The sequence below is a fragment of the Coregonus lavaretus genome (assembly GCF_964263955.1).
Source record: "Coregonus lavaretus genome assembly, chromosome: 11".
Taxonomy (NCBI): domain Eukaryota; kingdom Metazoa; phylum Chordata; class Actinopteri; order Salmoniformes; family Salmonidae; genus Coregonus; species Coregonus lavaretus.
In genome coordinates this window covers 48,288,309-48,410,204 of record NC_139998.1, presented here as the reverse complement: position 1 = coordinate 48,410,204, position 121,896 = coordinate 48,288,309, and the positions used below count along the sequence as shown (strand labels likewise).

Below are 121,896 nucleotides of genomic sequence, written 5' to 3'. Positions count from 1 at the left end.
TATTTCCATTATTGTGGGCCAAAGGCCCCAAAAGAGGAAGCAGAGAGAGAGCTCATGCAGTTGAGCTCAGTCTATCAGTAGCCTAATATGATGGAAATGAATACACAAACAAAATAATCAACACGACGACGACATGGCAACAACAACAAAAGCAACATGATTCAAATAATTTCAATGGTGTTATGTCTCTGCTCTGTCTGTGGTGACTGGGAGTAGGATTGACAGACTATGGCTCTGCTAATAACCAATCAGCGCACCTGCCTGAAAAAATATTCTGTACAACAAAAGTGCTATGCATGTGCTAATTAAATTAAATTAAATTAAAGCAATCTAGCAAGCATTTTCCTTTCCGAAATTGTATTATAGTAACCTGCCGATGTGTTACTATTTTTTTAAATGTATTGCTTGTGCCTTTGCATAGTGTGCTGCTGTGACACATACAGTCTAGCTAAAAGCTAGCCACCTAGTTAGCTCATTATTGCCACTGCCAGGCTCCAGCTACGTGGTCGACATGGCGACCGACGAAATACAACAATATTAGCTATCATAAAAACAGCTGAAGGTTGATGGCATTTAATTGGAAATTGTAAGTATATGCGGGTGGTTCTACAAAAGTTTTAAACTGCTAGCTAACTAGATAAGGTCGGATTATGTTCGACAGCTTTGATTTTTGCGACACATTTACAGCTAACGTTAGCTAACTAACCGGGCTAGCCGTCAAGTGTAGCTGGCTAGCTAGCTAACTTCATAAAATAAAATAAAAATAAGGTAGCTAGCTAACTACATTTTTGTTTCTGATAACTAGTTAGCTAACTAACTGGGCTATATTTCGTTGGCTGTGCCAATTGATGGTAGCTTGCTTACGTTGGCTAGCTATTCTAGCTAATGTTAACAATGTCCACTTAATTTGCATTGGCTAGCTAGTTTTGTAACTAATATTTATGCTAAGGCAAACTAAATCACCAGTAGCTAACAACGTTAGTTAGACAAACCGGTATAACTAGTTAGCTAGGTTCAGGGCGTTTGACAAATGTTGCTTTTGGATTTTAGTATGGGTAACGTTTGCTTTGTCCCGCAACGAGCCGGACGAAGCAAACTAACGTTAGCTAGTAAGCCTACTTTGAGGTAGTAGTAGTAGCTAACCTGCTAGCTACTAGGCTAACTAACTTTAGCATTGCTTGCGTTGCACTTTGTAGTGATACATTTGCTTGTTGTGTTTTTGGATGCTTTTAACTTATAAGTTTCAGAGGCCTAATAACAACTTTACAATATTTACTAATACTGCTGTGTAAGTGGAAAACATAGCTAGTGGAAGTGCCCCATGATATTCAATCAAACTTGGTTTCCAGGTTGACGTTGGATTCATGTACCCAACGTGACTGTACCCAACATGACTAGACGGTGAACATTGAAACTAAACACAAACGCAACTGCCAATGTTACTTATAGCTAGTGCTTCACTGCTCATTACATGTTATGGAAACCTAGTAAGTGGTTTTGATGATACAATGGTAAAATACATCACATATAGTCTACATTGAATTGATTGATTAGTGTAGGGAAATGATTAGGCCTGTGACTAGTGGTTGTGTAAGGATGGTACAGTTCCTTCTAGTGTTATGAGTCATCGTTAGAGGAAATCTGCAGTTGCTACATCCATTTTTGGACTTATACTTTAATGATATATACCCATTGATTCTTGAAGAAAACTTTTATAAATGCCTCATGAGCCTTGTTCAACTGTCAAACATTATCAGTGCAAAATATTAGCTTGTTTTACTCCAATGTTTGTAAACATTGTAAATGTACACAAACACTGTATAGCCTCAAAACATGCTTAAAACTATCATGTTGATATCTTGGATGGTCAGGGCTTGCATCCATAGCTCTGTCTATGAATTTGAGAGTGGTTACATTTCTCCAGGCCCATCCCTCAGCTGTTTACCAAAACAAGTGGGATGACCACAATTGTTTACTCACGTTAGCTGTGAGCGTTTTCATCTGCATCCTCATGAGTGTATGTCTGCTGTGGCCACAGTTCTCATTAGAATATAGGCCTTACTAAACTTTATTTGAGACTGATACAGTCATGGAGTCATTGGAGATTAAACAGTAAATCGGATAGCAAATCACAAAGTTAAACAGGTAGCCGTCTGTCTAGGTGAAATGGCTATATAAGGAAAAGTATATGGGGATCTACTGTTAAGACAGCTAGTCAGTGTCACAGCAGCATTATTTGCATGGCATTTTTTAATTTGGAAGAGTGTGTGAGTACAAGGGGGAGAGTGTAAAATGTAACCACAAAGTATGTAGGCCAGGCTATCAAATCAAATTGTATTTGTCACATGCGCCGAATACAACAGGTGTAGACCTTACCGTGAAATGCTTACTTACAAGCCCTTAACCAACAATGCAGTTCAAGAAATAGAGTTAAGAAATTATTTACTAAATAGACTAGAGTAAAAAAGTATATTAAAAAGTAACACAATAAAATAACAACGAGGCTATATACAGGGGGTACAGGTACCAAGTCAATCACAGCCAGACTTTCAGGGGAAGTCGGGTGTAAATGTACTAAAAATAAAAAAATAATTAAGAATGCCTTTCGTGAACTAACACTCACACTTTTTTTTCTTACTTGCTCTGACTTTGCTGATAGCTACTTTATTGAGGAAAAATGTACTTACTATGACTGTGGTGTGGTTGTCCCACCTAGCTATCTGAAGATGAACGCACTAACCGTAAGTCGCACTGGATAAGAGCGTCTGCTAAATGACTAAAATGTAAATGTATGTAATAAGACAGAGGCCAATCTCTGTATTTGGTCAGAAATACCGCCTCTGTATTTGGTCTAGGCTAGAAGTCACAGTGGGATGTTGCGTCAGTCTGCGATGAGGGTAAAATATAAAAACAAAAGACCTCAAAGGTCCACATAATTCAAACTTTTGTACCTGATCTTACATTAACGTCACTGGAATGTTTGTGTGGAAGTTGGCCTCAGTTGCCTTATTTGAAGTTAAAATATGTTTTATTTTATAGACAAGGCTGCAGTACATTCACTCATCTATTAGGCCCTTTGTTAGATCACATGCAGTAGACATGGTACATTTCTGTTTTGTCCAGAAGCATTGGAGGAAATGACAGAGAGCCTTCTGCTACCATAGAAATAAGAATTCATTCTTATTTCCATATCTTCTACTGCATTGTGAGTGGTACCAGAGCAGTTCCAGGTACAGTGACCTCATTGTCTGTCAACCTTCCCATAAACACACAGGGATATTTATCATCATCTCTGTGTAGATTATCATATCACTGATTGAGGAAAGGTCCCTGTTGCTCCATCACACGTATTACAGCCAATTCCCAGCACTTAGGCTCTCCCAGGCTTTATGGGAAACATACTCCCACAGCCTGGCCCACTCATCTCAGCACCAAGGTGGGGGTGTTTCCTTCTCCTGTTTCATAAGTAAACACTTAGCTTGCTACCTATGCCACTGCCCTACTCGGATAGGTAACTCACACAATGAGTCAGCCCCCCCCCCGTGCTATTTTCAGCCTATGGAATCCCCACCCAGGTCGAAGACACCTGCAGTTGAAATCAGGTGTGGCTTTTTTTATGCTGGCCACGAGCAAATAATGGCAAATTATGACGGGGCAGGCAGAGGTAGTGTTGGCGCACAAACCAATATCATTTTAATGTTAGACATGTTGATCTTGAACCAGATACAAGAATAAGTGCAGGCTTGCGAGAGCATAAATCAACTGAGAACCTCTTCCTCATTGTAGCCAGTGGCATGGCAGGTGAGGAAGTGGCAACACTGGAAGCATAGTGTTCATTACTGACTGCTTTGTCGCCATTGAGAGCACTACTTGTGTAAGCCTACACAGCAGACTTTTGTACTGGCATCCTAGATGTTGTTCTTGCTGTTAATGTCTAGAGGATAAGGGAGTTGACATGGACTAGTAAGTGACGGCATGTAGCAGCAGATGTTTGTTTTGTCTACTACAGGCTCAAACATGCTTCATAGTTAGCATGTGATTACACAATGATTTATTGGAGTGACCTGTTTGGTTGTTTCATGTATGTCACACTATATTAGGTTTGTGTAATATTAGTCATGTGAAACGCCATGCTTTAGTATGTGGTGAGTGTAACTCGATTTTAATTCAATCACTTTTTGACAGTATCCCTTTCGATTTAAACAGAACTTTCCATACATGTTTGCAACTGAAGACGTGGTCAGAAAGGGACATTTTGGACCTGAATGCCACTGGAAAAGATAAATGACTGAGTTTGATATCATTTAAAAGCTTACAAACAGGGTTGTCAAACAATTGTATAATTTCTTGTGAATTTTTTTAAAATCAAGATTCTGAAATGTTTTAACCTTTAACGTCAATTATCTAAAAATGCGTGAGCTCAGATTATTTATATATATATTATATTTGCACATGTTGTAGCTTAGACCCTATTTTACATAATCTGAAGTTTTTGTTTTGAATATCCCTTCAGACCATTGCAAGTTAGCTGGTACACCATTGACATTTAAATAGAATTGACATTTTTATTTCTTATTATTACCACAAAGATGGTCATTGGTCCACCCGCCGTCGAAGGAAAACTTGGTAATGTCTATTCTACGCTGAACAAAAATATAAAGACAACATGCAAAAATGGCAAAGATTTGACTGAGTTACAGTTCACATAAGGAAATCAGTCAATTGAATTGTATACAGATCCTTGCGACATGGGGCTGTGCATTATCATCCTGAATGGCACAACAATGGGCCTCAGGATCTCGTCACGGTATGTCTGTGCATTCAAATTGCCATCAATAAAATGTAATCTTGTTCGTTGTCCGTAGCTTATGCCTGCCCGTACCGTAACCCCACTGCCACCATGGGGCACTCTGTTCACAACGTTGACATCAGCAAACCGCTCACCCACACAACGCCATACACGCTATCTGCCCGATACAGTTGAAACGGGGATTCATCCGTGAAGAGCACACTTCTCCAGCGTGCCAGTGGCCATCGAAGGTGAGCATTTTCCCACTGAAGTCTGTTACGACGCCGAACTGCAGTCAGGACGAGCACGCAGATTTTGTGCAGATATTCTTCGGTTGTGCAAACCCACAGTTTCATCAGTGTCTGGGTGGCTCCTCTCAGACCATCCCACAGGTGAACAAGCCGGATGTGGAGGTCCTGGGCTGGCGTGGTTACACATGGTCTGCGGTTTTGAGGCCTGTTGGACGTACTGGCAAATTCTCTAAAATGACGTTGGAGGTGGCTTATGGTAGAGAAATTAAGATTAAATTCTATCGCAACAGCTTTAGTGGACATTCCTGCAGTCAGCATGCCAGTTGCACTCTCCCTCAAAACATGAGACATCTGTGGCATTGTGTTGTGGCAAAACTGTCATTTTAGAGTGGCCTTTTATTGTCCCCAGCACAAGGTGCACCTGTGTATTGATCATGCTGTTTAATCATTTTATTGATATGCTACACCTGTCAGGTGGATGGATTATCTTGGCAAAGGAGAAATGCTCACTAACAGGGATGTAAACAAATTTGTGCCAAAAAATTGAGAGAAGTTTTTTGTGCGTATGGAACAGTTCTGGGATCTATTATTTCAGCTCATGAAACATGGGACCAACACTTTAAATGTTGCATTTATATTTTTGTTCAGTATATTATCTATATTTCTATGACTTCAATAGGTTTCGTATGGAGGATTGACAGTATAATTTATAACAGATATTCCTATTCAACTCAATTCTCTATGTGGACCACCAACCATCTTTGTGGTACCGTTTTGAAAGTTGAAATTTTAACTTTCAAAGTCACTGGCCAACACACAATACCCCATAATGTCAAAGTGGAATTATGTTTTTAGACAAGTTAATAAAAAAGGAAAAGCTGAAATGTCTGGAGTCAAGTATTCAGCCCCTTTGTTATGGCAAGCCTAAATAAGTTCAGGAGTAAAAATGCTTAACTCGTTACATAATAAATTGCATGGACTGTGCAATAAGTGTTTAACATGATTTTTGAATGACAACATATCTGTACCCCACACATACAATTATCTGTAAGGTCCCAGAGTCGAGCAGTGAATTTCAAACACAGATTCAACCACAAAGACCAGGGAGGTTTTCCAATGCCTCGTAGAAGGGTAGATGGGGGGAAAAAACAACAAAAACAGACATTGAATATTCCTTTGAGCATGGTGACGTTATTAATTAGACTTTGGATGGTTGTGGCTGCATCATGTTATTGGTGTGCTTGTAATTGTTAAGGACTAGGGAGTTTTTCAGGATAAAAAAGTAATGGAATGGAGCTAAGCACAGGCAAAATCCTAGAAAACCTGGTTCCGTCCACTTTCCACCAGATACTGAGAGATGAATTCACCTCTCAGCAGGACAATAACCTAAAACACAATGCAAAATCTACATTGGAGTTGCTTACCAAGAAGACGGTGAATGTTCCTTAGTGGCTGAGAGAGATTTTCAAGCAGAGTTCAGTCAACTATGGCAAGACCTGAAAATGGTTGCAATGATCAACAACCAATTTGACAGAGCTTTTGAAGAATTTTTAAAAGAATAATGGGCAAAAAATCAGTTATTTTTAACACCACAAAATGTAGAGAAAGTCAAGGTGTGTGAATACTTTCTGAAGGCAATGTAGAAACGCACAGTTTTTACATATTTAGTGGGTGTGGCGCTGGAGAAAATGAATATGAGGTTAAAATTGGCAGAATTGCCCTTTTATGTAACTTATCCTAAACTTTGTCATTAGTTCTCCTAACCACAAACTTAAATTATCCCAGTAATTCTCCTTTGCTGTTACAATGCAACAAGCAACCTGATTTCAGAGAGACATACTGCGTGTACAAAACATTAGGAACACCTTCCTAATATTGAGTTGCACCTGCCTTTGCCCTCAGAACAGCCTCAATTCGTCGGGGCATGGAATCTACAATGTGTCAAGCGTTCCACAGGGATGCTGGCCCATGTTGGCTCCATGATTCCCGCAGTTATGTCAAGTTGGCTGGATGTCCTTTGGGTGTTGGATCATTCTTGATTCACACGGGAAACTGTTTAGAGTGAAAAACCCAGCAGCGTTGCAGTTCTTGACACACTCAAACCGGTGCGCCTGGCAACTACTACCACACCCCGTTCAAAGGCACTGAAATATTTTGTCTTGCTCATTCACCCTCTGAATGGCATACATGCACAATCCATGCCTCATTTGTCTCAAGGCTTAAACATCCTTCTTAAATCTGTCTTCCCCTTCATCTACACTGATTTGAAGTGGATGTATTAAGTGACATCAATAAGGGATCATAGCTTTCACTTGGATTCACCTGGTCAGTCTCATGGAAAGAGGTGTTCCTAATGTTTTGTATACTCTGTGTATAATACTACACGTCCTCCAAGTTGTATGATAAGTTATGCTTTTGTAAGACGTATGATACTATACACTACCGGTCAAAAGTTTTAGAACACCTACTCACTCATTCAAGGGTTTTTCTTTATTTGTACTATTTTCTACATTGTAGAATAATAGTGAAGACATCAAAACTATGAAATAACACATGGAATCATGTAGTAACAAAAAGTCTTAAACAAATCAAAATATATTTTATATTTGAGATTCTTCAAATAGCCCCCCTTTGCCTTGATGACAGCTTTGCACACTCTTGGCGTTCTCTCAACCAGCTTCACCTGGAATGCTTTTCCAACAGTCTTGAAGGAGTTCCCACATATGCTGAGCACTTGTTGGCTGCTTTTCCTTCACTCTGCGGTCCAACTCATCCCAAACCATCTCAATTTGGTTGAGGTCGGGGGATTGTGGAGGCCAGGTCATCTGATGCAGCACTCCATCACTCTCCTTCTTGGTAAAATAGCCCTTACACAGCCTGGAGGTGTGTTGGGTCATTGTCCTGTTGAAAAACAAATGATAGTCCCACTAAGACCAAACCAGATGGGATGGCGTATCGCTGCAGAATGCTGTGGTAGCCATGCTGGTTAAGTTTGCCTTAAATTCTAAATAAATCACAGACGGTGTAACCAACAAAGTTCCCCCACACCATAACACCACCTCCTCCATGCTTTACGGTGGGAAATACACATGCGGAGATCATCCGTTCACCCACACCGCGTTTCACAAAGACACGGCGGTTGGACCCAAGAATCTCAAATTTGGACTCCAGACCAAAGGACAAATTTCCGCTGGTCTAATGTCCATTGCTCGTGTTTCTTGGCCCAAGCAAGTCTCTTCTTATTGGTGTCCTGTAGTAGTGGTTTCTTTGCAGCAATTCGACAATGAAGGCCTGATTCACAGTCTCCTCTGAGCAGTTGATGATTTTTACGACTGCACTTGAAGAAACTTTTTCAATGTTCTTGAAATTTTCCGTATTGACTGACCTTCATGTCTTTTAAAGTAATGATGGACTGTTTCTCTTTGCTGATTTGAGCTGTTCTTGCCATAATATGGACTTGGTCTTTTACCAAATAGGGCTATCTTCTGTATACCCCCCTACCTTGTCACAACACAACTGATGGTCTCAAACGCATTAAGAAGGAAATAAATTCCACAAATTAACTTTTAAGAAGGCACACCTGTTAATTGAAATGCATTCCTGGTGACTATCTCATGAAGCTGGTTGAGAGAATGCCAAGAGTGTGCAAAGCTGTCATTAAGGCAAAGGATGGCTATTTGAAGAATCTAAAATCTAAAATATATTTTGATTTGTTTAACACTTTTTTGGTTACTATATGATCCCAAGAGTGTCATTTCATTTTATTCTACAATGTATAAAATGGTACAAATAAAGAAAAAACCTTGAATGAGTAGGTTTTCTAAAACTTTTGACCGGTAGCGTACATCTGGTAAATCGTATGATATTGTACGACCGCTATTCCATTCGTAATGTATCATACTAAATGAAGGCATACAGATTTACGTATCAAATCTTATGAATTGCCCTGAGGCCAGGTTGAACATCTAGCCTAGGGGTTCACTTGCTGTAGCTGATATGTGGTTATTCAGTTACAGTAACCTGTTCATATGCAGCAACAAGATGCTGTCACTCCCCATTGAAGCCCCAAACTTCCTGTTTTCAGATGAGTGCTTGTTATTGAACTAGGGAGTGTCCTAAAATAGCCGCTACAAGTAGTTCATCAGCCTACTGGCATTTTAATGAACACAACTGCTGCTGGGGCAGGGGATACCCCAACGCTCCCTGACCCCAGTGTGAAGGCAAACCAGGGAGTTGTATTGATGTCCTGCTGGTTTTGTCCTTTTACTGGAAGGGCAGCCAGGTGAATCAAGTTCAGAACATGGTTAGGCAGTTAATCAAATGTTGATATATATTTTTTTTTCTGCCCAAACGATTAATCTGTTTGCCGTTTGGGTTTGGTGTATGCAGTTGCAATGCTTACCGTTCACTGTTCTGTTTCACTTTTTGTCTTTCAGGTCATTCCGCATACTGAATGTTCATAATGTCTGAACATTTAGAAGAAAATTGATGTTCGGAAGAGCTTTATTTTGTTACAGTGGAATCTGTCAGATATTTTGCGTCACTCTGTTTTCTAAAAGAAAACAAACCCCACACGGCAACACACCAACACACTGAAGGATCTACCTTTCTTTGAAAAAGAAAGCGTCCGTCGAAGCTACAGTGCTTCCCCCAGAGACCTCCGTGGTGACGATGCCTGTGCAAGCGCCACAATGGACGGAATTCCTGCTGTGTCCCATCTGCACCCAGATGTTCGAGGAGAGCGTCCGCAAGCCCATCAGCCTGGGCTGTGGCCACACCGTCTGCAAGATGTGCCTGAACAAGCTGCACCGCAAGGCCTGCCCCTTCGACCAGACGGCCATCGCCACCGACATTGAGCTGCTGCCCGTCAACACAGCCCTGCTGCAGCTGGTGGGAGGACAGGTGAGACAGACGCTAGGTTAAGCTAGTTAGGTACTACTCGGGTACTACTCAGGTGAGACGCTAGGCTAGGCTATACAACAGGTATATACTTTACTGTGAAATACTTACAAGCCCTTTCCCAGCAATGTAGTTAAAGTACGAAAATTAGCAAATAAAAATAGTAACACAAATAACAATAACAAGGCTATATAAAAGGGGTACCAAGTCCAATGTGCAGGGTTACAAGGTAGTTGAGATAATATGTACATGGCTAGGTAGGTACTATTCAGGTGAGAGGCTAGGTACTCACTCAATTCACATTTTAGTCATTTAGCAGACGCTCTTATCCAGAGCGACTTAGTTAGTGAGTGCATACATTTTTCATACTGGCCCCCCGTGGGAATCGAACCCACAACCCTGCCGTTGCAAGCGCCATGCTCTACCAACTGAGCTACAGGAGGCCCCGATGTCACATTCATATGGTTATAGTTACTGTTGGGACAGTAACCCCACATTCACATTGCTCTCTTTATTCACTACACTTTCTTCCTAATGACAATTGCTGCACCATTTGGTGAGGTGACTGCATGTTAGGTTAATTAACGTAGTGCTTGAAAAGCACTAACTATTTTCTGCTCAGAAATGGACTGGTGATGACTGACGAACCAAATATCTGTTTTGGGAATTTGGCCAGGTCTGTCATTTGTCTTGCGTTAGGTAAATAAGTGTGTTGTGTAGTAGCAGTTTACCCGATTCTGGATTGGGACATTTTTCTTTGCCAGTCAATGGGATTTTCCTGTTACAGTTACTGACAAAATAACTTTCACTTGTCTTTTTCTTATTCTGGCTGTCGTGCAAAAGTAGTGTAGGATTTCTGTTTTGAGTCTTCTTGTGGGAGTGCTATGTCTGGTTTTTTTTCTCTTCCTTGTATGCAAATTGAACCTGAACAACATTGTTTTCAACTTTTTTGTGTTTTCATAACTGTTTTCATAACTGTTTTCATAACTCAACCGATGTTGCACATGAGGGACAACAACATCACAACAGTCATTCATGAGGTGTTTTGTGTTCACAGTGGTTGTTTTATTTAGAGACTGTGACGCATTCATTTACAGGAAGGAAAAAATGTTTGTCCCTGATTCTGTAGTGCATGTTGAAGTTGCACAATGTCACAAAGAGGAACCTCAGAGGGGGAGACAACGAGAATGATGAAGGGGAAAGGAGTGAGTGCACATGGGTGGATTGAGAGGAGGGCTAGAGCGAGGTGGGGCCGGGGCTGACATGGACCCTGAAGCAGGATTCCGTAGCGCACTGCTGGTATTCAGGTTTCACCACACTGAGGCAAACAGTCAGATTTTAGATATCAACCCACGATGTTGTGGTCAAGGTTTCAGTTGTTGTACTGTACGGAACTCTAGCATCCGCTCTCATATACACACACACACACCTACCTTACTTTCTCATTCCCTAGCACTCTTTCTCTCTACGTCTCTCAATCTCTCCTTCTCTCTACATATTTCTCCTTCTTCGCTGAGTCATTGGGTTTGCCCAGGAGGAGGACCTCTGAGTTTACACACACACACTAGGGCCAGGACTATACCAGTATCGCGGTACTTGTTAGTATCATGGCAAGGAAACAAAACACGAAGTGGATTTAGCTTCTTTAGGAACAGCCCTAATGTTGGAAATATTTAAATTGTATTCATTTAGCAGACGCTCTTATCCAGAGCGACTTACAGTGCATACATTTTCGTACTGGTCCCCCATGGGACTCGAACCCACAACCCTGGTGTTGAAAGCACCATGCTCTACCAACTGAGCCACACGGGATCATTATGGTGTCATCCAGAGTCACATGTATTTGTTTTCCAAGCTATAGCGGGCAATATTTTACATACAGCAGGTTTTTAAAGGACCAAAGACTTTGGTGTGCTTTGTTTTCATTTTTGCCATGGAAAAAATATTGTAATACTGGTATCATCACAGCCCTAACACACACACACACACACACACACACACACGTCGTCCCTCACACCATGACATGCAGGTTTCCACCAAGCTCTCCCAGCTGCAGGAAAGTTCTAGATCATCATTTCAGCAAACCCCTATTCAGCTGCTTTCGCTGGTTGCACCTGTAGCTGCTCCCATTTCAAATCCAAAAAGCCCCCCTTCTATTTACAGATATTTGTAAAGCTGTGAACAAATTCTGTAGGCCTTATTTTTGTGAATTCATTCATATCCCATGAATACAAAGAGGAGGATCTGGACTGTGATTCCTAAGCACTGCGGAGATTGGCAAAGGCAAAGAGTTGGCAGTAACCAGGGATTGACATTAAGAGTTGCCCTATTGCAGTGGTATTCTAACTTTTTCAGCAAGTACTGAATTTTTTTCAACCAGAATTTTGCCAGCCCAAATCTAATGGAAAAAACTTAATTCAATGAATTTGACAGATTATTTTTCATCTCTTATCAAAATGAAAAGAAACCAACAAATACATTTACTCAATAAAATTGTATTTTTCAAATGATCTTTCTCCAATTTATGTATACTGTCCCATACAATCTGTACTGTTAATTTTGTAGTCCCTAAAAAAATAAACACCACTGGGACCCCGACTTGGAATACCACAGTCCTATTGACTGGGGGAAGTGAACTGAGCACTCGTGCAAGTTGAGCCTGCTCAGAGGTTGCCCCATTGGGCAGGTGATAATAAAAAATAAAATAAACACCAAACTCCAAAGAATTCCAGTAGCCTAAAACTGATCTTTCTGGTTCCTCCCCACTATTTATGGCACTTCTGCCTTTAAATGACAAATGTACATTTTGGGGCAAATTATCATAATCTTCGGGCAACCAAAAAAATACTCCTGACTTGCCCGATGGGAAAGTGCCTTTTTAGACTTTGTCAATCCCTGCAGTAACACACTGTTATTCTGTGTCGCATAACATCTGTCACATACTAGCGTCTGCTAAATGACTAAAATGTAAATATAAATACTATACCAACATTGTTCGGCCACCAGAACAGCCTCAATGCGCCTTGTCATAGATTCTACAAGTGTCTGGAACTCTGGGAGTGTCAAGGATGCGACACCATTCTTCTACGAGAATTTGCATAATTTGGCGTTTTGTTGATGGTGGTGATCTTGTGACTGAGACACACACACTTTAAACCCCCTATGCTTCTTTGAGACCCCTCTTTCAAAGTCACAGATCTCTTCTGCTAACCATGGTAGCCAAAATAATGGGCAACTGGGCATTTTTATACATGACCCTAAGCATGATGGGATGTTGTAATTGCTTAATTAACTCAGGAACCAAACCTGTGGAAGCACCTGCTTTCAATAAACTTTGTATCCCTCATTTACTTGTTTCCATTATTTTGGCAGTTACCTGTGTTTGGCACATAATAACGCAGTAATCTCATAATCTCCACCTGGCACAGCCAGAAGAGGACTGGCCACCCCTCAGAGCCTGGTTCCTCTCTAGGTTTCTTCCTAGGTTCCTGCCTTTTTTTGTTGTTGAGTTTTTCAGAGCCACCGTGCTTCTACATCTGCATTGCTTGCTGTTTGGGGTTTTAGGCTGGGTTTCTGTATAACACTTTGTGACATCTGCTGACGTAAAAAGGTCTCCCCCATGGGAGCTATCAACCGATATGGAAGTGACGCCAACTGGCACAGTGGTTGATTTCTAAACCTTTTGGATCCCAATCAGGGTGGAAAATGTACTTTTTGATCCAACAGCCACACTTATTCAGAGCGACTTAGTGCATTCATCTCATCAAGATAGCTAGGTGAGACAACCACATATCAGCCACTCAAATGTTATACCAGGACCTTAATATGCTTCTTCTTGAGCCACTCTTTTGTTGCCTTGGCCGTGTGTTTTGGGTCATTGTCATGCTGGAATACCCATCCACGACCCATTTTCAATGCCCTGGCTGAGGGAAGGAGGTTCTCACCCAAGATTTGACGGTACATGGCCCCGTCCATCGTCCCTTTGATGCAGTGAAGTTGTCCTGTCCCCTTAGCAGAAAAACACCCCCAAAGCATAATGTTTCCACCTCCATGTTTGACGGTGGGGATGGTGTTCTTGGGGTCATAGGCAGCATTCCTCCTCCTCCAAACACCGCGAGTTGAGTTGATGCCAATGTGCTCCATTTTGGTCTCATCTGACCACAACACTTTCACCCAGTTCTCCTCTGAATCATTCAGATGTTCATTGGCAAACTTCAGACGGGCCTGTATATGTGCTTTCTTGAGCAGGGGGACCTTGCGGGCGCTGCAGGATTTCAGTCCTTCACGGCGTAGTGTGTTACCAATTGTTTTCTTGGTGACTATGGTCCCAGCTGCCTTGAGATCATTGACAAGATCCTCCCGTGTAGTTCTGGGCTGATTCCTCACCGTTCTCATGATCATTGCAACTCCACGAGGTGAGATCTTGCATGGAGCCCCAGGCCGAGGGAGATTGACAGTTCTTTTGTGTTTCTTCCATTTGCGAATAATCGCACCAAGCTGCTTGGCGATGGTGTTGTAGCCCATTCCAGCCTTGTGTACGTCTACAATCTTGTCCCTGACATCCTTGGAGAGCTCTTTGGTCTTGGCCATGGTGGAGAGTTTGGAATCTGATTGATTGATTGCTTCTGTGGACAGGTGTCTTTTTATACAGGTAACAAGCTGAGATTAGGAGCACTCCCTTTAAGAGTGTGCTTCTAATCTCAGCTCGTTACCTGTATAAAAGACAGTGAGGGGAAAAAAGTATTTGATCCCCTGCTGATTTTGTACGTTTGCCCACTGACAAAGAAATGATCAGTCTATAATTTTAATGGTAGGTTTATTTGAACAGTGACAGATAGAATAACAACAAAAAAATCCAGAAAAACGCATGAAAAAAATGTTATAAATTGATTTTACATTTTAATGAGGGAAATCAGTATTTGACCCCCTCTGAATCAGTAAGATTTCTGGCCCCCAGGTGTATTTTATACAGGTACCGAGCTGAGGTTAGGAGCACACTCTTAAAGGGAGTGCTCCTAATCTCAGCTTGTTACCTGTATAAAAGACACCTGTCCACAGAAGCAATCAATCAATCAGATTCCAAACTCTCCACCATGGCCAAGACCAAAGAGCTCTCCAAGGATGTCAGGGACAAGATTGTAGACATACACAAGGCTGGAATGGGCTACAAGACCATCGCCAAAGGTGACAACAGTTGGTGCGATTATTCGCAAATGGAAGAAACACAAAATAACTGTCAATCTCCCTCGGCCTGGGGCTCCATGCAAGATCTCACCTCGTGGAGTTGCAATGATCATGAGAACGGTGAGGAATCAGCCCAGAACTACACGGGAGGATCTTGTCAATGATCTCAAGGCAGCTGGGACCATAGTCACCAAGAAAACAATTGGTAACACACTACGCCGTGAAGGACTGAAATCCTGCAGCTCCCGCAAGGTCCCCCTGCTCAAGAAAGCACATATACAGGGAAGTCTGAAGTTTGCCAATGAACATCTGAATGATTCAGAGGAGAACTGGGTGAAAGTGGTGGTCAGATGAGACCAAAATCGAGCTTTTTGGCATCAACTCAACTCGCTGTGTTTGGAGGAGGAGGAATGCTGCCTATGACCCCAAGAACACCATCCCCACCGTCAAACATGGAGGTGGAAACATTATGCTTTGGGGGTGTTTTTCTGCTAAGGGGACAGGACAACTTCACCGCATCAAAGGGACGATGGACGGGGCCATGTACCGTCAAATCTTGGGTGAGAACCTCCTTCCCTCAGCCAGGGCATTGAAAATGGGTCGTGGATGGGTATTCCAGCATGACAATGACCCAAAACACACGGCCAAGGCAACAAAGGAGTGGCTCAAGAAGAAGCACATTAAGGTCCTGGAGTGGCCTGGCCAGTCTCCAGACCTTAATCCCATAGAAAATCTGTGGAGGGAGCTGAAGGTTCGAGTTGCCAAATGTCAGCCTCGAAACCGTAATGACTTGGAGAAGATCTGCAAAGAGGAGTGGAACAAAATCCCTCCTGAGATGTGTGCAAACCTGGTGGCCAACTACAAGAAACGTCTGACCTCTGTGATTGCCAACAAGGGTTTTGCCACCAAGTACTAAGTCATGTTTTGCAGAGGGGTCAAATACTTATTTCCCTCATTTAAAATGCAAATCAATTTATAAAAATGTTTACATGCGTTTTTCAGGATGTTTTTGTTGTTATTCTGTCTCTCACTGTTCAAATAGACCTACCATTAAAATTATAGACTGGTCATGTCTTTGTCAGTGGGCAAACGTACAAAATCAGCAGGGGATCAAATACATTTTTCCCTCACTGTGTATATATATATATGTGTGTGTGTATGTATATGTGTGTATTGCTTTTTTTTGGTCCGATATGCTCTATGGCTGGTAAGAATAGACATTTTCCCTGCCAATGCCAAAATCTACCAGCATTTGGCTGGTTTTAATTTCCCTCCCTGATCCCAAACAAACAGCCTTCGAAAAGGAGCTCACAGAGAGGTCTGCATTTGATTTGGTTTTCTCTAGTGCAGTTTCATCCACACACACATTCCAAAGGCAAAACTCTTGTTGAAAGGGGAAGACTGTACAACTTGTTCTAGTTTACCACTGACCGTGTGAGACTGCCTATGTATTTTAGTGTGTGTGTGTGTGTGTGCGCGCGCACACGTTTCACATCTGGGTTTGTGTTTTCTGACGACACATACAAGAGTGCCATTTAGTTCTCTGATATGAAGAAAGGGAAACTAGATCTGTCCCTCTCAAGTGGTTCAAAATATACTGGATCTAAATGACTCATCCTGGTTTGGATGGTTTGTTCTGTACTCTGGCTTTTGGGAAATGATGGCACAATACACTGAGTCCTAGATCTGTTTGTGCTGTCTGACCAACTCTTATGGTCAGGCCCAAACTTATCTGGGACCAGGCTACAATGCACCCCCATTGCCTGGCATTCATATCTAATCCGGATATCCTGAAGCAATATCTCAATCCTCTGGCACCAAAATCTTCTGTCTGTTGATACCAATTGAAGCCAAAGTCCTAGAAGAACCCTGCAGATACTATCCCATTCCCCACACGTCTGTGAGAATGGTCATTTACACTTGTGTGTCAGGTTGCAATAGACGGTTCTTTCGATCATGTGTCATATGTTTGTGGAGACCGTTTTCAGTATCGTGCTTCTGTTATGGATTGTTTAAGGAGTGTTCGGAACCATCACACTATATTCCCCATTTGGGATATTTCAGATGTTTTTGGAAGATGGCCCGGGACTCTGCTGTCCTAGCTTCAGGGGGAAGCTGGTTCCACCATTGAGGTGCCAGAACAGAGAAGAGCTTGGGCTGAGCGGGAGCTGCCCTCCTGTAGGGGTGGGGGGGCCAAGAGACCAGAGGTGGCAGAACAGAGTACTCGGGTTGGGGTGTAGGGTTTGAGCAGAGCCTGAAGGTAGGGAGGGGCAGTTCCTCTTGCTGCTTCGTAGGCATGTACCATGTTCTTGTAGTGGATGCAAGCTTCGACTGGAAGCCAGTGGAGTCTGCGGAGGAGCGGGGTGACATGGGAGAAGTTGGGAAGGTTGAACACCAGGCAGGCTGCAGTGTTTTGGATAAGTTGCAGGGGTTTAATGGCACAAGCGGGGAGCCCAGCCAACAGCGAGTTGCAGTAGTCCAGACGGGAGATGACAAGTGCCTGGATTAGGACCTGCGCCGCTTCCTGTGTGAGGTAGGGTTGTACTCTACGGATGTTGTAGAGCATGAACCTGCAGGAGCGAGACACTGCTTTGATGTTTGCAGAAAACAATCGGGTGTTGTCCAGGGTCACACCAAGGTTCTTTGCACTCTGGGAGGGGGACACCGTGGAGTTGTCAACTGTAATGTAGAGTCTTGGAGTGGGCAGGCCTTCCCCGGAAGGAAGAGCAGCTCTGTCTTGTTTAGCTTGAGGTGGTGAGCCGACATCCAAGCTGAGATATCTGCCAGGCAAGCAGAGATGCGTGTCGCCACCTGGGTGTCAGAAGGGGGAAGGATAAAAGTAGTTCAGTGCCATCTGCATAGCAATGATAGAGACCATGTGAGGATATGACGGAGCTGAGTGACTGTGTATAGCGCGAAAAGGAGAAGGCCTAGAACCAAGCCCTGAGGGACACCAGTAGTGAGAGTACGTGGTGCAGACACAGATCCTCTCCACGTCACCTGGTAGGAGCAGCCTGCCAGATAGGATGCAATCCAAGAGTGTGCAGGGCCTGAGAAGCCCAGCCCTGAGAGAGTGGATAGATCTAGGAGGATGAGAACAGAGAGAGTCAGCTTTGGTAGTGCGGAGAGTCTCCATGACTCAGAGAAGAGCAGTCTCGGTTGAGTGACCCGTCTTGAAACCTGACTGGTTAGGGTCAAGAATATCGTTCTGAGAGAGATAGAGAGAGAGTTTTTCAGAGACGGCGCGCTCAAGAGTTTTGGAAAGAAAAGAAAAGTGATACCTGCCTGTAGTTTTTGACGTCAGAGGGGTTGAGTGTTGTTTCTTGAGAAGGGGAGCGACTCGGGCCATTTTGAAGTCCGAGGGGACACAGACAGTGGTCAGGGATGAGTTGATGAGGGAAGTGAAGAATGGGAGAAGGTCTCCAGAGATGGTCTGAAGGAAGGGATGGAGTCGAGCGGGCAGGTTGTCGGGCGGCCGAACTTCACTAGTCGAAGGATTTCATCTGGAGAAAGAGGTCAAGGCGTAGGGTAGTTCTGTGTGAGTGGGACCAGTGGACTCAATGGGCTGAGTGAATGAGGAGCGGATGTTGTCAACCTTCTTTTCAAAGTGGTTGACAAAGTTGTCCGCAGGGAGGGGGAGCGGGAGGGGGTGGATGATTGCGGGAGAAGGTGGAAAATAGTTTCCTAGGGTTAGAGGCAGAAGCTTGACATTTTGTGATAGAAAGTGGCTTTAGCAGTAGATACAGAGGAAGAGAAGGTAGAGAGGAGGGAGTGACAGGATGATGGGTCCTCCGGAAGTTTAGTTTTCCTCCATTTTCGCTCAGCTGCCCGCAGCCCTGTTTTGTAAGCTCGCAATGAGTCACTCTGCCACAGAGCAGTAGGGGAGGGCCGAGCTGGCCGGGAGGAAAGGGGACATTGTGAGTCATAGGATGCCGAAAGGGTGGATAGTAGGGTCGACGAGGCAGAATGAGGAGACATTTGGGAGAAGGATTTAGCAAAAGGTAGAGATGATGGGATAGAAGAGGAGAGAGTAGTGGGAGAAAGAGAGTGAAGATGGTGCATCACCATCTGGGTAGGGGCTGAGTGGCTAGGGTTGGAGGAGAGGGTGACAGAAAAGGAAACAAAGTAGTGATCAGAGACCTGGAGGGGGGTTGCCGTGAGATTAGTAGGCGAACAGCCTCTAATAAAGATGAGGTCAAGCGTATTGCCTGCCTTGTGAGTGGAAGGGGACTGGGAAAGGGTGAGGGGAAAGAAAGAGTTGGGAGAGAAATCAATCAAAGGCAGACGTCCGGAGGTTGAAGTCGCCCAGTACGAAGAGCAGTGAGCCATCGTCAGGAAGTTAGATTATCAAGGTGTCAAGCTCATTGAGGAACTCTCAAAGGGCACCTGGTGGGTGATAGGGTTGGGCGATATCCACATTTTCATACCGTTTCTGTTCCATACCGGGGTATACAGTATTAACGAATGTGCACACAATTTTAAAAAATAAGATTAATTTAAGCACAAAACTATAGGCAACAAGGATCTTGATCCAGGAGGGGATTGAATGCATCTGCTGTAACCAAGAAGCTTGATTTTTACATCTAGCCACTTAGCTAGCAAGTTAGCAAACCAAATGCATAGCTGGAGCTCTGAGCTGGATATCATTTATTTGACACATCTTAGATTTCTTATAGTTGTACCTAACTTTATAGTTATAAGCAGTGGCGTAGCACGCAGCCCCCAAGAGAGCAGCTGGGGTAGCAGTGTTCTCTGGGGTGATCCATGTCTCCGTCAGGGCCAAAAAGTATATGGACTGAAGGGCATCATAGGCTGAGATACTCAGCGTTCTTGACTGCAGATCGGCAGTTCCAAACGCTGCCGGAGTGCATGATTCCACATGGGTTGTGCGCGCAGGGTACACTAAATTAGAAGGGTTGCAGCCAAGGGGAGAGGAGCAAACTGGGATAGAAAACACACAGTTGCCAAAGCTACAAAATGAGAATCTGTAAATAACTAGGTAAGATACTCGAGTGAGAGAGTGGTGTGGAGCCTTCCTCTCCTTCCTTCCTCCAACAACTCTGCAGAACCGTCTTTGTTTCGGTGACAGTCTTCGTTTTGACAACGAGACCGCCGCTGACATTGATTACCAAAACCTCAACAGTCACAAATTGCCCTTCCCCTTAATCCTGGTTGATGTGTCAACAATCATCTGCAAGTTATGAGCAGTCAGCAGTTCACACACCATGTAGGCTACTGGGAAGACAGGTGGCACTTAAAGTAGATAGCCCTAGATAGCAAAAAGACTACTAGACAACAACTAAAATTATACTTATCACTCCCGGAGATGTCAGGAGTCCTCTAGCTATAGAATGAAGTATTTGTCTCTCTCTTTCGCACACACACACACACGCACACACACACACACACACACACACACACACACACACTGTCTCTTTTCTCTCCCCAGGTGCCCAAACGGGAGCCTACCACCTTGGTGACGGGGGCAGAGGACATAGCCCACTATGAGGAAGCCAGTGAGTGTGTGGAGGAGCTGGCTCAGTACCTGAAACCCCTGAGCAACAGCAGAGGTCAGTCAGACACCACCTCATCCTGCTGACAGTCATAACCATGGCTCATGAATTGTGGGACAAGCCTCTATTCATTTCTCAACGTATCATATTCAATAGCAACAGTTTCAACCACTCTCCCTTTTTAGCAACTCACAATCATCATTCTAGTCTAGTGCACTCATTCTCTTCACTCTCGCTTATCTTGCTTTAACAGGCATCATCTTGAATGGTGCTTCTTCTCTCTCCTCCTCCTCACACCTGCACTCTTTCCATTTCCTCTCCCCCTTATCCATTTGCTTTGATACATGTGTGTTTTGCTGTTCCACAGTCCCCCCCTTATTGTTCACACTGGTTGTAAGTTACTATGGATAGTGTCAACCCTAGCCTTTCTCGCTCGCTCTCTCACTTTTCCTCCTCTCCTCTCCTCCAGGTGTGGGGTTGAGCACCAGCAGTGCCCAGAGTTCTCTGAGTCGGCCCATGCAGAGGAAGCTGGTGACCCTGGTGCACTGTCAGCTGGTGGAGGAGGAGGGCCGGGTGAGGGCTACGCGGGCGGCCAGGTCTTTGGGGGAGCGCACCGTCACTGAGCTCATTCTGCAGCACCAGAACCCGCAGCAGCTCTCCTCAAACCTGTGGGCTGCAGTCAGGGCAAGGGGCTGCCAGTTTCTCGGCCCAGGTACCACACATACAACAGCAAAGTGCACGTCCCTGAGGATCTGTCTTTCTCAGCCATCTATTTTCTGTGTTTAAGGGGTGCAAAATCCATTTGTCACTTAAATCTCGCTGTATTGATTCCTTTAATTTTACTCCTGTGACTCTTTCGTACTCTTGCTTGTGCCTGTCGTTTTTCCCCCGTTAACGTTACGACCGCAGAAATGTTTGTATTGACCTGTCATACACACCCCGGTAATGGCTAAAATGGGTTCAAAGGAATACATTGTCTTTCCGTTGCATCTTTAACAATGCTAAAGCTTCGTTAGGGATTTAACGCATCGTCTTGACACTTGCATCACAAGAAATAGGATCACTTTATTTTGATTGGTGTTTACTAATTAGATGCGCTGAAATGAAAGCAACTTCCGAAAATGAACACTGGGATTATAGTGATTATTATGTCTGATCTCAACTATAATGTAAAGTATTTATAGAGGTGTAATCTAGAGCCAAGCATGTAGATTTCTTTATCCGAAAGTATCCTGCTATTGACTCACTTGTTGAATTATGCAACAGAACGTGACAGCGACAGTAATTAATGAGGCAGTCTAGACAGCGCAGTTGACTGCAGGTAGGCTTAGACAGAGCAAGTGTTTTGGTGGTTGGAGCCCTGTCCCACCCCGTTATGTTAATTGTTTTATTTATGCAAGTTAGGCACATATCATTTTCTTTATTTTAACACAAAAATATATATAATAAGTCTGGGCCCAAATGACAACATGTCAATATTTCAATTGCATCCGTCCTGAACGACTGAGAAAATGAATGCCATCTGAGGAAAAATGGCAAGCATGTGTTGTGCTGTCTGTTGTAGCGATGCAGGAGGAGGCTCTGAAACTGGTGCTCTTGGCTCTGGAGGACGGCTCCGCTCTGTCCAGGAAGGTCCTGGTGCTGTTTGTGGTCCAGAGGTTAGAGCCACGCTTCCCCCAGGCCTCCAAGACTAGCATAGGCCACGTGGTGCAGCTCCTTTACAGGGCTTCCTGCTTCAAGGTAGGTCTGACACTACCTACACCCATACAAACATACACATGGCCGTGACCCGACTCTCCGACGGTGTCTAGAGGAGAGTTGGGATTTTCAATTCACACATGCGTATTAATAATATAATATGCCATTTAGCAGACGCTTTTATCCAAAGCGACTTACAGTCATGTGTGCATACATTTTTACGTATGGGTGGTCCCGGGGATCGAACCCACTACCCTGGCGTTACAAGCGCCGTGCTCTACCAGCTGAGCTACAGAGGACCACATTGAGCTACAGAGGACCACGATGGACAAATATAAGCACCCACCAAATTGTTAATTATTATTACACGTTTCTAAGACCAGCATAGGTTATGCGATGCAGCTCCTTTACAGAGCCTGCTGCTTTAGGGCACGCAACTGAAAGTGTTTTAAAACATTTTGCAACAGAAATGAAAATGGGAGGTAGTCCCTCCTCCCAGTCCCTTTCAGTGCATTTTCTTCATATCAGTCTAATGAACACAACCCAGATGTATCTGCCCTGATGTTGTCCTGTCTGTCACCCCGTGTCTTCAGGTGACCAAGCGTGACGAGGACTCGTCCCTGATGCAGTTGAAGGAGGACTTCTGGACGTACGAGGCGCTGAGGCGCGAACACGACTCCCAGATCGTCCAGATCGCAATGGAGGGGGGCCTCCGCATCGCCCCTGACCAGTGGTCTTCCCTGCTCTACGGGGACCAGTCGCACAAGTCCCACATGCAGTCCATCATTGACAAGGTGTGTAGGAGGTGTGTGTGTGATGGACGACATATTTATTTTAATATAACATGACTTAGCCCTGGAGTGGTGTTGCTGTGTATTGAACCGGGATTGTGTGTGTGTCAGTTGCAGACACCAGCGTCGTTTGCTCAGAGCGTTCAGGAGTTGACCATCGCCCTGCAGAGGACGGGCGACCCGGCCAACCTGAACCGCCTGCGACCACACCTGGAGCTGCTAGCCAACATCGACCCCAGCCCAGGTTGCTCCATTTACATCACACTACTACCCTTTTCACACTATCGTGCCGACCCGGACAAAACTGTGCTGGCTCTGATATTTTCTTTTCACATTGTCAGCTCAGTACAGCTTTGTTTGGCTTGGTTCAGCTCAGCAGTGTGAGAAGCCCTCAATACTCTCACTTTAGAAGTGTGGAGTAAGTTGTATACCTTTTTTAGATCAGTAAAAGGAATGCGTTTTTAAATGTAAGCAACACTGTGCCGTACATTCACATGCCTGTTAGACCCTGTCCCCAGTGCTCTTCCAGGTATAACACATCTGACTGAAAAATCCCCCGTCTTGTCCTCCATCTTAGACTCCCCTCCCCCCACGTGGGAGCTGCTGGACACGGGCTTGGTGGCAGTGAAGACCGTGGTACACGGCCTGGTGGACTTCATCCAGAACCACAGCAAGAAGGGGAGCGATCCGCAACAGGTCTGAATCTAGAAACTCATACCTCAAAATAAGATCTAAATCAATAGAACAGGTCTGAAATGATGGGTAATGATAGGGTCGTGTTCATTAGGGCACAAAACGTCATTTTGCAACAGAAAACGAAAATGTGCATTTCTTATAAAACTAACTGGAGGCAGTCCCTCCCTGTTTCAGTCAATTTTCTTCTGTTTGCTGCCTGATGAACACGACCCATGTTTGAATCTGGAATGAAACTAGTAATAGCCGTCTGGTTGTCTGCGGGTTTGTGACCATAACAGTAACGATAACATATATTTTGGCTTGTGAATTTTAACGTGGCCTGTGGTGTCCCCTCCCCAGCCGCCCCAGCACAGTAAATACAAGACATACATGTGTCGGGACATGAAGCAGAAGGGGGGCTGTCCTCGAGGAGCCAGCTGCACCTTCGCTCACTCTCAGGACGAGCTAGAGAAGTGAGTACAACTCTCCACCCTGAGACACTCCCAATTTTACTTAACGGTCAATTATGTATTGATGTTTGGCGGAAAGTTCAATTCAGCACTGCTAGTGTGACAGCAATCATTAGGGCAGACACTGGTGTTAAAACCTCTTTCACTAACCACGTCTTTTTCCTCCTTTCTGAAGGTACCGTAAGATGAACAAGCGGCTGGCTGCCCGCCGGCCCCTCAGCCTATCCCTGACGCAGCTGAACGAGGTCGGCCTATTGCCTGAGGAGGTGGGGATGCTGGAGGGGCTGGCCCACAAGGGCCTGACGAATGGCATGGTGACGTCGGTCACAGGCTCCGCCCTGCCCCAGCTCATCTCCCGCGGCGCCGACCCCTCCTATGAGCCCATGATGCGGAAGCCCCAGTCCCAGGGAAGCCTCAGTGCCCCCAGCTCTCCTCCAGACTTGTGAGTAGATGGACACACAGCATCTGTCATACACACACACGCACACACACACTGAAATCCTCTATGGCTTTCTCAGACTGGACCCTGTGCCCAATCGGGCCATGGCCCACCCCAGGATGGCAGCGGACCACTTGGCCATGCACAAGCAGATGCCCAGGAGGCCCCCCATGTACCCCCCTCAGCAGGGAGAACTCTTCTACCCCCCTGAGCCCAGGACACCTCCATCAGCCCTGCAGTATGAGTCCTCCCAGTACCCCCCAGGTAAGGCAGCACAAACTATACTTTGTTCTGTGATTTCCTTTTTTTGTATACATCTATGTATCTCGAGCTTATGACTCAACAGCTGATTTTAAAAACTGTTTCTCTCTGGGAGCAATTGGACTTGTAAATCTCCAAGTCGTGTGGTTTCATTGTGCTTATCTAACACCAATCATGTTGTCACTATTCTGTGTCCTGTCAGGTAACCCCCCCTACCCCTACCAGCCCTCCCAGTACCCTCCCCAGCCTCGCTACATCCGGAACCCCCCTCCCCCCAATGACCCGGCCTTGCCCCCGTACCCCGAGCCCCCCTACCCCGGCACCTACCCCCAGGAGCGCCAGTGTCCTCCTCCCCCCCAGCCCTCGAGTTCCCACTTCTCCAACGCCAACCCCCATGGGTATCCGCCTCCCCCGCATTACGACGGCCGTCGACACCCCGCCTACCCCCCGCCACCACCACAGTCCTATCCCCACCGGGAGGACCCCTCCTCCATGCCTGCGGATGAGGCCTCCAGAGAAAGATACCCTCCTGAGGGGTACCACCCCCCTGGCCCCCACCCCAGCCACATGAGGCCCTACACCCCCAGGGTAAGAACAAGTCTGCAGTACGAGGCTCTTCTAAATGACAGTATACATTACTATGCCACCTATGCAATTACTTTTTAGTAGTTCAGTCATCAGCCTTATCCAGATTGAGTAATGACCATATTCAGCCAATTATCATAAGTGTCCAGGATAAATCCACTTAAAAAATGTATTTCCATCACTGCAAAAGTGCACTACAGTAAAGGTGTCCACGTCCTGTTGTACAGGAGGCTTACAGCCGGCCCCAGCCCACTCCCAGTCTGGACTACTTGCACCGCCGGCGCCAGGAGATCATGGCCCAGCTGGAGGACAGGAAGCAGGTCACTCCACCACCCTTCGCCCCCTCGCCCACGCTGCCACACCACTACGAGTCCAACTACACACAGGAGGTAAGAGGGAACACTGGGCTGCTGTCTATGGTATTATTCAATGGTAGCACCTCACCCCACGTGCTGCCACAGCTGTTAGTTACTTCAAAGAATAGGTTGCTTAAAAATACTGTGTGTGTGTGTCACAGCAACAGCAGTACATGGAGAACTCACAAGCGTTCTCAAAGTATCGTGAGCCAGACTACGCTAGCCAGTACTCTCCTTGGTCATGTGACACTATCGGCTCCTACATTGGCAGCAAGGAGGGGAAGTCCAAAAACAACATAGAGATGATGGTGAGTCTCATTAATCAATGTCCTGTTTGTTTGGTGTAAAGCTTGACCGCTTTTTAAAAGTTCCAAATCGGAATATCTAAAGATCAAAACATTTTCCAAAGCTCAATCTCTTGCAATAGGTCAAACATCTGTTTACATTTTTTTCTTTGACAGATGTTTCCTTTTAAACCTTGTTGACTGATCAAAGGTCACTTTCACCTTGTTGACTGATCAAAGGTCACTAGAAGTCACTAGAAGTCCTGAGATTTATCAAGAACACGGTTAAACTCAACAAATAGTTTTTCAACCACTGTTTCCATTTTCACTGGAGTGGGTCTGTAGTTTCTCTATGCAACATTATATAATGCCATAACTAATTCCACTGTTTGTGGTCTCTATGGGTGTTGTAGAACACTGAGGGGAAAGGTGTGGAAGGCAGGCGCAGGGCTGCTGAGGCCAGAGACGACGACCCTATCATCCCCTTCGGCTCCCTGCCCACCGTGTCACGCTTCGGGGTGATCTCCCGCACCCCCAAGACTGGCTACTTGACTGCCGGGCCGGGGCAGGCCATGACCCCCTCACAGGGAACCAATAGCCCCAAACACGGCGCTGCAACAGGTACAGGGAGAACTCGCACACCTTTTGGGTTTTGCTCCGTTCACTGCATTTCGCAGTCTGACTGGCTCTTGTTGTCCCCCACAGCGGACTACCACTATGGGAAGGGTGCAGGGTGGGGTGCTGCCCCTTACAGCCAGCCCCCTCAGGCCCACCTCAGTGAACGGCCAGTCAAGGAGAGGGAGCAGCTGACGATGGAGCTCCAGCAGGTCAATCAGCAGATCAACAAGCAGACTGCCCAGGCGGACCAGCCCAGCCCGGAGGAGTGGTCGTCGGGGAGTGTCTCCAGCCAACAGCTGAGCCTGGAGCTCCACCGTGTGGAGAGGGAGATCGGCAAGAGGACCCGCCAGATAGCCCTGGTGAGAGAGAGCAGCACAGAGATGGACAAATAGAGATGGAGAGCGACAGGCAGGAGAGGGAGAAATACACACACAGCCTGCTTTGATCTCTAAAATGGCTTTGTGAACAGGAGCAGGGCTGAAGGAGCCCTCGGCTAATGTCACTGCTACTGCTATCTCACTTATAAAACATGAAAGAGTAAAACACAACCGAGCCCAACAAGTGCATCTTGAAAGCTTTTCTGAGACAATCTTGATGTAGACTCCAAAGCGTACAAGCTTTCACTCTCCCAGTCACTATTGTGGTGAACTGACAGTGGTGCCATTGTCCCCTTGCAGGAGCACCTTGTGTGTCATGATGGGAGTGGGGCGTACAAGCTGAAGCCCACTGAGAACGGGCAGAGAGCGGAGCACTCGTTGGTCCTCAGGTAAACGGCACACAGCAAGACTAGTAGTAGCTCATCTCAACTGCTGTGCCATAAGGAATCGTTAAGGTTGCTCCATAATTCTCCCTTAAAAACACCTAGAAAATATCTAAGATAAGAAATGCTGTCTTAGAAATTACCCAAATTTTCTCACATTGGTTTGAAATGGCTTTTGAAATATTAGAAGTTACAAACTACAGCCATTTGATGCTGTAAAATACAGTGGCTTTTGCGAAAGTATTCACCCCCTTGGCATTTTTCCTATTTTGTTGCCTTACAACCTGGAATTAAAATGGATTTTTGGGGGGTTTGTATATTTTGATTTACACAACATGCCTACCACTTTGAAGATGCAAAATATTTTTTATTGTGAAACAAACAAGAAATAAGACAAAAAAAACGAAAATCAAATATCTGGAAGACTGAAACAGGTTTCCCTCAAGAATTTCCCTGTATTTAGCGCCATCCATCATTCCTTCAATTCTGACCAGTTTCCCAGTCCCTGCCGATGAAAAACATCCCCACAGCATGATGCTGCCACCACCATGCTTCACTGTGGGGATGGTGTTCTTGGGGTGATGAGAGGTGTTGGGTTTGCGCCAGACATAGCGTTTTCCTTGATGGCCAAAAAGCTCAATTTTAGTCTCATCTGACCAGAGTACCTTCTTCCATATGTTTGGGGAGTCTCCCACATGCCTTTTGGCGAACACCAAACATGTTTGCTTATTTTTTTCTTTAAGCAATGGCTTTTTTCTGGCCACCCTTCCGTAAAGCCCAGCTCTGTGGAGTGTACGGTTTAAAGTAGTCCTATGGACCGATACTCCAATCTCCGCTGTGGAGCTTTGCAGCTCCTTCAGGGTTATATTTGGTCTCTTTGTTGCCTTTCTGATTAATGCCCTCCTTTCCTGGTCTGTGAGTTTTGGTGGGCGGCCCTCTCTTGGCAGGTTTGTTGTAGTGTCATATTCTTTCCATTTTTTTATAATGGATTTAATGGTGCTCCGTGGGATGTTTTAAAGTTTCTGATAAAAAATTGTATAACCCAACCCTGATCTGTACTTCTCCACAACTTTGTCCCTGACCTGTTTAGAGAGCTCCTTGGTCTTCATGGTGCCGCTTGCTTGGTGGTGCCCCTTGCTTAGTGGTGTTGCAGACTCTGGGGCCTTTCAGAACACGTGTATATATACTGAGATCATGTGACACTTAGATTGCACACAGGTGGACTTTATTTAACTAATTATGTGACTTCTGAAGGTAATTGGTTGCACCAGATCTTATTTAGCAGCTTCATAGCAAAGGGGGTGAATACATATGCACGCACCACTTTTCTGTTATTTATTTTTTAGATTTTTTTTTAACAAGTAATTTTTTTCATTTCACTTCACCAATTTGGACTATTTTGTGTATGTCCATTACATGAATTCCAAATAAAAATCAATTTAAATAACAGGTTGTAATGCAACAAAATAGGAAAAACGCCAAGGGGGATGAATACTTTTGCAAGGCACTGTACACTACATGACCAAAAGTATGTGTACACCTGCTTGTCGAACATTCCAAAATCATGGGCATTAGTATGGAGTTGGTCCCCACTTTGCTGCTCTAACAGCCTCCACACTTCTGGGAAGGCTTTCCACTAGATGTTGGAACATTGCTGCGGTGACTTGCTTCCATTCAGCCACGAGCATTAGTGACGTCGGGCACTGATGTTGGGCGAATAGGCCTGGCTCGCAGTCGGCGTTCCAATTCATCCCAAAGGTGTTTGATGGAGTTGAGATCAGGGCTCTGTGCAGGCCAGTCAAGTTCTTCCACACCTATCTCGACAAACCATTTCAGTATGGACATCACTTTGTGCACGAGGGCATTGTCATGCTGAAACAGGAAAGGGCCTTCCCCAAACTGTTGCCACAAAGTTGGAAGCACAGAATTGTTCAATGGCGCAGAGATTTACACCACTCCAGCCTACGCTTAGCATTGCGCATGGTGATCTTAGGCTTGTGTGCGGCTGCTCGGCCATGGAAACCCATTTCATGAAGCTCCCGACGAACAGTTATTGTGCTGACGTTGCTTCTAGAGGCAGTTTAGAACTCAGTAGTGAGTATTGCAACCGAGGACAGACCATTTCTACACTCTATGCACTTCAGCACTCGGCGGTCTCGTTCTGTGAGCTTGTGTGGCCTACCATTTCGCGGCTGAGCTGTTGTTGCTCCTAGACGTTTCCACTTCACAATAACAGCACTTACAGTTGACCGGGGCAGCTCTAGCAGGGCAGAAATTTGATGAACTGACTTGTTGGAAAGGTAGCATCCTATGACGGTGCCACGTTGAAAGTCACTGAGCTCTTCAGTAAGGCCATTCTACTGACAATGTTTGTCTATGGAGATTGCATGGCTGTGTGCTCAATTTTATACACCTGTCAGCAACGGATGTGGCTGAAATAGCCGAATCCACTAACTTGAAGGGGTGTCCACATACTTTTGTATATATAGTGTATATGGTTGCACAAAGGACCGGGAAAAACAATAGAAGGAACGCGGGAAAATAAGTGCGATCCGCTTTTCACCAAAGCCTCTCTTGTAATCAACGAAACGCACTCAAGATTTGGTTCTGGGAGACGAAATTACTGCAGTGATGGATTCACTGTCAGTACCACCAGTGAGATGCTATTTGCACTGTTCTCAATGTCAATGGCTTAACTACACCAGTGAGATGGTACTTGCACTGTTCCCATTGTCAATGGCTTAACTAACAAGTCATTATGTAATTCATGGAGAATGTTTTTAAAAATGATGTAGAATAATACAAAATGTTTGATTCATTGTTTTTTTTTGTTTCTTTCTGTCTCTGTCTGACCTTTCGTTCTCTGCAGTGAGGGCTGTAACGGTTCCAGTGGTGTGCTGCAGGGCGGCAGTGTGGCCAGCGGCGGTTTGTCCCTCAGCCTGTCCACAGACCTCCCCACCACCGGGGGCACTGACCGAAAGACGAACGGCGTGGTCCACCTCTGCTCCTAGCCACACAACTGGAGTCTGGTATTACAACTACCACCAACTGATCAGTCAACCACATAGAGCCTTGGGAAACCCCTTGTCCTCTGAACGTTAGAACCGTTCTACTGTCATTTTGAGACACACATCCAGGTCCTCCAAACTGTCTGGTATACCCTACCTACCTACATCCACATTTGCAAAATCTGTTTGACACCACTAAGAGAATTTTAACTCGATCACAAAACGTGTGGAGAGAAGTGCCACCTCTCTCCTTGCTTACAATGGCGAGAGACCGTTCTAGGTTTCTTACAAAGAGGGATTTGGGATATAAGGGCTAGGAGTATCTAAGTAACTGAAAAAGCCACTGATCTGCAAATGTGGATGTAGTGCCTGCATAGACAACGGCGCTTCATTTGATACAACACAAACTAGTACACTTGCAACTTTAGTTTGTCTACAACTAAGCAGTATCTGCCCTGAATTTCATATTTTTTCTATTTCGTTTTTTTTTGTTCTGTGAATGAATGTTGTTTGTTTCATATACAATCTCACCCTGCCTTGGAAACCAATGATTTTTAGATTTATGCTCCATGAACTCAAACCCAATAATGATTAGAATTATAATGTAACGACGAGACCAGTTCCTTGGTTTCAAATAGACAAGGCCACCATAATCGCATTGACATTAATTACATCTGTCGTTAGCTTCACAATGTGCACACTTTTCTGTAGCATCGTTACAGCAATCTTTGTGCTTAGCATACATGCATGTCCTGAAATGCAGACTTTGTGTTTGGAATTAATTGTAAGTTCTTGTTTCTAAGCTGCAATGTTAATCGCCGACCATGTTTTTTTAGAGCGTTTCGTTAAGTTTGACTATTGGTGCTCTGTTGAAGGAGGATCAAAATCTCTCCATCTCATAGAAACAATACTTGTTGGCAACCGGCTGTGAATAAGTTGCGCATAGCCAAGATAATACAAATTGAAGATGACACTGGCCTCTTGAAGGCCGAGAGAACGCGTTTCAACTGGGAAGTTTTGAGATTTAGATGAAACTATAAGATACATTTAACAAGAAGCAAAGGCTCCCCTGTGTCAAGTTAGTTTAGTGGCCTGGCCCTCTTTTGGCATCTCCCCTCACCACCACCACCTTCAATATATTTACTTCAGGCTCTGGTTAAAGGATATTTACCTCAGCCTCTGCTATCCATGCGTTGGGATGGGGCTGATGGGAAAAGGATATATACATTTAGGCTTGGCATTCAAGCTGTCTTTTCTTTTTGGTAATTTAAATGTAGTGATGGACTGGGTGGGAGGGAATCACAACATGGGTCAAGCATACGTCTGCTGTTGATTGGGTGGTCAGAGGTACTGGGAATATGGAGTAAAGGAAACAGAGGAACGAAGCCAGACATGAACCATGGCTGGAATTTGAGACCTTGATCTACAAAACATATTTGCACTTTCATAGCTTTAAGGATGGTTTGTACTGAGGATATGTATTTATTAAATGTATAATATTTTCATCCTGAGGATGGATATAACATTAAAAAGTCAAACTTAAAACCACATTCTGTTTTAAGAATGTGTAGTCTAAGATGGCCATGGCTGCTCCCTCAGGTCCTAATAGTGTTGGCCATGTTGTATAGAGCAGGGTTAAAATAGCCACTCTGTTTTTATACATCAATCTACTGTAAACGTCCTGTTTTTATACATCAATCTACTGTAAACTTCCTGTTTTTATACATCAATCTACTGTAAACTTCCTGTTTTTATACATCAATCTACTGTAAACTTCATTTTTTTATTTCTGTAGAGTTACGACATGTTCACTTACACCATTGTGACACACGGTATGTATCAACATACCCGTAACACCGCGAATGACAGGAAAGGTGAAATTCCTATTTCAGTTCCTCCTCATCTCCACTCCTCTGAGCACCTTTTTCACCAACTGCAGCAGACATTTATTGTTTAGTTTTTATTTATTTTAACTTTCAAGAAGTTGCTCTAGTAAAAGGGTTTCTGATGTGTTCCTGGAGAAGGCTTTAATCATTTCTGGATGGGGGTTGATGCGTAGGAGGTGACAGGCCACTGAACTGGGCTAAGGCAGAACTACAGTTAGCAAAGCAGTTAGCATCACTGGAGACAACCACAGCATCACCACACAGAGTGGGAAGAGACTAGAAATTGCATTTTGATGACACCAAATAAGTGCTTTTTCCCAAATATGAACAAATGAAAAGTGCTGCAGTTTTGTAATTGCATTATGTGCATTACGTTGCATTTTTTATGTGCTTAAATTATCGCCACCCCTCACATAGATGCAATTTGTGTTATTACCAGATGCATGCGATCTATGAAATGAAGTACTACAAGCTTACTTTCCTTCTTGGTAAGATGAATTCACAGAATGTATTTAAAGGTGTCAGATTGTGAAATGATGGCTGGGATATTCCATTTGAATTCAAAATATATCCAACAACTGGATTAGTCAAACTTGTTTTAATCTAGTCTTTGTCTTTATGGAAATATTTAAATATGTTATACGTGTGTTTTTAGTTACATCTCACTTTTGAGATTTTATTTGAGATATGAAACAGCTTACACTGTATATGTATAGAGTATATACACATTATACTGTATGTAGAGTACAGTATATACACATACTGTATGTATAGAGTATATACACATTGTACTGTATTTGTAGAGTACAGTATATACACATTATACTTTATGTATAGAGGAGTATATACACATTATGCTGTATTTGTAGAGTACAGTATATACACATTATACTGTATTTGTAGAGTACAGTATATACACATTATACTGTATATACACATTAGCTTGGCTATTTTCAAAGCCAGACACTGACTTATTAAGTCAATTAGTCTCCTATAGAAGTTCTCTGCCTTCTGTGCACATGACATTGAAATGTCCATTAGTCCTCAAAAATTGCTGCCTTTTGAGTTCTCCTGAGTTTGTCCTGATGCTTTGTCTGTACTTATGGCAGAGCATTGGATTGCATTCTAGCAATACTATGGAAAATGACTGTTAACAATTGCATAATGTAGGCTACTCAATGCCGTTTGAATTACTCTTCATGCTAACCAAAACCAACCCTCCTTATTAATCGTAACAGAGTTAAGGACATGAGGACATGGTCCCTTAATTGGCATGGCATCATGCATGTTTGTGATTTAGAACTTCTGTTATCTCGCTTTAGTCACCTCTGTATCATCGGGTATTGCGCACAAACCAGATTTCAAACTATCGCTATAGTGGGCAATGAATTGCGTTGTAGTGTAGAGCCATCGTGGTGGCTAAATTATGGTGGTGGTTGTAGTAGTTTATAGCAGTTCATAGGAAAAGACAATGTATGTATCATTGTGTAAAAGCACATTATGTTTGCCACAAATTTGCATCTGTAGTTCTGGGGCTGAACAGAACTGCAGTCAACTATGCTGTGTGCATGCATAGCCAAAAAATATTTAAATGTCTGGGGAAGTGACGACCATTGGCGTTATCACAAGATCACATGACTTGCTTTTCATACGGAAAGAACTTCCATATATGATGTATTTGTTGGACTTCTGTGGCTTTGACAGCCTTGACTTCCTGCCAGGAACTTCACTTTGGTTATCTGAGGAGCAGTGTTGTTCCAGAGGTCAAATCTGTCAAACCATACGGTAGAATCAACTCTAACAATCCTTTCAATCGCATTTGGGACTGAACTTCAGGTAATGCTTACGGTTCAGTTTCAGATAGCTCTCTGTATTTGGACGCATGTTCCTCCATCAGCGTCATCAATACAACATGTCTCCTTATAAAAGGCTCAGTCATTGCCTTCCGAATGTGGGTTAATAATGCACACTTTTGTCTTGAAGGTATGCAGACCTTTTACAGAGAACATCAAAGTCCTCAGGACTTGGTTGAGAGTCGTCGGGGTGTTAGCAGCTAGGCCAGTGATGCTAATTTACCAATTTGTGAAATCGGGCAACCTAAAGCTTTACCGTGACTTGACTCATTGTTGAGGAATTGGGATGTCTGAGATTAGACTAATGTACACTACCGGTCAATAATTTTATAACACCTACTCATTCAAGGGTTTTTCTTTTAATTTTACTATTTTCTACATTGTATAATAATAGTGAAGACATCAAAACTATGAAATAACACATATGGAATCATGTAGTAACCAACAAAGTGTTAAACAAATCTAAATATATTTGAGATTCTTTGCCTTGATGACAGCTTTGCACACTCTTGGCATTCTCTCAACCAGCTTCACCTGGACTGCTTTTCCAACAGTCTTGAAGGAGTTCCCACATATGCTGAGCACTTGTTGGCTGCTTTTCCTTCACTCTGCGGTCCAACTCATCCCAAACATCTCAATTTGGTTGAGGTCGGGGGATTGTGGAAGCCAGGTCATCTGATGCAGCACTCCATCACTCTCCTTCTTGGTAAAATAGCCCTTACACAGCCTGGAGGTGTGTTGGGTCATTGTCCTGTTGAAAAACAAATGATAGTCCCACTAAGCCCAAACCAGATGGGAAGGCGTATCGCTGCAGAATGCTGTGGTAGCCATGCTGGTTAAGTGTGCCTTGAATTCTAAATAAATCACAGACAGTGTCACCAGCAAAGCACCCCCACACCATAACACCTCCTCCGCCATGCTTTACGGTGGGAAATACACATGCGGAGATCATCCGTTCACCCACACCGCGTCTCACAAAGACACGGGGGTTGGAACCAAAAATCTCCAATTTGGACTTCAGACCAATGGACACATTTTCACCAGTCTAATGTCCATTGCTCATGTTTCTTGGCCCAAGCAAGTCTCTTCTTCTTATTGGTGTCCTTTTAGTAGTGGTTTCTTTGCAGCAATTCGACCATGAACTCCGTTGTGTCCTCCTCCCAGAGTGCAAAGAGCCTTGGCGTGACCCTGGACAACACCCTGTCGTTCTCCGCTAACATCAAGGCAGTGACCCGGTCCTGTAGGTTCATGCTCTACAACATTCGGAGAGTACGACCCTGCCTTACACAGGAAGCGGCACAGGTCCTAATCCAGGCGCTTGTCATCTCCCGTCTGGATTACTGCAACTCGCTGTTGGCTGGGCTCCCTGCCTGTGCCATTAAACCCCTACAACTCATCCAGAATGCCGCAGCCCATCTGGTGTTTAACCTTCCCAAGTTCTCTCACGTCACCCCACTCCTCCGCACACTCCACTGGCTTCCAGTTGAAGCTCGCATCTGCTACAAGACCATGGTGCTTGCCTACGGAGCTGTGAGGGGAACGGCACCTCCGTACCTTCAGGCTCTGATCAGTCCCTACACCCAAACGAGGGCATTGCGTTCATCCACCTCTGGCCTGCTGGCCCCCCTACCTCTGCGGAAGCACAGTTCCCGCTCAGCCCAGTCAAAACTGTTCGCTGCTCTGGCACCCCAATGGTGGAACAAGCTCCCTCACGACGCCAGGACAGCGGAGTCACTCACCACCTTCCGGAGACACTTGAAACCCTACCTCTTTAAGGAATACCTGGGATAGGATGAAGTAATCCTTCTACCCCCCCTTACCCCACCCCCAACAAAAAAATTATAATATTGTAAAGTGGTTATCCCACTGGCTATAAGGTGAATGCACCAATTTGTAAGTCGCTCTGGATAAGAGCGTCTGCTAAATGACGTAAATGTTAATGTAAATGAAGGCCTGATTCACAGTCTCCTCTGAACAGTTGATGTTGAGATGTGTCTGTTACCTGAACTCTGTGAAGCATTTATTTGGGCTGCAATTTCTGAGGCTGGTAACGCTAATGAACTTATCCTCTGCAGCAGAGGTAACTCTGGGTCTTCTATTCCTGTGGCGGTCCTCATGAGAGCCAGTTTCATCATAGCGCTTGATGGTTTTTGCGACTGCACTTGAAGAAACTTTCATAGTTCTTGAAATGTTCTTTATTGACTGACCTTCATGTCTTAAAGTAATGATGGACTGTTGTTTCTCTTTGCTTATTTGAGTTGTTCTTGCCATAATATGGACTTGTTTTTTTACCAAATAGGGCTATCTATCTTCCCTACCTTGTCACAACACAACTGATTGTCTCAAACGCATTAAGAAGGAAAGAAATTCCACAAATTAACTTTTAACAAGGTACACCTGTTAATTGAAATGCATTCCAGGTGACTACCTCATGAAGCTGGTTGAGAGAATGCCAAGAGTGTGCAAAGCTGTCATTGAGGCAAAGGGTGGCAATTTGAAGAATCGCAAATATAAAATATATTTTGATTTGTTTAACACATTTTTGGTTACTACATGATTCCATATGTGTTATTTCATAGTTTTGATATCTTCACTATTATTCTACAATATAGAAAATAGTAAAAATAAAGAAAAACCCTTGAATGAGTAGGTGTTCTAAAACTTTTGACCGGTAGTGTATGTTCTTCGTACATTTATTCACAGTTATTTGCCTCTTTTTTATGTTTGTTACTATTTTGTAGACCAACATACTGGTCTCTCAAGGCATCCTATGATCTTAAAAGCACAGATTTAGGTGGGACCGCTTTTAAACGTATAATCGCTGTGTAACATTATTTTGATTATAATTATACTGTTATGGTTGTTTTTTGTTGCTATTGCTTGGGAAAGCACTTCACATTTAAGCAATCGTAAAGATTGGATACAAAAGCTTTGCTGTGATGTGATGCATTGTAGAGACAAAATTTGGTTTACCTCACCTGTTTTTTTATATTGCTATGCTTCATGGGTGACATGCTGACTACACTGGGCACGCGTGTGCATATGTTGATTTTGTATATCCACACCAGGCACGATCCAGACACGCAGGTTGAAATATCAAAACGAACTCTGAACCAACTATATTAATTTGGGGACAGGGAAAACACATAAAACATTCATGGACAGACGCTTGCGAGCAGTTTAGATGAAATGCTTGAATAACATGTATGTGTACATTTATTTTGCAAGCTGACCACACCACTCAAAATAAATGTACACACAGATCAACTGAGGTGCACACTCCAGTCCAGTTGGTGGTGGTAATGCACCTTAAAGTTGGTTGCCAACCGACAAAAAAGTACACAGAAGAAGACTACTACTGAAGGAGGAGAGTTTACTATAAACTTTTAGTTTCCCCTTTTATCTGTGGATTAAGTGTCGGAGTAGAGAACACAACATTTTGTGTGGTTCAAAATTCTACAAAGATCCAGAAAAATAGGACCTTGTGCGTTTCAGTTAAAATAACAACCCAATGTTTATATCCCAGGACAAATTAGCTAGCAACAGCAAGCTAGCTAGTTAAATGTAAATGAATATTTCATGTGTTTCGACCTGTCCCCAAATTAATATAGTTTGTTCAGAGTTCGTTTTGATATTTCAACCTGCGTGTCCTGGTGGCATCTGGTGTGGATGGACAAAATCAACATGCGCACGATGGCACGCGCGTGCCCGGTGTAGTCAGAATGTTCGGCTACTTAACATGCCATGATGGTGTCTAAGAACTGCTGTCTATCAGAATTTAGCATTTTCCTTGCATGAAGAGGTATTAACCAGAAGGAACTGCCATTGCCCGCACTGGGAAAGATAATTAACACTTTTACGTTAACTACTTTTCTGGGTTTGTCAAATTACTTCGTTTGCATACGTTTCACAATTGTGTATCTTTGTTTTTGCAGAGGTACAGTATTATGATCATCTTGGCCCATCATTGAGGGAACCATTTTTAATTAAGCTGTTGTTTAAAGCCCCGTCTGTTGCTTAATGATATTTTCATAAGTAAGTATTTGCGCTGGTGTAACATTTTCACCTTTTTTCAAATTAATATAATATTGAAACTTAAACATGCATGTTTATGTATGTCCTTGTAAAGTTTTTGAAGTATTCATTTCATTAGAAAAAAGGGGCAAAATTCACAAGTGCTTAGTAAATGTGATCCTTTATATAGTATCTGCATAGGAATTATCTTGGCTCCATACCGTCACTGCTATCTTTTGAATACTGTCTGGTCTCAGTCGCTCTATTGTTGAGCACTGGTTGACGCTTAAGAAATGTGACCTGCCTTCCAGCAGGCTATTGACTATTTCAAAGTTTTAACATGCATACCTGTAGGTTTGTCTATACAGTACATCAACTTGCAACTGTTAATTAAACTCCTTCAAGAGTCAGCATTTATATTAAATGGTCTCTACGAATCAGCCCTGCAAACATGAGTCAATCGGCTGATTGCCAATGCAGAGCCGAGGAACCGCTTATCCTTTCTGAGACAAAGGAGTTCAGTGCCAGAATCTCTGCTGGGGTGAGTTTCCCGGAAGTTTTGCGTTACGAGTTTTACACTTGTAAAACTCTGACCCATTAATATTAAAGATCCATTAATACCGGGAAACTCGCCTGTTTGTTTACATAGCCATTTGATGTATGTTTCATAGAAACCAGGGAAATTATGTTTGGCATGTTTTGGCTGTCATGTAGCATTGTTTGGTCTGTGTTTTAGATGGTGTTAGGCTCGCCAGAATTGATTTGAGGAAAGACATCTATCTGCCTTTTCCGAGGGGCTTTTCTTTCCTACCCTTCTAAAAGGTGTTCGTTTTTGGAAGTTGTGGAGAGATCACAGTAGTCTTAATTTATACTTTCTAATTTAAATGAAATGTGTGATGATCATTCAGACAAGTATTGGGTAAACACAGTAACACTTGACAGTAGGATAGCCATACACCAAGACAACACGAGTAACTTCTGAATTCTTTGCCAAGAATGTCACAATCTTGTCCAGGAAATGTCTTGTTCAGTGATTCATTTTACTAAATAATGTAGAATTGTTTACTTCTTTGGACTTAGTTGTCCTTATTAGCAATCATACGATGAGTTAAAAAATAAGGAACACAGGATCACCAAATGTGACATTAAACCACCCTGACAGGCGATGGGTATTATTAGGAGTTGATTTCCATGTGAGCGGCCATGTCCCAATGGGAGAGACCGCTTCGTTTCAGATTGTTTTCTTGTTCACGCTGAACACGCTCATTGCTTGCACTCAAATTGAATTCATTGTAATAAGATGGGGCTGTTCTTGTATTCTTATTTTAATTTAATTTTTACTTAATTTCTAACTTTGGGAAATGTAATTGCTTTTGATTACTACTACCCAAGTTTTCTTGTAAGAGTTTGCTTAAATTAAGGTACAAGTTTAACTTCATTGTTTTTATATTATACTCCCTTAAGGAATGTTTAGAATGAGATTTCTCCAATGTGGATGTAGCTGTTATACCATTTTTCTTTGTTAAAGAATTCACTGTGTGAAAATGTGATTGCATTTTTGTATACTACAATTGCTTTTGTTTTGTTTCTTTGAGGAGGGGAGAACTGGAAGTTTGAAGTAAATGTAAGAAAAATGTAACTTATGTGCAACAGTGATTCTTTACTGGCAGGGACTATAATTAAACAATATTGTGAAACGGATGCTTTTTTAAACTGTATTTTGTAGTTCAACACACACACAGCTGTTCATATGGTGTAGAGCAACACTTTTCTCAAATATGTACATTTCTTGTCAATATTGCACCATGTATGGGATATTTAAGCAGGCTAAAGATAGTTTGCTGTTGCTATGTCTATTATTCTGTACGATTATACGAATGAGCCTATACTTCATTTATTCTTCACTGTGATCATTCTCTGTGCATTTGGCTCTATTGTATCATTTCATATGAACAAATACTTGCGAAGACATTAGAACATTGGGTCACTTGATGTGGGACCAACGATCAATACTTCAAAGGTTGAGCTGAGTAAATGGTCCTTTCTCCAGCCCCCGCGCACTGCAGGACACTGACCCTGTCCCCTATGAGGGACTCGCAAGCTCAAATAGCAGCGGAGACTTACACAGTAATTTACAAGGAAAATATACCTCAGGTAAGGCGTAAATTCATAATAATAATATTGTTACGTAGAGTTTAATTTGGTTGAAAGAGGTTATGCCAGGGTGAGATTGGCTTCAAATTGCATGTTCAAAGATTCCACGTATTTAGCAACAGGTATTTATTTGTCAATGGCTAGCTGAATAAACACAATCAATTCAAAGCTTCTCAACATAAATGGTATTCTATTTTAAGTCTTCAAACTTCAACATTTTAATTTGTTTTTCATTGTTATGTGTAGTTCCTAGTTGATAATGTAATCCCTTTCCTATACATACTTAGATGGCACTCTAGAGTTGACAATTATGAATTTCATGAGAGGTTTTGCGCGCATCCAAACGTTTTACAAGAGCTGGACAACAATATTATACACGTTAAAGAAAATGTAATGGGCACTGTTTGCTGCCTCTAATAAGGTGATACCATAACATACCCCCGACGCGTTACTAGAAGATCACGTATTGGGAGAGCTAACAGCGGAAATTCTTTACAATTATGAATTATCCCCAAATAAATTGATAGCCCCCGTGTTTGCTTTGGTTCTTGTTTTTGTACGTTGCGTTTCCCTATTTTACACAGTCTCCCACTATGTAAAGAAAATGTTGGACTGTGGAAGTTATTTTCAAAAGTGTTGGTGTTGGTTAGAATGTGTGCTGCAGTGGCGGCTGGTGACTTAGGTTAGGGAGGGGGATGGATGAAAGTCATTTTGAATGTGTTAAAGCAAATGATATGACATGCTTTTATTGGAATTATATTGTTTTGAATGATTAACACAGCAGTATTTCAAGGTATCTTAAAGATCAAATCTGCATTAGGGGAAATAGCACCACTATACCAACGCTAGTCCTTGAGAGCTGCAGCACAGTTTCTATACACCTAGAGGCGCAACTTCGCAAGACTTTCGGGAACACTTGCGAAACAGACCAGGCCCGGGGTTTGAGAAGTCAATGAGAAAAGTGAAAAAGGATTCCTTTTTGTTAATTTTCCTAAAGGCACAACCTAGATTTGAGCCAATGTCTTTAGTAGTTGAACATGTTATTACTCCAACCGTGTGAAAGTGACAAACACACGTTTTCATTTAGTAAAAAACAACTTTATATTGTGCCTTTGATTTGACGGTCTGCAAATGCACAGTTCCGCGCAAGACGACGGTTAGATCCAATGGCGTGTTTCTGCGCATGAGCTTAGCTAGCCAACGTCGCCATGACATTGCCTACACGTGTGATCGGTAATTTCTACTGGAGAAGTAGTTTCCGCCTATTTTCATATTGTCTTTGGCTGCACTGTCCACTAGAGCTGCAGTGTCTTCTAGTTCCCCTTCCCCTGGTACTTCATTGATCCTTACATGCCATCGATCGGCCAGAGTCCACACAGATAGCTGGTTTCTAAATTAGCCACTGACCAAAGACCAAAGGAGTTGATTAACCCTGCTATACCCTGACCCTGACCCAGACCCCTCTCCCCGCAGAATGAGGCTGCCCCAGTTTGTGTGGACTCTGGGGCTGCTATTGCCTTTGCTGTCAACCTCCCAGGCGTTCAAAGACATCTGCAATGCCAAGCCCAAAGACGTGCCCCTGGAGCCCAGGTGCATCTACCGCAGCCCCGAGGACGAAGCCACGACAGGGGACGCTAACCCGGAAAAAGTCCCTGAGAACACCAATCCCCGGGTGTGGGAGCTGTCCAAGGCCAACAGTCGCTTCGCTCTGTCCCTGTTCAAGCAGCTAGCCCAGGGCAAACCCAGCGAGGAAAACATCTTCATGTCCCCTATCAGCATCTCCTCAGCCTTCGCTATGACCAAGCTGGGCGCCTGCAACAACACGCTCAAACAGATTATGAATGTAAGGGGTCTGAAGCGTAACCCACAGGACTGTTAAATGGGCCTGGTAACCCAAATCAAAAGGCCAATATATAAAACCAAGATTGAGACTGTTACTATACATTTACAAGTATATGACTCATTCAGCATTAGTTTTCATACACATTAGGCTGGAAGAACTTAGAAATGTGGGGTTTCTGTCAATTCACGTTCACACTCTTTCTTGCTCCTCCTGCAGTGATTAAAATAAATGAATAGCCACAACTAATAACAGCTCAGGGCATCCCAATGTCTGATCTCTGTCTCAATCTTTAATTCAGGTGTTTGAGTTTGACACAATCAAAGAGAAGACGTCGGACCAAGTGCATTTCTTCTTCGCCAAGCTAAACTGTCGCCTGTACCGCAAGAAAGACAAGACCACAGAACTGATCTCCGCCAATCGTCTTTTCGGAGAAAAGTCTCTGGCATTCAATGAGATTTACCAGAATATCAGTGAGCTGGTGTATGGAGCCAAACTCATGCCACTCAACTTCAAGGTCTTTCCCGCTTGCATTGTCCATAGCCTGCTACTTAATTTAGCGTTTTCACACATCACAAATATATATTATATACTCTTTAATAACAATGTGTTCAAGAGTTAAAAAACACTTGTTACTATTATGGACCAGCGTTAAGTCTAATCAATTACTTGCACTGAAGTTGAGCATTGCTACATGGTATTTATCTGCACTCACACTGCTGAGTAATTACAGTGCCTTCAGAAAGTATTCATACCCCTTGACTTATTCCACATTTTGTTGTTACAGCCTGAATTCAAAATGGATAAAATATGTTTTCCTCACCCATCTACACATAATACCCCATAATGACAAAGTGAAAACATGTTTTTAGACATTTTGGAAATTTATAAAAAATTAAATACAGAAATCTTATTTACAGGCATTGGAAAACCTCCCTGGTCTTTGTGGTTGAATCTGTTCAAAATTCACTGCTCGACTGAGGGACCTTACAGATAGAGAATTGTATGTGTGGGGTACAGAGATGAGGTAGTCATAAAAAAATCATGTTAAACACTATTATTGCACACAAAGTGAGTTTATGCAACTTATTATGTGACTTGTTAAGCACATTTTTACTCCTGATCTTATTTAGTCTTGCAATAACAAAGGGGTTGAATACTTATTAACTCAAGACATTTGAGCTGTTCATTTTTAATTAATTTGTAACAATTTCTAAAAACAGTTCCACTTTGACATTATGGGGTATTGTGTGTTAGCCAGTGACAAGTCTAAATTGAATCAAATTTAAATTCAGGCTGTAACACAACAAAATGTGGAAAAAGTCAACGGGTGTGAATACTTTCTGAACCAAAGCAATTCTAGACATGTAGAAATGCAATTCTGTGAACATGGGTATTTTAGGAGAAGCCAGAGCTCTCACGGGTGACCATCAACGATTGGATCGCAAACAAGACTGAGAACAGGATTCGGAACACCCTGCCGAAGGACTCGCTGAACTCCAACACTGTGCTGGTCCTGGTCAACACAATCTATTTCAAGGTGTGTTGAGTTTATTTCCTCTCTGCCTATGGAGGGCCTTTTGAGCCAAAACTACTTAATTTTGGCCTCCTCGGCCTTCCATAGCCACCACCCAGGCACCTATTTCCTTCCATTCAACTGCCGCCTTCTCCTCTGCTGTCTCACAGGGTCAGTGGAAAAGCAAATTTGACAAAAAGAATGTCTTCAAGGCTGACTTCTATGTGAGTAAGTCAAAGACGTGCCCAGTGTCCATGATGTACCAGGAGACCAAGTTCCACTACGGCAGGTTCATGGAAGACAAGGTGCAGGTGCTGGAGCTGCCGTACCGTGGAGAGGACATGACCATGGTGCTGATCCTACCTCTCAAAGATACACCCCTGTCTGAGGTGGGTGCCTACTGTCATCATTTACACTATTCACTGACAATTATAGTGTACTGTATCACACTGAATTTCCGCTCTGCCGATGATGTTCTAAGGTGGAGGAGAACCTGGACTTGAAGAAGCTGACTGGCTGGCTGCATAACATGAGGGAAACCTCGGTGTCGGTGAAGCTGCCACGCTTCCGCATCGAAGACAGCTTCAGTCTGAAGGAGAAACTGCAGGCCATGGGGCTCGAGGACCTCTTCAGCCCCAAGGACGCCAGCCTGCCAGGCATCCTGGAAGATGAGACGAATGATCTGTATATTTCAGATGCATTCCATAAAGCATTCCTAGAGGTATGTACAGTATCCATAAGGATCATGATAAAAAATCCATAATGATCATCACTAAAAGTAGCTGGGGATTTAAAAAAATAATAATTAACAGATCAAACGTTCATCTGGTGGGGCACTAGGCCTAATTGGACAATTAACAAGCAAAGAAGATCATCGATAAACTTGATTAAATCAATGGAAATCATAAACTTTCAAACCATTTTTGTCCAGTAGCTTAACAAATAAACAACTGTTGCAGGTGAATGAGGAAGGCAGTGAGGCGACTGCTGCCACGGTTGTAATGGCCATCGGCCGTTCCATAAACTTAAACCGGGAGGTGTTTGTGGCCAACCGGCCCTTCCTCCTGCTCATCCGAGAGTCCACCATCAACACCATAGTGTTCACTGGCCGAGTGGCTGACCCCTGTGACCCCTGATCACACACACACTTCAGATTTGTCATTCCCCAATGTAAACTTTCATGTCATGTAACTGCCTATTTCTGATCTCTGTATCGATCTAAAATAAACCAAATGGGATGAACAGTGGACCACTTTGTGATGTATTTAAGAATGAGTAATTGTATTTCCTTTAAGAAGAATGTACTTTAATATGTACTCGTGAAGAAAATGATATAGTGGTTATTGTGAAGTAACCCATTTTCACATTATCAAAAACAATAACAAATCAACCTTTGGCCTTTACAGTGTAATCAATACATGTTTCTTTTTCAGGAACAGGACCATGCAAAATAAAAAATAAATTTCACATATAACCTGCAAGATCTTGCAAGACCACAGCTGGTTTTGTACCTTACTTGACAGGGAACGTTTTAAATATTGTCATTTAATATATTCCATTTCCTTTGAGATTTTTTTTTAGTGAATATATTTTTAATGTCATATTTTACTTTAAGTCATTAATTACATAGCTTAATGATTTGTTGGAGTAAGCATTTTGTGGTCAAAACCATATTGGATATACAGTGCATTCGGAAAGTATTCAGACCCTTTTACTTTTTCCACATTGTTGCGTTACAGCCTCATTCTAAAATTGATTAAATTGTTGTTTTTCCTCAAATCTACACACAATAACCAATAATGACAAAGCAAAAACAGTTTTTTTTTTTTTTGCTAATTTGTAATTTTTTAAAAACGGATATCATATTTACATAAGTATTCAAACCCTTTACTCAGTACTTTGTTGAAGCACCTTTGGCAGCGATTACAGCCTCGAGTCTTCCTGGGTATGACGCTGCAAGCTTGGCACACCTATATTTGGGGAGTTTCTCCCATTCTTCTCTGCAGATCCTCTCAAGCTCTGTCAGGTTGGATGGGGAGCGTCGCTGCACAACTATTTTCAGGTCTCTCCAGAGATGTTAGATCGGGTTCAAGTCCGGGCTCTGGCTGGGCCACTCAAGGACATTCAGAGTCTTGTCCCGAAGCCACTCCTGCGTTGTCTCGGCTTTGTGCTTAGGGTCTTTGTCCTGTTGGAAGGTGAACCTTCGCCCCAGTCTGAGATCCTGAGCGCTCTGGAGCAGGTTTTCATCAAGGATCTCTGTACTTTGCTCTGTTCATCTTTCCCTCGATCCTGACTAGTCTCCCAGTCCCTGCCGCTGAAAAACAACCCCACAGCATGATGCTGCCACCACCATGCTTCACCAAAGGGATGGTGCTCCGTTTCCTCCAGATGTGACACTTGGCGTTCAGGCCAAAGAGTTCAATCTTGGTTTCATCAGACCAGAGAATCTTGTTTCTCATGGTTTGGGAGTCTTTAGGTGCCTTTTGGCAAACTCCAAGCGGGCTGTCATGTGCCTTTTTACTGAGGAGTGGCTTCCGTCTGGCCGGTCTACCATAAAGGCCTGATTGGTTGAGTGCTGCAGAGATGGTTGTCCTTCTGGAAGGTTCTCCCATCTCCACAGAGGAACTCTGGAGCTCATTCAGAGTGAGCATCGGGTTCTTGGTCACCTCCCTGACCAAGGACCTTCTCCCCCGATTGCTCAGTTAGGCCGGGCGGCCAGCTCTAGGAAGAGTCTTGGTGGTTCCCAACTTCTTCCATTTAAGAATGATGGAGGCCACTGTGTTCTTGGGGACCTGTGCCTCGACACGATCCTGTCTCGGAACTATACGGACAATTCCTTCGACCTCATGGCTTGGGACCTTATTATAGACAGATGTGTGCCTTTCCAAATCATGTCCAATCAATTTGAATTTACCACAGATGGAGTCCAATCCAGTTTAGAAACATCTCAAAGATGATCAATGGAAACAGGATGCACCTGAGCTCAATTTCGAGTCTCATAGAAAAGGGTCTGAATACTTATGTAAATAAGGTATTTCTGTTTTTTATTTTTAAAACATTTGCATGAATTTCTAAAAACCTGTTTTTGCTTTGGCATTATGGGGTATTGTGTGTAGATTGACGAGGGGAAAAAAAATATTTAATCAATTTTAGAATAAGGCTGTATTGTAACAATGTGGAAAAAGTCAAGGGGTCTGAATACTTTCCGAATGCACTGTACGTATGCATCTTTGTGTATAAACATTGAGACAACTGTTAAATAATATATCTGATAAGACACAAGAGCTCAATGAATCAGCAAAACAAGGACATAATAGCACAATAAAATGTAGAGTATATTAAATATCACCTAATAAATCATTATTTGGCAAGTTTTGGAGAAAATATATAGATAAAGGAACTTTCCCAAGTTTGGCATTAAAAACCTATGACAAAGACATGCATCGCTGCTAAATATGGGCTCAGCTTGACCATTCATTAAAGTAACTGAAATGTTTGGATTCCTTAACATTTTTTAGCTACATATGTTGTTTTTCACAGTTGGACAGATGGGTCAAAACAGGACTTTTAAGGACAGTACTTCAATAAACTATATCTGTATTATTGACATCCTCTCACTAGCTTAGTAAGAATCTTCACAGGACATAGAGGTAAGTGGAGACGATGAAAACCGCCATAAATCTGTTGTTTGCTCAAACTAGAGGCTAGTTCACGATAGCTTGTTCCTGTCATTGATCTACATTCAGCAGTAACAATCCACATACAAGGGTTCAATAATCATACAAATACACATTTGTCTTCTGCGCAGTTAAAGCCTATAAAAAAAATTAACAAAAGCCATTTTAGTTATAAACAAAGAAAAAGGCATGAAACAATAAATCTTGGTCAAACCCCACCAAAAGGCTATTCAAACCAAATGTAAATCAAGCAAACCTGGTACCTGGTGAGAATTATTATTTTTAACAAAATGAGTTGTATTCTGTTTCATAGTAATTGTTTAAAAATCGTTTTTTACACATTTTCATAATATAGGAAAACTTTTCAATCTGGATTCCAGGTTTGCCAGCATCAAGGTTTGTAATGTACTATACCTCTAAGATGAATGAAATCTACTGTATCTGAAAATCTACTGTCAATTAAAATGATTCCACTTTAGTTCTACTTCGGAATGCTATGCATGCACTGGAATGTTTTAATTCTAAAGTCAGCATAATCTGTTGCTCTCCAGGACCAAGGTTGGTGACCACTGGCTTACACGCATTAACTGGGAGTGTGACTAAAATGTTCACTTAAATCTTCCATCAATGAACAATTCAAGACAATCTTCAAATCTTGTTAGCTGAAGCAATCTCATTGTAAAGAATCTTCATGCTACGACCATGAGTATTCAAGTACTTATGTTTCAATCAGGGATGCATGATACTGTATCTGCCTTCATAACGGTATCAACCGATAATGGCTGAGAAACGACTGATATTCTGGACTTATAGTGTTAAAGGGGCAATCGGCAGTTGCTACATACATGGTTGGACTCAAATGAATTATATATACCCATTGATTCTTGAATAATATAACATACTGTCGAACCCCATCAGAACCCAAAATAAGATTGTTTTACTCAATGTTTGTAAAGAAAGTAAATGTAAACAAACTATATAGCCTCAAAACATGGTTTAAACTATCATTATTTAAGCATGGATGGTCAGTTCTTGCATCCATAACTTTGTCTATGAATTTGAGTGGTTTCATTTCTCAAGACCCGTCCCTCAGCTTTTTACCGAAACAGGGGTGGGGAGTACACTTTGTTATTGTTTTAACTGCTGATTGGTGCTTTAAATCTGAGCTACAATAAAATTACATTTTACATTACATTTTTTGACACATAAAATGACACACAAGGTGCAATGGAAAGTGTTTCTAGGTGAAAATATGTTTGACCTTAACTAATTATTTAAAAAAATGTATTTTGATGAATAGCTAGTTGTTCACACAATACTTGTAATGCCATATTGGTATCAGCCATCATGGACAAGAAAATATTGGTTATCGACCAAGAATTTCCAAATTTGTGCATCCCTAGTTTCAATATAAGATAATAGCTGCATTGCTACTGCCATAATGGTGTCTTCATTTAAAAAAGAACATATGTTATCAATACATATACTGAACAAAAATATAAACGCAACATGTAAAGTGTTGGTCCGATGTTTCATGAGCTGAAATAAAAGATCCCAGAAATTTTCCATAGGCACAAAAAGCTTATTTCTCTCAATTTTTTTGCACAAATTTGTTTACATCCCTGTTAGTGAGCATTTCTCCTTTGCCAAGATAATCCATCCACCTGACAGGTGTGGCATATCAAGACGCTGATTAAACGGCATGATCATTACACAGGTGCACCTTGTGCTGGGGAAAATAAAAGGCCACTCTAAAATGAGCAGTTTTGTCACACAACACAATGCCATAGATGTCTCAAGTTTTGAGGGAGCGTGCATTTGGCATGCTGACTGCAGGAATGTTCACCAGAGCTGTTTCTCTACCATAAGCCGCCAATCCACAATCTATGTAATTTAGAGAATTTGGCAGAGAATTTGGCAGTACGTCCAACCGGCCTCACAACCGCAGACCACTTGTAACCACGCCAGCCCAGGACCTCCACATCCGGCTTCTTCACATGCGGGATCATTTGAGGTGGTGCTGAGGAGTATTTCTGTCTGTAAAGCCCTTTTGTGGGGAAAAACTCATTCCGATTGGCTGTGCCCTTGCCCAGTCATGTGAAATCCATAGATTAGGGCCTAATGAATTTATTTAAATTGACTGATTTCCTTATATGAACTGTAACTCAACATCTTTGAAATTGTTGCATGTTGCATTTATATTTTTGTTCAGTATATATTTAATCATTGTTTAGCTGCACTTGCTAAATAAGGCTTGCTGTAAGATTTCACTGCAGGTAGCCCAAGCATAATGGTTTATCTAAAACCCCTTAAAAGTTACGTACAAACAGAGTAAACTTAAAAACGGTAAACAAAAATACAAACAAAAATACCTGATATAACAAATGTTGATCTGTTTATGTCTGACGAATATTAACCGAGGTGTACTGTGGTGATGTGTAACGCATTCTCAATTCGGATAAGAAAAACCCAGTGGACCAATCGGTAAATGTTTTTCCACTTGCATACACCCATTCATTAACTCCCGTCACACGCACAAATGATTCACAGTTCTAAAAGAAAAGAACAGTGACGGCCAATCCACTGTGCTACCCTTTATCTGCATACATTGTTTTTTTAAAGTTACATTTGTTTAAATATGAATTTGCGATATATACCCCTCCTTTCTTGAAGTGCTTGGCGTAGTTATTTTGGCCTCCCTTCGAGGGAGGGAAATCCAACCCTTGGCTTGACCTCTCAATTCCTTTGGATGCCTCCTCTTCTTAATGATTGATTTCCAGTGGAACACACTCCACTGTAGCAAGCATGCAGGCTGAGTGTCTATCCTCTGGTGTTGGGACATCTGTAGCATCAGTGGGCTCCGGCTTTCTCTTGGGTGGTACTACAGTACAGCTGCAGAGTCTCGTCTCTCTTCCTTAGAACACCCCCAATAGGGATACGAGTGTCCTCCATTACAATCTTGTCTCGTCTCTACATCCTCCAGATACATTGTCAGAGCTAGATAAAAATGTTCCGAAGACACACGCTTATGCAAAAACAAGTCACTTGTAAAAAAAAAAGTAGTTAACCACAACATAGAAAAATGAGAAAACATACTGTCAATTCGGCTGAGTGCATCGACCAATCTGCTTGGAGCAGAGCTATATTGCGTAGTGATGTGTGAGAGGTAAGAGTTTTATTGTAGCTTATCTGAGGTTAAAAAACATTGAGTTTCCTGTGTTAAGTGTTCCTGTATAGAAGTATGCATTCAGCAGCTGGTTGAAGAATGTGGAGATATGGGTCAAATACATATGGATTAACAAGAGTCCTCTTTAAAGGCCTCTTTTACCTTTGCCAATATCTTAATACATCTGTAAAAATGTTGCACTGATTAAATAATGGTATACTTCTGAACGCATTTAGCCGTGTTAAGACGCATTACATAAAATGGTCATAAGACCAACATCAGTCAATAAAGTGAAGTGTTATTTTAATCATTTTACCCATTACTCACTACCAAATTAACTGGTTTTGTTCACTGGGCCATATCTACTATTCATGTGGAATTGCCCATATACTGTATGAAGAGGAGTCTGATTATCTATCACGGACTCTCAACTGCTCAAGATTGTCTCAAGACAAAAGGCAAGAATTGACTAGGTATGTAGATATTATACTGGTACAGTATTTTGGCAATATTAATACAAATTATGACCAGATCAACCTGTTATTTTTCTGCATTCTGAACCTGTAAAACCAGTAATACAAAAGTATAAAACTGTAACATAAGAAAATAGTCAAATAAAAACCACTGCATTCAGTGTTGTGAGGTTATTGGGAGTTTGTGGCATTTCTTCATGCGTTGGCTTAATCTGTTCATGTTTGTATTGTGAAGGTAGATGTGGTTTAAAGCGGAAATATCATTTATAAATAACGACATATTACAAAGTGCCCTATTAAACTACTCTGTTGCATCGCTCTCCTGTCCCTGCTGTTTAGTTGAAAGGATTTTTTAAATGTTTATAAAAATCACACCCTGGATGGACTTGAAACCCTCTGAAAATCACCTACTCCCCTTTTCATCCTTTCCTTTGAAGCAACTTCAAGATACATTTTCTTTCCTCCCCTGGCAGGAGAGTACAAACCAATAGCCTAATTGCCCCCAGCCAAACATATACCCTGTCCTCCTATACCCCAACCATCACCCTCCCTGGTCCACTGGGTCAATCAGGCCCAGTGGTGGAGACAGAGGCCTGGACACCCTCTCTGAAAGAGGCCCCACCTCCACCGGTACCCCCCTCTGGCTCCTCCTGGCTGGGCGACCCCTCCTCGTTCTGGCCCCCCCGGGAGGAGACAGTGGTGGTCTCTGGGGAGGCGCTGTGGGCCACTTCCTGAGGGCCGCAGCCCGGGTGGTTCTTGCGGAAGTGCTGGTTGAGGATGGCCTGGAAGGGGAAGCTCTTGCCGCAGACGTGGCAATGGAAGGGCTTGTTTCCTGTGTGCTTGCGGATGTGGTACTCCAGCTGGTCCTTGCGGGTGTATTTCTTGCCACAGATGCGGCACACGAAAGGTGTGATGCCCATGTGCAGCCTCATGTGGCGGTCCAGGCTGCCCTTCTGGTTGAAGGACTTGCAGCAGTAGATGCAGGTGAGTCGAGGGTTGTAGCGGAACCAGCGGTCACCCACCTGTTCACGCAGGTACTCCTCGTAGCCGCCGAACACAGCCTGCTCCTCCCCCTGGCAGACAAACCACAGATAAACAAGAGGTACATCTCAGACTTTGTGTCAACACTCATTGTAATACACTGTACAAAACATTAGGAACACCTGCTGTTTCCATGACAGACTGACCAGGTGAAAACTATGATCCCTTATGGATGTCACCTGTTAAATCCACTTAAATCAGGTTAAAGATGGATTTTTAAGCCTTGAGACATGGATTGTGTATATGTGCCATTCAGAGGGTGAATGGGCAAGACAAACGATTTAAGTGCCTTTGAACGGTGTATGGTAGTAGGTGCCAGGCGCACCGGTTTGTGTCAAGAACTGCAACGCTGCTGGGTTTTTCACACTCAACCGTTTCCCGTGTGTATCAAGAATGGTCCACCACCCAAAGGACATCCAGCCAACTTGACACAACTGTAGGAAGCATTGAAGTCAACATGGGCCAGCATCCCCGTGGAATGCCTTCGGCACCTTGAAGAGTCCATTCCCCGACGAATTGAGGCTGTTCTGAGGGCAAAAGGGGGTGCAACTCAATATTAGGAAGGTGTTCCTAATGTTTTGTACACTCAGTGTATAATTGCTATTTGCAGGTGGAATTGTTGTCGAAGGCACCACACTTCTGTCATGGGTTCCCATAATAGTTATGTCTTAATCAAGACCCTTATTATAAGCTGCAGTCATGGGTGTTGGGGAAAGTATTTATGTATTATGGAGTATTTATGAAATGTGATTAAGGACTTCCACAGGGCCTGCATCATCATCATCACATAGCCTCTGTGTTTCAAATCAAATCAAATTTTATTGGTCACATGCGCCGAATACAACAGGTGCAGACATCACAGTGAAATGCTTACTTACAGCCCTTAACCAACAGTGCATTTATTTTTAACAAAAAAAGTGTTGAGAAAAAAAAGAGCAGAAGTAAAATAAAATAACAGTAGGGAGGCTATATATACAGGGGGGTACCGTTGCAGAGTCAATGTGCGGGGGCACCGGCTAGTTGAGGTAATATGTACATGTGGGTAGAGTTAAAGTGACTATGCATAAATAATTAACAGAGTAGCAGCAGCGTAAAAAGGATGGGGTGGGGGGGCAGTGCAAATAGTCCGGGTAGCCATGATTAGCTGTTCAGGAGTCTTATGGCTTGGGGGTAGAAGCTGTTGAGAAGTCTTTTGGACCTAGACTTGGCACTCCGGTACCGCTTGCCGTGCGGTAGCAGAGAGAACAGTCTATGACTAGGGTGGCTGGAGTCTTTGACAATTTTGAGGGCCTTCCTCTGACACCGCCTGGTATAGAGGTCCTGGATGGCAGGAAGCTTGGCCCCAGTGATGTACTGGGCCGTACGCACTACCCTCTGTAGTGCCTTGCGGTCGGAGGCCAAGCAGTTGCCATACCAGGCGGTGATGCAACCAGTCAGGATGCTCTCGATGGTGCAGCTGTATAATTTTTTGAGGATCTGAGGACCCATGCCAAATCTTTTCAGTCTCCTGAGGGGGAATAGGCTTTGTCGTGCCCTCTTCACGACTGTCTTGGTGTGTTTGGACCATGATAGATCGTTGGTGATGTGGACACCAAGGAACTTGAAGCTCTCAACCTGTTCCACTACAGCCCCGTCGATGAGAATGGGGGCGTGCTCAGTCCTCTTTTTTTTCCTGTAGTCCACAGTCATCTCCTTTGTCTTGGTCACGTTGAGGGAGAGGTTGTTGTCCTGGCACCACACGGCCAGGTCTCTGACCTCCTCCCTATAGGCTGTCTCATCGTTGTCGGTGATCAGGCCTACCACTGTTGTGTCGTCGGCAAACTTAATGATGGTGTTGGAGTCGTGCCTGGCCATGCAGTCATGGGTGAACAGAGAGTACAGGAGGGGACTGAGCATGCACCCCTGAGGGGCCCCCGTGTTGAGGATCAGTGTGGCAGATGTGTTGTTACCTACCCTTACCACCTGGGGGCGGTCCGTCAGGAAGTCCAGGATCCAGTTGCAGAGGGAGGTGTTTAGTCCCAGGATCCTTAGCTTAGTGATGAGCTTAGAGGGCACTATGGTGTTGAATGCTGAGCTGTAGTCAATGAATAGCATTCTCACGTAGGTGTTCCTCTTGTCCAGGTGGGAAAGGGCAGTGTGGAGTGCAATCGAGATTGCATCATCTGTGGATCTGTTGGGGCGGTATGCAAATTGGTGTGGGTCTATGGTTTCTGGGATAATGCTGTTGATGTGAGCCATGACCAGCCTTTCAAAGCACTTCATGGCTACAGACGTCAGTGCTACGGGTCGGTAGTCATTTAGGCAGGTTATCTTAGAGTCCTTGGGCACGGGGACTATGGTGGTCTGCTTGAAACATGTTGGTATTACAGACTCAGTCAGGGACATGTTGAAAATGTCAGTGAAGACACTTGCCAGTTGGTCAGCACATGCTCGGAGTACACGTCCTGGTAATCCGTCTGGCCCTGCGGCCTTGTGAATGTTGACCTGCTTAAAAGTCTTACTCACATCGGCTACGGAGAGCGTGATCACATAGTCATCCGGAACAGCTGGTGCTCTCATGCATGCTTCAGTGTTGCTTGCCTCGAAGCGAGCATAGAAGTGGTTTAGCTCGTCTGGTAGGCTTGTGTCACTGGGCAGCTCACGGCTGTGCTTCCCTTTGTAGTCTGTAATAGTTTTCAAGCCCTGCCACATCCGACGAGCGTCAGAGCCAGTGTAGTACGATTCAGTCTTAGTCCTGTATTGACTCTTTGCCTGTTTGATGTTTCGTCGTATGGCATAGCGGGATTTCTTATAAGCTTCCGGGTTAGAGTCCCGTTCCTTGAAAGCGGCAGCTCTACCCTTTAGCTCAGTGCGGATGTTTCCTGTAATCCATGGCTTCTGGTTGGGGTATGTATGTACGGTCACTGTGGGGACGACATCATCGCTGCACTTATTGATGAAGCCAGTGACTGATGTGGTGTACTCCTCAATGCTGTCTGAAGAATCCCGGAACATGTTCCAGTCTGTGCTAGCAAAACAGTCCTGTAGCTTAGCATCTGCGTCATCTGACCACTTTTTTATTAACCGAGTCACTGGTGCTTCCTGCTTTAGTTTTTGCTTATAAGCAGGAATCAGGAGGATAGAGTTATGAGTACAATTGGTTAGAGGGCTGTAAAACGGCAGCCATCTCCTCCGGCGCTGTTCTATTCAGTTTGTACGTGTCCATGAGGAATGCACACAACATGCATGATTCCCCTTAATCATAGAGCACACAGCTCAGTGCTATTATCATTGAGGATGTAACTGGCTAGTGTACCAATCCATAACCTTGCCTTGTGACCTTAAAAGATCATTGATCTCCCCTGGACTGAAAGATAGCTTTTTTTGGACTAGCGATGTATGGTGGGAATGTAGAGTGCTGACCACCAGGGTAGGATGCCAGTCGATAAGGGTGACACATACCTGTGAGCTGGGATGGCGCTGGTCGTCCGCTCTGCTGGGTGACTCACTCTTGGCTCTCGGTCTCTCTGCCATCACCACCACACTGCCAGTAGGACTAAACCTGACAGGACAGAGATACTGGATCCTCAAACCTCATCGGCAGGCAGGTCCACCTAGCCATTTACCTTAGCACTCCATCTTCCATTAGCAATACATACAGTAGGCTGCTTTTGTATAGAATTTTCACTCATTAACCTTAAATGTTACCCAAAGTGCTTTTCTGAGGTACTTTGTACTGAATTGTACTTCAGTTTAAAACTTGCATGCACACTCCTTTTATATGGTGTAGCTCAGATGGTAGAACATGGCTCTTGCAACGCCAGGATAATGGGTTCAATTCCCGGGACCACTCATAGGAAAAAAATGTATGCACACATTACTAAGTCACTTTGGATAAAAGCGTCTGCTAAATGGCATATATATTATATAAAGTGACTGCTTCCCTGGAACTTGTACCCACCTCTCTGTCTCACTGAAGCTGTTGGAGGGCTGAGAGCTCTTGGCCCCCGTGACAATACCCTCCTGAACCAGCGAGCTGCACCCGGACGTGTCAATCATCATGGTTGCTCCCTCTTCCGCCCCGCTGCCTTCTTCCTGGGTATCAGCCCCCGTCCACTCTTCCACCCTCTCCGTCTTTATCCTCAAACCGTCCACCACCCGCACCGACTCCCCCTCTTCACCGCCGCTCCCCCTCTCCGACTCGGCCTCCACGTACCACTGGCCGGCCCGATTGATGCGCAGTATGGGCTCCTTCCCCAGCCTGCTGCCCACTTCCATCCCCCCAGGCAGACCCTCTGGGCCCAGCCCGCTGTGCTCCACCAACTGGGGGCTCATGGACTCCCCCGCTGGGCTTCCCACCTCTCGGATATCCATGGCCCCTCCGCCGCTGCTTCCTTGAGGGCCCAGAACCCTGGGGCTGCTGTGGCGCGGGCTGAGGGAGCCCGAGCCCCCTGATGTTCCTACCCCACCTCCTCTTCTTCTTTCCTCCAAGCTCCCAGCCCCCCTGTGCCCCTGCTGCCCCCCTCCGGCCCCCAGCTCCTCCTCCGCCAGGCTGATCTTTAGATGGATGCCCTCCAGGATCTGCGTGCAGCGGTCAATGATGTGCTGCATCTGCAGGAAGCTGGCGGCCGTCAGGTAGCTGATGATGTCGGCCAGCTGCAGGCACAGCCTCCCTGTGTAGCAGTATGAGAGGAGCTGATCGAACACAGAGGGGTTGCGGATGACTGACAGGGACACAGTGCTCATCTGGCTCAGCGACATGTGGTCTCGGAAGTAAGGGGAGCTGGCTGCCAGCACCACCTTGTGAGCACGGAAGCTCTGGCCCTGCACGTTCACCACTATGTCGCACAGCCGCCCCTGCATACGCAGCTGGTTCAGTTGGGACAGAACAGAGTTGCTGAAGTCCGGGACATCCAGCTGGATGCTGCCTGCTCGCTCCATGATGCCTCCTCGCTCCATCCTGCTTGTATGATCCCTTATCGCTGTGCAGATGGAAGTGACATGATAATTATGTAGCTATATATGATACAATAATGAAAAATCACTTTAATATTACTTGATGTACACAAACAGACTATTTACAAGTTGGAAACTAGCAGACATATAGCTTAACTGTTTCACAACCTAACCAAGAAAACTAACTTTCATACCTTTTCGGAATGCACCAGCAGCACTTGTCCCACGGCACTGAAATGTTACTGGCTATTAATTTCTGTACTGCGCCATAATATTAGCTACTGACTAAGCTGACAGGCTAACTTGCATAAAAGATGGTAATAATTATAGCTTGCAACGGGTTGTGCATTGTTGACAAATGGTGTGAACTAACGCTGCTCTTGCACAGCGGTGACGCTCAAATGCTATCACCGAGCCTTGGCCCTCCTTTCGGCCACTGTAACATACTGCAGTACGGTGATGAGCCGAAGCCTAAACGAAGAACAACGTTACACCCCGGCGTTGCTCGTAACAGGGAGGTGGCTAGCCAGCTAGTTCAACGTCCATGTAGCTAACAACAAAAACGGAGCAAGACAGAACACTGTGCAACGTCTGTCATAACGAACCGTCGCTAATACAACTGCCGTACTGTTGCATATTTGATATCAATGTGCAATTTTTGCAATATTTTCCATTTTATCTGCTCGGTTACTCCTTTCGCTGTTCTCATTTTCCAATTCCATTACACCGCAGACGGACCAACTTTGATAAAAAATAAATAAATAAAAAGTACATTTGCATTATGGGAAGTAGTGTTCTCATCTCACGGACAAGCCGTTAGAGAACAGAAAAGACGCGGGATAAAATAACATCTGTTCCCAGAATGCAATACCTTGAAGTAAAATTGATGTTTATGGTACAGACGAAGGGGTAACCCAGACACGTCATAGGGTCTATAAAGCTGAAGCGTCGGTCTAGAACGGTTTCTCACCACCAAATATGGTAGTGAGAGGAAGTCCAGTCGCGGGTAGTGGAAGAGGATGGATCTAAGTGAAACTGAGCCGACATTTAGGTAATCTTCTCATCGATGAAACATCTGATCTCAATACATTTTTCTGTTCCCAAAACTAACATCTGTTACGAACACAGTGCACTACGTTTTACAGACTTGACGCTTTGTCAAAGTTTTAAAAAATTGCGTTGTTTAGAAGGAGCGTGCAGAGTTTGTGCACACGCGCACTTCACAGAGGAGGCGTTCACAGAGGAGGCGTTCCCTAACGGAAATATGCAAATACTTGCTAGAGCGCGCCAATAGGATCTCGCTAGCTAGTGCTTGGCTTTGCCCACCTCCTTGCTTGTTCTGCCCATTGTGCTGTATTTGCGCCCACTGTAAACGAAACAGATGAACTATCTTGATGAACTAGTTATAAAACTAGTTATAAATATCTTTGGTTCCTTCATTTTTTTTGAAAGGTTGGTAGTTGATTGATTGATTGATTTACAGGTAAGGATTTTATTAGATTTGTTTTTACACTTACATTTTAGTCTTTAGCAGACACTCTTATCCAGAGCGACTTACAGTAGTGAGTGCATACATTTGTATACTTTTTTGGTACTGGTCCCCCGTGGGATCCCCATTAGCCGACGCCAATGGTGACAGCTAGTCTTACTGCGGTCCGACGTATAACTAAAAAGACATTACAGACAAAATAATTTACATACATTTAAAAACATTAACATGTAGTGTGTGTGTGCATCTATCAGTTAAACATACATGTCAATAAATACACACAACAAGTAGGTCACATGGGGGAGAAGCGTTGTGCTGTGAGGTGTTGCTTTATTTGTTTTTTTGAAACCAGGTTTGCTGTTCACTTGTGCTATATAAGATGGAAGGGAGTTCCATGCACTCATGGCTCTGTATAATACTGTTTGTTTCCTTGCGTTTGTTCTGGAACTGGGGACTGTGAAAAGACCCCTGGTGGCATGTCTGGTGGGGTAAGTGTGTGTGTCAGTGTCGTGTGTAAATAAGTTGACTATGCAAACAATTTGGAATTTCCAACTTATTAATGTTTATTATAAAAACAAGAAGTGATTCAGTCAGTCTTTCCTCAACTCTTAGCCAAGAGAGACTGGCAAGCATAGTATTAATATTAGCCCTCTGATTACAATGAAGAGCAAGACGTGCCGCTCTGTTCTGGACCAGCTGCACCTTAACTAGGTCTTTCTTTGCAGCACTTGACCATATGACTGGACTATAATCAAGATAAGATCAAACTAGAGCCTGCAGGACTTGCTTTGTGGAGTGTGGTGTCAAAAAAGCAGAGCATCTCTTTATTACATACAGACCTCTCCCCATCTTTACAACCATTGAATCTATATGTTTTCAAATCAAATCAAAATGTATTTGTCACATACACGTGTTTAGCAGATGTTATTGCGGGTATAGCGAAATGCTTGCGCTTCTAGCTCCGACAGTGCAGTAATATCTAACAAGTAATATCTAACAATTTCACAACATATCATATACACAGTGAGGGAAAAAAGTATTTGATCCCCTGCTGATTTTGTACGTTTGCCCACTGACAAAGAAATGATCAGTCTATAATTTTAATGGTAGGTTTATTTGAACAGTGAGAGACAGAATAACAACAAAAAAATCCAGAAAAACGCATGTCAAAAATGTTATTAATTGATTTGCATTTTAATGAGGGAAGTAAGTATTTGACCCCCTCTCAATCAGAAAGATTTCTGGCTCCCAGGTGTCTTTTATACAGGTAACGAGCTGAGATTAGTATCACACTCTTAAAGGGAGTGCTCCTAATCTCAGTTTGTTACCTGTATAAAAGACACCTGTCCACAGAAGCAATCAATCAATCAGATTCCAAACTCTCCACCATGACCAAGACCAAAGAGCACTCCAAGGACGTCAGGGACAAGATTGTAGACCTACACAAGGCTGGAATGGGCTACAAGACCATCGCCAAGCAGCTTGGTGAGAAGGTCCTCTGTAGCTCAGCTGGTAGAGCCCGTGCTTGTAACGCCAGGGTAGTGGGTTCGATCCCCGGGACCACCCATATGTAAAAATGTATGCACACATGACTGTAAGTCGCTTTGGATAAAAGCGTCTGCTAAATGGCATATTATTATTATTATTATTATTATTATAAGGTGACAACAGTTGGTGCGATTATACGCAAATGGAAGAAACACAAAATAACTGTCAATCTCCCTCGGGCCTGGGGCTCCATGCAAGATCTCACCTCGTGGAGTTGCAATGATCATGAGAACGGTGAGGAATCAGCCCAGAACTACACGGGAGGATCTTGTCAATGATCTCAAGGCAGCTGTGACCATAGTCACCAAGAAAACAATTGGTAACATACACGCCGTGAAGGACTGAAATCCTGCAGCGCCCGCAAGGTCCCCCTGCTCAAGAAAGCACATATACAGGGAAGTCTGAAGTTTGCCAATGAACATCTGAATGATTCAGAGGAGAACTGGGTGAAAGTGTTGTGGTCAGATGAGACCAAAATCGAGCTCTTTGGCATCAACTCAACTCGCCGTGTTTGGAGGAGGAGGAATGCTGCCTATGACCCAAGAACATCATCCCCACCGTCAAACATGGAGGTGGAAACATTATGCTTTGGGGGTGTTTTTCTGCTGAGGGGACAGGACAACTTCACCGCATCAAAGGGACGATGGACGGGGCCTTGTACCGTCAAATCTTGGGTGAGAACCTCCTTCCCTCAGCCAGGGCATTGAAAATGGGTCGTGGATGGGTATTCCAGCATGACAATGACCCAAAACACACGGCCAAGGCAACAAAGGAGTGGCTCAAGAAGAAGCACATTAAGGTCCTGGAGTGGCCTAGCCAGTCTCCAGACCTTAATCCCATAGAAAATCTGTGGAGGGAGCTGAAGGTTTGAGTTGCCAAACGTCAGCCTCGAAACCTTAATGATTGGAGAAGATCTGCAAAGAGAAGTGGGACAAAATCCCTCCTGAGATGTGTGCAAACCTGGTGGCCAACTACAAGAAACGTCTGACCTCTGTGATTGCCAACAAGGGTTTTGCCACCAAGTACTAAATCATGTTTTGCAGAGGGGTCAAATACTTATTTCCCTCATTAAAATGCAAATCAATTTATAACATTTTTAACATGTGTTTTTCTGGATTTTTTTGTTGTTATTCTGTCTCTCACTGTTCAAATAAACCTACCATTAAAATTATAGACTGATAATTTCTTTGTCAGTGGGCAAACGTACAAAATCAACAGGGGATCAAATACTTTTTTCCCTCACTGTACATATATGGTCAAGCAATGACAGAGCGGCATGGACTAAGATACAGTAGAATATTATAGAATAGAATACAGTATATACAGTTGAAGTCAGAAGTTTACATACACCTTAGCCAAATACATTTAAACTCAGTTTTTCGCAATTCCTGACATTTAATCCTAGTAAAAATTCCCTGACCACTTTATTTTAAGAATGTGAAATGTCAGAATAATAGTAGAGAGAATGATTTATTTCAGCTTTTATTTCTTTCATCACATTCCCAGTGGGTCAGAAGTTTACATACACTCAATTAGTATTTGGTAGCATTGCCTTTAAATTGTTAAACTTCGGTCAAACGTTTCGGGTAGCCTTCCACACGCTTCCCACAATAAGTTGGGTGAATTTTGGCCCATTCCTCCTGACAGAGCTGGTGTAACTGAGTCAGGTTTGTAGGCCTCCTTGCTCACACACGCTTTTTCAGTTCTGCCCACACATTTTCTATAGGATTGAGGTCAGGGCTTTGTGATGGCCACTCCAATACCTTGACTTTGTTGTCCTTAAGCCATTTTGCCACAACTTTGGAAGTATGTTTGGGGTCATTGTCCATTTTGAAGACCCATTTGCGACCAAGCTTTAACTTCCTGACTGATGTCTTGAGATGTTGCTTCAATATATCCACATAATTTTCCTTTCTCATGATGCCATCTATTTTGTGAAGTGCACCAGTCCCTCCTGAAGCAAAGCACCCCCACAGCATGATGCTGCCACCCCCGTGTTTCACGGTTGGGATGGTGTTCTTCGGCTAGCAAGCGACCCCCTTTTTCCTCCAAACATAACGATGGTCATTATGGCCAAACAGTTCTATTTTTGTTTCATCAGACCAGAGGAAATTTCTCCAAAAACTACAATCTTTGTCCCCATGTTTAGTTGCAAACCGTAGTTTGGCTTTTTTATGGCGGTTTTGGAGCAGTAGCTTCTTCCTTGCTGAGCGGCCTTTCAGGTTATGTCGATATAGGACTCGTTTTACTGTGGATACTTTTGTACCTGTTTCCTCCAGCATCTTCACAAGGTCCTTTGCTGTTGTTCTGGGATTGATTTGCACTTTTCGCACAAAAGTACGTTCATCTCTAGGAGACAGAACGCGTCTCCTTCCTGAGCGGTATGATGGCTGCGTGGTCCCATGGTGTTTATACTTGCGTTCTATTGTTTGTACAGATGAACGTGGTACCTTCAGGCATTTGGAAATTGCTCCCAAGGATGAACCAGACTTGTGGAGGTCTACAATTATTTTTCTGAGTTCTTGGTTGATTTCTTTTGATTTTCCCATGATGTCAAGCAAAGAGGCACTGAGTTTGAAGGTAGGCCTTGAAACACATCCACGGGTACACCTCCAATTGACTCAAATTATGTCAATTAGCCTATCAGAAGCTTCTAAAGCCATGACATCATTTTCTGGAATTTTCCAAGCTTGTTTAAAGGCACAGTCAACTTAGTGTATGTAAACTTCTGACCCACTGGAATTGTGATACAGTGAATTATAAGTGAAATAATCTGTCTGTAAACAATTGTTGGAAAAATTACTTGTGTCATGCACAAAGTAGATGTCGTAACCGACTTGCCAAAACTATAGTTTGTTAATCTCTATACCAGGACCTCTATACCAGGCGGTGTCAGAGGAAGGCCCTCAAAATTGTCAAAGACTCCAGCCACCCTAGTCATAGACTGTTCTCTCTGCTACCGCACGGCAAGCGGTACCGGAGTGCCAAGTCTAGGTCCAAAAGACTTCTCAACAGCTTCTACCCCCAAGCCATAAGACTCCTGAACAGCTAATCATGGCTACCCGGACTATTTGCACTGCCCCCCCACCCCATCTTTTTACGCTGCTGCTACTCTGTTAATTATTTATGCATAGTCACTTTAACTCTACCCACATGTACATATTACTTCAACTACCTCAACTAGCCGGTGCCCCCGCACATTGACTCTGCACCGGTACCCCCCTGTATATATAGCCTCCCTACTGTTATTTTATTTTACTTCTGCTCTTTTTTTCTCAACACTTTTTTGTTGTTGTTTTATTTTACTTTTTTATTAAAAATAAATGCACTGTTGGTTAAGGGCTGTAAGTAAGCATTTCACTGTAATATCTGCACCTGTTGTATTCGGCGCATGTGGCCAATAAAATTTGATTTGATTTAACAAGAAATTTGTGGAGTGGTTGAAAAACGAGTTTTAATGACTAACCTAAGTGTATGTAAACTTCCGACTTCAATTGTACATATGTAAACATTATTGAAGTGACTAGTGTTCCATTTCTTAAAGTGGCCAGTGATTTCAATAGGCAGCAGCAGCCTCTAATGTGCTAGTGATGGCTATTTAACAGTTTGATGGCCTTGAGATAGAAGCTGTTTTTCATTCTCTCGGTCCCAGCTTTGATGCACCTGTACTGACCTCGCCTTCTGGATGATAGCGGGGTGAATATGCAGTGGCTCGGGTGGTTGATGTCCTTGATGATCTTTTTGGCCTTCCTGTGACATTGGGTGCTGTAGGTGTCTTGGAGGGCAGGTAGTTTGCCCCTGGTAATGCGTTCGGCAGACCGCATCACCCCCTGGAGAGCCCTGCGGTTGCGGGCGGTGCAGTTGCCGTACCAGGCAGTGATACAGCCCGACAGGATGCTCTCAAATGTGCATCTGTAAAAGTTTGTGAGGGTTTTAGGTGCAAAGCCAAATTTCTTCAGCCTCCTGAGGTTGAAGAGGCTCTGTTGCGCCTTCTTCACCACACTGTCTTCGTGGGTGGACCATTTCAGTTTGTCAGTGATGTGTACGCCAAGGAACTTGAAGCTTTCCACCCGTCGATGAGGGGGTGGGGTGGGGTGCACCCTCTACTGTTTCCTGAAGTCCACGATCATCTCCTTTGTTTTGTTGACGTTGAGTGAGAGGTTATTTTCCTGGCACCACACTCCCAGAGCCCTCACCTCCTCCCTGTAGGCGGTCTCATCATTGTTGGTAATCAAGCCTACTACTGTTGTGTCGTCTGCAAACTTGATGATTGAGTTGGAGGCGTGCTTGGCCACGTGCTTGATTATAACAGTTTACAATCTAAGGTAACACTAAGTAATTTAGTCTCCTCAACTTGTTCAACAGCAACACCATTAATTACCAGATTCAGCTAAGGTCTAGAACTTAGGGAATGATTTGTACCAAATACAATGCTCTTAGTTTTAGAGATGTTCAGGACCAGTTTATTACTGGCCACCCATTCCAAAACAGACTGCAACTCTTTAAGGGTTTCAGTGTCTTCGTTAGCTGTGGTTGCTGATGCGTAAATGGTTGAATCATCAGCAGCGTTCCCTCTAAGACTGCCATGCAGCTCCCCGGGCTGCGGTGCAGAAATATCAGCCCACAGAGAGCAGCACAAGATTGAACTTCACTCCTTTCTAGAGCAGTGGTCACAAACCGGTCGATCGCGATCCACTGGTCGATCTCCAAGGCATTCCTAGTCGATCGCCAAACATTTCTGTAAAAAAACCAACAATAAAGCCTATTTTGACAGTAGGTGCACCCGATTCAGCTGCCCTGTGCGCCGTGTAGGCGAACTGTTGCCATTCTTCCTATTTCCACTCAGCGCTACAACAAGTACTGCAGCAGTAATGAATGAGTAGGAAAGTGTATCTATAGGCTTGCGTTGTTGTTATTATTAGCGGCTTGGGTCGAGGAATATTTCACTTTCTCTGTTCATAGGAGTAACAACATGAATTTGTGCATGAGGCAGAAATAATGTGGTGCGACTAGAGTTTCGCCATCAGCTGGAAGACGATGTCCCTTTTTGGTCAGTGTCAGTGTAGGAAAGGGAGAGGAGGGATGTTGAGAGGCGGACCCTCAGTCTGTTGCTCTCTCCCTCCGCTGAGACTGACCATCAGATGCAGTCACCATCAGCCCAGTAAAATAAAAATAAAAAGCAAATTATTTAAATGTATGCTGACTCAGCTGTGCTTCACAAGTAACACAACAACGGAGCTATTACCGGTATGATCATATAGCCTACCTCAAATTTTGAAATATAATTTTAAAAAATGGCCTGAACAACAATGCAATTGGCAGGGCAATTCAAGCAAAGCCAATATGCGGTGATAATGTATTGGGCCCATAGCTTACTGCACAAACCTCATTGCTACAGAACTGTTTTTAATTGGTTAATGTTGCATAGGCTTACATTTTTAAAGTCATGTTTTACAAAAATGTGCGGTAAATCTCGGCTTGCATTTTGACTCAAAGTGATCTTGACTCAGAAAAGGTTGTTGACCACAGTTCTAGAGTTTTCCCTGTAAACACTATCAACATTTCCCTTTACTGTGGTAATTGTGATCGAATCAACGCAATATTATCCACTGTCAATGCAACATACCGAAACAAAACAAACTACGCAACAGATTTTGTTGTAGGCAGAACGCATCGGAGTAGGATTCTATTGCATTGACCCGCACTACTCAGCCCGTACTCTACACAGACCGCTGCGGCATAAATAATCAGAGCCGCAGTAGGCCTATATGTAAATAGATAATTGATGCGCTTGTTTTGAGATCAAAACGAGAGCTGCATGTAGCCTCGTGTGCACATTTTGTTCATATCCTTTGCTAGTTAGTGAGTTATTGGCCCAGTTATAGATCATTTGTAATCAGCAATAGGGGAGTGATTGTTTCCTACAAGAGCACAAAATGTGTACATTTCTAGACATCTTTGAAAAGCGAGTCAGGTAAAGCTGTTTTGTCTTAAAGGGGCAGTGTTGTATTTTGAGACAGGCTTGAATTAGCTAAGTAGCCAATAGGCAGAGTGTAGCATAATTTGTCTGATTCTCTGTAATAATGGTATGGGAATAATAATGCATTTTATTTTGTTCATTAAAGTGATTTCTTGCATCAAACAACACAACAACATTTTCAGTCACCTCCTTGTCTGAAGGACAAGTGGATAAACAGGTTCATGTCAAGCACTGCATGTTCTTTTTTTTCAAAAGTCTCATAGAATGTAGGCCTACATTGAACACCACACATTGGCTGCTACTTTAGTCTGAATGATAAAACAGCTATTTCCATGTAAAAATGTTATGGGATTAGTTTTCTCCATTGTTTTTGATGGTAGGCCACTCTGATAGGCCTACATTAAGATCAAATAGCCACAGTAGCCTACATGGCTACTGTTAAAATTAACTTAAAGCAGGTACAGCCTCAGTGTTCACAATAAACGCGCGCTGGAAGTTGCACAGAATTCTCACAACGTTCAAGTTTGCACTCAGCAGACCTGAAATTTGCTCAGACAGATTTTTTTTTTTGAGTGAACATTGATCATCAGCATTTCATTGACACACATGCTTTGTTTAATGCCAGTGGCAGGTCATTGGTCAAAATTGAAAAGAGTAGAGGGCCTAGACAGCTTCCCTGCGGTACACTACACTTTACATGTTTGACATTAGAGAAGCTTCCATTAAAGAAAACCCTCTGAGTTCTATTAGATAGATACAGTGGGGAAAAAAAGTATTTAGTCAGTCACCAATTGTGCAAGTTCTCCCACTTAAAAAGAAGAGAGAGGCCTGTAATTTTCATCATAGGTACACGCCAACTATGACAGACAAAATGAGAAAAAAAATTCCAGAAAATCACATTGTAGGATTTTTTATGAATTTATTTGCAAATTATGGTGGAAAATAAGTATTTGGTCAATAACAAAAGTTTCTCAATACTTTGTTATATACCCTTTGTTGGCAATGACACAGGTCAAACGTTTTCTGTAAGTCTTCACAAGGTTTTCACACACTGTTGCTGGTATTTTGGCCCATTCCTCCATGCAGATCTCCTCTAGAGCAGTGATGTTTTGGGGCTGTCGCTGGGCAACACGGACTTTCAACTCCCTCCAAAGATTTTCTATGGGGTTGAGATCTGGAGACTGGCTAGGCCACTCCAGGACCTTGAAATGCTTCTTACGAAGCCACTCCTTCGTTTCCCGGGCGGTGATTTGGGATCATTGTCATGCTGAAAGACCCAGCCACGTTTCATCTTCAATGCCCTTGCTGATGGAAGGAGGTTTTCACTCAAAATCTCACGATACATGGCTCCATTCATTCTTTCCTTTACACGGATCAGTCGTCATGGTCCCTTTGCAGAAAAACAGCCCCAAAGCATGATGTTTCCACCCCCATGCTTCACAGTAGGTATGGTGTTCTTTGGATGCAACTCAGCATTCTTTGTCCTCCAAACACGACGAGTTGAGTTTTTACCAAAAAGTTATATTTTGGTTTCATCTGACCATATGACATTCTCCCAATCCTCTTCTGGATCATCCAAATGCACTCTAGCAAACTTCAGACGGGCCTGGACATGTACTGGCTTAAGCAGGGGGACACGTCTGCCACTGCAGGATTTGAGTCCCTGGCGGCGTAGTGTGTTACTGATGGTAGGCTTTGTTACTTTGGTCCCAGCTCTCTGCAGGTCATTCACTAGGTCCCCCTGTGTGGTTCTGGGATTTTTGCTCACCGTTCTAGTGATCATTTTGACCCCATGGGGTGAGATCTTGCGTGGAGCCCCAGATCTAGGGAGATTATCAGTGGTCTTGTATGTCTTCCATTTCCTAATAATTGCTCCCACAGTTGATTTCTTCAAACCAAGCTGCTTACCTATTGCAGATTCAGTCTTCCCAGCCTGGTGCAGGTCTACAATTTTGTTTCTGGTGTCCTTTGACAGCTCTTTGGTCTTGGCCATAGTGGAGTTTGGAGTGTGACTGTTTGAGGTTGTGGACAGGTGTCATTTATACTGATAACAAGTTCAAACAGGTGCCATTAATACAGGTAATGAGTGGAGGACAGAGGAGCCTCTTAAAGAAGAAGTTACAGGTCTGTGAGAGCCAGAAATCTTGCTTGTTTGTGGGTGACCAAATACTTATTTTCCACCATAATTTGCAAATAAATTCATTAAAAATCCTACAATGTGATTTTCTGGATTTTCTTTTCTCAATTTGTCTGTCATAGTTGACGTGTACCTATGATGAAAATTACAGGCCTCTCTCATCTTTTTAAGTGGGAGAACTTGCACAATTGGTGGCTGACTAAATACTTTTTTGCCCCACTGTAGCTCTGAATCCACGATATGGCAGAGGTTGAAAAGCCATAACACAGAAGTTCTCAAAAACAGGTTATGGTCAATAATATCAAAGGCCGCACTGAAATCTAACAGTACAGCTCCCACAATCTTCTTATTATCCACTTTTTTTAACCAATCATCAGTAATTTGTGTCATTGCAGTGTATGTTGAGTGCCCTTCTCTATAAACATGCTGAAAGTCTGTTGTTAATTTGTTTACAGAGAAGTAGCATTGTATTTGGTCAAACACAATTTTTTCCAACAGTTTACTAAGAGCTGGCAGCAAGCTGATAGGTCTGCTGTTAGAACCAATAAAGGCCGCTTTACCACTCTTGGGTAGCGGAATGACTTTGGCTTCCCTCCAGGCCTGAGGACAAAGACCTTCCTCTAGGCTCAGATTAAATATATGACAGATAGGAGTGGCTATAGTCAGCTACCATCCTCAATAGCTTTCCATGTAAGTTGTCAATGCCAGGAGGTTTGTCATTATTGATCGATAAGAATAATATTTCCAACTCTCCCACACTAACTTTACAAAATTCTAACTTGCAATGCTTTTCTTTCATTATTTGTTTTTATATGAGTACGATGGCTCACTGTTTGTTGTTGGCATTTCCTGCCTAAGTTTGCCCACTTTGCCAATGAAGTAATCATTAAAATAATTGCCAACATCAAATGGTTTTGTGATTAATAAGCCATCTGATTCGATGAAAGATGAAGTTGAATTTGTCTTTCTGCCCATAATTTCATTTAAAGTACTCATATGTTTTTTTTCCATCATTATTTATATAATTGATCTTGGCTTCATAATACAATTTCTTCTTCTTTTTGTTGTGTTTAGTCACATCATTTCTCAATTTGCAGTAAGTCAGCCAGTGATATGTGTAGCCAGACCTGTTAACCACTCCTTTTGCCCCATCTCTTTCAACCATACAGTTTTTCAATTCCTCATCAATCCATGGAGCCTTAACAGTTGTAACAGTCAGTTTCTTAACAGGTGCATTTTTATCAATAATTGGAAGAAGCAATTTCATAAATTCATCAAGTGCAGCATCTGGATGCTCCTTATTAATCACATCAGACCAACAAATATTTTTAACATCATCACATGAGTCACAGCAAAATCTTTTATAAGATCTCTTATACAATATTTTAGGCCCAGCTGTTGGAACTTTGGCTTTCCTGGATATAGCCACTATATTGTGATCACTGCATCCAATGGGTACGGATACAGCTTAGAACAAAGTAAAAATGTGATCAATACATGTGGATGATCTTGTTCCTGTAGTGTTTGTAAACACCCTGGTAGCTTGAGCGTAAACTCTTGAGCGTGCCGTCTCTAGCCAACTCTCCTGCTATCTCTCTCAGAATTACCTTCTTGATCCTAACCAGTCAGGTTTCAAGACTGGTCATTCAACTGAGACTGCTCTTCTCTGTGTCACGGAGGCTCTCTGCACTGCCAAAGCTAAGTCTCTCTCCTCTGCTCTTATCCTTCTAGACCTATCTGCTGCCTTTGATACTGTGAACCATCAGATCCTCCTCTCCACCCTCTCCGAGTTGGGCATCTCCGGCGCTGCTCACTCTTGGATTGCGTCCTACCTGACAGGTCGCTCCTACCAGGTGGCGTGGCGAGAATCTGTCTCCGCACCACGTGCTCTCACCACTGGTGTCCCCCAGGGCTCAGTTCTAGGCCCTCTCCTATTCTCTCTATACACCAAGTCACTTGGCTCTGTCATATCCTCACATGGTCTCTCCTATCATTGCTACGCAGAAGACACACAATTAATTTTCTCCTTTCCCCCAGGTGGCGAATCGCATCTCAGCATGTCTGGCAGACATATCAGTGTGGATGTCGGATCACCACCTCAAGCTGAACCTCGGCAAGACGGAGTTGCTCTTCCTCCCGGGGAAGGACTGCCCGCTCCATGATCTCGCCATCACGGTTGACAACTCCATTGTGTCCTCCTCCCAGAGTGCAAATAACCTTGGCGTGACCCTGGACAACACCCTGTCGTTCTCTGCTAACATCAAAGCGGTGACCCGATCCTGCAGGGTCATGCTCTACAACATTCGCAGAAAGCGGCAAAGGTCCTAATCCAGGCACTTGTCATCTCCCGTCTGGATTACTGCAACTCGCTGTTGGCTGGGCTCCCTGCCTGTGCCATTAAACCCCTGCAACTTATCCAGAACGCTGCAGCCCGTCTGGTGTTCAACCTTCACAAGTTCTCTCACGTCACCCCGCTCCTCCGCACACTCCACTGGCTTCTAGTTGAAGCTCGCATCTACTACAAAACCATGGTGCTTGCCTATGGAGCTTTGAGGGGAACGGCACCTCCTTACCTTCAGGCTCTGATCAGACCCTACACCCAAACGAGGGCACTACGTTCATCCACCTCTGGCCTGCTAGCCCCCCTACCTCTACGGAGGCACAGTTCCCGCTCAGCCCAGTCAAAGCTATTCACTGCTCTGGCACCCCAATGGTGGAACAAGCTCCCCCACAACGCCAGGACAGCGGAGTCACTGACCACCTTCCGGAGAAACTTGATACCCTACCTCTTTAAGGAATACATTTTACATTTACATTTTAGTCATTTAGCAGCCGGCCATTCCCTCCCCTACCCTGGACGACGCTGGGCCAATTGTGTACCGCCCCATGGGTCTCCCGGTCGCGGCCGGCTACGACAGAGCCTGGATTCAAACCAGGATCTCTAGTGGCACAGCTAGCACTGCGATGCAGTGCCTTAGACCACTGCGCCACTCGGGAGTGAATACCAGGAATAGTATAATAGTAATCCTTCTACCCCCCCTTTTCTACCACTGTCATTTGTCTAAACTAACACCTGACTTATTTCACCTGCTAGCACTGACTTGTTTAAAGAAATGTACTTATTGTGATCAAGATGTGGTTGTCCCACTGGCTATCCTAAATTGAGTGTACCAATTTGTAAGTCGCTCTGGATAAGAGCGTCTGCTAAATGACTTAAATGTAAAATGTAGCTTGATTAATAACCTGAACCAGATTACAGGCACTGGTTACAGTGAGAAGCTTCCTCTTGAGCGGACAGCTTGATAAAAACCAGTCAATATTCAGGTCCCCAAGAAAGTAGACCTCTCTATTTACATCACATACACTATCAAGCATTTCACACATACAGTGCATTCGGAAAGTATTCAGACCTCTTGACTTTTTCCACATTTTGTTACGTTACAGCCTTATTCTAAAATTGATGAAATAATTTTTTCCCCTCATCAATCTACACACAATACCCCATAATGACAAAGCGAAACATGTTTTTAGACATTTTTGCTAATTTATATAAAATAAAAAATAAACAGAAATACCTTATTTACATAAGTATTCAGTCCCTTTGCTACGAGACTCGAAATTGAGCTCAGGTGCATCCTGTTTCCATTGATCATCCTTGAGATGTTTCTACAACTTGATTGGAGTCCACCTGTGGTAAATTCAATTGATTGGACATGATTTGGAAAGGCACACACCTGTCCATATAAGGTCCCACAGTTGACAGTGCATCTCTGCAGCACTCCCCCAATCAGGCCTTTATGGTAGAGTGGCCAGACGGAAGCCACTTCTCAGTAAAAGGCACATGACAGCCCGCTTGGAGTTTGCCAAAAGGCACCTAAAGACTCTCAGACCATGAGAAACAAGATTCTATGGCCTGAGGAAACCAAGATTGAACTCTTTGGCCTGAATGCCAAGCGTCACATCTGGAGGAAATCTGGCACCATCCCTACGGTAAAGCATGGTGGTGGCAGCATCATGCTGTGGGGATGTTTTTCAGCGGCAGGGACTGGGAGACTAGGCAGTATCGAGGGAAAGATGAACGGAGCAAAGTACAGAGAGATCCTTGATGAGTGCTCAGGACCTCAGACTGGGGCGAAGGTTCACCTTCCAACAGGACAACGACCCTAAGCACTCAGCCAACACAAGTCTCTGAATGTCCTTGAGTGGCCCAGCCAGATCCCGGGCTTGAACCCGATGGAACATCTCTGGAGAGACCTGAAAATAGCTGTGCAGCGACGCTCCCCATCCAACCTGACAGAGCTTGAGAGGATCTGCAGAGAAGAATGGGAGAAACTCCCCAAATATAGGTGTGCAAACTTGTAGTGTCATACCCAAGAAGACTCAAGGCTGTAATCGCTGCCAAAGTACTGAGTAAAGTGTCTGAATACTTATGTAAATGTGATATTTCCGTTTTCTATTTTTAATAAATATGTAACAAATTTAAAAACCAGTTTTTGCTTTGTCATTATGGGGTATTGTGCATAGATTAATGAGGGGGGGAAAACGATTTAATCCATTTTAGAATGAGGCTGCAATGTAACAAAATGTGGAAAAAGTCCAGGGGTCTGAATACTTTCCGAATGCACTGTATTATTTAGATACTGACTGTTTGCACTTGGTGGCCTATAGCAACACCCCAAAAGAATAGGCTTTAGATGTGCCAGGTGAACCTGCAACCACAACACTTCAATAACACTTGACATAAGATCTTCTCTAAGCATTGCAGGGATATGGCTATGAATATATACAGCAACACCTCCCCCATAAGCATTCCTGTCTCTTCTATAGATGTTATATTCTTGTATTGCTACTGCCGTATCATCAAATGAATTATCTAAGTGAGTCTCAGAAATGGCTAATATATCAATGTTATCTGATGTTAGCAAGTTATAGATTTCATTAACCTTATTCCTAAGGCTACATATATTAATTTTGGCTATTTTCAGCCCTTTCCTGGGTAGCTTATCAGAGATAGACATAATATGGAAAAGCAAGATAAAAAAATATACATTCAGCAGTCCATTAATCAGTTGGTGTGTGTAAGTGTGTGTGCTGCGGGATTGAAGTTACGAATCCATAGGCTTGGCTCTCTCATCGCTTCCAGGCTTTTGGGAGGGAGGGTGGACAATGAGCCTTTCTTCTGCTTGGATAGTCCTGGACCAAAAAAAGATAAATGCAGAATCTCCATTGAAAATGCTTTTTAGTCAAGGAATAGGATTACTCTGTGTCCATGAAACCACCCCTTAAAGTTGAGCCAGACAGGATGGTTTACACTATAAACTTCAGCAAACTTTAGCCACTCCTAGCTAAGAAATCAATAGGAGTGGTAGTAAAAATCAATGGGAGTGGTTATTTAGAAAAAGGCCCAATCACCTTTAAGTAACATCAAACCAAATAATTGAGTTTATTTGGTCATGACATTTTTAACACAAATTATACATTGATTAACCTCACGTAGACAGATGCAAGTAAGATACATGGTAGAAGCATCTGTCAACAGACTGTGGGATGTGACGACTAAGAAGTACGCTGATTTTTTATCATTGGTCATTTGGACAAATCCCGATTTTCCGTCTTTGGATTTTCAGAAGAGCAGGGGACATTTGGTGAAAAGATAAACAACGTGGTCGACTCCACCTTTATATACATTTAAATCGGGTGCTGGATCCTTGTGTATATAATCCAAAGAACAGAAATAGGACAGCGCTCCGGTAAATAAACTTAAATTGAAATATCTTTATTGCCGCTTTGGGTATGAGCCCTTCTTCAGCGTGCAAGGCATTGGCAATCAATGTCACAACAACAAGAGCACACAGGTGGGCATAACTATAAATTCCCAGTCAGTATTGGCCCAATCAAGAGATCCCAGCAGAGAGAGCTGTGGGGGAAACATGACAATCAAATAAAGATAGACACACAACACAAATACATTATGATGTCATTACCTACATGTTTGGCCTATTTATAACCTACTACAAAAAACCTACTACAAAAACAAGAAAAATAACATTCCTCATTATAGGAGCACACTCAGGCAGAAAAACAGGAACTGAGGATGAAGCATGTAGCTCATGGCATTAAAGAAAGCATGTCTCTTTTACATGTACATTTTTTAGACATTTTAGTCATTTAGCAGACGCTCTTATCCAGAGCGACTTACAGTTAGTGAGTGCATACATTTTTTTGTTGTTCATCAATGGCTTGAAGAGTTGCACAGAGGAGCGAGCCTATTTCCTCAAGTGGATGAAGATCAATCTGGACAACCTGTCAAGAACACCCCTGTCCCACCTAAAAGAGTACTATAAAGAACAATGTCAGAGCTCTACTAGTAAGAAGAAACTCACTACCTTAGACACATAGATCTCATGTAGCTTCTTGGGAACAGAACACTTCCAAAGAGAAATTGGACAGCTCCATGAGTCTACTTTGTCACTCCCTGAAAGCTATTCCACTCGCCAACAAATCCAAGACCTGCCAAGAATCTGTGCCCAGATCATGTTGGATGGCTTTCCATTGGATTTGATAGATAGATGGTGATGCGTCCAACATCCCAATGAAGTGGATAGAAGATGTTTTGAATGAATTCCCCTATTTGACCAGATGCAGTAGTAACATCCGAGTAGTTACTGTGTTGGGGGTTCAAAGCTCTGGAAAGTCAACTCTTCTGAACACCATGTTTGCGGTCCAGTTTGCAGTCAGCAGTGGAATATGCACCAGAGGTGCCTTCATGCAGCTCATCAAAGTGAAAGAAGATTTAAAGGAGCAGATTGGCTGTGACTTCATCTTGGTAATTGACACAGAGAGGCTTAAAGCCCCAGTACTCGCTCAACTGGCAGAGAGTTATGAACATGACAATGAATTGGCCACACTGGTTGTGGGACTAAGTGACATCACAATCATCAACATCGCCATGGAGAATGCCACAGAGATGAAGGACACCCTGCATATTGACGTTCGTGCTTTTCTCAGGATGAAGGAAGTGGGGAAGAAGCCAATGTGTCACTTTGCACTTCAGAATGGGCCAGATGTGGCTGCCCATGACAAAAATTCAAGAGACTAAAAGCTGATGTTGAGGCAGCTCAATCACATGACAGGGGTGGCTGCCAGAATGGAGAGAAAGGAGCACAACAATAAATTCACAGACATCATGGAGTATGACCCTGAGAAGGACAGCTGGTACCTCCCTGGACTGTGGTATGGCAATCCCCCCATGGCAATGGTCAATGAAGGGTGTAGTGAAGCAGTGAATTACTTTAAATCAGAAATTATTCAGAAGTTCAGGAATTTAGATACCCCAGCCCATACTGTACAAAACCCTCTCACACACATACAGTCATGGATTTCCTGGAATTGACACGAAGCTTGTGGAATGCAGTTAAGTATGAAAACTTCATCTTCAGCTTCCATAACAGCTTTGAAGCTGATGCATACAACATGCTCTGCGTGAAGTTTAACGTGGGATTGGGACTTTAGAAATCACATGGTGGCGAAAAGCTGAGACAGAGTTATCAAAGGTATCAAAATCTGACCTGCAAAATCTATTTTAAGGCAGAAGGTATTAACATGTTGAACACTGAGGAGAGGAACATACTGCAGAAGCTGGAAGAGTATTGAAAGAGAAGAGAGAATCATGTTGACCCTGTAGAAAGGTACAAGGATAACTTTGTCAACAGTGCCAAGATCCTGCCTAAAGATACAGAAAACTCCTTGAAGAGCCAACTTGAGATGGCAGTGGAAAGTAACCAGAATATGGCCAAACTAGATCATCTCAAGAAAACCCAGTCTGCCACCATGGAGAAGCAGGTGATAAAATTGCTTGATGCTTGTAGGGGAAAAGATACAGAAATGTCAGATGAGCAGCTGGAGGTTGAATTTGAAGTGCCACAGTGAAATAATTGTCCATCAAAGGACATGAGATATTGATATAGACCTCTATGATTGCTTGAGGTCTAACTTGCAAAGGACTGGAAGTGTTGATGCAACCTGGTCACAGAGCCTTTTGTATTATTCCGTACATAAAACCAAAACACTCCATTTAGTATGATATGTTACGTTTCGTATGGTAAGTATTGATTTGTGGATGTCCATCCCCATTTCGTATGATATGTTACGAATTACAATTCGTATTATATGTTACTTTGCAAAAATATGTTATGAATTTGCAAACGTACTATAAGTTACGAATTCTAGCTAGGTGGTTAACGTTAGCTAGCTGGCTAACTTTAGCTAGGCTAGGGGTTAGGTTTAGAGGTTAGAGTTAAGTTTAGGAGTTAGATTAAAGGGTTAGGGTTAGGGGAAGGGTTAGCTAAAAGGGTTAAGGTTAGGGTTAGGGGAAAGGTTAGCTAAATAGTTGAAAAGTTGCTAATTAGCTCAAATGCTTAAATTGTCCATGATGAGATTCAAACTCTCAACCTTTGGGTTGCTAGACGTTAGTGTTAAATGCCCATCCATCCACCCCGACCAACCATCCTACTTTCATTTTTGCCTCAAGTAACCATATGTCTTATGTAACCATACCAAACGTGACATATCATACTAATTTGAGTGTCCCGGATTTACATTTACTATGTTACATCTAGTCTATGAGACCAGGCTGGTTGTTCATGAAATGGTTAATAGGATCAGCCGCCTGGATAACTGTATGACATCTGTCTTTCCTCTTAAGGAGTCAGTAATGCTTAACACAAGAGGCATGATGACATCAGTTGCTAAGAACGGGAAAGACTTGTTTCTGAAGGTGTTCCGTTCATCTAGACCTAGATTGGAAATTGAAAAACAAGACATGGCATCCAAAATCATACAAAATGGCACAAAGTTTGTTGCTGATAAAGTAGGGTCAAGGGCAGACTATCAGAGCATATACACTGAGTGTACAAAACATTAAGAACACCTGCTCTTTCCATGACATAGACTGACCAGGTGAATCCAGGTGAAAGCTATGATCCCTTATTGATGTCACTTGTTCAGTGTAGATTAATGGGAGGAGACAGGTTAAAGAAGGATTTGAGACAATTGAGACATGGATTGTGTATGTGTGTCATTCAGAGGGTGAATGGACAAGACAAAATATTTAAGTGCCTTTGAACAGGGTATGGTAGTAGGTGCCAGGCGCACCGGTTTGTGTGTGTCAAGAACTGCAACGCTGCTAAGTTTTTCATGCTCAACAGTTTCCTGTGTGTATCAATAATGGTCCACCACCCAAAGGACATGAAGCCAAGTTGACACAACTTTGGGAAGCATTGGAGTCAACATGGGCCAGCATCCCTGTGGAACACTTTCGACACCTTGTAGAGTCCATGCCCCAATGAATTGAGACTGTTCTGAGGGCAAAAGGGGGTGCAACTCAATATTAAATAGGTGTTCCTAATGTTTTGTACACTCAGTGTATAAGTAGACTGATTAGCAGTTGTATTTCATTACTGGAAATACTGGAAATACTTTATTCCAGCCTAAACTATACCTTGATAATACTATACTATGAAGGGACTGCATGGTGTAGTGCTTAAAGCTAGAATCCTGAACTGAAACAATAACTAAGTGGGCACCCCACCTCTGTTTTGGTAAAAAGCTGAGGGATGGGCCTGGAGAAATGTAACCACTCTCAAATTCATATACAGAGCAAGGACTGACCATCCATGATATCGAAATGATAGTTTTAACCATGTTATGAGGCTTTACAGTTTATTTACATTTACTTTATTTACAAACATTGGAGTAAAACAAGCCTATATTTTGGGTTCTGATGGGTTGAACTAGGCTCATGAGGCATTTACAAGTACTATTATTTAGGAATCAATGGGTATATATCATTAATTTAGAAGTCCAAAAATGGATGTCGCAACTAAGGATTCTAAATGACTAAATGACTAAAAAGAATTTTAGCTTTTTTATAGCTGTTTTTTGTTGTGAGTTTTGTTTGAGAAAATGTGAATGAGGTTGCAAGGGCTAAAACAGCATTTTTGCACTTTCATCATGCCTTACACAGCAATGTACTGTATCATTTATAAATGTATGAGTCAACCTGTTTCATAACCTCATAGCATTGATGCAATTTGTTTCAAAGTGTTATGCGTCACCTGTGTACATCTGTAGCAGAACATCATAATTATTCTAATGAGAGGCTTCTTATGAGTATCAGTTTAACCTGAAGTTCTAAGCGGAATACATCAGTAACCGAAGGGCGGATTCAACAAATCAGCTAACCGCTGGGACACATCATGAGCTGATAGGCACGAGGGAGCAACACTGTTAACTTCTGGGAAATATTGCCGAATGCAGTGATGAATAGGCAAGACAATTCCAGGATGTCATTGCAATTGAGGTAACCACGGCCCCCAGGTCAGTTGCACCAGTCAGGCATATGCCTGGTCCTAACTATGCGACTTGCTGTAATCCAATATTGTGATCTGCTCCTACTTATATATTTTTAAATATTTTGGTGAATATTTCACTCAAGTTTATCTGCATCATACTAGACGCCTCACACTGGGCATAGACGTCAGTTCAAGGTCTAGTTTTGATTTACATTTGATTGAGTTGTAAACAAACATGAATTCAATGTGAAAAGAAAAACTAATTGGACCATGTCATTGGATTTTGTTTAAAAGTTTATAGAAAAAAGGAAACATTCCTGAAATTCCTTTACATGATGACTTTTCGCAAATCCAATCAGTTTTCCCACGTTTATTCAACGTCATCGCATATATATATATTTTTATGACATGGGAACAACTTTGATTCAACCAGTTTGTGCCCAGTGGTCTTTTTTTTATTACAATAAATATCTCACCTGTTATGAATGTGACATCACAGAAACGAACAACCAGAAGTCACTTCAACCAAGAACTTGTTAAACTAGAAAATGACTTTTCCTGAAGTAAAATGTCTGTGCTTCCTAGCCTTGAAGTATTTATGGTTGTGAAATAGTAGTGGTAGTGGTAGTGGTAGTGAAGGCAGTAGTAATGGTGGTAGGAGTAGTAATGGTCGAAATGGGGATTTCACGTCAGTAGCAATGGTAGTACTAGTAATGGTTGAATAGGGTTTTCATAGGCTATGGGTTAGTTATAGTCATGTTGTGTTTGCAAGGAATCTGATCGAGATGAATTCCATCCCTGTCCACCCTACAACTGGTGGTGTGGTCGGTGGTCAGTGGTGTGTAGCTCAGTTGGTAGAGCATGGCGCTTGCAACGCCAGGGTTGTGGGTTCGATTCCCACGGGAGGCCAGTATGAAAAAAAATTATAATAATGTATGCACTCACTAACTGTAAGTCGTTCTGGATAAGAGCGTCTGCTGAAATGTGTGGTCGGTGGGGGGTATACAGTTCCCCTTCACTGTGCTATCCATAAAGCACAACCTGTGCATTTACAGTAATCACCTGGTATTTATTTTATTTTATTATTTTTCACCTTTAATTAACCAGGTAGGCCAGTTGAGAACAAGTTCTCATTTACAACTGCGACCTGGCCAAGCAAAGCAGTGCGATAAAAACAACAACACAGAGTTACATATGGGGTAAAACAAAACATAAAGTCAAAAATACAACAGAAAATATATATACACTGTGTGCAAATGTAGCAAGTTATGTAGGTAAGGCAATAAATAGGCCATAGTGCAAAATAATTACAATTAGTATTAACACTGGAATGATAGATGTGCAAGAGATGATGTGCAAATAGAGATACTGGGGTGCAAATGAGCAAAATAAATAACAATATGGGGATGAGGTAGTTGGGTGGGCTAATTTCAGATGGGCTGTGTACAGGTGCAGTGATCGGTAAGGTGCTCTGACAACTGATGCTTAAAGTTAGTGAGGTAGATAAGAGTCTCCAGCTTCAGAGATTTTTGCAATTCGTTCCAGTCATTGGCAGCAGAAAACTGGAAGGAATGGCGGCCAAAGGAGGTGTTGGCTTTGGGGATGACCAGTGAGATATACCTGCTGGAGCGCAGACTACGGGTGGGTGTTGCTATGAAGAGTATCTAGAAGAGCATGGGGAAAAAAATTGATTCAAGCACTGGCCTCCAATTAAAGGCCTTCATTCAGGAGCTGCAGCCGCATGGTGTCAACTGAACATGTGAAATGAGCAATCAAATTACTTGTGGTTAGGTGTAATTGGCATCATTTAAGTAACTTGGATTGAAAACTTGTCAATACAGGGTCTCTATAAACCAGGATGAAATATATCCATAATGTCACGTATACACCGGGAGTCAGGAAGCAGGTGCAGAAGGTGAGTTTAATAATGAAGATAAACAAAACATGAGACGCGTGCAGACCGTGAATGAAAACAAACCAATACTGCCTGAGGACTGAGGCTACTGAGGGCTAAATAAAGGGAAGGTAATCAAGGTGAGCAGGTGTGCGTAATGGTGGTTGCCAGGACCGGTGGTTAGTAGACCGGTGACGTCGAGCGGGGGTAGGCGTGACATATAATAGCTATCTACCATACATCACCACTGTACTCTTGTCACTCGACACAGACACATAGTCTTGCAGCTTGTAGTCACACCTCAAGGTTGTCCGTGTCCCTGCAGATCTCTCTCCCAGCAGCTCTTGTGAGGACATGCGGAACTCATATCTGTAACCATGGGTTTGCAGCAACTTTATAGGGATATTTTTCTTATCTCTATAAAGACGACAGTGGCCTCCGCGGTAGTCAATGGGGTGGCAGGTAGCTTAGTGGTTAAGAGCGTTGTGCCAGTAACCGAAAGGTCGCTGGTTCTAATCCCCGAGCCGACTAGGTGAAAAATCTGTCGATGTGCCCTTGAGCAAGGCACTTAACCCTAATTGCTCCTGTAAGTCGCTCTGGTTAAGAGCATCTGCTAAATGACTAAAATGTAAAATGTAACTCCACACAGAACTCTCACCCAATCTCCCTCCAGAAGGTCAGATGAATTCACATTGATCAATGGTTTATCTGTAAAGGAGGTTGTTTGTTAGAACATGTTTACATGTCAGTTAGGTGTTGTGATCACATATTATTGCCACACCCCATTGGTTAAACATGCAGTCCTCAAGCAGAATATGGCATGGCCCCACTGGTTAAACATGCTGTCCTCAAGCAGAATATGGCATGGCCCCACTGGTTAAACATGCTGTCCTCAAGCAGAATATGGCATGGCCCCACTGGTTAAACATGCTGTCCTCAAGCAGAATATGGCATGGCCCCATTGGTTAAACATGCAGTCCTCAAGCAGAATATGGCATGGCCCCACTGGTTAAACATGCTGTCCTCAAGCAGAATATGGCATGGCCCCACTGGTTAAACATGCTGTCCTCAAGCAGAATATGGCATGGCCCCACTGGTTAAACATGCTGTCCTCAAGCAGAATATGGCATGGCCCCACTGGTTAAACATGCTGTCCTCAAGCAGAATATGGCATGGCTGTCTTACCACTCCATGTTGACCTTGTGACTACCATGCTTCCTATCAGCGCAAAGACTAGCATCAGCACAGAGAAGGCTGTCACAAAATAATAAGCTAAAAATAGTGTAATATTTATTTCGTCAATCAAAACATTTAAACTTGATTAAAACTATTGGAATCAGAAATTCACCAAATGTGCACACTACAAATTGGTTATTTCACTAACGCAGCGCTGGGTCAATATAGCATAGAACACATGCTGGGTTATTTTGACCAAGCGTTGACCAATGCTGGGCTGCGTGATTAACCCAATGGGTTGGGTTACTGGGATTACCCCAACAACTGGTAATTTCTTACATCCTTGCTGGGTTATTTTTGCTAATTCTCTCTATAGTCGGTTTCAACGGCCAAAACGGTGCAAAGAAAAGCAAAGAGCAAATCACAACATTCTGTAAAGTATATCCAGAACCTTGAGACAGCACAGCAGAGAGACGGCTGTCACATTACGATTTACTAGTTTTTGCAGATGATAACAGTGTAGTATTTATTTCATGAATAAATAAATAAAAAATCGATTGGAATCAGAAAAGAAAGTAGCCTAATACAGTACACTCACCAAATGCACAACGGCTCAATAAAACCGACATGGACACACACGGTGTCCAGGGGTTTGAGCAGACTTTTTTTTAGTGAAGCTGGAAACAAACTCAAACCTGACCCTTTGTCTAATGTCCTTAGTTTTGTTTACCTTAGATTCACAACAAGGTTACAAGTGCATGGGAGGTCCACCGGGATATTGGCATCCACAGTACTCTATCAATTATTCATTTTTCAACTCAATTCTTCTTGTATTCTCCCAAAATTTAGTTTTTAACATATGCACTGTCATTTTGGACAAATGTTTATTGCGGGGAAATTATGTTTCCCACTTTTAATGCTATCCCTCCCTTTCCAGAGCCCATAAATGCTTAATCTTGATCGCGTTCAAACCATATACATCTCAATGGAGTTCAATTACGATGACCGTCGGCGGAGTGTACCTCCGACTACATTGAGTCAGTGTCAATGTAAGTAAAATGACAATTCTTAAACGCCTACCATGTACCTATGTTTGTCCTGTGTAACTGCAAACTTTTCTTTGGGTGCTGAAATCCGTAGTTTTTTATAAAAGCAACATTTTAAGCGACCGCTGCCAAGGGAACCATTGTTTGTTAATGGAGAAGGAACAGCAGATTCTTTAGTTTTGGCAGGGAACACACAGAATACAATTTTTATTCCAACTCCAACTGACAACTCTATAATGATCAGGATAAGCACTGGTACACAGTAAGAGTTATAGAATGGAAAATTATAAAAGTATCGAGTGGTAGAGCAAGGTTGAAATCGTAATTTCCTACTCCATTGGGAAACAGTGGATTACGGAGCGCAATTTGACAGATGTCACATAAAATGGCGTTTTAATCATAAACTACGGATTTCAGCGCACAAAGAAAAGCCTGCATTTACACAGGACAAACATAGGTACACGGTAGGCATTTAAATATTAAATTTACTTTTACAAGTATCGACTGACACTGACTCGACACTCATTGCAACTCAACTCCATCGAGATGTATATGGAGTTGAGTTTACTAAGTAACACAGTTCTATGTGGTGTCTCTGTATCCCTAGTAGGTAGTAGCTCATCCGCAAAATTAGAAATAAAAGACTTGTGTCGTGTATTAGGATTATGGAATGTTGTTCAAATGTAGCAGTTGGAGGGTGACGCCCCAGGGGGGATAGGTGATTGGACGAAAAAGGGAGCAACCCATTTTTGCCATTGTTTATAAGTAGGAGTTAGACAAAGGGGTAGTCAGAAGCATTCAGATTAATTTGGGAAGGTGCTTCTCCAGACACCGCGGGTCTGTAACTTATGCTGTAAACGTGTGATATTAATAAAAGCATCTAATCACGGTGCAGCCTAAGCGGACTCTTTGTTGACAGCAATAGCCACCAACAGCAGACGCGACACTTCAAATGGAGGCTCCGCTGAGATTCTGATTGCATCGTTCTTGGTTCCCTTCCTGAGTCGCGAGTTGACTACTGCCCAAGCCGGCTTTAAAGGTGAGATTACTCACAAAATTTGGGCATTAGTTATTCCGCTGATTCATGAGAGGGCATTGAAGGTGTACAGTTAAAAGTACTTGGGTCGTTGTTGATGTGGCGCTATTGTGGTCGACTAGGAGTCTGTAATAATATTCTAAAATGTGGTTCCATTGGTAAACGGCAGATAATTGGAATTTTAGAGCACAAAACGGTAGGAATTAAGTATTGGCAGGTGTACAATTAAGGCAGATATGCATACATTAGAGCACTGTACCGCTTAAGACCCCAGGGGGGCCATTTAGAAATGGGCCGACAAATCCGCTTGCACGATAGAATGTGCAAGTCGGTGTGTTTTTAAAGAAAAACTCGGGTTAATGAAATGTATCTGATTGTGATTATTGCTCGACTTTTGTCCGACGGGGGGTCTGATTGGGTGTAATTTCTCGGTGAATTGTCATTAAATCCACGGTAGCACAAAACGGTAGGAAAATATGTCAAAAGAAAAGGGCAGTGCAGGATGCTTATTTGTGTGGGGTAGGCCGCAGTTAGCTAAAGGCTAAGGCTAATGTTAATGCTAAATGCTGGAGTGTGGTTCATGCCACATTGTACATAGCGGCTAATGCTAAAGGCTAAGGCTAAATGCTAATTGTGTTGCGTGCTACATGCTAACGTGTCCTTAGAGGTCTCATTGCGATGGGATAAGCCTCTTAAACTTGTTTGTGTGTGTGGAATTCAGAGTTCTACGCAAATGTGAGCTCTGTTAAATGTTATTGTCTGACTATAAGTGTAAAATAGAGAACTGAGGTGGAACGCTGGCGTTCTATTGTGTGGCAATCGTATTGTTAAATTGATTTGCGCATGCGCTTGATTTTACGGCGCTAAAACTACGACACGAGGTGATTTGCTAAAACTACAACACGGGATTGTGGGTAAAGGGTCATATTTCTGTGGGGTTACACGGCAGGGGGAGACAGAGAAATAGCCACAGACAAGAGGTATTTGGACACGAATCTTCTAAATCGTTAAAGTGACTGTTGTTCGAAAATGAAACTATTTATTGAGATGTAGTGAATTTATAAATTAGATATATGTTAACGGATTATGATAAATTAAATTAAAAGACGATTAAAATAAATAAAAATTAAATAAAAATGTTATTGAGCTATTTAGTTCTGAATTAAGTCTTATAGCGAATATGAGTGGGGGAATATTGAATGTGGATAACTTAGTTAAGTGTATAAACTTTAAATGCTTGTCTGTCCCGTTTTGTTCCCTTGTCATATGAGAGGCGATAGGACGAGAGCAAAGGAGAGAGAGAGGAGGGGCTAACGTGTGCGTGACGTGACAAGGTGTGACGCAGGCAGAGGATCAGTCAAAATCAGGCCAGTGCTTTTTTGTTTACAAATCTTCCCCTACAGGATGTTTGATGTTATGACAATTTCTCAGACGCTTGGCAACAGACTGATCATTTGAATAAAATTTGCATTTTGGAGTCTCTGTGCATTACTTGGCTTGATTAGGGGTTTGGTTGGAAAGCAGGTACTGACATTATTCTGTGAAATTAAGATACTTGGGTGCATATTAAACAATGGAATTTATGAGTGTGGTAGGGTTGTAGATTGGAAGTCGTTGGTTTTTGGGATTGCTGTGAAGTTGACTACTGGTATTCACTTTCCGGATGGGTTAAGGTAAGTGGGCCACTAATTGATAAATTGGTAAGATAGGGGTAGGAATAAAAGATTGGTGTTAATTATTCATAATTTTAAATTGATTTTTAATTGATTTTTTAATTGATTTTTTATTTTTAATTAAACATATTTTTTGAATAAAATTTTGAATTGAATTTTTTGATATTCATATTTTTATTGATTTATTTATTTAATTTTATTGATTTATTTATTTATTTGTTTAGGTTATATTAATAATTAAAGGGGGGAAGCCATAGGCTATATAGGCTAAAATAAAATATTTCACAATAAAGGAATATAAAAGAGTAGTTACAATGGGGAGAAAGGACAGCAAGGCTATGAAAGTCATTACACCGGTTGATATAGTGGAACATAGTAATCCTTTAGTTAAGGGTATTGCGAGGTTATCCGGCAAATGGAACAAACGTTGGCCTGACATTGAACAACCATGGCCAGTGGAAGGGACTCTTAACCCTGACGTCATCAACATCATGAAAGTGCTTCTGTCAATTTACAAGGCAGATCAGAAGAAGGGAAAACAAAAGGAACGACGTAAAGAAAAGAGACAAAGGGAGCTGGGTGTTCTTAAGCTGTTTGAAGATGAAGGACAAAAACTGATGAAAGATACCAACGATAAGGGAAGCAAAGGTATGGAGAAAAGGCTAAAGGAAGAGAAGTCGACAGAGAAACTAAGGGTAGAAGTCAGTATACCTTTCTCACATACGGATTCGGCGAAAAGACCCCCACCTTATGAGAAGGAAGTAGAGCTTAGGGATGCTTATCCTCAGCTTCCAGTGATCCTCCAGCAGGGTGATTATTACATCAGAGATGAAGATGAACGAATAATAGAGAGAGGACAAGCAGAAACGACCATAAAAATGCATCCAAGCTCCAAAGGTAAAAAGAAAACGAGAAGTCTGGAAACTAAGGGTGGAATGAGGTTAAGTAGGATGAAACTGGATGAGGACGATGATGATCAGAGTGATTTAGAGGGGATCATGGGTGGATATGATCCTGTGATCAAACGGAGGTTGGCCAGAACGGAGAGAAGGGGTGAGGAAGGTTGGAAGAAGAAGGATACAAGATATTCCAGGGCTGAGGAAGGTTTGAAGAAGAAGGATACAATATATTCGAGTTCTGAGGAAAGCAAAGATGAAGACAGCGATAAAGAGGAGACTAAAGGTGCTGTGTATTCGAAAGGCGTTTATCCTGCAAAGACTGGCACAGAAGAAATAGAAGGAGATATAGACCGATGCTTATCAGAACTGGAGAACGCGAGGACTTTAGGAGAGGTAAGAGAGCTAGAGGAAGAACTCCAGACGCTGACCATACAGAAGGAGAAACAGCTGAAAAAAGAATCCAAAAAAGGTGAGACAAAATATGCATTAAGGCCAAGGAAAGAGACCACGAGCAAAATGATACCAGTTATCATTCGAGGTCAAAACTTTGAATATAAGCCGTTGCAAAATACCGATATGTCAAATATACTTGAGAAGCTGCCTATTCTTCAAAATGGGGCCTATCCTTGGATTTCGAAATTGGAAGAAATTACGGTGGGAACACAGTCAGCCATAGGAGACGTTAAGAGACTGTTGGCTAATCTCATTGGGATTCCAGATATGGAAGAAGTCTTTCAGAGAGCTGGACTCATTAGATATGTAGGGACTTCAGTGAACGATCCTGAATTGTTGGCTGCAAGTAGGAAACGTCTGTGGAGAGCATTGAAAGATACATTTCCAACAAATGTGCATCCTGATAATATTCTGATTGACCCGCTAGGACAACAAGAAAATCCGAGAGCCTATGTGTCAAGAGTTCATCAAGTGTGGAGAAATATTACTGGAAATGATCCAGATGTGAGTCAAATTGAGCAGTCAATTTTGAGAGCTAAACTGCAAATGGGACTGCCCTCACCAGTAAGAAGCAAACTGGCAGAAGTGGTTGGACTTGGAAGCATGACAAAAGGCGTCTATACCGATCATATAGCCCATCAAGTGGATCTGTACAGGAAAAAGGAACATAATCAAAAAGAACAGGACGAAGAAACTCTCAGAAAACTCAATCAAATACAACTGGGGGAGAATAAAAAGGATAAGAAACAAGCTTTGGTTATGCAGAATCAGTGTGCACCAAATCAACAATCACTGCCACAGCTTCAACCAGAACCGGTCCAACCGCAATTGTACCAGCCACTAATGGCGGCACCAGTTGTTTCATATCCACAGCCAATTTCTGGACAGACACAGAATTGGAGAGGAAGAGGACGAGAAGGCTTCGAAGGAAGAGGAAGGTTTCAGCCACACTTCCAGCAATCTCAAGATGTGTGTTATAATTGTGGACAGGGTGGTCACTATGTCAGGGACTGCAATTGGTCAGGAGGAAACATCAGAGGGAATTTCAGAGGAAGATACAGGGGCCAGTCAAGATCATCTGGAGGACCGGTGAACCCCTACAGGGGTCCGGAGCAAGGATTCTAGAGGTGCCTAGATGATCCGAAAGGGGGGTGTCAGCTGGTAGCATCAGGACCGGAAAAAGATCCAACAATTGAGGTGAAAATAAACAACCGACCATTGGAAGTGATGGCGGATAGCGGAGCTGCGTTCACCTGTGTTCGGCCTGAAGATGCTACACATCTCCCTATGTCCAATCAACTCGTTAGGACAATCGGATTTGAGGGAGTAAAACAGCTGATTCCTCTTACGGAACCAATTGAGCTCTGCTATAAAGATCAGAAAATTACAATACCCATACTGGTATCAGAACATACACCTGTTGCATTGTTGGGAAGAGATGCATTGTGTAAGTTGAACTGTACAATAAGATGTACACCAGACGGCTGTCTGATAGAAATGCCAAAGGAAAAGGTTTACCAATTGTCGATGATGACAGAGATGGATTCGTCTTCAGTATTCTGGATTGGAAATCTCAGTGAAGATTTTATGAAGCAGGCTAAGATATGGGAAAGATTTATTGTTGCAAATATGCCGGATGCGAAGCTTCCGGAATATCCATTCCATTGTACGCTCAAGTATTTCAAGAAGGCTGCTCAACCACACTCAGAGGAATGGTTGAGTCATCAACCGAAGAATGTTCAACTTAGCTCAAGTTGCATTATTTTAGGACCACAAGGAGCAGCTATGAAGATAAACACAGACGACTATCTGAATAAAGAATTTGAGATTGAGAAGAGTGTGCCACATGTTACCTTGTTGGTTTCGGAAGGCTATGAGCAAAAGCAAATAGGAGAAATGATGACAGAAGCAGAGAAACTTATTTTCAGACCAATGAAAGAGAATTTGGCGATCTGGAGAAGTGAAGATCAACGATTTCTTAAAATAATGATTTCAGCTCAAGGACAAGGAGAGCCACAGGCTGTAGGAATGACACATGAATCTATTTGCAATATGAAGATGGATTCAGACTCTATGAAAGAGGAGATGTTGCAACAAGTTCCAGAAGGGTTGTGGTCTCAACATAGTACCGATATTGGACTTGTGAAATCAGCCCAACCTGTGAAAGTTGAACTTCGACCAGGAGCCAGACCTCCATGGAAAAATCAGTATCCATTGAAAGATGAAGCAATCCAAGGGATTGAACCACAAATTGAAGGACTTTCGAAAGCAGGGGTTTTAAGGACAACAAAAAACCCTCGGAGTAACACGCCTTTGTGGCCTGTGGAAAAACCAGATGGAACTTATCGTGTGGTTCATGATTTGAGAGCAGTAAATGAGGTAGTGACTGACTTTCCAGCAGAAGTGCCAGACCCTCATACCTTGTTAGCCCAAGTTCCTCCTGATGCGACACATTTTACAGTACTAGACTTATGTGGAGCATTTTTCAGTGTTCCACTTAGTGTAGAGAGTCAGAATTTATTTGGGTTCACATATAAGGGACAATTCTATGAGTACAGTAGAATGCCACAGGGGTACCGGCATTCTCCTCATATCTTCAATAAAGTACTGAAGGAGGATTTGGTAGGAATAGATCAGATATTGCAGAGCACTGTCATTCAGTACGTGGATGATATAATGGTTTGCTCGCAAAATAAGGAAACATGTCATAGAGACTCAATTAAATTACTATAGGTATTGGCAGAAAAGGGGCATAAGGTTTCACAGAAAAAGCTGCAATATTGCCAGGAGAAAGTTGTGTATTTAGGTCAAAACATAACTCATGGCCACAGAAACATTTCGGACAGACAAGTGGAAACTATTCGTAAGGCTCCAAAGCCTAGAACAGTCAGAGAGATGATGACATTTCTGGGTATTGCTGGTTATTCCTCAGCTTGGGTAGAGGATTATACTAGTTTGATGGCACCTTTGAGAGCTATGGTTAGGGGTACTGAGAGTGGTCAACTCCATAGCAATCTTTCCTGGACACAGGAAGGCCATGTGGCATTTGAAACGATCAAACAGAGGTTGCAGGAGGCACCTGCACTTACACTACCAGATTACTCAAATAACTTTTTGCTATATGTGTCTACTTCTACTGGAGGTAGATATGCGTGTGCGGTTCTTTGTCAACCGACAGGCACAGGGACGAATCCTCAGCCTATTTCCTACTACTCTACTGCTTATTCAGAGGTAGAACTAGGGTTACCACTGTGCTACAGAGCAATGGTGGGAGTATATTCAATGTATGACAAAGCATCATCGGTCCCGATGGGCTACCCAGTAACAATTCTTACCCATCATAGTCTCAGAAATTTTCGGAACTATGGGAAATATACATTGACTATGCCTAGGCTCAGAGACTATCATAGGCTCTTAGAGCAGGAAGATGTCACCCTAGTGAGATGTGATACAGTAAATCCAGCCGAGAGTGTACCAACTTCAGAGGATGGTGAGCCACATGATTGTGTCCAAGAAGCAGAAAGATATTCGAGGCTTAGATCAGATCTACAAGCCTTTCCATTACGTGAGGCAGACCTGGAGTATTGGACTGATGGGTCTTGTTATCGGGTGGGAGATAAATTATGTGCTGGTTATGCAGTAGTTAGAGGCAGAGGAACGGGATTTGTTGTGGAAAAGGCTGAAGTAATACCACAGCCTGCGTCTGCACAACTTGCTGAACTTGTGGGGCTAACAGAAGCATGTTTGTTAGCAGAAGGAAAGCGAGTAACCATATACACTGATTCAGCATATGCACATAGTGTATGTCATTTGTTTGGGGCAGTATGGAAAGGTCGAGGGTTTAAAAAAACGGATGGTTCTCCGATACAACATCATGCGCAAATAATGAAACTGTTGCATGCTATGATGAAGCCTAAAGAGATAGCGATAGCTAAGTGTGCAGCTCACAAGACAGATATGTCAAGAGTGACACAAGGGAACAAAGCTGCTGATGAAGCTGCAAAAGCCGTCGCAGGAGCGGATAAATTGGGAAAAGTTTTGCTGGTCACTCATGTAGTGGACTTGGAAGACAAAATTACGCTTCGGGATGTAATTTTGATGCAAGAAGCTGCTTCTATGATCGACAAACAGCTATGGCTAGACCGAGGAGCGGTCAAAGATGCTACTGGTCTGTGGAGAAACCATGAGGGGTTGATAGTAGCGCCTCTAGACCTCTTAGGTCTGATGATTCAGGAAGCACATGGGTTAGCTCATGTTGCGAGGGGGGAGGTTAACAGAAAGATCACAAAGGAATATGGCTTTTGGGCTCCATATTTGTTTGAACAAATTGATTATATGATAGGAAGGTGCACTATCTGTCTTAAAAATAATGTTCGAAGAGGGATACCTGTTCATCCAGGTTACATTCCTACACCAAGGGGTCCTATGCGTGAGTTGGTTATTGACTTTGTTGATATGATAAAACCAGTTGATGGGAAAAGATACATGTTGGTGGTTGTAGATAGATTTTCACGATGGACGGAAGCTTGTCCAACCAAGCGTAAGGATGCTCAGTCGGTTGCCAAGTTCTTGTGTAAAGAAGTCATAAGCAGGTGGGGATTACCCGATCGAATATCCTCGGACAATGGAAGGGAATTTGTGGATAAATCAGTTAAATTGATGTTGCAAAAATTGGGAATTAAGCAACGTCTTGGAGCAGTTTATCACCCACAAAGTCAAGGGATGTGTGAAAGAATGAACGGTGTCTTGAAAAATCGCATTGTGAAAATTTGTCAACATACAGGTCTAAACTGGATAGCGGCGCTTCCTTTAGCACTAATGGTGTGTCGCTCAAGTGAGTTACGTGATCTACGTATGACACCCCATGAGTTGGTAACAGGAAGAAGGATGCCTACGCCTTGTTTGCGAACAAGCGAAAGGGTCCAAGCTTGGCTCTGTTGGAAGATGAAATGAGAGTGTACGTTACATATATGGCCAATTTTCATAAAAAGTTGTCCACATATGTTTCTGACAGGCAAAGACAAGAAGAGGTGCAGAAGGCGCTTGAGGAGGATAAGAGGAATACAGTACAACCGGGAGACAAAGTATTCGTAAAGGTATTCAGAAGGGAGTGGTATAACGAACGTCGTGAAGGACCATTTGAAGTGGTTCGTAGTACTGGAACAGCTGTCCAGGTTAAGGGGTCTCCTACGTGGTATCATTTGTCACATTGTGTTAAAGCACCTACAGAAGAGGTGCTACACGCAGAGAGAGAGGATGGAGATAGGGGAGAACAGGAAGAGGGAGAGATTGTCAATGTTGGGGTTAACGTTGATAATGGTGACACTTCTGATGATGCCAGAGATGACTATGCAGGGGATGGAAAGGAAAGGGGATTTGGGGAAATTGATTTTCAATACGTCCCAGAAGCAACAGGGAATATTTCAGTGGGATGTGAAGCAGCAGAGACCACCAAGGGCAACTCTGTTACAGGAGAAGCTAGTGATTCAGTTAGACAAAGTAGGCCTAGACCAGTTAGGAGAAAAGTCAGACCAAAACGTTACGAAAACTAGGGATGAAGTAACAACAATAACATCAACACTTCAGTCTGTTATAACAACAGTGGGAAGCAATTTAACTCTTTCAACATTGACAGTTGTTAAAGCCAGCACCAATTTTAGAAGAAAATACTGTTATTAAGGTTAGGAGGGGTGAGACAGCTCATCTTCCGTGTAGCTGTGAGAGATGGAGTGGGGGAGGGGACGTTCCTCCCACATGGAGAGATAATTATGGAGAAGAAGTATTGTTATCAGGACCAGATGTAGAAGCGGTGCCCCCTAGTCAAAGAAAGTATATTTTGTACAACAATATCGAGGGGAAGAGGGTTGTGAATGATTGTTCACTTATGTTGTGTAATGTTACAGAGAAAGATCAGGGAGAATATATGTGTACTTATCTAGTGCAAGCATTAAAATTTGTTCCGGTTAAGAATTATTGGTTAAAAGGCTATGTAATTCGTAAAGTGACGCTTATAATGGAAGATTTGAAATCTGGTGAAGCCTCCACGGTCACCAAAGGAGTTCAGGAAGAATATGTTACAGTAGTCACTCCAACAGTAAATAATGCACATAGGATATCGGTAGCTTTCCCACTAGAAATAATTAAGGTTAATACATCAACTAAATCAACTACTTTAATGGTAACTTTGGAAGGATTTAATGGTACGACGGCAATAACAAATGTAGGAAGTATGACACCGACAACAACTTTTCTGAAATTAAAGGATGTAGCAGGAATAACTCAGCAAATAGTGGTAGAGAACAATATAGGTTCATCTGAAATAGTACAGGATAATATCATGGAGGTACAGGATGAGTTCTTTGGATTCAACCTAACATCAGAAGATACATCTGATCAATACCGCTCGTTAGGGAAAGGAGAAGCTAAATGGAAAGCATATGGATTTGATTCGTCTGTTTTGAAGATTAAAGATCAATGGGCAGGGAGAAATCTTTGGTTCCAGCAGTTAACTCATTCTGTAAGATCAGTGAGGAATCTTGAGGGTCCATGTCTGTTGAGAATTCCAGCACCAGAGACGTGGGGTTCCATTTTAGAGACGGTCGCTCAACCGCTATCAAGTGTGTGTCAGTCCTATGCGTTGAGATGGCTGTTGTATCAGCAACGAGCATTGACAGATAAAGTAATGTCGTTGTCAAAACATTTGTTTAAGCCTAGTTTTAGGTGTTCTTGGTTAAATGAATTACCCTATGTGAATTTGTTGGATGGTAAGGAAAGTCAGGTAACAGCGAACCCTGAAGCATTTGAGGTGAAAGCAGTGAGGGCTAAAAGTTGTTTTTGTTCTAATAAAACAGATGATGTAAAGGGTATGTTCATGGGAATATCAGATTGTGATGATTATATGATGACTTTGGATAAGCACGAACATAAGGTTAGAGAGGACAAATATAATGTAACTTTTTATGTACCAGGTAGTAAGAAGAGCAGGACTTTGATGGTGAAAGATCAGCTTTTGCCTGTCAATGTAACTATTGGGAATTTTAGAGATATTTGGTGGGTTTGTGGTGATAAAGCATATATATTCTTACCCTATGGATGGACAGGATGTTGTTACATGTCGACGTTGAAGCTTCCATATGAGGTTTTTACCATTAAAAGAGGGGTAGCACCGAACACAGATCAATCTGAAACTAGAGGTGAAAATAGGGTGAAAAGAGACATGGCTACATTTAATAATCTTGAAGCCTACCATTGGAGAATAAGTCTGGGAGAGAAGTGGGGACTCTGTCTTTTTCCATGGTATGGTGTAACATTTTTGGCAGATCATATTGATAATATTACATATACTTTGCAGGGGTTTGCGAATGAAACAATAAGAGGGTTTAACCTTCTGTCAAATACTCAAAGAAGTCACAGACTGACGCTGTTGAAACATGACATGGCTCTTGACTATATTTTGGCAAAACAAGGTGGCTTATGTTTGGCTATGAATCTGACGGGGGATGATTGTTATACTTTGATCCCAGATAGTTCCGATAATATCACGAGTGTTATAGATGCGTTGAAGAATATAAGGGATGCGTTTGGGAGATCTGAGGGAGCTGGATGGTCAGCGAAGTCTTGGTTGCAAGATCAGTTAGGCCCAATAGGAGCAGTGATGGTTCAGATTTTAGTTGCAGCTCTGATAGCGTTGTGTGTGATGTTTTGCTTTTGTACTTTGTTACTGACCTTTGCGAAAGCTATGATATTAAGATGGGTTGGTGTTGTGATGCCTGGAGACAACACTCAGATGCCGTTGTTGACTGTTCCTGATCTGGATGAAGATGGACAAGGGGGTCTGGATGGAGTACTAATGGATAAATATCCTTTTTGATTATTTGATCATTTTTCATTTTTTTTCAATATTAGTGTGATTTTTAGTATGATTTTATGAATCAAAAGGGGGGAATAGGATAATGTGATTCATACATCATTTATATATCATTTTTATATTCTTAGTTGATATTGATGTTTAATTTGAAAGTGTTGTTTTGCAAAAGATACTGTTTGGTCTTTTCTTTTCTTCCAGAAGCATTTGGGGGAATATGTGGAGATTGAAATACTCAAACAAGGACAATATGAAGGGACAATGTGAAAGGACAATGACTGGAGGAGATGAAACAAAGAGGGTGTGGAAAGATTCCGATTCCATCATCAACAATCCATTGGAAGTCGAGACTACGGGGAGATGAAGTGTAGTGGACTACATTCCAGTGTCTGCAATGAAATATAGACATATTTGCATGTGTAATACATAATTTGTGTCATATTCTTAGGTATTAATTTTTGTAGAAGGATATTTGATGTTTTTGAATACATGTGAGGATCTTAGATGTTTTTGTTTATTTCGTTGATGCTTAGGGACAGGGAGTCTAGGCAGGGAGAGGTCCACTGTAGGGTCCAATGGGTTGACCAGCCTTAGAGTGGACATTTTTGGATAGTATTTTGTTTGCAGGGGCTTACATGTGTATTTAATTGCATCATAGTTTCAAATGCATTTACATGGTTTATGAGTTTATCTGGAGTATCTAGGTGGTTGCCTGGAGCAGAGGGACCGTGAGAGAATTTTACTGTCTTGATTGATGGATGGATATCTGGAAAGATGGCTGCCGGACAGGTTTTTCGCTCTCACACTCCATAAAGATTTGTTCATATTTCATAGTAATGTATTCACACTTCATAAACAGTTATTCATATTTCATAGAAAGGTATTTACACTCTAGAGGAGAATGTTTTTGGTTTAATGTTAAGGATACTCAATAAGACAAATTGTTACTGGTCATAATCCTATTCTGTTTGTTTTCGAGACTTTTAGTTAGTCTCGAAGGGGGGAAATGTCGTGTATTAGGATTATGGAATGTTGTTCAAATGTAGCAGTTGGAGGGTGACGCCCCAGGGGGGATAGGTGATTGGACGAAAAAGGGAGCAACCCATTTTTGCCATTGTTTATAAGTAGGAGTTAGACAAAGGAGTAGTCAGAAGCATTCAGATTCATTTGGGAAGGTGCTTCTCCAGACACCACGGGTCTGTAACTTATGCTGTAAACGTGTGATATTAATAAAAGCCTCTAATCACGGTGCAGCCTAAGCGGACTCTTTGTTGACAGCAATAGCCACCAACAGCAGACGCGACACTTCACTTGCCTGTGAAAGTTGCAAAACATTTATCCAACAGCTCCAGCCGAGTTTGAAGGGCTCGATTCCCACGCCAGTTTGTCTGATAATGAGCAGCAGTATTTGTATTTATTAAGGATCCAAATTAGCTGTTGCCAAGGCAGCAGCTACTCTTCCTGAGGTCCAGCAATATTAAGGCAGTTAAATACAATTTAAAATATGTCATTACAATTCATAACACTTTTCACAACACATTAAGTGTGTGCCCTCAGGCCACTACTCTACTACCACATATCTACAATACATGGTAGTAGGCTCTTACTGGAGTGAATTGTTGAGTATTTTATTATTTAATTTTGGTAGATGAATCTCCTAAAATATCCTAAAAGATAACTGAGTTAGTTTAATCTTGCATTGAGCAAGTTAATTCAATGTAGGCCTGAATACTAGCTAACTAGCTAGCTTAAACATGCAAGCAAGCTAGTATAGCAACAGCCGATGAAAGGACAATATGTTTAAAAAAAAAACAGAACATGAGGTGGACAAGGAGAGTAGAGAGGCAAGCAGGTAGGCCAATTTTCATTTAAATGTTTCCTAAATAGTTTGCATTTCACATATGATACATAATAATATGAAAGTGATGTGTCAGTAGCAACATTGTTCATTGGTCTAATGTGCAGGCATGATCTCGTAATGCGTTTGATTTATACCTGCCATACATTACCTGCATTTTATTTATACCTGACATACACCATTTTCATCATAAATGAAAATGGTGTACCAAAAAACGACTTTATGAAGCAATAACAGCATATAGCCATAGGGAGGCGCTAAGTATCTTATCATAAACCAGCATGACTTGAGTTTGCCGCCCCATAGACTTTAAAGGCCAAGTGCAATCCAAAACGTGATTTACCTGTGTTTTATATATACACTACATGACCACAAGTATGTGGACACCTGCTCGTCGAACATCTCATTCCAAAATCATGGGCATTAATATGGAGTTGGTCCCCCCTTTGCTGCTATAACAGCCTCCACTCTTCTGGGAAGGCTTTACACTAGATGTTGGAACATTGCTTCGGGGACTTGCTTCCATTCAGCCACAAGAGCATTAGTGAGGTTGGGCACTGATGTTGGGCGATTAGGCCTGGCTTACAGTCAGCATTCCAATTCATCCCAAAGGTGTTTGATGGGATTGAGATCAGGGCTCTGTGCAAGCCAGTCAAGTTCTACCACACCAATCTCGACAAACCATTTCAGTATGGACTTCACTTTGTGCACGGGGGCATTGTCATACTGAAACAGGAAAGGGACTTCCCCAAACTGTTGCCACAAGGTTGGAAGCACAGAATCGTCTAGAATGTCATTGTATGCTGTAGCGTTAAGATGTCCCTTTACTGGAACTAAGGGGTCTAGCCCCAACCATGAAAAACAGCCCCAGACCATTATTCCTCCTCTACCAAACTTTACAGTTGCCACTATGCATTGGGGCAGGTAGCATTCTCCTGGCATCCGCCAAACCCAGATTCGTCCGTCGGACTGCCAGATGGTAAAGCGTGATTCATCACTCTAGAGAACGCGTTCCACTGCTCCAGAGTCCAATGGCGGCAAGCTTTACACCACTCCAGCTGATGCTTGGCATTGCGCATGGTGATCTTAGGCTTGTGTGCGGCTGCTCGGCCATAGAAACCCATTTCACGAACAGTTATTGTGCTGACATTACTTCCAGAAGCAGTTTGGAACTCGGTAGTGAGTGTTGCAACCCAGGACAGACGATTTTTCAGCACTTGGCGGTCCTATTCTGTGAGCTTGTGTGGCCTACCACTTTGCGGCTGAGCCGATGTTGCTCCTAGACGTTTCCACTTCGTAATAACAGCACCTACAGTTGACTGGGACAGCTCTAGCAGGGCAGACATTTGACGAACTGACTTGTTGACTATGACGGTGCCACGTTGAAAGTCACAGAGCTCTTCAGTAAGGGCCATTCTACTGCCAGTGTTTGTCTATGGAGATTGCATGGCTGTGTGCTCTATTTTATACACCTAGCAGCAATGGGTGTGGCTGAACAACCGAATCCACTAATTTGAAGGGGTGTCCACATACTTTTGCATATATAGTGTATTTCCACACTATGAGGTTGAAATAATTCTGTGAAATTGTGAAAATTATCATAATGCCCTTTTAGTGTGAGAGCTGTTTGAAAAGACCACCTGAAATGTCTGCCTGTTTTGTTGGGATGGAATTTTGGCCTGACATCACCAGGCAGTAAATTAGTTAATAGACCAATAAGAGAGTTCCAAACCTCTCTGCCAATAACAGCTAGTTTTTAGATTTTCCGTCCCCACTCAGACCAGTCCCAGACAGTCCTAGCAAAATTCTTGCTTGAGAAATTGCTCTTTGCTAAGAATCTATTTTTGTTTCTTTTTGACCATTTGAAAACAGACACAGTAAGGTACTTAATTGTTACCCAGAAATTATTTGATATTGAGATAAAAACGGCTGCATTGGATCTTTTAAAGTTTAAATAGGAGTGCCCCCAAAGATTGCCCTGAAACTGCAAACTCCAGTCATGGCAGGACACAGGGCCTGAAGTCAAACAGCATCACAAATAACTTTATTGTAGTTTTTTATTGCATTTACAATAGCTTTATTGTTTCCAAGGGAAAAATTGTAATCGATGCACAATTAAAAAGGATACACGTCATACATACATACTACACAAGGGAAAATGTTTGATACTACATTGCCTAATGTTCATTCCTTCACTGATACAGTATGCAAAACACACATACTCATTTACACATTTAATTGTCAAATTTACCTGCAGGAAAGTATGCTGTCATACATACTGTACACCCGAGACTGGTACACTGCTCTGTATTACAGCATGATGAAACAGGAGACATGTATTCTGGTCAACTCCAAAGACCCCAATTATGCATAAAATATAGGCCTAGTCGTTGTCAAACTTTGGAGCAAAAGCTAATTTCGTAAAAATTTGAATAATGACAAGAAAATCAATCATTTAACCAATCAAATGTTTGTATGTGGTGTAATATAGGCTAGGTTATCCTATGTCAAATTTGATGAGCACGATTCAACCCTGTGAGTTGAATGGAACACCAGACATCTACAGTTTTTCATACCGTATTCTAAATCTAACAGATTATCAGATGGCCTTGGTTTTGATAGTTTTTGATAAATGTATTTGTTGTTATTGTCAGTTTATAGGTTTGACAGAGAGAGAGCCGGCAGGGGACGAGATTACCTCCTGCCTTCATCTCCTGTCCTTCAGGACTAAGGTTGCAAAATTCCGGGAACGTTCAATAAATTCCCTGGTTTTCCCGAAATCCCAGTTGGAGGATTCCCGGAATCAGGAGGGAATAAGCAGGAAATCCGTAAACTTCCAACCAGGATTTCTGGAAAACCAGGGAATGTATTGAAAGTTCCTGGAATTTTGCAACCCTATTCAGGGCTGCTGCTGAAACAGCTGGGTAAGTTGTTGGACCTGTCCCCCAAACTAATTGCTTTCAGATGATTAGCCTATTATTAACAGATATTTATCCAATTGTCACTACTGTCCCCCACCTTTAGGTGGCAGAATTTAGTCGGAACCGCTTATTTAACCCAACTTTGACAACTTTAACAATATGACAACTAGTAACAAAATGACAACTTTTATGTTGCAAAAATATGTTTTTTCTTTAATGTCACAACATTCTGTATTGGGCCTGTCCATTAAGAAAAGACAACAAGAGAAGAGCATTAAGAGAAGACAACAAGAGAAGAGCATTAAGAAAAGACAACAAGAGAAGAGCATTAAGAGAAGACAACAAGAGAAGAGCATTAAGAGAAGACAACAAGAGAAGAGCATTAAGAGAAGACAACAAGAGAAGAGCATTAAGAGAAGACAACAAGAGAAGAGCATTAAGTGAAGACAACAAGAGAAGAGCATTAAGAGAAGACAACAAGAGAAGAGCATTAAGTGAAGACAACAATACAATTTTTTATTTCCAATATTTATTAAGAGCTAACCAAAACACGTGCAAAATATGACTTAGGTCCACATGGGAGTTTGGCAAATTGTAATGAATTGACCCCTGAAAAGCGTTATTGTACTTGTCCATGGGTGTTTAACGGTACTCAACAACACATCTTTATGGGAGGATTCCAGTGAACTATTGGTGATGTGTGCCCATTGTCATTAACTTATTCCATTATGAAAATGTAAGTCATTATTGGGGTCGGTACTTTCAGGAATGGACCAGTGCTATTGTTTAGCCTTTGACGTCAATCTTTTTTGTTTTCAACCTCATGACCTTCCCTACTACTGGGGCATGCTGCTTTTCACAAGAGAGTTTCAAGTGTTTTTGAGAGCCATAACTGAGGGACAGACAAATATGTTGAATGGCTGGAGCTACAGTATCTTAATCTAAAAGGAAGCAAAACAGAAAGAACAATAAAATCATGACTGGATAGAAAAGACAACTTTGTCACATATCAAACAAAAAACAAAACGCCCTTTCGCTGTTTTGAATATAAATTATTATTGCAACTACATTGCATAGCTACAAAGATAACTTTATCCAATAAGAGTGAAATAAAACAAATTACAAGTACAAAATACATTCTTAATCAAGGGGTAGAATTGACATTGTACTAGCCTTCAGAGTTAAGTCGAAGAAATACAAGCACTTCATTAATTGTATTTCTTAAATATTTCAATAAGAACAATAAGCACTACAAACTATTTTCACTCTTCCATTAACACCCATTATAGAGAATCAGTAAATGCCTATAATGGGTTGATGGTTCTTAATTAGCACTTTTACAACAAGTGCTGTACTAAATACAAAAAATAGCTTTGACTGAAATGCCTTCTTCTCAGTCTGAAAAAGAACATGGTTGAATTCATAATACTGTCAACCAGGTTTACAATTTAGGCGCTATACTGTAAACCAGGTTTACAATTTGGGTGCTATACTGTAAATCAGGTTTATAGTTTAGGTGCTATACTGTAAATCAGGTTTATAGTTTAGGTGTTATACTGTAAATCAGGTTTATGGTTTAGGTGCTATACTGTAAATCAGGTTTATGGTTTAGGTGCTATACTGTAAATCAGGTTTATAGTTTAGGTGCTATACTGTAAATCAGGTTTATGGTTTAGGTGCTATACTGTAAATCAGGTTTATAGTTTAGGTGCTATACTGTAAATCAGGTTTATAGTTTGGGTGCTATACTGTAAATCAGGTTTATAGTTTAGGTGCTATACTGTAAATCAGGTTTATAGTTTAGGTGCTATACTGTAAATCAGGTTTACAATTTAGGTGCTATACTGTAAATCAGGTTTATAGTTTAGGTGCTATACTGTAAATCAGGTTTATGGTTTAGGTGCTATACTGTAAATCAGGTTTACAATTTAGGTGCTATACTGTAAGCCAGGTTTACAATTTAGGTGCTAAACTGTAAGCCAGGTTTACAATTTAGGTGCTATACTGTAAGCCAGGTTTATAGTTTAGGTGCTATACTGTAAGCCAGGTTTATAGTTTGGGTGTTATACTGTAAATCAGGTTTATAGTTTAGGTGTTATACTGTAAATCAGGTTTATAGTTTAGGTGCTATAATGTAAGCTAGGTTTATAGTTTGGGTGTTATACTGTAAATCAGGTTTATAGTTTAGGTGCTATACTGTAAGCTAGGTTTATAGTTTGGGTGTTATACTGTAAATCAGGTTTATAGTTTAGGTGCTATACTGTAAGCCAGGTTTATAGTTTAGGTGCTATACTGTAAGCTAGGTTTATAGTTTGGGTGTTATACTGTAAATCAGGTTTATAGTTTAGGTGTTATACTGTAAGCCAGGTTTATAGTTTGGGTGTTATACTGTAAATCAGGTTTATAGTTTAGGTGCTATACTGTAAGCCAGGTTTATAGTTTGGGTGTTATACTGTAAATCAGGTTTATAGTTTAGGTGCTATACTGTAAATCAGGTTTATAGTTTAGGTGCTATACTGTAAGCCAGGTTTATAGTTTGGGTGCTATACTGTAAGCCAGGTTTATAGTTTGGGTGTTATACTGTAAGCCAGGTTTATAGTTTAGGTGCTATACTGTAAGCCAGGTTTATAGTTTGGGTGTTATACTGTAAGCCAGGTTTATAGTTTAGGTGCTATACTGTAAGCCAGGTTTATAGTTTAGGTGCTATACTGTAAGCCAGGTTTATAGTTTAGGTGCTATACTGTAAGCCAGGTTTATAGTTTAGGTGTTATACTGTAAGCCAGGTTTATAGTTTAGGTGCTATACTGTAAGCCAGGTTTATAGTTTAGGTGCTATACTGTATGTGCTTCCCTATGACAGATCAACGCTGGCAGTCCAAGGTGTGGGGGAGAAATAAACAAACTGAACAACTCTACATCTCTACTCTCTGACATGGACAGACACTTAGAGAAGTGATAAAACAAATGGAAACTGAAGAGGCAACTTACTGTACAAACTGACATACTGTACATACACACATCCACAGGGCAACAAAACCACATACATACCCACACACACACACACACACACACAATTTATACACATATATACATAATGTACACACACACAAACACACTTGCACACTGCACAAAAACATATATACATCCACATTTCCTAAGCAGTGGAGCTACTTTTCACACAACAGTCCAGAAGGCTCTTTAAGAAGAGGAGGTGATATTCCCAGAGGATACGATGGTCTCCCTTGGCAAGTACTCCGGCTCATCCTTATTGGGGTGGGACGAGTTGTCCGACTTGCTCCGACTGAACTCGGCACCCATGATGGGCTGGGAGAACTTGCCGGAGGGCCGGGTGCAGATGCTGCAGCACAGGAGCGTTTTGAGGAAGGCGCGACGCATCTCGTTGCTGGTGAGCGTGTAGATAAGGGGGTTCATGGCCGAGTTGAGCACGGCCAGGGCCAGGAACCACTCGGCTTTGTACAGGATGGGGCACATGCGGATGTCGCAGGCCACGTCCAGCAACAGGAGGATGAAGAGGGGAGCCCAGCAGGCGATGAAACAGCTCAGCACGATGATCACGGTCTTCAGCAGGGCCATGGACTTCTCCGAGCTCTTGCTGCTAGCGCTTCCCCCGCTGCGGCCGTTGGAGACCTTGCGGAACACCATCTTGCGGCTGCGGGTGCGCACCAGGGCGTAGATGCGTGCGTACAAGACCACGACGGCCATGAGGATGACGCTGAAGACGGTGGTGCAGAACAGGATGTAGGTCTTGTGGTAGAGCGGCAGCACGGTGGAGCAGCTCGGCATTCTCTGGATGCAGTTCCAGCCCATGATGGGTAGGCCGCCCAAGATGGCTGCAATCAGCCACACGGTGCTGATGAGCATGAAGACACGACACGTGTTGCCATTGTTGTGCAACTTCATCTTCAGCATGGTGAGGTGGCGCTCGATGGCGATGGCCAACAGGCTGAAGATTGAGGCAGCCAGGGCCACAAACATACTCCCCTCCCGGAAGAACCACTGTGTGGGGGTCAGTTTGTATGTGTTGGCACCTGACAGCAGGATGTTGGCAGTGTACACCACCCCAGCCAGCAAGTCTGATAGAGCTAAGTTCCCAATAAAGTAGTACATGGGCTTGTGGAATTTCTTGGTCCTCCAAATAGTAAGCAGGACCAATACATTCTCAAGAATGATGAAGCAACATACAATGATGAAAACCACAGAGTCCGCTTTGAGCCTAGAATCCTGCTCCACTTTCCGGAGCTTCCCTGTGAAGTTGTAGTGTCTGGCTATCAAATCGGAATACATTGAGTCACCCATGGCTCTGTTTTTAATGAAATCCCCCAAATTCTGTAGTTCAAGACTTAGTCCACTGAGTGGCGCTGGTGGGTCAAGGCACTGCTGGCAATGGTTATCCTAAACGCTTGATGAGTTGTCATTGCAGACGCTCAAATCAAATAATCCTCAATGTCACAGGATATTCTGTGAATGTCCTTGGACCCAATCATCAAACTCCTGAAAAAATGAGAAAATACCAATTTAGAACAGTCATGAAAATGTTTGTAGATTTTTTATGCCTAGCCCAGGCTGCTCATGCCCTTTTATATGGAATGGTGATTGAGTATTCAGTAGGCTAATTGAACAAAAGACAGAACAAAGGTCCTTCTAAAAACAAGTGAACATGACAGAGTGGCAATTATTTTGTAAAAGAGTTGAGAATAAATCTTTTTTAGGAATATGTGATAAAGCAAACAATCAGAAAAGTCGGACCCAGATCGGCCCTTTATAGATATGACGATCATGATACCTGATTCTGAACTGTGTGCTGAATTCCACAAGATGGAAAAGTATCGCATTGATGCATAGGCTAAATTACCACCATAATAGGATGTTCTGATTCTGAACTGTGACGTTTGAAAAATCCATGAACTTCAGAACAAACTTGCAAGAACTATCTAACGGCATCTTAACATGAACTTGAAATGCGCTTAAAACTCATGGGCAAGTGATGAGCAAGATGAAAACGTTATTTTGTTCAAACATGTTTTTTTCGATTTCTTCTGTATTTAAGATATGATCAAAAAGTTATTACGTTAAATTACTTTCGAAAGCCAATAGTATTTTTTCTTGTTACAGAACAACTTTTATTTGCATTATTTTAAATTCTTCATAACCTACTAATAATGATGGCCAGACACCTAATTGGGCCAAATACATTGATAAAATCTAGAAATTAAGTCAATGTCATGTTTCCTTACCTTAATAATAGTCGTCATCAATGCGAAGTGTCAACCTTTTATAATGCCAAAAAATCTGTTCAGTAAGAAACCTTTTTGTGTATTTCCCAGTGGATCAGTTCTGTGTGTTTGCACAGTGATCCCATGGACTGAGCGCGGTGCGCAGAATAGGCTAAGTAAAAGTGAATCATTTTGTCAGCTCAACTCAACCCACCCCTCCCCTCCCTTCCCTCCTCATATCGTCCCAGTCGGGTTGTCCTGCTGAGATTACATTTATTTTGAATTTCTAAATTTAGTGTGCATTAAATTGAGAAATTCTTCCAATTTTCCAGAAGAACACATACATTAAATGAATATAGGCAATGAAATCAGTGTAAAAAAATAAATATATATTTGTCAAATGTATGTACCTTAAAGATTATTATAATAAAAAAATGTATATGAATATTTGGACTCATTTGTGGTTTTACCATCTCTAAATAATAGAGTCAGTGATAATAATGATAATAATAATCACCATGAATGCTAGGCAACTGGTACAACCTAAAGAAAGTAAATACAATCATGATCCTCATTTTAGTAGGTCTGTTTTGTTTGTGATCAAAAAATATACTGTTTGGACAATACACAAACCCTTTGGTGGTGGGGGATGGCCATGGCTACATTTTGAGTCAATTGCTGTCAATCAAAAGTGAATAGCTCAGCAATTTAGCCTCTGTTAATGAAGTGGGGGTTGATATGGCCATTTGGGTTGCATTTATTTTAAAATACATAAATTACGAGGTACGTACAAGAGATTCCATTGTAAAATGGTAATTGCGTAGTAATAATCTATGAGTTACTAATAGATAGATATATAGATTGTGTAGATATAAGTTTTATTCATATCCATGGGAGGATGTTTATGGCTTCAACCCAAATGTTCCTCCATTGTCATCTGAACAGAATAGCCTGCCTAAAAAGACCAACGTCTGTCTTGACGATGTGGTGCAGTTGATTTAGTATGCTTACTAACATGAATTTAGATATTCTAATGGACACAAAGATGAATACTTATTATGATACCTCTACTACTATTACTTTAAGTATTGGCGAAGCCAGCAGTCATTGTGGTAGTAATTATAACAATAAAACAATAATGATACCAATAATGCCATTAATAAATTCCGTTATCAGAAATAATTTTGCTTTTATCTCTGGGAATGCACCAGCTGTGCACATTATTCCGCCCCCTGATGACACCACCCCTTCCCTCCACCAAATTAAGTCAAGCAATATGTGCATGAGTAACCCCCCTCTATCCCTTGTGCTCCATGAATAACCCCCCTCCACCCCTTGTGCTCCATGAGTAACCCCCCTCCACCCCTTGTGCTCCATGAGTAACCCCCCTCCACCCCTTGTGCTCCATGAGTAACCCCCCTCCATCCCTTGTGCTCCATGAGTAACCCCCCTCCATCCCCTGTGCTCCATGATTAACCCCCCTCCACCCCTTGTGCTCCATGAGTAACCCCCCCTATCCCTTGTGCTCCATGAGTAACCCCCCTCCACCCCTTGTGCTCCATGAGTAACCCCCCTCCATCCCTTGTGCTCCATGAGTAACCCCCCTCCATCCCTTGTGCTCCATGAGTAACCCCCCTCCATCCCTTGTGCTCCATGAGTAACCCCCCTCCATCCCCTGTGCTCCATGATTAACCCCCCTCCATCCCTTGTGCTCCATGAGTAACCCCCCTCTATCCCTTGTGCTCCATGAGTAACCCCCCTCCATCCCTTGTGCTCCATGAGTAACCCCCCTCCATCCCTTGTGCTCCATGAGTAACCCCCCTCCATCCCTTGTGCTCCATGAGTAACCCCCCTCCATTCCCTGTTCTCCCAGAGTCCCAGCTCCATCCCCTGTTCTCCCAGAGTCCCAGCTCCATCCCCTGTTCTCCCAGACTCCCAGCTCCATCCCCTGTTCTCCCAGAGTCCCAGCTCCATCCCCTGTTCTCCCAGAGTCCCAGCTCCATCCACTGTTCTCCCAGAGTCCCAGCTCCATCCCCTGTTCTCCCAGAGTCCCAGCTCCATCCCCTGTGCTCCCAGACTCCTGCCCATTAATCACATGTGCTGCTCCCTCTGTCCCTTCAAGTCTGCTGCTCCACTCAGCCCTCAGGAGGTGGGGCAGTAGGGAAACATGGCATAACCATAGCCTCTTCTGAGTGTGTGTGTGTGTGTGTATATCATCCATTCAAAACCATCCTTAGTTTCAAACATGATGGTGTATGCATTATGTATTGGGGATGATTTAACCAGAAAATGCTCACATCTGTAATTGCTGCCAAAGGTGTTTTCACCAAGTATTGCCTCAGAGGATGTATACTTAGGCCTATGCAATCACGTCATCAAATTGTCTTGTGTTAATTACATTTTAAATTATTTTTTACTTTGAATTAGTGGGGGGAAGTCCTTACGTGTTTGTGTCTGTGTGAAAGAGAGCGCAAAGAGAGAGGAAAAGCACTCAAAGGAAAGAGGACAACATGGAAAACTTCCTTCAAGAGGTCTCTTTGGTGAATTCTTTGACAGGGGGAGAATATCTGTATCCCTGCTCCAGTTGGTTGTCTTGTGAGCGAGCGTTGGCACCATCGCTGTCAGCTCTCTGGACAATCAAACCAAGTGAGATCAAAAGCCTGCTTGCAGAGAAAGACAGGGTCTTTATTTTGGGAAGTCCCACTGCCATCCCTCTTTCATGGTTTATTTTTGATCTCCTTTACTTAGACAGAATGTATCCACCACAGGACTCTGACCCATTTATCCTCCAATCCTGGTTGCTCCCAACGTGGCCTAATGGAAGGAGAACATCAGCATAAATCTAAAACAAATTGGCCCATAGATCGACCAACCAAAATAAGCCCTCTAGACTTTATATACGAATCATTTCACAGTAATGCTTTGCTACAGTACACATTGCTGCAGTACTTGATACATTTGTGCAAATGTGATCCAAAGCAGCTGGGACCTTAGGCACGTTAACCTCCCTTCCACTCCCCCTCCCCCTCCAATGTCCGAGAGGTCAGGGGGAAAGTAGCCATGCAGAAAAACTACGTGGAGCGGCGAGAAGAAAGAAAAAAGGGGAACTAACAGAGGACTGTGCTTCTATGAGCTCCACGGACTTCGTTTCTTGACTCTCAGGGGACAGAGTCGAGGAGGTGAATGACATTGGCCCCATAAGGAAGAGGAGAGGCCCCAACATGACGAACTCCGGTAACTCACTGGTACAGAGAGAAGAAAACCAAGACGTGCTCATTGAAATTGCTCGATCGTGCTCCAATTGATCCACCATGATACTTCAACTGTGACATTCTTTACATCCATGTGCCAGCTGAATTTAGCATCTCACCACCACCCTATTCCACTCCCTTTCTTGCCATTTCTTCATTCTATTGTATCTGGTTGGTTCATCATTATCCCAGTCTTTCTCCAGGTGCAACCCCACCGGAATCTGCATGTCCAAAACCCTAACACTCACACCAACACAGTCATTGGATTGTGAGAAGACTTGAAAGTCTATTGGTTGATCCTACTTTGTGCAATAAACCCCTACCCTCCATACTAGTACTGTATGTGTTTGATATATGTACACATATCCAGACTTAAATTGATTTCTGTTTGTGTAGTATATTTTTCACAGGGTACCAAAAGTTATAGTAGTTATATATACGCTACAGAGACTTTACGTCATGACAAAGTCACACGTTCAGAGGCCACCTCTGAGCATAGCACAGCCTAGAAAATTATGGAGAGGTCACATGTGTTGGACAATGAGAGCACATAGGCCACTCAACCCAGTAGGCGGTACTTCTCTAGATTTATGTTGCAGTTTAGCTTTATAGCCATTGGTCTAGACAGCTAGACAAATCAAGTTTTGAGTGCAAATCATCTGTTTAAAGAAAGCAATAAATACAAGAAACAGACAAAGTGCTGCAGGGCAGGTTAAGCACAGCAAATAATTTATGGAACACAGCAATGTCAATTTAGTGTCTGGTAACATGACTGTTGTTCTGTTGACCATGTCAGATGTCAGTGTAGAAAACGAATCCCCCAAAAGAAAAGCAAGACTGGAAAAGAAAGTGGAGAGGAAACCCTCAACTATTCTTATTGCTTTCTCTGTAGGTGTTTTTAAAACCCCCTCAAGTCATGGGTTGTAAAAATACCGATGGCATGTACTCGCAACGTTATACTGCTCTCATAAAGCATTCCACAGGAATACGATCGCAGGAAATGCTCAATGAAGGAGAGAACAGAAAACAAAAGTAATTTACGGAGGTTTTTACAAGGCCTCCTAGGGTTTCAAGTTACGTTGGGTAGGTCTAAGTGTAAAATAAAATAAAAACGGCAACAAAGTATGTCCTTATATCAAGACGTCTATTACTCACACATAAGACACACTGACAAGCACAAGTAGTATGGATGGCGTAGTTGAAAATAGACTGAAAAGCATACACTTAGACTTTTAGCAGGATTTCAACGTCCCTGACCAACTTTAAGCACAAACATTAACGTGAGTCCCAATTCTAATCATCTACCCATTCACCACTTATCTAAAATCCTTCACCAGTTCAACCAGGTCAAATATAAGTTGTAAGGGGGGTGGAAGAACAACATTTCACGAAAGATAACAATCCCCACATCCTTGCCTTTTCCTTCCAATGCCCTAAAAAAGTGACCTTTCTCCTTCGTCCGGTTCTCACAGTCAGTATAGATAGCGCCAATCAATCCCACACAAAACATACTTTGGGAATCTTTGTTATATTGACCATAAAGACCACATGCAGAAGCACCGTCATCAAAATGCAGGTCAAAAAGACAACACTGGCAGGTGAATACACTTTAGGATGATCAATACAGGCCCTAGTTTTGTCGCACTTGGACTACTGTTCAGTCGTGTGGTCAGGTGCCACAAAGAACAGGGCAGGACGGCTGGCTCTTGGATGTACACAGAGAGCTAACATTAATAATATGCATGTCAATCTCTCCTGGCTCAAAGTGGAGGAGAGATTGACTTCATCACTACTTGTATTTGTGAGATGTATTGACATGTTGAATGCACCGAGCTGTCTGTTTGAACTACTGGCACACAGCTCGGACACCCATGCATACCCCACAAGACATGCCACCAGAGGTCTCTTCACAGTCCCCAAGTCAAGAACAGAATATGGGAGGCGCACAGTACTACATAGATCCATGACTACAAGGAACTCTATTCCATATCAAGTAACTCATGCCAGCAGTAAAATTAGATTTAAAAAACAGATACAAATACACCTTATGGAACAGCGGGGACTGTGAAGCAACACAAACATAGACACATGCATACAAACACACGATAACATACCCACTATACACACATGTAAACATTGAATTTGGGTAATAGATATGTGGTAGTAGAGTAGAGGTCTGAGGGCACACACCTATTCCCCCTCAGGAGACTGAAAAGATTTGGCATGGGTCCTCAGATCCTCAAAAAATTCTACAGCTGCACCATCGAGAGCATCCTGACTGGTTGCATCACCGCCTGGTATGGCAACTGCTTGGCCTCCGACCGCAAGGCACTACAGAGGGTAGTGCGTACGGCCCAGTACATCACTGGGGCCAAGCTTCCTGCCATCCAGGACCTCTATACCAGGCGGTGTCAGAGGAAGGCCCTCAAAATTGTCAAAGACTCCAGCCACCCTAGTCATAGACTGTTCTCTGCTACTGCACGGCAAGCGGTACCGGAGTGCCAAGTCTAGGTCCAAAAGACTTCTCAACAGCTTCTACCCCCAAGCCATAAGACTCCTGAACAGCTAATCATGGCTACCCGGACTATTTGCACTGCCCCCCCACCCCATCCTTTTTACGCTGCTGCTACTCTGTTAATTATTTATGCATAGTCACTTTAACTCTACCCACATGTACATATTACTTCAACTACCTCAACTAGCCGGTGCCCCCGCACATTGACTCTGCACCGGTACCCCCCTGTATATATAGCCTCCCTACTGTTATTTTATTTTACTTCTGCTCTTTTTTTTCTCAACACTTTTTTTGTTGTTGTTTTATTTTCACTTTTTTTGTTAAAAATAAATGCACTGTTGGTTAAGGGCTGTAAGTAAGCATTTCACTGTAATGTCTGCACCTGTTGTATTCGGCGCATGTGGCCAATAACATTTGATTTGACTTAATATGTTGTGAAATCTGTGTATAGAGCGTATGTTATCATGTGTGTGTAATGTTTTTAAAATGTATAACTGCCTTCATTTTGCTGGACCCCAGGAAGAGTAAGTGCTGCCTTGGCAGCAGCTAATGGGGATCCATAATAAATACAAATACAAATACAATGCATTGACTTATTGAATTTTAGGTGAGCATGTTCCCATTTTATGTATCACCCAAACAGAGGAAGGCCTACAGAGCATGTCATTGAGATTGTCACCATTTAAGAGAGTCATTGTTAACCTGTAAGGACACAGTATGCAATGGCATGATCAGTAGAGACAGCAATGAGATGTGTTCCCGTGTGGCTCAGTTGGTAGAGCATGGCATTTGCAATGCCAGGGGTCTGGGTTCCATTCCCACTGGGAAACAGTACAAAAAAGAACAAAAAATGTATGCACTCACTACTGTAAGTCACTCTGGATAAGAGTGTCTGCTAAATAACAAAGAAAATGTGATGCCAAGTACAATATGGGGTGAGATCGCAAGGCATGACGGGTTCCATGTTCTTCACCACGCTTTAAATTCCTTCCCAGAAATCAGCTCCGCATAGCTAGCTGTGAAGTCCCAGGAATGTCTCTCACCTCCTAGAGTAAAATGGTTGACAGTGACACTCAGTCTTTTCCATTTGATTGACATATAAATCATGGGAGCTTCATTCTCAAAGGGAGGGATTCATCAGCAAATACTGGATTGGGAACGGAGATGTTGTGATAGATGGAGGCTTTGTAAAGATAACAGTAATTGAGGACCGCTGGTTATTTCAGTTGAATTATCTCCATTGTCATTAGTGTTCAATGTGAATACTGTTACAGCATAAACATACCATCATTAAAGTGAGCATTGGGGGAAACCTTGAGAAGTAGCTAAATTCTCAGGGTTAACCACAAGGTCTCTAAGATGGAGACTGTTCTGGACATGCCAGGACTGACTGGATGTGGAATATTGGAACCATGTTGGCTCCATGAGAAAGTGCCATAGTTTGCTGAAACTTTTGAGAAGGTATGTGTCATACATCTGTGTTCCTGGACATGCAACTGGCCACACAAGTAAGTTGAACAAAAGAGTAAGAATCTCCCTTTGTTGTCGTGGGCAACAAATCTGAGCGTGACGTGATCCAGCTCAGTGTAAGCCTTTTGGCTTTTAGAGGGGCTTTGCATATTGGTCCGACAAAAGAGTGTTTTAAACGCAGGAGAAAAAAAATAAAACACACTCGCCCAAACACACAGATCTTGAACGGGGAGGAAAGAAGTGAGAACAAGCTACAGAGAAGTCACTAGTCTTCCGTTATCAAACTGTGGGGTTCAATCCAATCATGGGAGCTCCTAATATGATCTGTCAGCTTCAGTGGAAAAGATTAAAGCAGAAAAATCTTTCCTAGTAATAATCTCTGCAGGAATTAAAGACATCTTTCAGTTTTGATTGGTTTCTCTGGAGTTAAAAGTAGAATAGTGTATTACAATATTCAGTAACATCAAGCAAACTATGTTTTGGTCGTACATTAGGTCTGATATGTAGACCTCTTTTTTTTTTTTTTATCTGACTTGCTTGTTCATTTCTGCAGTTCTGATGTGGCAAACAGTATACTATTTGTATTTGTATTTATTATGGATCCCCATTATTAAGGCAGTTATACATTTAAAAAACATTACTACACATTCATAACAGATTTCACAGCACACTAAGTGTGTGCCCTCAGGCGCCTGCTCCACTACCACATATCTACAACACAAAATCCATGTGTACGTGTGTGTATAGAGCGTATGTTATCGTGTGTGTATAGAGCGTATGTTATCATGTGTGTGTATAGAGCGTATGTTATCATGTGTGTGTATAGAGCGTATGTTATCATGTGTCTGTGCCTATGTTTGTCTGTGCCTCTTATTTTTGACTGTCATGGATAATCATATTCAGAAAGGCTAATGGCTACTATACACTGTGGTCTTTGTCATGATTAGTTCAATGATTACTTCAGGCAAAATCATTGTCCTGTAAAGGGTTCATTCTGTATTGGTCAAGGTCAAAGACCCAGATGCATCACCTGTATTGTTGCCATGTACTTCTTGTTAACGTGACATGTCTCTCTGTCTCATCCATATATAGTAGCTTATAACATAACATGGTGTCAGAAATGGGATCCAAACCCATGCCTCCTTTGGCAGGGCTTGTTTACTGACATTAGAAATGTAAACTGTGGAAGTACATAATCTCCATCCCTCACTGGAAACTCTATAGAACTGTGCCACTCCCACCATCTCTCTGATTGGACATAGGAACTATTCTCCAAGAAAGCATTGGTTTGGAATCAGGTGAGAGGCTGTATTTTGTGAAGCTCTCTGTCAAGTTTGATCTCTAAAACTGTTATAGGCAGAAGTGAAGAACTATGCACTCGACAACCTAAACACATCGTATTCCTGTCACGTCACAGTGTGTTTCTCTCTGATGAATCTAACGTTACCGTAACTTTGGGAAAATTCACTTCCTCCATTGGAGGTTTTCTTAAGGCACCCAGGAGAATGAAATGACACAGGCTCATTGACACTGCTAGTTCTTCAGCTTGTCGCCATGGTGAGGCGTAAACTATGCCAAGCTCTGAAAAGGGTGAACTGCACTCAGAGGAAAGTCTTCTGTCAGAGGAACGCCCCCTTCACAACTCTTCTCTTTCTCCTCAGATTTTCAGAGTCTTTCAGTCGAACAGGAAATGGGAATTGGACAGGTCATGAGTCTTGGTCACTTGCCCATGTAAAAATACACCATTTAAAATACGCCATTGTCCAAAAGACAACACACAGTCTCAGTGATAAAACAAAACGTTCAGCACTGCAATGAATATATGGTGAACTGGAACTCACAAATGGGGTAATGGAAATTACTGTTCTGTGTCTTATTTTCCAGCCCCGTTTCCTGACCTGGGATCTGTTGGTGCACACTGTTCATGCTAGAGGCACGACGCCCCTAAACAATGGCCTGGCTCGAACTGACCGGCCACAACACTTGACCCAGGATGTGTGTGTGTGACAGAGGGCTTATTCAAAGAGGAAGTGAGGTCACAACGCATACACATCCCTGAGCCCTAGAATGTCTGGGAACCTTCCATAAAAGGTGGGGCAGCCATGTCCCCCAAAATTCAATCAAAACACATGACCATTGTTACAATCACCATGGTGATTATTATTATTGTTGACATCACTTTTGACTCTCTCTCCCAGGATGTAATTCCTGGTTTTTAGTCGGTACACTTTGTCTGAATCACTTTTTGTCTTGATAAACATCCATGGGTTATTAACTGAGTAGTTTCTCTATCATGATATGGAGCTCAAAAGTAGAGAGAGAGATGCAGTTGTGTTCCCTGTACCTCAATATTGCATGTACAGACGTAGGATCTAAATTTGAGACAGTTTGCTACAACAGGAAATGTGAAATATTATGTGGATTCTAATTAATGGAGCCAAGACTACATGGGCTACAATCAATAGAGCCATGACTACATGAAACTCTCTTCCACCCCAGGTAACTCAAGGTAGCAAAAAAACAGATTAAACAAAACTGATAAAATAACACTTTACAGCACGACAAGGATTGTGAAGAGACACACAGAAATTGTAATGTATTTTTTTATTGTATTTTGTACTGTATTATGTAGTGATACGTGGTTGTGATACGACTGTGATACGACTGTGATGTGTGGTTGTCTCGCCTGGCTATCTTGAGATGAATGCACTAGCTGTGGGTCGCTCTGGATGGGAGCGTCTGCTAAATGACTAAATTGTAATGTAAATGTAGTGCTATGTATTTTATGTATTTTATTTGTTGTGTTTTCTTTCCTGTTTGGAACCCAGGAAGAGTAGCCGCTGCCTTGGCAACAGCTAATTGGTGATCCTAATAACTACTACTAAATACTACTAATGGACATTTTTGCAGGGGTTGAATTTTTCGTAAGGGAAAATCACGTTTGAAATTTCAAAGTGGAAATTACAAACTTCAGATGTCTTTTTAAACCTCAAATACACTACAGGTTGTACATTTCCTGTTCTCCTTCAACAGGGTGATTCAATTAAGATCCTATATCTGTACCATGATCTCTCAAAGTGAATGTCCCTTGTTACATAACCTTACATGGAAGACCCCTCGCTTTGTTGTATCTGTTTGCCTTGGCTCAGATGTGGACTGAAATGGGCCCCGATTGTTCCAGGGAAATCTAATGATAACCAGAGTGATAAATGTCAGCGTCTGGTGAGAGGCCAGACGGTACTGTCTACGCCACTACAGATGCTCCAGGAAAGTGGGATCATTAGGGGGAAGTACCAGCTGGCACCTGATGTCACCAGGAACAATAGTGATGTTTGGAAACACCAAGGTCGGCCCACTGAGGTCTCCCTGCTGGGAAATAAAAGGCATGCTTGCTGGTTTCACTCTTCCCAAGCAAATCTTTTCAATTTAAACTATTACAACCCCCTCCCATCCACCAGCCCAATATATTCATTAATATGGAATAGCACTCAATCATGTGAAACAGAGAGGAAACATGATTAAAAAACAAAAAAGCATAAATTAATTTAGCTATCCAGTTTTGGGAAGACAAAGAAAATTGACTGTGACTCCCTGCCAACAACACATGTCCCACCATCCAAGATTTTGTTGGAAAAACATGCAGTATTGTATGTTCGGTATAGTTGTTGATATAATGGATTACACTTAAACAACACATTTCAGCTAAAAGCCTTCATCATGGTGCTATGAAAATCATATAAATTATCATCTTGAATCGTCTGTAAACCATCCAATAAAATGTCAGTCTCTTGCCCCCTGAGGGAGAGGACAATGTAGTGATTGGGCCAAACTCTACTCTCTGCAGTCCCAAAAGATAGATGTCCGGGTCCCTTTCCAGGAGACTTCCTGCATCACCGTGGAGAGTTGGACCACAGGGAGATCCAGCTCACTCTCTGCCAAGTGACAAACCCCCTCGACTCTGTGTCCATCATTCAGCTTTGTCCTCATGTCTCACAGTCTTTCAGTTGATGAGATACTGTGCTCTCAAAGATGACCAAGCCAACCAGCCAAATGGTACATAATGAAAGAGTGAGAATATGGCACAATGAACACCTTGATCTCTAGGAAGTCAAAGACATTATGAGGATACACTTAAAGGTTGACAATATAAGGCCCAGTTAATGCTCTCAGTAAACAAGCACCCAGTGGAGTGTGCTTACATCGTAATCTGTAAACACAGGTGTGCCACAAGGATCTGTGCTATCCCCCATGCTGTTCATTCTTTGTACTATCAACTGCACAAGCCATAGCCCCATCTGCTCCATTGTTGGCAGCATCATCTTTAGCCATAGAAGGCTGGACTAGACATCGAATATACACCTCCCATCAATTTACAAAAATGTACTGTTTGAATGCACCATGAGAGCATAAATCATGTGTGGTACATCATTTAGAATTTTTGGATAGCATTGTTCAGTTGAAACCAGTCTTCTATATAAACACACACTGAGTATGGCCATTTCCAAACTGTAATTACTCCAATTATTCCTTTATCTCAGGCTACCAGCTCTTGTCAATGGTGTTTCAATTAATTATGCATTTAAATTAAATCAGTGAGTTATCAACAATGTGCAAATGTAATCAAAAGCACGTCATTAAAACCAAATCTCAGGCATGCAGTCTACAGTACAACAAAAGACAAACCTCTCCTCTTGACATTTTACTTCAGCGTTTATACAGAAAAAATCCTGAGATCTTGCTATATAATACAACTCAGGTGCTCTACTCTCCTCACATGTGGAAAACATTTGGGTAAATCTTTGATGAAAATGTAATATAGGGGACCTTTAAATAAGAGATAGAAACTGATTAACACAATCAGCAGGCCAATGTTTGGACTGCTCTAACTAAAAATCTATTGTAATACGTAGGAATGTCAGAACCAACTGCCACTGTAGCTATAATTACTGCTAACTGTCTCAAGAGGGAACAAAACGGAACAAAAGCTAGAGAAAAAGAGAACCGTACTGTAGGACCCTGACCCCAACTATACCCATGGAAGGGTTGTTGGGGGGAGGAGGGATGTTGAAGTGGTGGCTGGGTTTGGGCGGCTCACAGAAGGGTAGAGGGGAATTGGGGAAGGGGGTGGTTGATAAAAGGGTTAAGCTAAGCATGTCATAGGAATGTAAATGGGTTTGTGTCTAATTGAAGCGGGCCATTGGATGGGTTAGGAGCAGACAGAAGAAGTCCCAGAGTTGGAATGCGCAATCTGTAAATGAGCAGTCAGTCTATGAGAAAAGAGCCAGAACCACCAGCTCTTCCTACTCATCTCAACATACTGTAGAAATGTTTACACAGTTGATTTAGTTCACAAATTGCTGCCTGTGTGTGCATAGTCTTACGTGAAACCATCTATGTCTGAGGGGAGTGTTCCTGGTTGTAGTAGCAGGCTGAATAGTTACATCATATTATGAGGTATGTCAATGCTCATAAACGGCAAGTGTCACATTGCTACTACTGTATGTCAGTATTATGACAATGCCTGGGTCTCTAAAGTCACGTGTAACCAAAGAGCAAGGACAGAATACAGTAGCATTAGAATGAGTCAGAGAAACTTGACTGTGCAAATCAAACCCATGGGGGAAAAAATGGCTTTTACAGTGCTCCTCTAACTATGACCGACTAGTTACTTCCTGTGACCTCCTTGGGAGGTGACTTTCTATTGGTTGAAAAGAAAGATAAAGGCAGTCGAGCTCTCTGGAGTCTGGGAGAGGAGGGGGTGTAGTGGTGAAGTTACCAAGGGAGCACCAGAAAGCATTAGACTACTTCCTCCTGTCCATCACTTCCTCTGATGTCATACACAGCCCTTTCTGGCAACACTGCGGTGCTTTGGGAAGGATTACGACTCCTCACATCCCACATTACTTGAAAGTCTAACTTTGGAATACTCATGGCTCTATTAAGTCTGTATCGCTGAAACGTTACAGAATGCGCTGTAGAAATGTAAAGGTCATTTCCAACTGAGCCGACATATACAGCATTTACCATGAATTCAGTCTCCGCTAACGCAGGAACATTGCCTTTCAATTTCAATCAAGATGTAACGGTGAACTTTCGCGATACGGATTGAATAAAGGAGACTGATTATAGTTGTGTGTTCATTAGATCATAGAAAAGAGCCAAGTTGTAGAGTACTTACTAAAGGGAACCTAATAATTGTGCATCATGAATGGCTGAGTTTGATTTAAAGCACATGCCCTAAATCAGGGTGAACATTCACCCCACAAACTAATAAGACACTGCAGCAACAGGAGTTTTTTATTTTCTATAAAATATTATTAAATTGTATTTTTTCTAGTAAACTTCCATTGTCCTCCAAGATATTATGTTGGAACTGATCAAATTAATGATGTGCTATAATTAAGCTGAAGACCAAAGTACAACATTTTTCCTCCTCCTATATACTGTACGAGGCAGGTGAGCTTACTTTCATTGCTCTAATAATAACATGCTATTATCCAACCTCACTGATCCCAACAGACCACCCATTAGACGTTCTCAGTGGACCAATGGTGAAAGGGGAAACAATCAAGGGATGTGGACTCAACTCATAATGGTAAGCGGAAGAGATCCTATCTCAATTATTAGTTGTTGTTGATTTAAGCAAACATGGTCTAGTAATACATTTTGTGATGAAGGCATAGTATACCGTACATTCACACACTGTAATTGCCAAAACAAACGTGTGTGTGTTTGTATCTGAGAGAGAGAGAGAGAGAGAGAGAGAGAGAGAGAGAGAGAGAGAGAGAGAGAGAGAGAGAGAGAGAGAGAGAGAGAGAGAGAGAGAGAGAGAGAGAGAGAGAGAGAGAGAGAGAGAGAGAGAGAGAGAGAGAGAGAGAGAGAGAGAGAGAGAGAGAGAGAGAGAGAGAGAGAGAGAGAGAGAGAGAGAGAGAGAGAGAGAGAGAGAGAGAGAGCTGAACAACCTCTTGTAAGGGGACACTGTGTTCCAAGTGACAATAGAGCAACAAGAAATGTTATCAACAGAGGAAATCAAATGTTATCAGCAGAGGAAATCTGTTGGACAACTGAATTAAAAAAGATGGGCGTTGTCAGAACCATGGCTATTTGCTATAATTAACATGCTTTACCAGCTTTCACAACCGTGGATTCATGTGGAACACTTAATAATGTAGATATGCACAGATTTGGTACGTAGAGGGAAATGTTATGTAGTGCAGTACTAGATCATTATGTTAGGGTTGATTATTATGTCAAGGGATATGATGACCACAGTAATGGAACCAAGCATTTTGCTTATTAATACCTGGTATGATGACAGAGCTACTACATGAGAGTGATGTCTATCTGTAACTTCCACCCTCTAATGTCTCCATTAATGTTGCCAACATACTAGTGGTAATCTTCTTACTGAAAAGTCAGACGACAAACAGCAGAGAGAGAACCCCCTTGGCGTCACCCATTCCGGTGCATGTCAGTCACCGACAGTAAAAAAATAAGACGTCAGTATGCCCTCTGCCCTGTTTCTCTCTCTCTCTCTCTCTCTCTCTCTCTCTGTCTCTCTGTCTCTCTGTCTCTCTGTCTCTCTGTCTCTCTGTCTCTGTCTCTGTCTCTGTCTGTGTCTGTGTCTGTGTCTGTGTCTGTGTCTGTGTCTGTGTCTGTGTCTGTGTCTGTCTGTCTGTCTGTCTGTCTGTGAGATGTGAATGTGTGCTGATTCAACACTGTGATTCGATAATCCTCATTGGGGGTGAATTAATTGTTATTGATGCACACTCTCACCCAGTGGCCTCCAGGTATAATAAGAAACACAGAATGTATTGGGCTTAGAACTTTGCACAAGAGCTGATCTAAGGTCATTTTCGTCTTTTAATTCCTGGTGGTTGATGTTATAAATAGGGGTATGGTAAGCTGATCCTAGACCTCAGTGGTGTAAAGTACTTTAAAGTACTACTTAAGTCGTTTTTTGGGGTATCTGTACTTTACTTTATATATTTTTGATTGCTTTTACTTTTACTTCAATACATTCCTAAAGAAAATAATGTACTTTTTACTCCATACATTTTCCCTGACCCCCAAAAGTACTTCTTACATTTCAATGCTTAACAGGTCAGGAAAATGGTCCAATCAAGCACTTATCAAGAGAACATCCCTGGTCCTCCCTACTGCCTCTGATCTGGCTGAATCACTAAACACATGCTTCATTTGTAAATGATGACCGCGTGTTGTAGTGTGCCCCTGGTTATCAAAAAAAATTATATATATATATATATATTGTGCCGTCTGGTTTGCTTAATATAAGGAATTTGAAATGATTTTTACTTTTTACCTTTACTTTTGATATAAGTATATTTAAAACCAAATACTTTTAGACTTTTACTCAAGTAGTAATTTACTGGGTGACTTTCACTTTTACTTGAGTCATTTTCTATTAGGGTATCTTTACTTTTACTCAAGTATGACAGCTGGATACTTCTTCCACCACTGCTAGACCTGAGCTTGTGGGCAACCCCTAACTAGAGTTTGTGAGTGACTTTGGGCTGCTATGTTTGTTCGTCTGTTATCATGGGTGTACTGCACCCAATGAAGACGTCTGGGTAAGGCATTAAATCCCTAAACAAACACAGAGATGGCTAATCGGGATCAATCCTGACCTAGCAGATGTGCATGTTTCTTCTTTGCTGCCCTTCTGGACAGAACTATAACAAAGTAATAAGCTAACAAAAATCTTTATTGAATAGAAATGTCTAAAGTTGGTTGAAATATGTCTTACCCCCTGTTGGAAAACGCACATGATAATAAGGGGAAACAGAAATACTGAAGCTCAACCCTCCATATTATGTCAGCTGAACGATTTGCATGATTTATTTAGTTAGCGGTCATTGTTGCTCTCCAATAATGACACAGAAATCAGCTGTATTTGTTGAATCCTTAGTGGTAACTAAGTTGAATCTTAAGTGGTAACTAGGCTATACATTTCACAACTACTATATGTTTCTTACACAATATGTTGTACAACAGAAATACAGCAGTTCAGCCTGAGAGATGTAGAGTAGTTTATCTGCAGTCAACAGCTGGCCTTGGCTTTCCTGGGAAGCATTGCCCGGTGAGAGTAACCTTTCAGACTGAGTCAGACGTCAACGTTGGGGGACCCTGTGTATATTGTGTACGGCGGTGATTGACAGTAGGGTAATAATAACAGTATGTAACAGTACGTAGCCACCAACTGCCTTTTTGAATTTCTGTTCTTTTTTTATGAGGGGCATTTATGAGGGGCATTTTTTTGTGTGGCATTGTATTTCTTTCCACAAGGACTCAAATGTCACATTCAAAGCCGGGGAGATGTTTAAGGTCTTCAAGTTATTTTTCCCAGCCTGGGTCAGAACAATGAAAGAGCTGTCGACCAGCCGAGGTGACTTCAGGAGGAGATAAGTATTTATGCATAGTCACTTTAACTCTACCCACATGTACATATTACCTCAACTAGCCGGTGCCCCCGCACATTGACTATGCAACGGTACCCCCCTGTATATATAGCCTCCCTACTGTCACTTTATTCTATTGTATATATAGCCTCCCTACTGTCACTTTATTTTTTACTTCTGCTCTTTTTTTTCTCAACACTTTTTTGTTGTTGTTTTATTCTTACTTTTTTTGTTTAAAATAAATGCACTGTTGGTTAAGGGCTGTAAGTAAGCATTTCACTGTAATGTCTGCACCTGTTGTATTCGGCGCATGTGACCAATAAAATTTGATTTGATTTGATTTGATTTGAAAATATATATATATATTGAACAATAACAACAACTGCCCATTCACACGGTGCGTCCTGCACTTTGAGGGGCACAAAGCTGTTACTGGTTGTAGTATTTCAACTCTTGTTCAATAGAAACTTGTACAATGACTGGTTTTACAGCTAGTACATGCATTTTGTGTGAGAATGAGATGAGAACAACGAAGAACATGAACAA

At 42.5% G+C, this 121,896-nt stretch overlaps 4 protein-coding genes across 8 annotated transcripts; 2 read left to right on the top strand and 2 right to left on the bottom strand.

Annotated features, from left to right (window-relative positions):
• Positions 1 to 493: 493 nt before the first annotated feature.
• On the top strand, positions 494 to 40,035 carry LOC311137736 (roquin-1-like). Of its 2 annotated transcripts, XM_084172302.1 has the most exons (18): positions 494 to 586; positions 9,477 to 9,942; positions 20,573 to 20,693; positions 21,106 to 21,348; positions 22,201 to 22,376; positions 22,928 to 23,128; positions 23,237 to 23,369; positions 23,703 to 23,821; positions 24,161 to 24,273; positions 24,446 to 24,712; positions 24,789 to 24,973; positions 25,173 to 25,558; positions 25,783 to 25,944; positions 26,073 to 26,219; positions 26,609 to 26,816; positions 26,901 to 27,172; positions 27,491 to 27,579; positions 30,443 to 40,035. In XM_084172302.1, the coding sequence occupies exons 2-18, from the start codon at positions 9,712 to 9,714 to the stop codon at positions 30,582 to 30,584; spliced, it is 3,195 nt and encodes a 1,064-aa protein (XP_084028428.1). In that variant the 5' UTR covers positions 494 to 586; positions 9,477 to 9,711; the 3' UTR covers positions 30,585 to 40,035. The 2 variants fall into 2 exon arrangements, with proteins under 2 accessions (XP_084028428.1, XP_084028429.1); XM_084172303.1 differs by lacking the exon at positions 27,491 to 27,579 and having other exon boundaries at positions 30,443 to 30,530.
• A 318-nt stretch (positions 40,036 to 40,353) lies between these two features.
• LOC311137737 (antithrombin-III-like) lies at positions 40,354 to 45,091 on the top strand. Of its 3 annotated transcripts, none has more exons than XM_084172304.1 (7): positions 40,398 to 40,488; positions 41,962 to 42,331; positions 42,630 to 42,845; positions 43,731 to 43,868; positions 44,015 to 44,233; positions 44,326 to 44,565; positions 44,804 to 45,091. In XM_084172304.1, exons 2-7 carry the CDS (start codon positions 41,963 to 41,965, stop codon positions 44,978 to 44,980), a joined length of 1,359 nt encoding a protein of 452 aa, XP_084028430.1. In that variant the 5' UTR covers positions 40,398 to 40,488; position 41,962; the 3' UTR covers positions 44,981 to 45,091. The 3 variants fall into 3 exon arrangements, with proteins under 3 accessions (XP_084028432.1, XP_084028430.1, XP_084028431.1); XM_084172305.1 differs by having other exon boundaries at positions 40,409 to 40,488; positions 41,946 to 42,331; XM_084172306.1 differs by lacking the exon at positions 41,962 to 42,331 and having other exon boundaries at positions 40,354 to 40,488.
• Positions 45,092 to 50,102: 5,011 nt separating this feature from the next.
• Positions 50,103 to 59,573, bottom strand: LOC311137097 (zinc finger and BTB domain-containing protein 37-like). 2 transcript variants are annotated; one of them, XM_084171429.1, is made up of 4 exons: positions 58,654 to 59,573; positions 56,142 to 57,162; positions 55,643 to 55,742; positions 50,103 to 52,233 (listed from the first exon to the last, which is right to left on the bottom strand). In XM_084171429.1, exons 2-4 carry the CDS (start codon positions 57,137 to 57,139, stop codon positions 51,724 to 51,726), a joined length of 1,608 nt encoding a protein of 535 aa, XP_084027555.1. In that variant the 5' UTR covers positions 57,140 to 57,162; positions 58,654 to 59,573; the 3' UTR covers positions 50,103 to 51,723. The 2 variants fall into 2 exon arrangements, with proteins under 2 accessions (XP_084027555.1, XP_084027556.1); XM_084171430.1 differs by lacking the exon at positions 58,654 to 59,573 and adding an exon at positions 57,331 to 57,856.
• Positions 59,574 to 102,659: 43,086 nt separating this feature from the next.
• On the bottom strand, positions 102,660 to 103,778 carry s1pr1 (sphingosine-1-phosphate receptor 1; the record flags this gene model as incomplete). Its single annotated transcript, XM_084171029.1, has 1 exon — positions 102,660 to 103,778. The coding sequence occupies one exon, from the start codon at positions 103,776 to 103,778 to the stop codon at positions 102,660 to 102,662; it is 1,119 nt and encodes a 372-aa protein (XP_084027155.1).
• Positions 103,779 to 121,896: the final 18,118 nt, after the last annotated feature.

What these genes read in the sequence shown, in the direction of transcription:
- LOC311137736 (XM_084172302.1), top strand. Translation starts at nt 9,712, where the DNA reads ATGCCTGTGCAAGCGCCACAATGGACGGAATTCCTGCTGTGTCCCATC. An exon ending in AGTCCAACTACACACAGGAG is followed by an intron (nt 25,945 to 26,072) that starts GTAAGAGGGAAC and finishes TGTGTGTCACAG; the next exon opens with CAACAGCAGTACATGGAGAA. An exon ending in GGACCCGCCAGATAGCCCTG is followed by an intron (nt 27,173 to 27,490) that starts GTGAGAGAGAGC and finishes GTCCCCTTGCAG; the next exon opens with GAGCACCTTGTGTGTCATGA.
- LOC311137737 (XM_084172304.1), top strand. Translation starts at nt 41,963, where the DNA reads ATGAGGCTGCCCCAGTTTGTGTGGACTCTGGGGCTGCTATTGCCTTTG. An exon ending in TCAACACAATCTATTTCAAG is followed by an intron (nt 43,869 to 44,014) that starts GTGTGTTGAGTT and finishes GCTGTCTCACAG; the next exon opens with GGTCAGTGGAAAAGCAAATT. An exon ending in TCCATAAAGCATTCCTAGAG is followed by an intron (nt 44,566 to 44,803) that starts GTATGTACAGTA and finishes CAACTGTTGCAG; the next exon opens with GTGAATGAGGAAGGCAGTGA.
- LOC311137097 (XM_084171429.1), bottom strand. Translation starts at nt 57,139, where the DNA reads ATGGAGCGAGGAGGCATCATGGAGCGAGCAGGCAGCATCCAGCTGGAT. An exon ending in AGCTTCAGTGAGACAGAGAG is followed by an intron (nt 55,743 to 56,141) that starts GTGGGTACAAGT and finishes CTGTCCTGTCAG; the next exon opens with GTTTAGTCCTACTGGCAGTG. An exon ending in AGCGCCATCCCAGCTCACAG is followed by an intron (nt 52,234 to 55,642) that starts GTATGTGTCACC and finishes TTTGTCTGCCAG; the next exon opens with GGGGAGGAGCAGGCTGTGTT.